This window comes from Mesoplodon mirus (genome assembly GCF_964341445.2).
Source record: "Mesoplodon mirus genome assembly, chromosome: 14".
Taxonomy (NCBI): Eukaryota; Metazoa; Chordata; class Mammalia; order Artiodactyla; family Ziphiidae; genus Mesoplodon; species Mesoplodon mirus.
Window position 1 is genome coordinate 84,648,672 of NC_138990.1, and position 123,413 is coordinate 84,772,084.

Here is a 123,413-nt window from a genome sequence, read left to right on the forward strand (position 1 = left end):
CAGCACCAGCCTCTGCCTTCCCCTCAGGCCCATCCGCCCCCTCTCCGTGCTCCAGTGTAGCCCCAAACACTAACCTCTGTCCCAATGTCACAGACACTTTTCACCGGCCACTTAGGAGGAGGTCAGGGGTTCCTTCTCAGCTTTGCAGAAAAAACATCCTTGTGACCCATGGCTGACTCTTTTCAGTTACGTGGGCCTCTCACTGTTGTGGCCTCTCCTGTTGCGGAGCACAGGCTCCGGATGGGCAGGCTCAGTGGTCATGGCTCACGGGCCCAGCTGCTCCGCAGCATGTGGGATCTTCCCAGACTGGGGCACGAACCCGCGTCCCCTGCATCAGCAGGCGGACTCGCAACCACTGCGCCACCAAGGAAGCCCCCATGGCTGACTCTTAATCCCACCCCCAGACGCTCTTAAATAACAGGCGGTCGGGTAAGGGAGGAGGCTAGGTCAGTGTAAGCAGGTGTTTGCAGGTCAAAGGAGGGGCTAAGGTGACTCTCTGCCCACTCAGGACCTCACACCTGGCATGACAAGAAAGGGATTCTAGTGAAATAAAAAACATATTTCATCTTGGTCGCGGTCCCTAGAACAGAGCTCTTAAAAACTTGGAATTTTCTGGCGACAGGAGTGTCTTTTGTTATTCAAAACAAACCCTTTTCAACAACACTTGAGTTTATGCTAACAAGGGGACTGAGAATAGACCCCTAGAGAGCTTCTAGATGGGAGATAGTCTCAGAAAGACTGAACTCTCACCTCTCTTATTGGGGTATAAAAGCTTATAAACACCATGAGAGATTCAAGGAGTTTTCAAGAAGTTTCCTGGCTGGTGAACACGCCCACATACTAGAAGGGCGTTGCACCCCACTTCCACGGGGACAGAGGCTCCCATGCTGCCAGGCCCCTTCCGTACCTCTGTACCTCTTCATGGGGCTCTTCATTTGTATCCTTCATCATAAACTTTAATGTAATTACAGGGCTTCCCTGTTGGCGCAGTGGTTGAGAGTCCGCCTGCCGACGCAGGGGACATGGGTTCGTGCCCCGGTCCGGGAAGATCCCACATGTTGCGGAGCACCCAGGCCCATGAGCCATGACCACTGAGCCTGCGCGTCCGGAGCCTGTGCTCTGCAACGGGAGAGGCCACAGCAGTCAGAGGCCCGCGTACCACAAAAAAAAAAAAGAAAGTAATTACAGTGTTTTCCTGAGTTCTGTGAGTCATTCTAGTGAATTATCGACCTGAGAGGGGTCATGGGGTTCCCCAGATTTGCCGTCGGCTGGGCAGAAGTGTGGTTGCCTGGAGAGCCTACTTGCACGTGGCATCTGAAGTTGGGGCGGTCTTGTGGGACTGAGCCCCTAACCTGTGGGGTCTGTGCTAACTCCAGGGGTGAGTGTCAGAATTGAATTGAATTGTAGGACACTCAGCTGATGTCAGAAAACGCCCCACATCTAGTGTCAGAAGTGATGTCAGAAAACACCAAAGAGGACCCAACGTAATCCAAGATCTCACCTCAAGCTGACTGCATCCGTGCCCCCCTCAGTTGATCAGGTTCAGGACTAACTCAGAAGAAACTGCGGGGTAAGCCAACATGCTGCTTTACAATGAGACCTGTAACTCCCAGGAGGAACAAACACTGCGTCAGGGGGTTCCTGCTGCCTGTGGGCCGAGACCTAGGAGTGAGCCTTCCCAGGGGAGCTGTGCAGCCCCAAGTCCCCACCCCCATGGGGGTGACCAGCTGGACAGAATCAGTAACCCCAATGGCTGGTCAAGGCAGCCCTCCTGAAGTCAATTCTGAGGATGACGGTAGATTCTCGCTCCTCCGTTCCCCATCAGTCCAGAGGGTTACAATCTTATGGAAATGGATCACATTTTCTTTATCTCATGAAAATCTAATTATGTCTTTGTCCCCTATCTCACCAGCAGCGCATTTACGAGATGTCAGTTACCTTGCAAGTGGCTTGTTCCATCCAAATTGTGTTGTTTTTTCCCATTTTCACCTTCAGTCCCTACATCCTATTCCCACAGTGTTTTCCCAAATGCTGGAGTCAGCCTCCCATAGGGCCCCGAACACCACCTGAGAAGCCCGCCGTCCGGCTTCCGTGGTGCAGAAGCCACACTGAAAATGCCTTCTCCTGCGGCCAGGCCAGGAGAGCAGCTTAGGTCCAGCAGGAGCCTGTGTCGTGGATGGCCACTGTCAACGCAGCCACAGCCAGCCGGGAGCACAGCTCGTCGGCAGGGTGAGGAGGGGAGTGCCTGCCTACACCCAGCTCATGATGCCATGGCAGTGTGTGTGTGTGTGTGTATGTACATGTGTGTATGTGTATATGTGTATGTGTATATGTGTATGTGTATATGTGTATTGTGTGATATATGTGTGTATGTGTATATTTGTATATGTGTATATTTGTGTATTGTGTATCCATATATTGCGTATATGGATATGTGTATCCGTGATTATGTGTATGTGTATATGTGTGTATGCATATATGTATGTGTGTATGTGTGTGTGTGCATGAGTATATGTGTGCATGATATGTATATGTTTATATGTGTATGTGTGTGTATATATGTGTGGTGTGTGTATGTGTGTATACGTGTAGGTTTATGTGTGGTGTGTGGTGTGCGTATATGTGTATGTGTGTATGTTTATGTGTGCTGTGGTGTGTGTGTGTGATGTGTGTGTATGTGTATGTGTTTATATGTGTATGTATGTGTGTATATATGTGTGGTACGTGTGTATGTGTATGTTTGTGTGTGTGTGTGTGGAGAATACAGAGCCACCATCCACAAGCCTGCTACCTCCTGCCAGTTGAAAGCTGAGCAGAGAGGAGAGGACACAGGAAAATGTGAAGTCCGTAACAGCGCTGCCTGAGACCCCAGGAGTGTCCAAGTGGGAGGGGAGCTGCCAGAGGTACCCCCCAAGAGGCTTGTAAGAGGCCCAGGGGAGCAGCAGAAAAGAAAGTGCCTGCCTTGGTTTCTGTTTCCCCACATACAGGAAGGGCCCACGTCAGCCCACTCAGGAGCTGTTTCCTCCTGGGCCTGAGAAGCTGAGAGAACCTCAAAAGCAGAACTTTGGAGAACCCTTGCTCAGCTAGAAGGACGAGGTCTGGCCAGGAAGGGGCACAGTCCTCCAGGCTTGATCAACAGGACTCCTCCTCTCACTCCCTTCCCTGTGCCCAATCCCCTCCCCACTCCAGGCTCCCAGCTCTTATTTCTCCCACAAGAACGTAATCTGCCAGCAGGAAAGAAGCAACAGGACGTTTCTAATCCTTGCCGAGAGGTTTCTCTGTTCTCTGGCCAGAAAAAATCAAATGGACATCTTATACATTAACACTTAGAACCACTCATTGGTCAGGACCTCTCACAGGTTGGTTGTCCCTGTCTCCACTGAATGGTACAGGGCCGTCCGCCTAGAGATGCAGACCCTTAGCTTCAGACACCCCAGAAGTTTTTGATCAGCCATATCAACCCCTGACAACACAGGGTGAACAGCTGGGAGTGGCTGATCCCACAGTTTTGATGGAAGGAAGAGACCCATGGCTGCAAGCAGGGCCCTGGGCAGCTGTGAACTAACAGTCTCCCTCCTTCAGGCATCTCTCCCGGGATTAGTTTTGAGAACCATCCTGGCCTCATGCTCAGTCTTCTGGCAGGGGTGAGGCTGAGCCCATACCCAATTCCCAGGATTAAGCCTATGGCTCAATCAACATAACCCATCTCCCTGACCTCCATTACTGCTTCAGGGCTGAGTATGTGACCCAATGCTGGGTTTTTGTTGAAACTATTGGAAAGGGGAAATTCTTTCCTCTGAAGTTACAGAGCTGTGAGGTTCTAAGCTTGGAGCTACCCAGATCACCATTGGGGAGGGTCTGCCTGGCATCAACGCCAAAGCAGAGGCAGCCAAGGGCAAGGCTGGAGAGAGATAGCTTTGTGGCATGATGTGAGAAAGAGAAAAAAAGAAAGAAGGAAGGAAGGAGGGAGGGGAGGGGAGGAGAGAGGAGGGAAGGGAGGAAGGAAGGGAGAAAGAGGGAGGGAAGGAGGGAGGAAGGAAGAGGGAGGGAGGAACAGAGGGGAAAGAAGGAAGATAGATAGATAGATACATGGATACATAGATACATAGACAAATAAAGCATAAAACAGAAAATAAAATATTATAGCATGTACCTGTTCACAAGAGCTAGGATCAGTCAATCAGTAAGAGTGGGTCAAATATTTTTTCTCCTCTTCTTTGTATTCAAATACAAAAATATAGATTTTTCAAGAGCATTTCATTGCAGCATTCAGAGAAGGCACGTCAATCATTGTTAGCCTGCAGAATCAGAAAAAAATATATAATACTATAATAAAATAAATACATAAGTTGGATGAGATAAAATTCTCACCCATCCTTGGCTCCCAACTTTCCAGCTTATAATGGAAACAATCCTGGAATTTCATTAGAAATATTGTCGTGTCCATGACCTGAGACAAGGACTAAAGCTCTGTCAATGCTGAACTTCTTGGGTAAGGACCCATTGCCAGCAGAAGGGCAGGTACCCATGTAGTGACCTCACTGGAGAAGTAAGCCCTGCCTGCGGGGGTAAGTGAGCCAAGGTCCCAGGGCAAGGCAAAGCAGCAGCTGTCCCAGTTTCCTGAAGGGAGGAGGGCCTGGTCATGCTACGCTGGTTGGTTACAGAGTGGGGCACAGACTCCAAATAAAAATACATCCTTACTGACCCAGGCTCCTTCAGTTTGCAGAAAAAGTAATGGGCAGGGTCATGGGGGCAGGTCGTATCGCAGGATACACGTGCACAGGACCCAGGAGTGTCAGGAGGGTTGGGCTGCATCTGAGGTGGTTCCAGGAACTTCAGCAGCCAGGCTCTTGGGCCTTCACTCTGCTGCCCTCCCCTCTGTGTCTCGCCTATTCCCTCCTCCGCACCATTCTCTTTTCTCTGCCAGATATATTCCTCGTGTGCTTTGCTTCTCTGCCTCACAGCTTCTGCCTATTCTTAGTTTCTGCAGGTGCCCCATGGTGGCCCCTCCAGCCTCTCTCTAACTCAGGGCCCTTCCAACTCAACTTCTCTCTGTTAACTGCCTCAATCCCTGGGTATTTCCAGGTTCAAATTCTTTCCCAGAGAAGTGGTCAGAGTCCCATTCATCCCTTCACATCAGTACCAACCAGAGATTCCTGGCCAGCCTTGTTCTTATCGCTTCCTATTTACCCCAGTGGTGAGTGTCTTAGTCAATTCAGGCTGCTATAGCAAAAAAATCACAGACTAAGAGGCTTACACAAGAGAAATTTATTTCTCACAGTTCTGGAGGCTGGGAAATCCAAGATCAGGATGCTGGCAGACTCAGTTCCTGGTGAGGGCTCTGTTCCTGGTTTGCAGATGGCTGTCTTCTCATTGTAAACTCACAGGATGGAGAGCAGACAGAGAGAGGCAAGCTCTCATGTCTCTTCTTTTACAAAAAAAAAAAAAGAAATTTAGTTATTTACTTTGGCTGCACCGGGTCTTAGTTGTGGCCTGTGGCATCTTCGTTGTGGCATGCGGGATCTAGTTCTCTGACCAGGGATGGAACCCAGGCCCCCTGCATTGGGAGCATGGAGTCTTACCCACTGGACTACCAGGGAAGTCCCTCATGTCTCTTCTTATAAGAGCAGTAATCCTATCATGAGGGCTCCATCCTGGTGACTTAAATACCTCCTACAGGTCCCATCGCCTAATACCATCCCAGTGGGGATTAGGGTTTTAACATATGAATTGTGACTGGATGCATTCAGTCAGTGAGGAAGGCATCTCCTGCCCCAAATAGTACAAGATGGCCAAACACATGACTTCTGACGCTGGGCAGATAATACTCACGGCAGTTTACTAGTCACATACTGTCACAGTCCGGAGGAGGACACTGTATACCATGCAGGGCCACACGGGGGTTACACCCAGGAGCAGAGGGAACCAGCAAGAGCCGTAAGAGGTCAGCTTTGCAGCAACAAGAGGATAGTGTGTCCCTGGTTCCTGCAGGAGGATGTGATTGGCTTGTTTGAACAGTTTCTGGACTGGCGGGTTAGCGGAACCCAGTAGGTTGAAAACTGGGTGGAGGGCTTCCCTGGTGACGCAGTGGTTGAGAGTCCGCCTGCCGATGCAGGGGACACGGGTTCGTGCCCCGGTCTGGGAAAATCCCACATGCCACGGAGCGGCTGGGCCCGTGAGCCATGGCCTCTGAGCCTGCGCGTCCGGAGCCTGTGCTCTGCGGCGGGAGAGGCCACAACAGTGAGAGGCCCGCGTACCGCAAAAAAAAAAAAAAAAAAAAAAAAAAAGTACAGAACCTAATTTTCTGATCATAATAAAACTAGAAAAAATTTTGAAAAGATGATTGAAAAAATAAAAATAAAAACTGGGTGGAGTGCAGCTGGTCCAGTTAAGGGGAATTGGCCAGGTGGGGGTACATATCTGGTGAGAGCTGGGGAACTCAAAGTTAGGCTTTTGAGGCCCTGTAAGCCTCAGAAAATATCATGGCAATAAGTGAAATTTTAGGCCTTACAATGCAAGCCTCTGAATCCGCTGCCCTGGTGACAAGTGCCCACCTCAGTGAAGAAGCTGGAGCATGGGGCAGGGTCACATGCTGCTCAGCATGGCAGCCCAGACATGGTGACTAACATGCCAGGCGTGACAGCAAGATGGAGAGCAGTGTCATGTTTGGACACATCATGGGATAGTTCCCTAGAGGCAGCCCTGAGCCCCCAACTTGTATTTCATTTCTACATCAGCTTGTGCTATGAGCACATAGCCGACACTGGGAAGAAATAACATTCTCCCGTAACTTGCTACTTCGAATTATGAAGAGTAGGAACAACCAAGTATTTCTTAGAGAAGACATAGATGTCTTCCATGCCTGCACAGTCCACCCCTGTGAACTTGCGCGTCTTCACTTCCCTGATGCCCCTGCCCCCTCAGATCTCAGATGTCCCTGGAGCTGGCCTACAAATGCTCCCTTGTGGACCCCATCGCTGACTGTCCATCCCTTGTCCATCACCATATTTTAAAAACCCCAGTTTCCCCATGTTCCTTCAAGATTCCTCCTAATGTCCCTGACCTTAGCCCCGACCCCTTTGCACCCAGAACACCACGCTGCTGGTCACAGTCACTGAAGGAAAACGTCCCCTCCCCGGGACCCTAAAGAGGGCACCTAACTAGGACCCCCAAGGAGGGGAGGGCCGCTCTGCTGAGCCCACCCCACACTCACACCGCACCCTTTCTTCTTCCTCTCTGCTCCTCTCCTGTCTGGTGCGGGCCTGGATTCCTGCCTCGGCCCCTGGATGGGGGATTTGGACCCGATGTCTGTGATCACAGTCTCTGTGAAGAGTGGGAAACCTGATGTGTCTCCCCATCGGGAGCAAAGGCAGAGAACAAAAGATGGTCCATGAACACCTGGGAGGAAAGACCACCAGGAGGGTCGTGACACTGCAGACACTGCGGTCCTGGCTCTGCTGCATTTCAATAAAAGCCAGAGATACGTGCTGTTCATATTTTATGGCATTTCTGGGGCTGGAACATTCCTACTCTCTGTAATTTTGAACCCCCAACTGCTTCCTGAGGACACCCCAGAACTTCATGTCCAGCAGAGCAGATGTTCTTCCCCGCACATTCACCTGTACCCCCAGGAAGAAAACAATAAAAGAGACTGGCCTTTTCCCAGGCAGCATTTTATTCTAATGAAGCTCAGAGGTGCCCTCTTCACTGAAGGCCCCTTCCCCTGCCCTCTGGGAAGAGAGGAGATGCAGAAGAAAGAGGAGGGGAGGCAGAAGGGCTCGGCAGACAGACTGGGTCCCAGAGTTTAGCGAGTGAGGGGGAGGGAGAAGCGCATGGACGCTGGTCCTGCTCTAAGGAGACACATTCCCATGTCAGCCCCACATGTGAACCAGTCAAGCCCGTCCCAGGGAGGAAGGTTTTCAGATCTCAGAGGATGTGGATGAAGGGGCCCATGGGTACATGGCATGAACAGGGTCACCAAGAGCAGAGCTCTGGGCTTCCCTGGTGGCGCAGCGGTTGAGAGTCCACCTGCCGATGCAGGGGGCACAGGTTCGTGCCCCAGTCCGGGAAGATCCCACATGCCGCGGAGCGGCTGGGCCCATGAGCCACGGCCGCTGAGCCTGAGCGTCCGGAGCGCCTGTGCTCCACAACGGGAGAGGCCACAACAGGAAGAGGCCCGCGTACCGCAAAAAAAAAAAAAAAAAAAGCAGAGCTCTTCCCACTGAGAACACAGCCACCTCAGCAGGCAACTGGGAATTCTGGGGAATCAACCAGAAAAGCCCTGAGTCTCAGCCTCCAGACAATTGCTTGGGCAGTCGAAGCAACTTTCATGCAGTGAAGATGAGGCTTCTCTGAAGGGATGGGATGCCCCAGGGTGCTGCCCCAGATTGCAGGTTCTGATTCACCTCACTGGGTGAATTAGTGAGCTTCTAATCCTCTCCACCCTCAGTTCCCATTTCAACCCAAGATCTCCTTTCGGTTTCAGCTGCCTCTGTGGGGTCAGAGAGCTCCTAGCCAAGGCAGATAGACTCCCGGATGCCTTCAAGACAATTTCGAAGCAAGAAAAATTAAGGTTCAAAATCACCCTGGAGTATGAAGGAAAGAGCCACATTTCCTTGAATTCAACAAGCATTGGAGTTTAAAGTTTGAGCTTGGAGGCCATTCCTGACATGGTTCTGATGGGATGTAGGGTCGTTTACAGATAAAAAGAAATTCATTGTCACAGGAGGCATCATTCCATAACTGCAGTGGGGTCATCTTTATATCCGCACAGTGTTCATTGTTCCCAGTGTTGTTGGGCTCACCTGGAATCCAGAACCTATCAAAGGAAAAAAACAAAGAAAAACATATTTCCAATGAATAACTGAGAGATTTCAACCCCAGCTTTGGTGCCGGGTGATAGCATCTCAAGTTTTTCCATGCCTGAGAGGAAGGGGACCAGTGATCTGTCAACCTCTGAGCCTGCAATCACCCCCAAGTTAGGGCCACACCAGCCCACAACTCTCAAGGCCCTACAGGAACCCACGGTGCAAAGACCTAAACTTAGAACGAGGTCCCTGCCAAGTCTGGGTGGACAGCCATGCTGCCAAACCGCAGAGGGCACCGAGAGGCCATGAATTTGTCCCCAGTTTCACAGCCAATTAGTGGCAGAGGTCAGCTAGATCTCTGTTCAATGCTGCTGCCCCGGATGATGGGGAAGAATCACAAACCCTGTGGTCAGTAGGAACTATCACTCCACTCTTCATGCCCTGGCCCTGGCCCAAGAGAGCCAGTCTGGGAAGGAGGGTTCTCGGGGCTTACTTCACACTCTGGACCTTGTTGAACAGCAAGTCATCCACCCAGTACCAGTACCCCTCACTCCCTGCTTTGCTCAGGCCGATCCAGTAGAGAAGTCCACCTGCAGTCCTGTAGAGAAACTCCTGCAGAGAGACAGAATGAGCAGAGGTGCTGCCATGACTCCGAGTTGGAGCATCTGTCTCTCTGGGTGTTCTTCACCCATCCTCAGTGACAGCCCGTGAACCCACAGACACAGGGTTAGGAGTCTAGACTCTGACTCCAGAGCCCATGATCTCACCTGCTCTGCTAGCCCACCTCCAGATGAAAGGAGCTTGTTCAATATTCTGCCTAACCAGGTAGGGGACTTCTTGGGTCAGACAGTGTCATTAATGCTATTCACAAATATTTCTATTTTCTGGGCACATGGAAAGATTGTACTACCCTGCCCTCTTTGAAGCTACAAATACTGCATCATTTTTTTGGCCAATGAAATGTGAGCTGAAGGGATGTCCGTTGCTTCCAGCAGAAGCTTTAAGAGCCAACACACAATGTGCCATGTTCCCTTTTCTCACCTCAGCAATTGTGGAAACATATGTTGAGATGAAATCTCCTTTGACCTAAGCCCTGAGTAACCACAGTGAGCAGAACCCCTTGCTGGCCCTCATTGGACATGCAGTGTACAAGTGAGAAGTAATTCTGAAGAATTACTGATATTTGGGAATTTTTGTCACCGCAGCATAATCTTGCCCATCCTGCCTGATACAGCTACCAATACACTCCCTTCCTAGAGCCCACAGGACAGCACTCACCTGTTCACTCTCTGAGGTGACTGAGGTCAGTTGTGAATCCCTGGACAAGCAGAACTTCTGGGCACTGTACCAGGTCCTTGTGACTTGAGAAAAGTAATAGAAGTTCCCCCTGAAGTACCTCCAGCCTTGAGAAACCATGTGTAGGATGTCATTTGGAGAACAAGAGTGAAATATGTACTCTGGTGTTCCTGTTTTCTCTGGTGCTGGCTAGGTAGGGATACTTGAGTGGGATCCCAGAGACAGAGTGAATGGGGCTGGGCTCTGGGGTCTTTGGGTCCTTGTGTAGGAGCTTGGGGACATTCTCTCAGATCCTGAAAGTCTGACTGAGATTGGTAGAGTCTCTGGGCTCAGAGAGGGGAGAGTGAGAGAGGCTGAATCAAGAATCTGTCTCTCTTGTGGGGAGGAGTAATTTTCCATTGGCCATCACAAGTGTCTGAGCCCCTGGGCTCTAGGTAGAGACTAATGGAAAATGGCTGGCTTCGGATCAATCAGGACAAAGAGACTCCCTAATGCCTTCATATTCTATGCCTTGGTGTGGGAACCCTGGCTGGTCCCTAGTGCCTTCTCTCCTGAACAGCCCCTAAGCCCTCCCCAAACCCAGTGCTGAGCCCTCTCTTCTTAACTTTCCAGCCATGGCTGCCCTGCTCCTCTCCCGCTTCCTCCACACACACCAGCCCAGTGGTATCATGCCTAAGACTGGCAAGGTCCCAAGGGCCACTGGTCAACTTGCAATGTTCTTTTCTGAGTCACTTACTTTGCTGTTGGAACAACTGGCTGATATTCTCCAAAGCTCTCTGGAGTCCCCGGACCTTTGCGTTTAAAGCACTGGCTTTATCCAAATCTCTTTTTAGCTCCGGGATTTGGGCATTGAACTTATCGACTTCTTCCCAACTACTTGTTAGCATCTGCAACCGTGCATTGGCTTCCTTCATGCTGGTTTCCAACCTCCGGATGCACACGATCCAGGCTGGCATTCACCATCTGGACCTGAATACCAGCTGCTGCCACGCCACCTCTATTCCTCTTTATTTCAGAACTCAGGGTGTTGATGTTGTCCACATGACCTTTCAGCAACTGGGCATTGGTCTTGACATCTGATATTGTGCCCATAAACCAGGGATCTGGATATGAGAAAGTCAACAGGTCAGCCAAGGGGATCCCCAGGGACTGGAGTGGGGCTGTTGCCAGGGTAATAAAAGGAAGGGGAGGGAAGGGATGGGCTCAAGCTTCCCAAGGACCCAACCCAAGGAGCAGTTGCCTACCCTCCACTCATTCATAATGTATTCATTCAACAAATATGCGATGGGCACCTTTCATGCACCAGGAACTCTGGGAGAGGCAGATCATGCAAAGATCGACAAAACATGGACTCTCTGTTAGAGGCTCTCACAGGTAAGCAGAAGAGGGGGTTAGAACCCAGTTCTAAATTTTCTTTGCCTGTTCACGGTGCATTTGGTAAAGGGATGCCTTCAAACACCCCTTTGTCATACTTCCCATGTCCCTCTGGGCTGCACGGCTTATGACTGCCCATAAGCCCCTCGCGGCTATGGAAGGGAGAGCCTATGCAGACTTCTAATCTGGAGGTGATCTCTTCTCCAGAGAATACAAAAAGGGAGAATTACGAAACCACTTCTTCTCTTCCCTTGTACAACCCCCTGTCACACTCTGTTCAGGCCACAGGCTTAGGTGCCATAGAGGAAACCAAAAGTAAGCCAAGTGGGCTCAAAGCAGAGGAGACTCTGCTCAGACCCCCCAAGTCCAAGACCAAATATGTCCCGAGGCCTTGAAGGGAGAGTGCAGGTGTTCCCTCCACCTGCTTTCTGGAGACCTAATGAGAGGAAGAAGCAGCAGAGGCCATGAGGCTTGGCAAAGCCAGAAGAGGGAGAAAGATACATCACACATCCAATGAAGAAGTAGGAAGTCTCCCTTCACATGACCTTTGTGGGAGCAGGAGAGTGAAGAGAAGGGGTCCTGTGGTGGGGGGTGGGCAGTGATCCCTAACACTAACACTAACCCTAACCCTAACCTGTTGGCCAGGTTCTCCATCTAGTCAGTTGGGGCTGAGGATACAGTTGGGACACCATCCCTTGTGGGGTCAGGAAACATCATGCTCACTGTTGGTGGCTACCCACAAGGCTCTCAATCAAAGGGACATGAAACTCAGAGAGGAAGGAGGAAATGACACAGGATGAAGATGGGCAAACATTTCTTGCAGACAAAAGAGCGTGTCCTAGAGCACAAGCATGCTGATCCCTGTCAGGAAAATCTCCCCGGAATTGGAAAGGAAGGAGCAGCAGCTGATCTTACTGGGGACGGGGAGGGGGCGGGGCGGGGGTGGAGGTGGGAGTGGACTCTCTGCACGTGGCAAGAGGGGAAACAAGACAAATGAAAAAGCCAGAGGCAGGAGAGACCAGCAGAGAGCGGGGGAGAGAGGGAGCTGACTGGCCATGGGGAAGGATGGAGCCCAGATGGAAGCTGAGGACTTACAGAGAATGGCCTGCAGCAGGACGGAGGCGACCAGAACCAGCATCAGGAAGATGATTGCAGCACGGACTGTGAGAAGTCTTCCCAGAACCAGAGATGGACGCGTCTTGGGAGGAGGCTCTGCAGGAAGAAAAGGAGAGTGTTCGTTGGACCAGCAAACTGTGGGTTTGGGCACAGAGCCCTGAGCAGATTCTGCACCATAACCCTCGTGGCACAGGTGCTCCCGGCCAGCTCTCTCCCCAAAGTCCTCTTATCTAGAGGAAAAGGGAAGTGACCCCCAGAAGTCATTGTGTTATCCCAAAGTTCCCCATTCCTGGCTTAAGCACCTAGGCTACAGCTCAGTCCTCTCCTCAAGGGCCTGAGCTTTCAGGAAGAGGCCATTTGTCATCTTCTCCGGGGGTCTATTACATGGGCACTTTAACTACCTTGTCCTCAGGCTAAGCTTTTTCTCTTATAAGACGGCTCTCATCCATCTTCCATCCTGCCATCCATTCACCCCACAAATACATATTGAATGTCTTCTAGATACCACGCACTGTGCTAGGACTGAGACACAAAGCTGAATAACTCACAGTCCTTGTACTCAAAGGGCTCACCATCTGGTAAGAAAGACAGACCTGAGCAAATAAATTACAATACAAGGTGATAAGCATAACGATAGAAGAATATGTACAGTTCAAGGGAAGTACAGAGACTGGAGTCATTTTAAGAAGTTCCAGGTAGAGGGATTAGCATATTGGAAAGTATGGAGTGCCTGGCAAATTATAGGTAGTTTGGCACTGTTGGAGTATAGAGTATCAATATGTGACCTGAGCAGGGAGGGCTTGGGCTAAGGAGGCACCTGGGGTCAGATCATAAAGATCCTTTTGGGTTGTGTTAAGGAGCTTGAACTCTGGCTTATAGGTGATGTGGAGCCAGTGAAGGACTTTAGGCAGGAGAGAGACAAGGACAGGAACACTGAAGAAAAATCAATCTGATTGTGGTGAGGAGCAGAGATCAGGGTGTGGGGAGTCTAGAAGCAGGGAGACCAGTAAGGAGACCACTGCAATAAAATATTCTACTTCTGTTTAGGGCATCTTAGATGGTATAATATCCCTCTATAAAATGGGGCTTGGAGATTCAAACTGTAAATGTAAGATTTGGCTTATCCTCTCTGCTTCCTGCATTTGTGAGGGTCTCAGACAATGTGGGTGGCTCAGCAATATCAGACCACGAGCTGCTCTTTCATTCATGGGAGATGCTCAGGGCAGAGAGGAGCTGATTTGGGGCTCCATGAGGGACTAAGTTTTCTCCTGGGAAGCTTCTGACACCTTGAAGAAATCTGCCAAATCTGAGAAACCTGGTATATAACAGATTCTAAACAAGTATTTCTTGGAAGGTAGGAAAGAGAAGAGGAAAGAGAGGAAGAGAGGGAGGAAAGGAGAAAAAGAAGGAACCCAGTCCAGATAATTGGATGGATGGATGGATGGATGGGTGGATGTATGGAAGATGGATGAATGGATGAAAGAGAAGTGAATGGAATAGTTGATGGCTGATCATGACTCAACTCTGAGATTCCAGTCTGTGGACTGGAATCTGTCTTCTAGAAGCTACTGTATCTTTCTATGGCCTCCAGCAGTTCTCATTCATTCCCATAATAAAGGCATGAGGCAAGTGTGGTTTTAAACCTTACCCAAAAATGCATAACAACTCTGGCCACAGGACTAGAATCCTGACCTGGCTTCACTGACCCTTAGCCAGTGGAGCTGGATGACAGGTTGGTGTCAGGGACCAAGGTTGGAGGCTAAATGATCAGGGCTAAGGAAATAGCTACCTTTACTTGCAGAGGCTTCTACTGCCTTTGATATTTGAGAGGATCCCACCTGCCTCTCTGACTGGTTCATTGTGCTTACAGACCCGTTGCTGCTCCCCTCTCCAGGCCGAATAGGCCTCAGACTAGAGTTATTTCTCTGACTGGTTGAGGGAAACCAGAGAGGACTCCACACCACACTTTCCAAGTGTTGGGAAGGAAGCTGGGTCACAAGGATGGTGTTGTATTCATCCTGTCTCATTTCCTCCCTACCCACATAACGTCCAGGCCTGCTGTCTGTTCTAAGCTTTGACGTTAGCTAATCCCACAGACTGAAGGTCTCACTCCTAATTCACTGCCAGTCTCTGAACATTTATAACCATGCCTGTTCTCTTAAAGCTGCTCACCTAGTTGAAGAGCCTTGGTTCTACCAGGGCTCAGAAGGAGTCAGAATGTTCTGTTTCTGGGCTCTCATGCTTGTTACCCAGCCTAATCCCAGGATCACCTCAGCCCTTCTGCTCCTGGTTCCTGGCCTCACATCCACGTCCCAGGGCCTGGGGATGGAGAAGAATGCAAGTTACTTTGGATTCTTGGTAGAAAGCACCACTGGGGTTCTGGTCTCCTCCTGAGGCATTTGAGGGAGAGCAGCTGCCACATACCACCTTGGAATGTCTGTCCCCTTCCCTCTCTGTTGAAAAGTTGACTTTCCCCAACCTCTGCTGTTATATAGCATGAGTGATTGGTAGAATGCCCATGTGCCCTCCCAGTGGTCCCAGGAAAGGATCTGGAAGCCTCGCCAAGCTGGGACGGGACTCACTGCGTAAGGTGGGACTGGGCTTGGGGGGCATTTACTCCAAGTGATGGAAATGGAGGCTTCAGGTAGGTGTTCTGCTGATAGCTGGACAAAAGGCTGATCCAGTATGAGGAAGATAGGCAAGAAGCAACCACAATCCTGTGGGCCCTCTGGGGTTTAGAGATGGTTTCTGTAAAAGTCCCGACCACGAGGAGTTACATTTCCCACTTTGCAGGGAAGATGTGGGTCATTAGCTATTTTCCTCTGGCCATGCTTATCCGCAGGTATTTCCTGAGCAGTCTCCCATGCATCCCTCTGGGTGCTCTATGTGACCCCTAACCTGACAGCCCAGAGGAGAAAAGACCAAGTGGGAGGTGGGTGCCTCAGCCTCACTTTCCAGCCAGGAAGGAGGACAATTCTCCCAGACATTTAGGAGATCCCCACTCTTCCAAACAGAGGAGGAACTTTGGGCCAGATCTAGAGTGACCAAAAATCACTGCTGTGATGAGAGAGAGAGGTCAGTGCTCATTTTTCTGTTGCCCCACTGCCATGCTCCTGGGGTGCTAAGGCCTCCTCTGGATAAGGATGGAAGAAGGAAACAGTTTGGCCACTCTCCCCTTCTCTGGTTGGGACTCTCCTTATGCTTGGAGGTAGACCATAGGCATAATCAATGGGAGTGGAAAAGAGACCCGGGCTGTTTGAAATGCCCCAGCAGAGCTGGGGGTCATCTCCAAGGAGTGGTGACCCGAGTCCCTCCATCCAAGGCACAGAGGAAACTAAAGTGGACAACAAACCAGGAAGAGGGGTTGGAGAGGATGGGAGGAATGGAGGGGAGGGGAGAATGAGATGAGAAAGGAGACAGTTACGACAGCTGGTCAGACTGATCCACAGGCTTCACAGGGGACTCCTGTATATAATGTGATGCCATATTTGACCAGCAGATCCCAGATAACCAAAGGATTCCCTGCCACTCTGGATGTGTGCCCTGGGAACAGGGGATAGGGCAGAGAAACCAAGAAGAAAGAAATGGTACGTGGGGCCCTTTATCCATCCTTTCCTCTAGAATGCCTGCTCTGCACCAGCTGCAAAGAGAAAGAAAACCATGGACCCTGCCCTCAGAAACAGTGCTTCTCTTGGGAAAACATGGCATCCATCATCCCAGGGAGAAGGGAAGACTTTCCCAAGACCACAGGGGGCCTCCTCAGCTCTCCCTTGACCCTGGGAATGAGTTCCCCTTTTTTAGAACATTGTGTGAGGGCAATGTTTCTCTGGCACAGTGACAATGGGCTAGACCTCAGTGAACAGGCAGTTAAGTCTGGTACCATCATAAATAATGTGGTATGGATATGCGGGAGCTGCCTGGCTGCATGGAAGGATCACTGTGTGCCAGGCAGAGGAGGCTGCTCTGAACTATCCGGGTCAAAGAGCCCTTGCCTGTGTCCTTAGTGAGAGGGCAAATTCATGGCAGGAAAGTAACACAGGGCTCTTGGGAAAAGTATGCATAGTTTCCTTTTGTATCTTTTATTTCTTTATTAATGATATTCATTATAGAAAAAAATCCAGGTGAGTGGATTCCCACGGCTCCTGCCCAGGGACCCCTCCCCCAGAACCGGGGGATTGTGGAATGAGAGCTGACCTTTCACTTCCATGCATAATGCATAAATAACTTGTAATAATTATCATTTAGTCCTTGACCTCATGGATCCTGCTTGGCCATTGGAGTCAAGTTCCCAGTGCCCAGAGTAAGTAAAACCCAGCAAGTGTCCAGTTCTGTCTTAATGGGACTTTTTTGTGCTGCATGTACTACTCAAACCTGTGCTCAAACCCACAAAAAAGAACAGGACCTCCAAAAACCCAAAATCCCGTGACAATATCTCCAATGCCACAATGGGACATTCGTCCTCCACGAAACTAAAGTCATTAAGCCAAGAAATTATAAAATCCCAACATATGTCCACGTTCTGACGAATCATAACACCGTTCATTTTATACACCGAGGATGTGGATGGTTCCCTCCAACTTGCTTTTTCAACCTTAACTACAGGTTTCTTTTCCAAATAATCCCACTTTGCTCTTTTCAGAAAGTAAATGAGATAACTGCTCTCACCTGCAATCGTTCGCTTTTAGTTTCTTTTCCCATCTTGCTAAGGTTACAAACTTCTGTCCCCTACTAAGCTCTCCAGCTGGCCCTTTAGCTGGGTCAGTCTCCCTAATAGAACCTTGAACTTTCATTTGCTTCCTGCTGCTCTCTAGAGATATCCCTTCAGCTGCTGCTTTGATCTAGAACACTTATAATGAGTGTCTTCCATCATATTTCAAATGGGAATATCCCCAGAGAAGTGGATGGTCTTGCCTCTCATTCATCCACTCAGGCATCCATTTATCCATCCAGTGTAACTTGTCAAGTGCCCTCTGTGTGCCAAGCTCCGTGCTGGATGCTGAGAACTCAGCCTTGAACAGAAGGGCCATGGTTCCTGCCCTGTAGGGGACTGCAATTCTCTCTGCATAATTCTTGGCACCTTGCACGTAAGAAAAATAAAATATATCCCTGATTAAGCCTAAAGCAGAGACAAAAGAAAAATGTAGTTTGAAATGGTGTAATACATGACATTTTTCCAAACTACTTTTATTTAAAACATAGTACAGAGATATAGGAACATGTTTTCATTTCCTGCAAATTGATCTGTTTCTCACAATATATCTGACTCTTAACTACAGGAGAACTACGTGCTCACACTGCCCTTGCCCGGAGCTCCCTTCCCTGGGCGGGGCGGAGGAGAAGGAGAGCTACGTGTCTAAGACCTATTGCAGTGGTCCTCACCCTCAGAGCATGTTTGTAAAGATGCAGCACCCTACCCCCAGAGATTCGGACGTAATTGGTATGGGTTGGGGCTCAAGCATCAGTATCTTTGTTAATTCTTGAGGTGAGTCACATGCAGCCAGGGTTGAAAACCACCTATCCAGTGGACAAACATGAGTCCTGGGATGGCATTCTGGCTCTGCCACACCCCAGTTGGGTGGGTGATCTGTGGACCCCTCCATCGCCTATGCCAGTTCAAGTCAAGTGAGACAACGCTATGTGGAAATATCTTGCTTAGTGCCACATAACAAGAGTTGCCCAGGCTGAAATACTGTATGTTATCACTTATATGTGGAATCTAAAAAATGCAACAAACTAGGGAATATGACAAGAAAGAAGCAGACTCACAGATATAGGGAACAAACTAGTGGTTACCAGTGGGGAGAGGGGAGAGGCAATATAGGGGTAGGAGATTAAGAGGGACAAACTTTTAGGTATAAAATAAGCTACAAGGATATATTGTACATCTGGGAAATATAGACAATATTTTATAATAACTATAAATGGAGTATAACCTTTAAATATTGTGAATCACTATATTGTATACCTGTAATTTAGGTGATATTGTACAGCAACTTACTTCAATAAAAACATGAAAGTAAGAAAGAAAGAAAGTAAGAAAGAAAGAAAAGAAAGAAAGAAAGAAGAAAGAAAGAAGGAAAATAGACTTAAAAGAAAAAAGAGTTGCCCAGCCTGGATGCTTGGGTTTTTTTGTTTGTTTGTTTGTTTTTTCTTTTAAAGAGACAGACTTTATTTTAAGGATTTTTACACTGAAGAATTCAAAAAGTGGTACGTTTTTGGAACATACTGATCTGTATTTAAAAGGAACCATTGACAGAGATTCAACAGAAATAATCAGAACAAGCAGGAACATACAGTTAATACTACTGAAACCTACTAAAATATCTCCAGAACATATGGTTTATCCAACATAATGATACCTCTAAGTGCTATCACTGATATGAAACTGACTGCTTCTTACTTTTCTAAACACATAGTGGTATAATTAACAATATTCAATCACTTCTGTTCTTTCCTGAATATACAAAAATTAAAATACCAACTAAAAAACTAATATATTCTTCTCTTTAAACGTTTCTTACAGATACAATTTCAATATTTTCATTCAATAGTGGTGTGGTTTAAGAGATTTTTCATTCACGAGTCAAACAACAATCCACCCAAAGGGAACTGAGCCTATAGACTAGGCTCATAGAGCAAATAAAGAGTTCTGGAATGAAGCAACTGACATTGCTAAAATACAAAACAGATAAAATTCTTAGAAAGTACATGCAATAAGCTCTACTAAGCAGCTGGCCACAGATCTAGAACATTTGACAACTTTACTGGTGATTTCAATGGGACTCCAGATGTTTCCAAACTTGAACTCTCATCTTAGGCTTCATATTTTGCTTTTCCAGTTTCACTAATGACAAAAACATGATTAAAATCCCTGAAGTATTCATTATCGTCACGAGCATATCCTACAACAAACTTGTCTGGAATTTCGAATCCAACAAAGTCAGCCTATATCCAACACTTCGAGGGGTCCTTGTCACCAGCAAGTTTGCAACCTTGACCATCTTTGGATTATGCTGCTTGACCAAGGAAAGCAAGGTTTGCATTGTTTTGCCAGTGTCAATTATATCTTCAACAATCAAGACATCTTTTCCAGTGAAAGTTAAGAGATCATCTCCACCAATTACTTTTATGTTGCCTGTTGGCTGGTCATTACAGTAGCTTGTCAGTCTGATAAAGTCTACAGTCATAGGAATGCATCTATCACTATTTCTGTTCAGTACTTTGATGTAATCCAGCAGGTCAGCAAAGAATTTATAGCCCCCCTTGAGCACGCAGAGGGCCACGATGTGATGGCCTCCCATTTCCTTCATCACATCTCAAGCAATCCATTCAGTCCTGTCCATAATTAGTCCAGGAGGAATAAATACCTTTTCCAAGTCCTCAGCATAATGATTAGGTATACAAAATGAATCTAGGTTAACCTGGTTCATTATCACTAACCTCAAATCCAAATAGTTTCTCTCATCTAACAGTAGGGGGAAAAAATCACCAAAAAGAGTTAAGTGATTCCTTAAAAGCCCAAACTTCTAGAAGTCTGAGATTGTTATAATCAACCCATGAGGTGCCTTTATAGAGATGCTCTAAGGCTGTTTGTGTAAGACCGCGTATTGGTCATCTTGGTATGTCCAGTCCCAAGACGCTGGGGCTGCGGGTCACCACAACGGAGCTGGCTGGCGTGCTGGAGTGCAGGCTGATTGTTGAATGAAAATGTCTGGCAGCATTGGTCCAGAGTTGAGTCTTGAACCAGAAATGAAAAAGAAAAGTGAGCCACCTTGTGGCCAAAAAACAAACCTCAAGACTCTGTAGCCTAAGTGCTCTTGGGTTGCAAGTGTGTGCACTGGGCCTTGAGAAGAGTGGCCTACCGCCTGTCGGTCACACACATGGAACACAGAACACGTGCCCAGAAAATCAAAAACACACCCAGAACTTCTCACCAGAGTGAATCAGATGCCACCACTGCGTGACTGAGACAGTAATGCACAGTCTCAGAGATATCGGAGGTTCTTCAGGGGACATATCCGGAGTCTTCTCTGATGGCCAACCTTCCTTGATCCTGCCCCATTTTCCAAGTCTTCCCATTGAGTCTGAGAGCAAGGGGTTCCCTTCCCAATAAATTCTTTTTATGCTTAAATTATGCAGACATGGGCTTGTAAATCCAATCAAGAACCCTGAGTGACATATCCACCAAGATAGCTCCGGGCTTCCCTGGTGGCACAGTGGCTGAGAGTCTGCCTGCCGATGCAGGGGACACAGGTTCGAGCCCTGGTCTAGGAAGATCCCACATGCCGCGGAGCAACTGGGCCCGTGAGCCACAACTGCTGGAGCCTGTGCTCCGCAACAAGAGAGGCCACAATAGTGAGAGGCCCGCGCACCGCGATGAAGAGTGGCCCCCACTTGCCGCAACTGGAGAAAGCCCTCACACAGAAACGAAGACCCAACGCAGCCAAAAATGAATAAATAAATAAATAATAATTAAAAATGAATATCTGCTAAAAAAAAAAAAAAGAGATAGCTCCTCTCCTATTGACTGACAGTTTTCCCAAAGTGTGTTGCATGGGACACTAGTCCAGAAATATGCTCTGCCCAAAAAGGGTTCCAAGATTAAATAAGTTTGGTAAATATTCCATGCTGTGTGCCTTTTTAGAGATTCATGGTAACTGTGAGCATATTAAAGATTCTGAGACATCCTATGTTAAGAAAAGCTGTTTAGGGAATTCCCTGGTGGTCCAGTGGGTAGGACTCCGTGCTTGCACTGCCGACGGCCTGAGTTTGATCCCTGGTCGGAGAACTAGGATCCCACAAGCCGTGCAGCACAAAAAAATAGAAAAGCTGTTTAACATTGTTTATATCAGAGGTTTCCATTACTGCTTTTCTTTTATGCTTACATGATGGATGACAGTTCTCACTCTGACAAACCCTGGCCTAAAGCCATGAAAGGAAGATTCAGAGAGACTGCAGTTTCCTCAGATTTCCAAGTTCTAGTTTGCTCTGAAGTCTTGCCACCTTCCCAGTTTAATCTCACAAAGACTCATGGCCCCTTCACAGGTGTCCATGCTAAGCAGAGAATATCAGCACCATTCTGTTGAATAATCTGTACCTTCCTCATTAATTTCAGATGTTTCCTTTGTTTGACATTTATAAACTGTTTTATTCGGGCGTCTGTTAAGGGTCTATTTTGTTTCAGTCATCTTTTAATTCTGTCAATATTACCAAACTAATAACTGCTTTACAAAATATCTTAAAATATGACAGGTCCCCTTTTTTAACCTTTTTATTAATTAAAATTTTCTTAGCCATCTTTAACTTGATTTTTCAAATTAACTTTTGGCAAGTTACAAAAACAAAGTCCTATGAAGAGTGTAAGTAAAAAAAAGAAGTGTGGACTTCCCTGATGGCACAGTGGTTAAGAATCCGCCTGCCAATGCAGGGGACACAGGTTCGATCTCTGGTCGGGGAAGATCCCTCATGCCGCGGGGCAGCTAAACCCCTGCGCCACCACTACTGAGCCTGCACTCTAGAGACCGCGAGCCACAACTACTGAGCTCTGCGTGCCACAGCTACTGAAGCCCGTGTGCCTAGAGCCCGTGTTCCACAACAAGAGAAACCACCGCAATGAGAAGCCCGCGCACTGCAACGAGGAGTAGCCCCCTCTCGCCACAACTAGAGAAAGCCTGCGCACAGCAACAAAGACGCAACGCAGCCAAAAATAAATAAATAAATAAAAGAGTGTAAGTAAAGCTCAATTTTAGTAAATTCAGTAATTTTAGTAAAGCTGTAAAATAATTTGGGAAGATTTGGTGTCCTTAAAAATAGTCTTCAGGGCTTCCCTGGTGGCGCAGTGGTTGAGAGTCCGCCTGCCGATGCAGGGGACACAGGTTCGTGCCCCGGTCCGGGAAAATCCCACATGCCACGGAGCGGCTGGGCCCGTGAGCCATGGCCTCTGAGCCTGCGCGTCCGGAGCCTGTGCTCCGCAACGGGAGAGGCCACAACAGTGAGAGGCCTGCGTACCACAAAAAAAAAAAAAAAAAAAAAAAAAAAAAATAGTCTTCATACCTAGATGCACATGAAGTTTCTCTATTTCCTTTATATCTGTCAGTCAACATTTGTCAGTTTTAATGTAAGTCCTAACTTTTTTTTAAGAGAAGACAAAGTTATTATTTGCATATGACTTTTTTTTACCTATGAAATATGAAAGAAGCATCTGGAAGACTTACATACATTGATAAGAGAGTTCAATAATCATATGGACAAAAATAATCCACATGAGTAACTTTCCTTGATATTAAAAATATGGATATGCAGAGAAATTGAGAGGATTCCAGATATATCTAGGAACAGAATTAACAGGACTGGATAGTGGGTTTTGTATAGAGTGTAGCAGGATTAATACAATTTTTCAGAATGTTGTGTGGCTTCCTTTTGCCCTACCATCACTCTGCAGTAGAATCATGTTGGATTATATAATCTCATTCAATTATCTGTTGCCTCCAGATAACATTTTTCAAAGTTCTTTGCCTTCCTTGTCTCAGCACTGCCTGTGTGACTTTTGGCTACTTTATTCATTTTGTTCTTTTCATTTCGGTTGGGTGGAAGTGGGTTTGGTTAGCTAGTCAGCTCCTAGAAAACCGTCTGTAAGGTTCTCTGTGACTATTTATCTCTCACTCTTTTATGGTTGTTTGATGAAGTAGGAGGAAAAGATCATTTGCTGGAACTAAGAAAGAGTATCTGCTTGGAACTGCATACGGGGAACTGAAAGGCAGACCGAGTATTAACAATAGCATAGAGGAGAATGAAAGAGGAAATTCATCAAAGACAAGGAAATGGACAGGCAGCCCTGAGACCACCTACTTGTAGTAGCCCTATGATCCAAAGTGATCCTGTAAATTTCATACGCTCTCAGACCCTTTGAATAAGGAATTTAGCATGCATGGAAGTAGGCAAGGAAATGCCAAAGGCTCTTTTCTGGACTAACTTAAAAACTTGCAAGTTATGCACTCAGAAAAAAAATATATATGTCAGTGTAAATATTGTTATCAGGGCATCAAACTATTGAGTGACAACCAATCAGAATTATGGACTTTTAAGGGTTAAAGGCTACACTTCACAGTACATAACAATCTCTGAAGTCCAGGCATCTTAAAAGACTCCTTTGTTATATGAAAACAGAGCAGGATTATACACTTTCAACAAGTCTTCCCACTGGCAGGAGAATAAAACTAAAGCTCTTTGTGAATATTCTCAATATACCTCTTTATCAGAACTCACTTTAAATAGGTCTGCTTTCCTATAGTTTTACGGGAGGGAATATTTTCTCCTTAAATTTACAAGATCTTTTTATGAGCCCCATGCTCAAGGTTAAACCTATTCTCAAGGTTAAGTTCACTAGTCCAGGAGAAAAAGAAAGTGCTGAAAAACCTCAATATGGGGGAAAAGAAGGGTAGAAGAGAATTTCAAGCAAATGGAATATGCAGGGATGTGCTCATAGATGTTTAACAACTGGTCCTTTGTTTCTAGAGGGGAACCCTCCATTGTAATATTTGCTAATTACCATTGTGTAAATATCCCTACATTAGCCAATTTCAAGTTACGGTCATGATGTCACTGAATGCAGAGTTGGGAAGATATGCACATGATAGGCTCTTGAGAGCCAATAAGGTCCAAATGCCAGCACATCATAAGGGACAAGTAGTATTTTCCAGCTATGGCCCCAATCTATTCAATTATGTGGTTTTTTCCAAGCTTGCTCTCCAGGAAGGAGAGGAGGGGATTCCGATGTAGGTTTGGGACAGAACGTCAGGGGTACTGTCAAATGCCATCAGGGAGACTCAGAGTGGGGAAAAGATGCAAAGACTCAGTATAAAATGGAAGAAACAAGTCCCTGTTCCTCTTGGAGATCCTCTATTCCAAGAACTTATTTGTCCATTTATACCAATTTCCACCAAGAAAGTGCTATTGCTTGTTGTAAGTTCTCTCTGTAAATTCCAGAATGAACCATTCCTCCTCCTTGGCCACAGGAGTCCTGGCTGCCTCCACAACCATAACTGCCTGATGTGGGCAGGGTTCCCTTTTCTTGGTGTGATGTATGGTCATCTTCTCAGGAGACGGTGACTGACAGGGGAACCCCCTGGTTCCTGGGTACTTTCCCAGGGACAAGAACCACAGGGACGACAAAGGCCCCATGTTTGGCCACCAGAGAGATGGGTGGGGGAACAGCTACATGCTACAAGGAATAAAAATCCTTTCCATGGGTGTGGCAACTCCAGGGGACTGGGGACATTTGCCGGGTATATGGGAAGAAATAAGCTGCATCATGGGATTTTAAAACATAAATCTGGGGGCTTCCCTGGTGGCGCGGTGGTTGAGAGTCTGCCTGCCGATGCAGGGGACACAGGTTCGTGCCCCGGTCCAGGAAGATCCCCCATGCCGCGGAGCGGGTGGGCCCGTGAGCCATGGCTGCTGAGCCTGCGCGTCTGGAGCCTGTGCTCTGCAACGGGAGAGGCCACAACAGTGAGAGGCCCGCATACGGCAAAAAAAAAAAAAAAAAAGGAGACTCAAGAACCCCAAATGACCTGGCAGCTGAGGGCCACCTCTCAGCAGCCTCTGAAGCCGGTGCCGTATTAGTGCTACTGTGGTGATGAACACTTTAATCAAAACCACCAATAAATGCTTACTTTATGCGCCTCATGCTGCGTTTTGAAGGGCAGGGAACACGTAGTGCATCTAGAAGGAGGTACAGCAGGTGCTGGTGCAGATGTCAGAAACACAGGACAGTGCTGGAGCTGCAAACTTGGTTTCCTCATGCTGTGTACCTTCGGGCAAGTTACCTAACCTCCCTGTGCCTCAGTTCCCTCCTATATAATGGGAGCTAAGATAGCATCTACCTCATAGGATTGCTCTGAGAGTTAATGAGTTAATACATGTTTTGAGGAAGTCTGGCACTCGGTAAGCAAGTGTTGGGTATCATTAAGTAACTGAGACACACAGACTTGACTTCCCAGGCTGTATTTGATTGCAACCAGCCCTAAACTTGTCCCTAAGCTGTGATCCACTGCCTCTGCTCACACAACTACAAACCCCATTTCCACCAGTTTTTTTTTGGTTTTGGTTTTTGGTTTTTGGTTTTTGGTCATATTCTGGGAAGGAAGCCTTTAGCTCTGCTTTTGTAGGACACAGACATCCACAAGCTTGATCTTTCCCCTTCCTTAATTCACATTCAGGCTCACATATAGGTCCGTCCATCTCTTGTGTTTCTTTCACACGTCTGGTCATTAAACAAAGATCATGTCACTGTAGAGTTCACTTCTCGTTAGTCAACAGGAAGAACATGGAATCCTGTTCCTGAGGGCCCCGCCACTGCTATTCCCTTTGTGTTATTACAATTACACGGATGCTCTCACCTCCAGTGACCCATAGATGGCACTATTACCTTTGGCTGGGCACAGCAGGACTGTGCTGCTTAGAGTAATATTTTTACTATGGGTGTGAATCTGGTCCTCCTTGCAATTCTGTAGGACGGAGTGATAGATATGATGGAATCCTGGCTTTCCAGGGATTCCAGACCCCCTCAATAAATGTGGCCAGTGATACTAGTAATCCTATCCCTACCCCTTCCTCCTTAGGCCAGTAAATGGATAAAGACTTCAATAAATGGATAAAGTTGCCAGATTCTTTGAACAGAGAGACAGGTGCTGGCTTCATGGAAGACAGACAGCTGTAGGCCTTATCCCCACGGAGCAGACACAGAGGATCTGTCATGGTTTTGGGGACCTAGACAGAGTGGAGGTGGCCTCTTTCCCACAAACTGTTGGATATACCAAGCCCTGACAAGTTAGGTCTTGAGAGTCTAGAACCTCTAGAAACACCAGGGTCCCCTGTTGTGAGGCGGCTCCCCAAAACAGGAGTCAGGTGGCAGTGGGACTGCACACATCCTTGCTCCACCAAAGTTGTTCTTACCAAGGTCATGGTGAAATGACCATTTTGTTTTTGTTATGGTCTGAATGTTTATGTCCCCCAAAATTCATATGTTGAAATCCTAACCCCAGTGTTATGGTATTAGCAGGTGGGGGCTTTGGGAGGTAATTGGATCATGAGGGTGGAGCCCTCATGAATGGGATTAGTGCCCTTATTAGAAGAAACATGAGAGATGACTTCCCTCTCCACCATGTGAGGGTACAAAGAAACAGCAGTTGTCTATAAACCAGGAAGAGGGCCTTTGCAGAACCCGACTGTGCTGGTACCCTGGTCTCAGCCTCCCAAACTTCAAAACTGTGAGAAATAAATGTTTGCTGTTTAAGCTGCCCAGTCTGTGGTTTTCTGTTATAGATGCCTGAACTAAGACACTTTCCAAATTCAATAGGCACTTTCCTCTCTTTGTCTTTTCTTACCTCTTTGCAGCATTCCATCCAAACCCCACCCCCTTCAAACTCCCTGTGCCCTTGGATTTTGTGGTCCCACATGCTCCTGGTTTTCCCCTATTTCCCTGTGTGCTCCTACTCAGAAACCTTCCTGAGTTCCTTTTCTTCTACCTTTCCCCTAGTGTCGGTCTTCCTCGTAGGTCTAATCTTGATGCTCTTCCCTGCTCTCCACACAAATTCTCCCTGGGTAACCTTCCTTCCCTCCTCACTCCCTGATTCTCTCTCAACCTAAATCAGTCAGCCAGACCCCCCTTCACTTGCTTATCACACAGACCCTTCAAAGGCAGTAAAACCTGAACCAGACCTCATCTGTCCACCGCAGTTCCTATCCCCTCCCCGGCCCCCAAGTCTGCCCCTGTCTTTATGTCCCCAAGTCACCTTAACCAGAAACCTGAGTATCACCCTTGACTCCTAGGGCTCCTAGTTTCCTAGGGCTGCTGGAAAAAAGTACCACAAACTTGGTGGCTTAACTTAAAACAACAGAATCTTTTCCCCTCACAGTTCTGGAGCCCAGAAGTCTGAAATCAAGGTGTTGGCAGGGCCACTCCCTCCAAAGGCTATGGGGGAGGATCCTTCCTTACCTCTTCCAGCTTCTTGTGGCTCCATGTGGTCCTCAGCTCATGGCAACATCACTTCAATCTCTGCCTCTGTCTTCTCATGGCCTTCTTCTCTGAGTCTCTGTGTGTTGTTTTCTCTTATATAAAGACTCTCCTTGGGTTTAGGGCCCACCCTAAATCCAGGATGATCTTGTATTGATCCTTGACTTAGTTACATCTGCAAAGACCCTGTTTCCAACGAAGGTCACATGCTGAGGTTCTGGGTGGTCATGAATTTGGTGGGGACATTATTCAACTCACTAAAACTCCTCCACTTCCCTGACAATCTAACAATTCTACCTGCCTCACACAATGGATCCACTCACTTCTCTTCATCCACACGGTCAGGCCACAACTTCCTGGATCATGGCACCTGGTCCAGGTCTCCAGGCCTCCAGCCCTGCCTTCTATCCACTCCCTACACAGCAGCCAGAACAGGTCAAATCCTGCTCCTTATCTCACAACCTTCAATACACACACACACACACACAGCCCCTAGGAGAAAGCTCAAGCTCCTTAGCCAGGACCCCACTCCCTCTGTAAACTGCTTTTGCCCTCCTCTCCGCCTTAGCCTCTAACAACTAACTGTCCACCTGCTCTGTACTTCTCTTCCTCAGGCTCCAATCTTAACTGGACCAAAAACGCTCACGCTGCCCGTGCCCAGGTCTCTGCAGATGATGTTCCCTGTGGCTGAAATGCCTCTTAGCCTTCCCAGACTAACCTCACTGCCCGCCTTCACCACCTCACTGACTCCTCCAAGTCTCAGGTTGGATGCGAATTCCTCTCTTAGATATTCCTGATCCTAGTCACGGAAGATTCCCCTTGGGGCTCTCCCAGCTCCCCAGGCCACCCTCAGCACAGCCCTGGTAGTACTGTACCACGTGTGTTTCCTCAGGCGCTGGGTCATGTTCACCACGCGGCCTCTGCACCTGGCTCAGAGTTGGATGCAACAACAAATAACACATTGTGAGTGCCCAGCTTATGTCAGGTGTTGTCCTCAGCATTTTACTTGCTTTAACTCATTTACTTTTCATAACAGCCCTGTGAAGTGGTTAGTATTATTAGTATTATTCTCATTTTTTAGATGTGGAAACTGAGGTGCAGAGAAAGGGGGTAACTTATTCAAAGTAACAAAGCTAGGGACTTCCCTGGTGGTCCAGTGGTTAAGACTTCGCCTTCCAATGCAGCGGGTGTGAGTTCTACCCCTGGTTGGTGAGCTAAGATCCCACATGCCTCGGGGCCCAAAAACCAAAACATAAAACAGAAGCAATATTGTAACAAATTCAATAAAGACTTTAAAAACGGTCCACATCAGAGCTTCCCAGGGCAGTGGTTACGGATCCGCCTGCCAATGCAGGGGACACGGGTTCGAGCCCTGGTCCGGAAAGATCCCACATGCTGCGGAGCAACTAAGCCCGTGCGCCACAACGACTGAGCCTGTGCTCTAGAGCCCATGAGCCACAACTACAGAAGCCCGTGCGCTTAGAGCCTGTGCTCCGCAACAAGAGAAACCACCGCAATGAGAAGCCCATGGACCACAAGGAAGAGTAGCCCCTGCTCACCGCAACCAGAGAAAGCCCATGTGCAGCAACGAAGACCCAGTGCAGCCCAAAATAAATGTAAATAAAATAAATAAATTTTATTTATAATAAAATAATACATTTAATACTTTAAAAATAAATGTAAATAAATAAATTATAAAATAATTTTTAAATTAAATAAATAATAAAATTAATATATTTATTTATTTATTTATTTATTCTGTTAGGTCCACATCAAAAAATCTTTAAAAAAAAAAAAAAAAGCTATTAAGCGACAAATCCAGTATTCCAACACAGGCAGTCTCGCTCCAGAGTCTACTCTTTTTTTTTTTTTTTTTTTTTTTTTTTTGCCGTACGCTGGCCTCTCACTGTTGTGGCCTCACCCGTTGCGGAGCACAGGCTCCGGACGCGCAGGCTCAGCCACCATGGCTCACGGGCCCAGCCGCTCCGCGGCATGTGGGATCCTCTCAGACCAGGGCATGAGCCCGTGTCCCCTGCATCGGCAGGCGGACTCTCAACCACTGCGCCACCAGGGAAGCCCCAGAGTCTACTCTTAATCATTATGCTATAGTCAAATATTTATGGAAATAATTAATTATTGACTTCATTAGTTAATTCCTTAGTTAATGTAAAATGGAGACACCAAGGTCCAGAAAAGTTAGCTAATTTTTTCCAAGGTCACCTAGGGAGGTCAGAACTTTGACTTAAGCCCCCAGACTCCTAACCTGCCTGAGTTTCGACAAACCTACCAGAAAAGAGCGAGGGAACCAAGAGGTGCAGGGCTTCTGCAGGTGCAGGATGCCTAGGAGGGAGCCCAAGAAAAGAGGGTCACTCCTCCCTTGATACTCTGACCAGAAGTTCTTATTATAGTCAAGGCAGAAGTCCTCCACCACAAAAGAAAGTCACACAAACAGTAAGTGCCTTCTGGTGCAATGCAAGAGGAAGTACCCAGCACCACTCACAAGCTTCTATTGCCAAAAAAAAATCAAACCAGAACCTGGTCAGGCCTCCAAATCTAATAGCCAGGTTAAAGGAAGTACAGGGGATGCAGCAACATGATGAAAGACACCAGAGGGACCAACAAAATCCAGAGTGGAAAACTCAGAAGACATGTGATCTAGTTCACACACACACACAGAGAGAGAGGTAGGTGAACAGTTATAGATTTCAAAAGATTTCTACTCTTAATCATTATGCTATAGTCAAATATTTATGGAAATAATTAGTGACTTCATTAGTTAATTCGGTAGTTAATGTAAAATGGAGACATCAAGGTCCCTAAACATGTATCAAACAAATAGAATGTGTGGAGTTCATTTGGAAGCTGATTAAAGCAATCTACCTATAGAAAGATACATATGAGATAACACTAAAGCTGTGAACAGTGACTAGATACTTGATGATGTTAAGAATTAGTACTAATTGTAGTTATAATTATTGTCATTTTTCTAAAGAGTTCTTACTTCTTAGAGATACATACTGAAGTATTTACAGTAGAAATTATATAATATCTGGGATTTGTTTTAAAACAATTTGAGGAAAAACTATAGGGGTGTAGATCAAATAAGATTGGTCAATTGTTGACGCTAGGTAATAGGTGCATGGGTGAGGACATTATACTATTTTCTCTACTTTTGTATTTGCTCAAAAATGTAGAAAAAAAAGACTAAAATAAAAGAGTGCCCAGCACAGTACACGAGGCAGCCACAGTCAACCAGTCAGAGTTAAAATTATAAATCAGCCTTCTCTGGGTGGGAGAGTGTTAATCCTGGGAAGGAGGCTGTGAACCAGGAAAGAACCCAGGGGTCTGGTTAGGGCCAAAAGCCTGACCTTTAGAACCTGGCTTTTTTTTTTTTTCTGGCTATTTTTATAGAATGCATTTTTCCTTCCTTCTTTCTTTCTTTCATTTTCTTTTTTTTATTTTTTTGTATATATATATATGTATATATATATATGAATACTTTTTATTTTTATAAGGGAAGGATCTCTTCTTTTTTATTTTATTTTTTAAATAATTTTTATTGGAGTATAGTTGATTTACCATGTTGTGTTAGTTTGAGTTGTACAGCAAAGTGAATCAGTTATACATATATATATATATATATATCTCCACTCCTTTTTAGATTCTATTCCCATATAGGCCATTACAGAGTAATGAGTAGAGTTCCCTGTGCTATACAGTAGGTTCTTACTAGTTATCTATTTTATATATGGTAGTATGTATATGTCAGTCCCAATCTCCCAATTATCCCTCCACCCCTTTTTCTTTCTTTCTTTCTTCATTTCTTTCTTTCTTTTTCTTTCTTTCCTTCCTGCCTGCCTTCTTTCTTTCTTTTCCTTCCTTCTTTCTTTCTTTCTTTCTTCCTCTTTCTTTCTTCCCTCCTCCCTCCCTCCCTCCCTCCCTCTCTCTCTTTCTTTCTTTTAATATTTATTTATTTATTTTGCTGCACCAGGTCTTAGTTGTGGCACGAGGGATCTTCACTGGGGCATGAGCGATCTTTTTTTTTTTTTTTTTAATTGCGGCACGCAGACCTATTTGCGTTACGCAAACTCACTGTGGTGGCATGCATGCAGGATCTAGTTCCCTGACCAGGGATCAAACCCAGGCCCCAGGCACTGGGAGCATGGAATCTTACCCACTGAACCACCAGGGAAGTCTCTCCTTCCTGTCTTTCTTTTCTTTTCTTTTCTTTTTTTTGGTCTTTTTGTTGTTGTTGTTGTTGTTATTCTCCTTCAACCTTTGGTAAATTTCTTTTATGAAAATTTGAACTTCTTTCAGCTGTAATTAGTGGAACCAAGGAAACTTGAGTTGGTTTACCAAATGTTGAGACCTCCAATTCCATGTCCAGACCTCTTCTCCTACTAGCTCCCAGCCTGCTGGCAAACCTGGGCTTTCCCCCAAAGCAGGAGACTGGGAGAACCCTCTCTGGGGAATCTGACCAGCCCAGGAGCAATATCTTCAAGCTGATGAAACTGATAGATTTCTCTGAAGTTTTTAAAAGGAGTTTTGGAGAGTTGACAGAGTTTGAGGTTGAATATTTTAAAGTGCATAGAAAACTAAACAAACAAGAAAGAGAAAACAATTATTAATTTTTAAGTAGTACAGGAAAGGAAAATACACATTGTGACTCAGCTGTGAATAATTTTTACTTATTCATATTAATATAAATACCAAATTAATGTGCCATATGTTATTTACTGGTTTTCAATGTCCATTTCTACTCCTGCTATGTTCTCCCCTATGTTGCTGGGAGTGAAAGCTAGAAACTATATTTCTAGATTTGCATAAAGCTTGGGATCTGATTGTAATTTTAGATCTGCCACAGAGGCATGATTTTTAATTTTTGGCCTATCAATAATTTAGAAGTGTGCTGAAACCCCCAATAGGGATGATGAATTTGTACATTTCTTCCTGTAATTCCATCAGTTTTTTCTTTATCACCAGAAGCTATGTTATTACGTGCATACATGTTTAGAACTGTTATATCTTCTTGGTGAATGTTTTTGTCATTTTCAGTGTCCCTCTCTATCCCTAATGATGCTTTTTGTCTTAAAGTCCTTTTGGTAGGATAGTAATATGGCCACACCAGCTGTTTGTTGTTTGCCTGATATATCATTTTCCATCTCTTTACTTTCAGTTTGTCTGTGTCTTTATGCTTTAGGTGTGTCTGGGGATTTTTTCTTTTTTTTGTTGAAGTCTAGTTGATGTACAATATTACATAAGTTACAGTATACTGGCTATATTCCCTGTGTTGTACAATCCTTGTAACTTATTTATTTTATACGTAATATGGTAATTCCCTGGAGGTCCAGTGGTTAGGACTCTGCATTTCCACTACAGGGGGCATGGGTTTGATTCCAGGCAGGGAACTAAGATCCCACAAGCCACACAGCATAGCCAAAAATAAAATAAAATAAAGTAAAAAATAAAAATATTTTATACATAATAGTTTGTACCTCTTAATCCCCTATCTACATCTTGCCCCTCTCCCAGTTCCTCTCCCGACTGGTAATCACTAGTTTGTTCTCTATAAGGTGTAACTGTTTTAAAAAAACATATAGTTAGGTTTGTTTCTCCTTTTTTGAATTGTTTCTCCAAAAGTGTTTTCAGTGTAGGTCATTCTACAGCATATACTGAGAAAAATATTTATTATGCCCTGATATTTTTAAAAATAAATTTATTTATTTATTTATTTATGGCTGCATTGGGTCTTCGTTGCTTAGCCTGGGCTTTCTTTAGTTGTGTCGAGCGGGGGTTGCTCTTCCTTGAAGTGTGCGGGCTTCTCATTGTGATGGTTTCTCCTGTTGCGGAGCATGGGCTCTAGGCTCATGGGCTTCAGTAGTTGCAGCACGTGGGGTCAGTAGTTGTGGCATGTGGGCTCTAGAGCACAGGCTCAGTAGTTGTGGCACATAGGTTTAGTTGTTCCGTGGCATGTGGGATCTTCCCAGACCAGGGTTTGAACCCATGTCCCCTGCATTGGCAGGCGGATTCTTAACCACTGTGCCACCAGGGAAGCCCATGCCCTGATATTTGAATGACAATCTGCCTACATATAAAATTCTGATTTCAAAATTCTTTCCCTTGGACTTTCCTGGTAGTCCAGTAGTTACAGCTCCACACTCCCAATGCAGGGGGCCCAGGTTCTATCCCTGGTCAGGAAACTAGATCCCACATGCATGCTGCAAGGAAGGGCCCACATGACGCAGCTAAGACCCAGTGCAGCCAAATAAATAAATTAATTAATTAAATTAAAAAAATTCTTTCCCTTCAATATTTTAGAAATACTGCTTGATTGTAGTTTGTATCTGGTGTTACTATTGAGAAATCTAATGTCATCCTGACTTGTTTGGAGATCATCTACTCTTACTCTGTGGAAGCTTTCAGAATTTTCTGTCTTAATATTCCTAAATTTTACTATAATGTATCTAGGACTGAGTTCTTCCCTAACACTCCTGCTTGATACTCTGTAAACCCATTCAAACTGAGGTTGTTCATCTTTTAACATTTTAAGAAACATTTCTATTATTTTTTCAAAGATTTCCTCTTCTGCATATTTAGTTTTCTCTCTGTCTATGACTCCTGTTATCTGGATTCTGGCACTTGTGTTTCTACTGCCATACCTCTTTTATTCCAAATTTCCTATTTATCCTTCACAGCTTCCTTCTAGGAGGCTTTCTTAATTTGATCTCCCAACTCACTCATTGTTTGTCAACTGTGACTGTTCTACTATTTATCCCATCTCTTGTGTTCTTTGTTTCAGTTATTATATCGTTCACACTTAATATTTCCTCTTGCTTTTTTACAATTTTTTATTCTTACTTCATATTACTAATATCTTCCCTTGTCTCCTTAAGTATATTTATCAAGCTTATTTTGAATTATTGGTTGTCCATCTATTATAATTCTTCAAAAGATGTATTGTCTCGGGCTTCCCTGGTGGCGCAGTGGTTGAGAGTCCACCTGCTGATGCAGGGGACATGGGTTCATGCCCCAGTCTGGGAAGATCCCACATGCCGCGGAGCGGCTGGGCCCGTGAGCCATGGCCACTGAGCCTGCATGTCCGGAGCCTGTGCTCCGCAACGGGAGAGGCCACAACACTGAGAGGCCCGCATACCGCAAAAAAAAAAAAAAAAAAAAAAAAAAAAGATGTATTGTCTCATTTGTTATTTTCTTTTAAGATAGTTGTTCTCCTCAGGTTGCTTTGGCCTGTGAGCTCATCTTCCCCGCAGAATTCCAACTACTCCATCTGGTAGTGAGTGTGAGGGAAGGACTGTTGCTCAGACCCTAGACCTTGTCAGCCCTGTGAGCACAAAAAGGAGTGGGGTGAGCCCTGAGTTCTGAGCACCAGAACCAAAGGTAATCACACCTGTTTTCTATCACCCCACCAGGCAACTTCTCAAGTCAAGGCTTGAACTTCACACCCCATGGAGAAGCAGCATTGGGCAGAGGTGGTCTCCCTGGAGACCCAGGGGTATGAAGGAGGAGAAATAGAGCATAAATGCAGGAGTCCAGTCAGTGGCCAATGAGTTTCCCAATTATCCCAGCAGGGGCTGTGTTCTGCCCTAATAATACCCCCATGGACACCTGTCCAAGACTTATGGGCCATTTTCACAGAACAAGGGAGCAAACAATGGTGTCCCAAAGCAACAGGGTGGGGGCAGAGCAAATGGAAATTAAAATAATAGTCTGCCCAGGACTTTCTTGGTGGCACAGTGCTTAAGAATCCACCTGCCAATGCAGGGGACACGCGGGTTCCATCCCTGGTCTGGAAGATCCCACATGCCACAGGGCAACTAAGCCCGTGCACCACACTATTGAGCCTGCGCTCTAGAGCCTGCTCACAGCAATGAAGACCCAATGCAGCCAAAAATAAACAGTCTGCCCAAAGTTAAATTGACACCTCCACCTCTTTGCAGCTTTTTTAAAATTTTATTTTATTTATTTATTATTTTTTTGGCTGTGCCAGGTCTTAGTTGCGGCACAAGGGATCTTCATTGTGGCATACAGTCTCATTTGTTGTGACATGCAGGATCTTTTAGTTGTGGCATGCATGTGGGCTCTAGTTCCCTGATCAGGGATCGAACCCAGTCCCTCTGCATTGGAACCATGGAGTCTTACCCACTGGAACACCAGGGAAGTCCCTCTTTGCAGCTTTTTAATGGCAGGGTTTGAAGGAGCAGTTCCAGGTTCACTTCAAAAATCACAGTCCTGTCCTTGGCTTCAGGGGGAATGCTTTCAGTGTTCCTCCAGTAAGCTCAAGGCAGCTCTACACGTAATGATACAGAACCATCTTCAAAATATGATAAGTGAAAAAGCGGCGTACAAAACAGTACGGTATGATGCCATTTGTGTAGGTGTGTGGTGTGTGTGTGCATTTACCTGTATATGTACAGGACACCCCTGGAAGGTTACACAAGAAACTAACACTACTGAATGCCTCTGAGGAGAGTGCCTGAGTGACTAAAGACTGGGGTAGGGAATTTAAGCTGTTACACTTTTTTGTAACTCTTGATTTTTAAACATGATTTTTTTAAGTTGATAAATATCTCAAACGTACACGTGGTGTCTTATCTTCAGGTTCCAGGGACCCCTCCCAGCTCGCAACTAATGTCTCAATGAATACAACACTTCCCAGGTCATCTCTCTTTTTTTTTGGCCATGCCGCACAGCTTGCGGGATCTCAGTTCCCCGACCAGGGACTGAACCCAGGCCACAGCAGTGAAAGTGCGGAGTCCTAACCACTGGACCGCCAGGGAACTCTGAACACTGCCTATGTCATCTCAGCCTGTTGCAACCCTCCCCATTTTTCACTAGCCATCAAAAACACCACATCTTTCATTAAGCCTTCTCTGAACACCACAAGAAGATTGTCTCTCTCCTTTGAACTCTCAGCTCCCTTTGGGGTCAACTGTTTTAAGGTCCTGGTTACTTTCTACTACCTGTTAGTTACCTGCATATCTGTCATGCCACTGCACATTCATTCATTTGGCCTTGAGGAATATTAGCATTCCATTTTATCCTGAAATGGTCCCAGTAACCAAAACACCACAAATTCCTAGTGGCATCCTCCAGGCCCAGTTTAGATGATTCTCACTCACACAAGCCACACATTTGTCCATATCAATGTCCCCTGGTAGCCCCTGTCCTGGTCAGGGGTCTACCACATCCTAGGCCAGTGACCTGAAGACCACCAGGATTCCACATTCAGATAAACCAATGAATTAATGGCCATGGGCCATTTCCTCCAGTTTTGCACATACAACAAAACTGAACCACAGAAACTAATAGTCCAAGGTGGCCAGATTTATGGATGAGAGCAGCAGCCTCTGACTCCCTTCTGCGGCTGATCTTCTGGACAACTGTCCTTATCTGGGGAAGACCTTCCCACAAGACAGAAGAGGGGTCTGGGAAAGGCGTGTCCTCCTGTCCCCCCCTCCTTAGGGGGACCAACCTTCCCCTGGCATATTTCATATTCCTGTTGTCATGTTTTATTTGTTTAGTTAAAGATAATTATTGTCCTCTTAAGTTGGCAAACACAGTAAAGAATTGTCACCCCATGGTCTTGAAGGACCTAATCTCCCACATTGTGCCAAGAAGCTCAGGAAAGAGACAGGTGCTGCTTGGAACAGAGCAGACCCAGATGCATACATCAGAACTGCTACCCACCAGAGCCCTCCTGCATAGGAAAAGTCCACCTGGTGGGCTCCAATAGATGCTACCAAGCTTTGCTCAGGTGCAACCTCTTGGTGACCCCTAACCCTCCTAGCACCAAGCTTGTACTTTATTCCCAGAATTATTCTCCTATACGTCATCCTACATCATTTGCTCCTATGTCTGTCTCCCCTCCTAGACACGCAAAATGGACTCTAGTCACTAAGAGGAGGAGGGCGGTGACGTCAGGCCACGGGGAGGCCTGGGGTAGGGGCTGCCATTGTTCACTACATTAAAGTGGGTGTTTTAATCATCCTTGGACCCTCAGTACTCGGGACGTACCTCAGGAATGAACATAAGACGTCCCTTGCCCCGTCCACAGTTCTCTGGGCTCCCGGTCCTAACGGCCCTCGCTCCGCCCCCTTCCTAAACCCTCGGGAAGGACCGGGGTTGGGCGAGTGCACTCAGGTAAACCAGAGAAATGACACACGTGACCAGCTGCTCGGCGTCTCTCCGAGACATTTCCCCCGCCCCCCACCGCTACCCGGGACCCTGGGCGTGGAGGGGAGTCACGGGGAACCGAGAGGGCCGGCGCGCCCCACCACCAAGAGCGCATGCGCAGGGAAGTGGCAGCTGGGCGAAAGCGCCTCTTCGCTGTAAGTCCTTGACTAGCAGGGAGCGGCACGATGCCGCTTCCCTGAAGGTGGAGACAAGGTAGCGGCGTCCGGCTGGAGGACCGGCTGGCACCCGACTGCGGCGGCGGGAGAAGGAGGGAAAGGGGCCCCCCCGCCTCGCGGTAAAATTAGCAGAACGACAGGGACAGGGTAGTAGTGCGCATGCCTGGCGCACGTCCCGCGGTCCCTGACCCCCGGGACGGAGTAGTTACAACCTCGCCCCGCTGTCACTAACGTATGACATGGGTGGGGTCCTGTGGTGCAAAGGTGAAGGAAACGGGCTTTGCCCTGAAACTGAACGAATTTCAGTCTCACTTGTTCACTGTGTAACTTTGGGCAAGTTATCGAACCTGCCTGAGCCTTGGCTTCCCCGTGTAGTAAATGAGGGTAGTAGAGCCCATCTCTTTGGGTCATTATGGATCTCATAAACTCACGACAAGTGCTTAATAAATGTTAGCCCTTATCAGCACTTTTCTTATTGCATCATAACTGCCTGTCTGCGCATCTGTCTCCTCCCCACCCCCTCCCCGCCCCCGCCACTAGACCCACCACAGGTGCTCACACTGTGAGCTCCCCTGGGTAGATAACACGAGTCAGTCATCTTGGTATTACCTGGCCCAGCACCAGCCCTTATAAAAAATAACTGCTCAGGAAGTGAGTGAGAAGCCAAGCAGCTGAGTTGGGATGAGGTTATGGGGGTTCCACATAGGGCCCTACAGAATCCTGCCCAGACCTCAGTCCAAATCAGACACTCAGACCCTCAGACTCCAGCCCCACAGAGCTCTGCTCTATTCCAGGCAGCCTGGGCTCCCTACTGTGCGAAAGGAAAGACTGTCTCTCTCCCAGTCCCCAGTGGTCCATCTAGACAACACTGGTTGTTTAGTCCACCTGAGAGTGCTTTGCCTGCACCTGGGTCTCCATACATTTCCGTCTCTGGCTCCACCTAACTCTACCTGTGCTTGTGTCTGTCACAGGCTGTGGATTCCAAAAGGAGGAAGAGGGAGCACCATCTCTAATTTCTAACTCAACTGCCAGAAGTTGGTATATATAATTAGCCCTCCTCAGCTCTCTGCCAAAGAAAGCAAGTTGAAAGCTCAACCCAACTGCTTCAGTCTGCAGCCTGTGAAAATTCTACGCTTCACTGCACAATCCCACTCAGGCCCCGATGGGTAGGATCTCCCCAGAGAGCCTGGGCTGAACTTCCTGGGGGACTGCTGGGAAAGGAAACATGTTCTCTTCCGGAAGAGATGGCTGGGGAGAGAGAGGTTCTGGGGACCCTCCCCTGGACAATTTCATGAGGCTGGCCTGAGGCCAGGAGCCCTGGGCACTGGCTGTCTTGGCAGGTCCACCTCTAACCCATGCAACACCTCTGTGAAAATGAGCTTAGGCTGGTTTTCAGTTCCCATTTACCTTCTGGGCCAGGCAACCTTGTGCGCTGCACAAACTGCCCAACTACATGGCAGAAAACTGCATCCTGCCAATCCACATGGAGGGGAGAAATTCAGACTGTGAATATGTCTGAATTTTCCACCTCCTTTTCCACCTCCACACTCCAGGGCCATGGAGGGGGGAGGGAGGAGGGGAAGACAGTCCTTGTTCCTATGAAAATATAACACTTCTTACTCCCATCAGTGGACCCACAACTCCACATGGCTCCCTCCAGAGCCTCTGACTCTGGACTTGTTGGAGTCTACAGGGCAGTTCCAGGAAGCTTGTCAGGGGGCCTCTTCCCCAACTGCCTGGCATATCCTGGCCAAGATGGTTGACCACTCCTCTGTGCTCAGCTCTATCTCCTGGGCACCACCTTCTACGTCTCTTCACATTTCCAAAACCAGGAGCACTTCTCAGTGATGCCTACTCTCTTCCCAAACTCTTGTGTCTGACTGAGTCCCAAGTCTCCACTACAGACTTGAGGACACTGTTACATGTGACTACATACAATGTCTTCAAATGTACATTCTAAATTAAAGACAACACTTCTAGAAATTCCTCTAAAGAGATGTGCAGAGATGTGTGTTCAAGGATGGTTATGGGAGCATTTGTTTGTGAAAACTCCTGAAAGAGCCCAGATGCCCATTAATAGGGAAATGGCTTACTACTTTATGGGTCACCCAAGCTGTGGACTTCCATGCAGCTGATGAAAAGATTTTCAAGACATTTTAAGTGAGGGAGGAAAGTTGGAGAATAATGTGAAGAGTCAGATCTATTTAGATCTTAAGGAAGGAGAGGACCAACATAGCTAAATGCTTACGGACAGACCTGGGAAACCCAAAAGACCACCAAGCACTTGGAGAAATGCTCAAGATTATTAATAATCAGAGATATGAAGATTAAAACAAAATAACCCTTATGCCTCATAGACCAGCAACTAGAGAGTCAGACATGCCAGGTTGGGGGTGGAGGGGATACGCAGATACAGAAACCTGTGTGCCCTGCTGGTGAGTGTGGACTGGAGCAGCTATCTGGACAGCAAGCTGCCAGTGTTTAGGCAAGCTAGACATTTTCATATCGTGTGACCCAGAAATTCTATTCATGGGTGTATAACCCAAAGGTATTTCCCATAGGTGCTTAAGGAAACCTGTACAAGGATGTTCATTGTGGCATTATTTGAGGTGGCAGGGGAGTTGGAGCCACCTGGGTATCTTTCCCCAGAAGAGCAGATAAGTAAAACGAGATGGTCACACACTATGGAGTGTTATACAGCAGGGCGAACAGATTAGGTGTGCACAGAAAAACAGGGATGGATCTATAAAACCATAACGTTGCTCTTCCTTCCTGAAAATTCTTCCCAAAAGCCAGTATGTGGGGCCCAGAAAGGCAAATGTCCACACAAGGGAGCGTGTGTGCCACAGTGATCCAGCACGGGGTTGGGATCCAAGTAGGGAGACCCCAGTGGTTCAGTCCTGAGTGAGCCCCAAGAGGGTGAGAAGGACCCCTGCATTTGGACCAGGGGGTGGGGGGAGGCAAGGCAGCAACAGGAAACTGGTTACACGCGAGAGAAATGATCAAATAAACAGATTGAGGATACTAGGAGCCAGGTTTCTCACTTCAGAGAAGGGAGCTACAAATACAGAAAAGAAGAAGAGCCTTGTGATGTCGGATTGGGATTGGAGCTATTGGTGTGAACTTATGGGTCTCAATAAATGTAAGTGCAAATGTGTTTAGGTACATTCACATATTCCCTGGCTCTGTTCACTGAGAGGGTCTTGTAGCTACAACCCCCAACAGCAATGGCCATGGCTAGGACCCAGATCTTCGCTTCTAAAATAACATTTTCCACTAAGAGAACCAGAGCTCCTTGGGGAAAATGGCTGATTCAAGAGCTAGAGCATGGAAAGGTACAAGGTGAAATTGAAGAATCTTGTGGCAGAAAGTAAGGAAGTGCTCAAATAATGATAAGCACATGTCAGAAAGAAACAGGAACTTTTTGACAAGGGTGCCAAGAGAATTCAATGGAGAAAGAATAGTCTTTTCCAAAAATAGTGCTGGAGCAACTGGATATCCACAAGCAAAATAATGAAGTTGGACTCTTCTTTCACACCATATACAAGAATTAACTCAAAATGAGTCAGAGATCTAAATGTAAGGCCTAAAATTATAAACCTCAGAAAAACACATAAGTCTAAATCTTCGACTTTTGATTTGGCAAGGGTTTCTTAGATCTAACACCAAAAGTATAAGCAACAAAAGAAAAAATAGATAAATTGGACTTCAACAAAAGTAAACACTTTTGTGCTTCACAAGAACACTATCAGAAAAGTGAAAGACAACCCACAGAACTAGAGAAAATATTTGCAAATCATATATCTGATAAGGGACTTATATCTAGACTATACAAACAACATTTACAATTCAATAATACAAAGATAAGTAACCCAATTTTAAAATGAGCAAAAGATCTGAATGGACATTTCTCCAAAGATATATGAATGGCCAATAAGCACATGAAAAGATAGCATCATTAGTTATTAGGGAAATGAAAATCAGAACCTCAGTGAGATACCATTACACACCCACTAGGATGGCTATAATAAAAGACAGGTAATTACCAGTATTAACCGGGATGTGGAAAAACTGGGACCCTCATACACTGCTGGTGGGAATGTAAAATGGTGCAGCCACATTGGAAAACAGTGTGGCACTTCCTCAGAAAGTTAAACACAGAGTTAACTGTTTGATACAGCAATTCCACCCCCAAGTATATACGCAAGAGAAATGAAAGCATATACTCACACAAAAACTTTTTTTTAATTGAAGTATAGTTGATTTACAATGTTGTGTTAGTTTCTGGTGTACAGCAAAGTGATTCAGTTGTGTGTATATATATATATATACTTTTTCAGATTCTTTTCCATTATAGTTTATTACAAGATATTGAATATAAGAAACTTTTACAAAAATATTCACAACAGCATTATTCATAATAGCCAAAAAGTGGAAACAATCCAAATGTCCATCACCTGATGAATGAACAAACAAATTGTGGTATGTCCACACAATGGAATATGAATCAGCATTAAAAATGAATGAAGTTTTTACCCAATATCTTGTAATAGCCTAGAATGGAATATAATCTGAAAAAAAAGAAAAAAGAATCACTATGCTGTATACCTGAAACTAACACAATATTGTAAGTCAACTATACTTCAAAATAAAATAAAATAAAAGCTATGGGACTCCCAACTGGGAGAGGCTTCCTAAAATTTAAATTTAAAAAAATGTTTAAATGAGTGAAGTAGTGCTACATGCTACAACGTGGATAAAATGTGGAAACACTATGCTAAATGAAAGAAGCCAATCACAAAAGACTGTACATATTGTACAATTCCATTTATATGAAATTTCCAGAATAGGCAAAGCTATAGAGATAGAAAGTAGATTAATATGCAGTTGCCTGAGTCCTGGCGACATGAGAGGCTTAGGAGTAGATGGCTAAAGGGTATGAGGTTTCTTTAGGAGTGACAAAAATGTTTTAAAATTGATTGTAGGGATGCTTGCACAGCTCTGTGACTATACTAAAAACCATTGAATTGTACAGTTTACGTAGGTGATTCGTGTAGTGTATGAATTATATCTTCATAAAACTGTGTTGTAAAAAGGTGCAGAGGCCAACTTGAAGGGACTCCCACTGACTACACTTGGGACACCTTGAAAGTAAATAATGAAGTAAATAATGATCGTAACAAGTTATAGCCATACTGAATACAATAGGAATCCACTGGATTTTTTTTTTTTTTTTTTTTTTTTTGGCGGTACGTGGGCCTCTCACTGTTGTGGCCTCTCCCATTGTGGGGCACAGGCCCCGGACGCGCAGGCTCAGCGGGGCCATGGCTTACGGGCCCAGCCGCTCCGCGGCATGTGGGATCTTCCCGGACGGGGGCACGAACCCGTGTCCCCTGCATCGGCGGGCGGACTCTCAACCGTTGCGCCACCAGGGAAGCCCTGGATTTTTGATATAAACAATGAATAGAGAATTTGATAAGTAGCAGGATATATACATAGTCTCAAAGTTGTTCCCTGAACAATATGCATTAATTACAATGGAAAAAATAATTTTACAGGGAGAAACGTAGCAGACACCACCTTATACGATCAAAGTTAACATCACCAGTAATGGGATTAATCAAAATTATACCCCACCTGGTTAAGATACAATAAGAAGAATTCAACATCACTTCACTGATATTCCTGCCAAAAATGGATAATCTGAATTGAATCATGAGGAAACATCAGACAAACCCACACTGACAGCCATTCTACAACATGATAACTGGCCATGGAAGTCAAGACAAGACTGGACTGTTACAGACTGAAGGAGACTGAAGGGACAATGACAACTCAGTGCAACACACAATCTCGACTGGATCCTTTTGCCATGGAGATATTGTCAGGACGATTGGTAAAGCTTAATAAGTCTGAACAGTTGATGGCAATAATGCTGAGTTTATGATTTTGATTATTGTATCGTGATTATTGGGGAGAATGCCCTTGTTTGTTGTAAATACAAAATAAAGCATGTGTCAGCAATTCATGCTCAAGTGGGTCTGGGGTACCGTAAGATCTTTATACTTGACAACTTCTGTGTACGTTTCACATTGTTTAAAATAAAACAAGAAACCATAACGTGTATAAAACAACTGGTCCCTATTCTTCAAAAAGGTCTATGTTACAAAAGGCAAAGAAAAGTCGATAAATTGTTTCCAGCTAAAGAAGACTAGCAAGAACTTGAAAACAAAATGCAATGAGTGATACAGGATTAGATCCTGGACCATAAAAAAAATAATAATATAAAGAACATTATTGGAATAACTGGCAAATTTTGAATAAGATCTGAAGATTATATAATAGCATTGTATCAATGTTAAATTTCTTGATTTTTTTTTTTTTTGAGATACGCAGGCCTCTCACTGTTGTGGCCTCTCCCATTGCAGAGCACAGGTTCCGGACGTGCAGGCTCAGCGGCCATGGCTCACGGGCCCAGCTGCTCCGTGGCATGTGGGATCTTCCTGTACCGGGGCACGAACCCGCGTCCCCTGCATCAGCAGGTGGACTCTCAACCACTGCGCCACCAGGGAAGCCCAAATTTCTTGATTTTGATCATTGCACTGAGGTCATATAGGTGAAGGTCTCCTTTCTTAGGAAATACTGAAGTATTTAGGAATAAGGAGGCATAGTGTCACTTATTCTCAAATGCTTCAACAACAATAATTTTATAAATACATAGGGAAAGAGAAAGATAGAGCAAATGCTGCTAAGAAACGAGTATACTGGAGTTCTTTGTACTATTCTTGCAACTTTTCCATAAATTTGAAATTATTTAAAAATAAACTTTAAAAAATAATGTAAAAAGTGAAATATAAAACCTAATGTACACAAGTGAAACACAAACAAGAAAAAGACACAATGCATATTTTGTGAGAACATATAATGACAAAGATGTACACAGTAAACAGAACCCAGTGGTTCCTTACTGGGCCAGGGAGGAGAATGAAAGTTTGCAGGCTAAAGAGAATAAATAAAACAATTTTTTAAATTTTATTTTATTTATTTATTTTTGGATCTGTTGGGTCTTTCTTGCTGCGCGTGGGCATTCTCTAGTTGCGGGGAGCGGGGGCTACTCTTCATTGCTGCGCCCGGGCTTCTCATTGCAGTGGCTTCTCTTGTTGCAGAGCACAGGTTCTAGGCGCGTGGGCTTCAGTAGTTGTGGCACGCAGGCTCAGTAGTTGTGGCTCGCGGGCTCTAGAGCGCAGGCTCAGTAGTTGTGGCGCCCAGGCTTAGTTGCTCCGCGGCATGTGGGATCTTCCCAGAGCAGGGCTCCAACCGGTGTCCCCTGCATTGGCAGGCAGATTCTTAACCACTGCGCCACCAGGAAAGTCCCAACAATTTGTTTTTTTTTTTTAAGATTGGAAGGAGGGCTAAAGGAACAACTGCCAAATTTCTCACCTCACACTTTTGAGGAATGGGGTGGGATAGGAGTGGAGGCAAGCATGAAGAGGGGAAACATCAGAAAAAAGCCACACTGTTTCATGTTTTCTCTTTATATTCTGGAATTGTTTGAATTGTTTTATGATATAAAGGACATTCATGTATTATTTATGTAAATTTTTCAACAGAGGAAACAATGGTGAAGCGTCCACATAATATCTAGACAGCTGTTAAGAATGAGACAGAGTTCCATCCATTGACATGTGAGAATGCCATGGCCTTTTGCTGGTTTTCTTTTTTTAAGGGCAGTTTGTAGAGTAGCAGGGATAATACGAATCATTGTTACAAAAAACATATAAATAGTTGGCATAAGCAACATTGTAACTATCAGCCATGCTACTTCTGGAGGGAGGATTAAGGCGCGGAACTTGTATACACTTCAGTCTGATTATTTTACAATAATTTTGTTTTAACTTATGATGTTTCATTAACCACATAATACATGAATATATTCTTATTGTGGCAAAAAAATCAAGTAATATATGTGTTGCTTTTAAGACACATATTACTGTAGCTAAGGGAAGGAATTATTTCTTAAAGGACAATTGGTATATCTAAATAAAGAAATGTGAGCTCCTTTCAACAAAATGCCATTTTTACAAATAATGACTAAGTATGCCTCTCTTAACATAGCATTCATTTAAAATAGTGCAAATGCTCAATGATGAGGAAGGTTTCCAATTCCATTGGAGGGGGTGGTGAGTCTCACCTTTCCGGACTCTCCCACCCACGTTCTACACTCCCGCAAAATATAAGCCACTACGCCCTCTCCAAACCTACAAAGCTCTCCCAGCACCCAGCTGGTGCACGCGAAGGTCACTTTGTCCTTCCCTCAGTTTCTACCTGACAAGCCCTGCCTGAGACTGTCTGCCATCACCTCCACTTTGAAGACTGACCAGGCTTTTTTCAGGCAGGGGAGGAACCCCAGCCTTCTCCCTACCCCAGAGCTCCCAAGCCTCGTCTTCCCTCTCCTGGAGAGCTTACCACTTTGCGCAGCAATTCCTGCTGCGGGAGCCTGTCTCAGCAGAGCTTTGGGACGCAGGGAAAAGACTTTAAGGCCTGACCAGCAGCACCACGTCCAGCCCATAATGACCCGAAAATAAATGCCTGTACAAATTGCTTTGGAAAGTGGTTTGGCAATACATAAGAGCAGTGAAAATGTCCCTATCTTTTTGTCCCAGTAAGGATCCTGAAGAAATAAACCTCCCCGAAAGAGAAAGCTATATATTTGATCATTTGTGTTTGAGCATTATTTTAATGCTGAAAAACTGGACACACTGGGATATCTAACAAGTGAATGGCTCTTTTACACAGTAACATAATATTACACGGCCATTGAAAAGTATACTTATAGGGACCATAGCATCGGACAAATATGTAGGCGAGACCTGAAGTAGCAAAGGCTGAATGCAAAACTACATGTTCACCATGACTAAAATGATGTAAATTAAATGTGCAGTGAAAAAACACTGCCTCTTTTCCCTCCTTTTTTAAGGAATGAGGAGGAGGATTTTAGGTTTGGGCAGAGGGATTTTTTTTCTTCTTTAAATTATATTACCGTTGCTGTAACCTTTTGAACAGTGTGCAGAGGTTGGAAGCAGCATTAAGAGTCTCAACATTGTTTATATGATTTTAAAACCGAAAGAGGTATTTTCACTTGGAGGAACGCATTTTGCACCTTGACCGGCCAGTGGGGGCCAGGGGGCAGGAATGAGATTCCCAGGGCCTTTCAGAACAGAGCCAGAGCCACCGAGTGCACCTGGACGCAGCGGTAGGAAAGGGACCCCTTGACCACTACCCACCGACCCCGCACCCGCGACCAGAGTCGGGTTGGGCGGAGCTGAACGTCGGTTGGTTGAGTGAGTGGGATTTCTCCAGCGATCGGTCCCTTTAGACCGGCTCCCAGCCTGCTTGTCCCCACCTAGACCAGCCGATCTGCCGACCAAATCGAAAGATTCAAGAGAAATTGGGGAAAAGGCGGATCACCGTCGGCGGAGACCTGGCAGCGCTTTGTTTGGGTCGCGCGCGGCCTCCAGCTTTCCGGCCCCGCCCTTTCCCCCTCTCCGTGACCCGGGCTCTGGCTCCCGGGCTCCTGGGACCCAGTTTTCTTGGCTTCTCTCCCCTACCTGCCGGCTTCGTCCCCGCTCTCTTTCCCTTTCTGCCATCTTCACACACCCACCCTCCACCCTCCATCTCCACCCAGTCCAGCACCGCCTTCACCATCACCGTCGCCCCAGGACTGGCAAACTTTGCCCCTGAGGAGCGGACTTTTCTGTAGAGTTCTCCGCGGAAAATCAGCAGAACCCAATCCAGAGAGGCCGGCTTTCGTGGAGATCAGGACATATGCCTGAGCATCCCGGCTCCCTCTCTCCCGACGGCGCCGGCCTCGCCCTTGGGGAAGGGAAGGCGAAAGGCCGAGGATGGGGAAGGGAGAAGCAGGTCCCCGGGGAAGGAGTGACAGAACGTGGGGACACTGGAGATGGCGACAGGGGCGGGGCCACTTCCACCAAGTGACTCAGAGCCATCCGTCGTCTCTTTATCTACCAACGCCAGAATTTGAGTGGATCACCCACTTCGCATCACGCAATATCCCCAAGTTTATTCTTCACCAGCATCCAAGAGATCTTTCAGGAGAGCGAACTCAAGTAATATATGAATACATTCTCATTCTTCTTTTTAAAAAAAAGGTTCAAGTCAGGGGCTCGCTGAATGACACACACACCTCCAACACTCACTTCTTTCGGGGAAGAGCTGTCTCGCTCCGCTGTCCCTCCAGCTCTCCCTTCATACACTTTCAGGATTCACAGAAGTGTGGGCTGTGGGTGGTGTTTATCTTTACACATAGGTGTGACACTCCGCAATTGTTCCTTAGCAGAGGCCGCAGAAATCTGCCGCGGGAAGAGAGAGAGCCCCGCAAGAAATTCCTTAGCACAGCTCTGAGGAGTTTGTTGAACTATTTGCGTAAGAGATGTTCTTACCTTGCCAGAAAGAAAAAAAATGTGTATTAAAAATGGGGTTTAAATCTAAAAGAAAATAAAACATCTAAAAGAAAAGTAGGCTAACCCTGTTCCGCAGATACACGTGCGCGCATCGAGAGATCAGATACATTTGCTCTTTATTCATTGAAATTGTCTCGGGCAGGTCTCCGGGCTCACCTCCCTGCCGGCTCATTCCCCGAGGCCGAGCCTCAAGCTCGGCGGGGTGCTCGTCCCGCGGCCGCCCGAAGGCGAGGCCTGCCCCGGGGAGCCCGCCCAGCCCCTCCGCGCCCTCGGACCTCTGGCTTCCCGGTCCAGCCTCCCCGCGATCGCAGTCCCCCCGCTGCCGTTCCCGCGCCCGGCCCGGAGCCCGCCTCTACCGAGGACCTTGACCTCGCACGGACCTCGTCGCCTCGTTTAGCTCTCCCTGACCTGCTTTTGAACCCGCTAATCCTGTCCCGAACTCTCGCCCCGTGGCGATCCCTCGCCCCGGCCCCGGCGCGCTAATTCCCGCTGACCCCGCCGCCCCGCCGCCACTCTCCGCTCTCCCGGCTTTGAAGCGCGCCGAGGGTTGCGGGTCTCCGAAAACCGGGCGCTTTGATGCGCTGCTTACCACCGCCCGGCCTCGCCCTGACCCACACTTACGCGCCCTCCGAACGCAACAGCCGGGTGTTGCATTCTTTCCTTCTCTTGCTTTCCCTTGTTTCCCCTTAGATTAATTCGTTTCTTTTAGAAATCTATCAGACCCACAAAGATCATAATTTTAGGTAACACCCTAAACTGGCGACGCTGTGGGGAAGCCACAAGAGGCTGGCAAGCAGTGAGGGCTCAGAAAGGGTAAGGCAGAGGCGGGCTTCCTGGAGCAAGTGCTGGGCCTCGGGCGAAGGCGGAAAAGGCAGGACCAAGAACAGAGGACAGTGTGACTTAACTCCTTTTTTAAGGCTGGGGTGGGTAGGTATTTGTCCGATACGGGGCAACAACTTGGGACTTCCAGCGATGGGGCTGAGGGTCTGGAAGACACTCACTTGTCACTTTATAATTCTTTGTGCTGTTTAGAATTTTTTCCCTCAGATGCATGTTTTCCTTTCTGAAGATCAAACTGGTTGTTTAAAGAGTTAATGAAATTAGTGCACACCGTATGCACTTACAAACACATGCCCACATGCACACCCAAGGCGTGGGTCCGCATGTTTGTTTGGGGGGGGGTGTTTATATGCTTGTTTGTTTTGTTCTGTTTCGTTTGTTTTGTCAGCCAACTGAACCGGATACGAGACCATGTGTTCCCTTTCTTGGCCCTTCGTTTAGTATAGGGCGGCTGAGGCTGCTCTAAGGTGTCTCTTTAAGGAGAGTTATTTTCAGAGGCGGTTCTCTAGCCAGGAAAACAAATCAGTTGGCATGTGTATCTCTGTGAACCACCAGGTGGAGTGACCTCGCAAGATCAAACTCCAAGGTCCCCTGTCCTGACCGTGGAGATTTGTGTCTGTTCGGTTCGCAACTGTCTCCCAGTGCCTTGCACAGTGCCCGGCATATAGTAGTAGCTCAATAAATATTTGTTGAATGAAAAATATTCCAAAGAGTGTGGCAGCGGCTCCTGGAGAATTGCTCCCAGTAGATATAAATTACTGGCGCCATCTCCGGAGTAAGGGGCCAGGCTCCCTAAGGGACGATCACGGGATCACGAGGGAGTCTCGGCTACTGGTCAGGGCATTCTCAGCATTCCCACAGAGGCCACCCAACACCCACTGCCAGGAGGCTCCTCCCCCTTCCCTTCGGAAGTCCTTTCCCTGGGTCAGGTGATGGAGAATTCCTCCAGCCTCACCCTACCCCTGTCCCTAGGTAATCCCGTCTTTCGCCGCACTCCTAACTGGACCCAACCCACCCAGAGAGCAAGGAAGCCTCGGGCCCGCCAGGTAGGGGAGACTCCAGAGCCCAGGTGGCCACGGAAGGGGTGCCAGCGACACCGCTCTTCCTCGCTTCCCTGCCAAGCTCAGTCTGGAACCCCACCTACAGGTGACACTGATCGCAAATGATCACTTTTTGGGACAACAGGGCCCGAGGCTCGCGGGTTCCCCTGCGCTGGGAACTGGGGATCGGGGTAGTTGGTGACCTTGAATGTGCAGCGTTCCGGAGGGCGCAGCCAAGACAAAAAGACACCTGTCTACACGATAAGTCGCTGCCGGCCAGCTACCCGAGGCACAAAGTCGGAGAGGGAAGACGAGCAGCTAGCTGCCCTTGATGGAAGCATGGAAACGAAACGCTTCTTCAAACCTATTCTAACAACATTTAAGAAGTTGTTTTTCTAGGTTTGTTTGAATGGCGTCATCCCACAAATTTAAAAGAAATCAAACGGTATAAAAGGCAGTCCCTGGGCCGCTGCCGCTCTCTCCTGGGCGTGCCTCGTGGGAAGTGCCCGGGAAAGGGTGAAAGGCCTGGACCCTGCCCACCGCGAAGCCCCCTGCCTCTAGGCAGGACTGGGAACCTTCCGGGCTCGTGCAGCTCTTCCTCACCGCATCCCTGAGTCGTTCCTCCCTGGGCGTCGGGAAAGGCCGCCGGGAGGCTGGCGATCGGGAGAATCTGGCTTGGGAGCCACAAATGCCACGCGTGGCACTATAAACACGCAAAGCTCGGCAGTGTTGGCTCCAGGGCTCCGAGCTGGAGGACTGAAGGCAGGGCTGAGCCCGGGTCTCACCGCTCACTGTCTTCTCTCAATGGCCGCTTTTGAAGGAAGGTTGGGCTACAGCAGAAAGCTTTCTGTCCCGCGGCTCTGGCAGCGAGTCTGGTTTCTCCGCACCCCGACGCCGACTCCAACCGTGGAAGCTGGGGTTGAGGGCCTAGAATCTGGGCTCACAACCCACAGAGCAGACAACCTCCCCCTGTCCCCGTGGGCAGCGCGAGGAGAAGGACAACTACCAACTGGTGCTGAGAGTGGGCTCTCGGCTTTAAGCCTTAAACGATAAAAAGAAAGTGTCAATATTCTTTCCTCCGGCACCCACGGAGTGCCAGACCCTGGATAAAGTGCTCTACACAGGCTAACTTACTCCTCATAACAGCTTCAGGTGGTTGGTACTAATATTATCCCCATTTAAGGGATGAGGACACTGAGGCAGAGAGAGGTTAAACAACCCATTAAGAATGAGTTCTCAGTAGAGCCAGGATTCCAACCCTGCCTAGCAGAGAGCCAAGGCTCTGAATCTTTACTCCAGAGTCTAAAATTCCTACAAGCCTCCCAGTCCTGCCTGGCCCCCCTCTTTAGACAGAAGTAGAAAGGACGCTTCTGGAAGGTGATCGATTAGCTGGGGACACACAGCTAGTGGATGGCTCTTCCCTAAGCCTCACCAGTCTCCTCCATCTGCTCCCAGAAAACTTCCTCCCTCTTCTGGCCAAGCAGGGCACCCTAGGCCAAGGGAGCACCCACATTCTCACCCAGGTAAAATGGAAACAATCCAGATGTCTATCAGTAATGAATGCATAAACAAATGTGGTATAAACGTACAATGGAATGTTATTTGACCATAAAAAAATGAAGTACTGGTACATGCTACAACATGAATGAAACTCAAAAGATTAAGTGAAAGAAGCCAGACACAAAGGTCACATATTATATTATGATTCCATTTATATGAAATTTCCATACTAGCCAATTCCATAGAAACAAAAAGTAGACTTGTGGTTGCTTAGGGCTGAGGGGGGATGGGAAGTTATGGGTGATAGATAAAGGTACAGGTTTCTTTTTTTTTCCATTTTTAAATTGAGATATAATTGACATATAACATATTTGTTTCAGATGTTCAAGATATGATTCCATATTTGTATATATTGCAAAATGATACCACAATAAGGGTAGTTAACATCCATCATCACACATGATTACAATTTTTTTTCTTGTGATGAAAACTTTTAAGGTTGACTCTCTTAGCAACTTTCAAATATACAATACAGTATCATTAACTATAGTCACCAAAAACTTTCTTTTTGAGATGGTAAAAATGTTCTAAAATTGACTGTGGTGATGTCTGCACTGTATATCTGTGCCTATACTATATATTTTAGTATACCTGTGAATATACAAAAACTATTGAATTGTACACCGTAAAGGTGTGAATTGCATGATATATTAATTATATCTCGATAAAGCTATCACCAAAACAGCAAAAACAAAACACATACACAGGACTTCCCTGGTGGCACAGTGGTTAAGAATCCGCCTGCCAATGCAGGGAATACTGGTTCAAGCCCTGGTCCGCGAATATCCCACATGCCACGGAGCAACAAAGCCCGTGCGCCACAACTACTGAGCCTGTGCTCTGAAGCCCGCGAGTCACAGTACTGAGCTCACGTGCCACAACTACTGAAGCCTGTGCTCCTAGGGCCCCTGCTCCGCAACAAGAGAAGCCACCGCAATAAGCCCGCACACCGCAATGAAGAGTAGCCCCCCGCTCGCTGCAACTAGAGAAAGCCTGCGCCCAGCAATGAAGACCCAACACAGCCAAAAAGAATAAAGAAATTAAAGAAAAAAAACACATACACGGTTCTAGGAGGTCAGTTCACTGTCCACATCAACCCAGGCTCTGCTCTGCCAGAGTCTGCATCCTCCAAGTCCAGATTTCCTTCAGTCACCACAGAGGCTACAGCTCCCTTCGAGGGTGGGTGCTTTGCCCCTCAGTCCAAAAGCCCCTCCCAGAAGCTCTGGCCTGGGAGTACTTTCCTGTGTTTGGGAGGGAGCTGGGTTCTCAGAGTGAAGCAAGAGTGAGGGCAAGAGATTTTTGCCTTGGCTGAGCCCCAAGATCCGGTGCCCAGGTTTGAATCCACTGTTTGACCTTGGTCTCGGTTTCCTTCTCTGCAAAATGCAGCAACTGAGTCACCACCCTAAGACTTGTGACTATTTCATGAAATAATGAGCCTAGCATAGCTTCGGACAGTTAACCACATATCCCTTGGTAGAAAAAAAAATGAAGGTGCAATTGTTTTAGGGGATGATCCAAATAAAATCAGAACGTGGTAGGAGTGAAGGGGTTTTGTTAAGAAAGAAGGAAAATGTTTTAGAAGATTCTCTCAAGTCACTGGTGTCTTTTCATTGATTTTAACTCCGTGTGCATGTCAGGATCGTAATTTCCAAAGACAGACAAGTAGAAGAGGGCACTCCTGCTGCAGCAGGGAGAGGGCTGAAGAGAAGAGGGAAAATAAGGACTTGTGAGAGGCAGAGGGGGTGGGAGAGAGGATGGGGAAGCAGGATGGAGGGAGACGGCCACGGTCCAGAGGTTGGCCTGGTGGGGAGGACAACAGTGCAGGGAACTGATGGCCCAGAGAAGGGAGGAAAGCTGGAGAACCTGAAGGAGAAAAGAAGCAAATGGAGGAGGAAGAGGTGGCAAAATCATCAGAAGGGGGGGAGCAAGGAATATTCACAGAGAACTATGTGGGGAAGAGAAGCAGGAAGCCAAGAAGCTTTTCTCGTGGAATCTGCCTGGAGGAAAGCAAATGGGAAAAGAAGATCGCCAAGTCCTGAGTCACCAAGCTCCTGTCCTAGAACCTAGGGACACCCACCTAGCCCTACGTGGCCTTTTCCCTCACCCTTGGGTGGCCTCTACCCAAGAGAATCCTGAGTCCTATCGGGGGGACTTTTCAGATCAAGTTGGACACTTTGAGTTGGGTCCACTTGTGTCCTGCCCAGGCCTATTCACCCTCTCTGATGCCCCTCCATGAAACTGCCCCCACCCTCCAGCCCCAAGCATGCTGGCTTCCCCTCCCCCGCTCCACCCAAGGTCTTGGCTGAAACAACCATTTCTCATTCCCTGACCTGCCACCTCCAGGCCTTTACACCTGGCTTTCTCTCAGCCAGCAATGCCTGCTTCCCCCACTCTTGGCCCTGTTCAGTGGTTTCCAACCAAGCTTCACCTGGAAGCCTTTCAAATATGGCGAGCCCTCTCACAACCAGATTTTAAGCCACTTGGTCTGTGGCCAAGCAGAAATTTTATTCTCTGAATTCTCCAGGTAATTTAATACATGGCAGGTGTTGAGAACTCCTTTGTGTCCTCCCTTAAGCCTTCCTGGCCCTGGGCCAAGGCCAGAGTCAAGGTACAAGCCACCCACTGTGTGGTAGGTATCTGGAGAATCTCATCAGACCTGATGAGGGTCACGCCAAGGGGCTCCTCCTTACATTCTGGCCAAACCCACAGCTTCCCCTGAGCAGCCTTCCCAGATAGAACCCTGGACTCACAGGCTCAGGAAAGGCATCAGCAAGTTCTACCAGGACTGGGATGGGTGGCAGAACTTGATGGCCCTGGAGCTCAAGACAGCCCAGCTGGGATCCCTGCCCAAGCAGAGGACGGGACAGAGCCAAGCAGGAGAGTGCTGCCTCGGGGAGGGTCCAGGCTGTGCCTAGGAGGTGGCTTTGGGAGTCCAGACCATACCCCAGGACGCAGAACTGGACAAGGTGGGGTGGGGAAAAGGATTCAGCAACCACCCAAGCTACCTAGAATGGGAAGCAACCAGGTGTCGGAGAGGAAATGTCAGGCAGCTGGACAGGCAGCCCCAGGAGGTGGTGCAGCAAGAGGTGGTCCCCCATCTCACCTGGACCACGGCCCTGGCCCAGTCCACTGGGTTCCCTGCTGTCCCGACAGGGGTGACCTCCACCCCCATGGTGGGCACCTCTAGCACCCCAAGCATCCTGCTCCCTGGAGAATTCTCAGAGTGCAACACTGGCATCCAGCACAGACAAGCCTCAGTCGTCTTGTGTTGCCTGAAATAAGACAATGACACTGCAGTGACTGAGCCTGTGGGCAGCTGCCGATCTAGGAGTGGCCTAAGCACTGGAATTTGCAGAGCCTCACTCTGGCCCGAGCACCTCTCCCAACATCCCATCATTAGAACTGCCCTCCTTGGGTTTCAGCACTGCTGATGTTCTCAGAAACAGATACATTTGATTGTGTTTTACAAAAATAATAAGGCTCATTATAAACAACAGCAACTACATCCCACCTCCTTTTAACATGCAAATCCCTCCCTACCTGGGGGTGGGACAGTGGCTCCATCCCTAATGTGCCAGTGCAGGGATCCAGCTCCCAGGCATGTGGAGTCGGGCACAGGTGGGTTGAGGGAAGGAAGTGATGAATGGGCTATTTCTACAAGCTGGGTCCTGTGCCCCCCAGCTGAATGTCCTTCCCTGTTCACCCCAAATTCCCAGTGCCCTTCAGCTACAAGGAAACCCCCATCCCAGCAGTGATGGCTGAGCAGATTCAATCAGCTGGGGGAACTAGATTCCCTGAGGGCAGAGCAAATGCTGCCCAGGATCTCCCACGGACATTTGGGTAGGGCCCCAAAACCAGCGGGAAGAAAGGTGGACAGGAGATCCAGACAGAGGGTGAATCAGGGCAGAGGAAGACAGACCCCTTGAGACTGTAGGCACCGGAATGGGCTGGAGAGATGCACAGGCTGAGAGAGAGGGAAGTGGCACGGTAGAGACAGAGAGGCCAAGAGGGAGGACAGGAAAGACAAGGAAGCCATGTGGGGAAGGCATCTGAATTGGCTGTAAGCTCAACCCAGGCTCACCAGCAGTTGTGGGGGAGTGGCCTGGCCCCCAGCCTCAGCAAGGACAAGAGGCATGAGGAGTGGGTTGAGCTGAGACCAGAGGTCCAGGTCTGGAGACCTGGTCGGGTACGCCTGCCAGAGCACCCAAGGAATATGAAAGATAGAAGAATAACCAGACCCAGGACCAGATCTTTGAGGTTCCAGGTTCTGAGCACCAGAAAGGATGCTGAAGGCTCCTGCCAGAGGCCAGAGCTGCAGGCCAACTCGCAGTGGAGGACTGGAGGGCTGGGCAGGCAGGTATAGGTAGCTCCTGGGGGAACCCAGGCTCTGACTCCCATCCACCCACATACACACCTTGGCTCCCCTAGAACCCCACTTCTGATCCTAGAAAGCCCTGATGCTGGGTGTGGGAGGGGGCTGCTATTTACCCGCAGGTGGCTGGGACCCAGCTCTCAGCAGCCCATCGGCTTGGGAAGTCAATCTCACCCACTGAGGTGCCAAAAGGCATGGAGAAGGTGGGTGGGGAGGGACTGAAAGGTTCTTGGAGAAAGAGTGGAATAGGCTTACTCCCTGGCAAAGTGGCAGGAGTTGGAAGGAATTGGAGACTTATGGTACTGAGCCAGGCAAGGGGGTTCTTTCCCCAACTCAGGGGGTTCCTTGAAGAAACTTTTTGGAAACCTAGTCCTAAGGGGCATCTGAGGGGAGCTGGGGTTGGTGGCCCCTTCCTGATGACCCTCTCCCCACTTCATCTGCTGTGACTGGAGAACCTGGACCACCACGTGTCCGAGGAACTCCTAGTGGCCAAGTGTCAACCGACTCCAGCCCAGGGCTCACCAGCTCTCTGTGCACAGACCCGCTCATCCCCTAATGCCCAAGGCCACTAATTCCCGGGGACCTGCTGAGGCCGGAAGGGAGATTGACAGCGCAGATCGAGCTGGGCCTCGAGCTGCCAGGGCCCTCCGGAACCCCGGAAGGGACGGATCAGTACCTGCGGTTTGTCTACACTCAGCCGCCTCGGGACCAGAGCCACTGAAAAAGCAGTTTAGGCTATCGCCCCGCCCCCAATCGGCTGAGATCGCTCCACATCTCCCAAGCTAAGGTTCTTCAATCGCTTTACAAAAAGGGTAAGTGGGTGGGTGGGGGCAGAGAAGCAGAGGAAATTCTCGGGGTTCTTAGAGTCTTGGCCGGGTCGAGGTGTGTCAAACAGCGGTTGGAGACTGGCGGTGAGGGTGAGGGCAGCAGGCATAGGCCACGGGCCCTCTGGTCCCCGCTGCCCGGTGAGGAATCCCAGATCCACCTGGATCCTCGAAAATTCGCGCCAGGCGGACTCAGGATATCTGGAGCTCTGCGTCCCACTTACCCTCCTGGGTGGGAGGGTCCCGGCAGAGCCAAACAGCGTTCCAACCTGTCCGCAGGTGCGCGCGCACGCACGCGCGCACACACACGCACACTCAACAAGGCCGATCCTACACATCCCTGCCACGTGGCCATACAGAGCACTGGCGTTCCCAGCCTTCCTCAGCCAGGGCTCAGAAGATGTAGTCCGGCAGGGCACGGGTGGGAGCCCAGTGGACTCGCTTCCTGGGCGGGGAACTGGGCAGCCTAGGCAGTGTGCCCCAGGTGGGTTCAAGAGCCTGGGTTTAAGGATCGCCCAGGCCCCCGGATCGGCTTGGTCAAGGTCTCTGCTGGGCCAGAGCGCGGGATTGACGAGGAGCTCCAACCCACCACCATCCCCAGCCATACACACAAACTCCGACTCAGGGAGCAGAAGCCCTGCGTTCCTCACTGGATCCCCGCTCGCACAATCACGGAAGCCGTGATCCCATTTCCCAGGCCTGCAGAGTAGAGAGAGCCGGGACTTCTGCGGGACGCCAAATCCCTTACTGCCAAGAGAGAAGGAAAGGAAAGAAGAAAGGGCGCGGGAGGAAGACTGGGAACTCCCAAGAGTCAACCTGGGGCTGGCCTGTAGCCCCCTCCCATGCTCCCTGCCGGGCTCTCCCAGCAGACAGGAAAGGGGAGGCGGCCCCAACTTCCCAGGTCACGGTTCCACGGGACCCTGCGGGAGGCCACCAGCCTCTCTCTGAGAAAGGCCCGGCTCCCCCGGAAGTGTGCGCATGCCCGGAAGCCCATCGACTGACTTTGGAAGAGGACGCCGGGACGTTGACCTGAGTTCCTGGCACGTAAACCATCATTCATAAAATAAAAATTTAGAGGGGCGAAAACAAACAAAACCTGGTAGGGTTCAGCAGGTGCTGTTCTATTTTTCTTTGAACAGAAACCCGGGCCTCCCATGTGGTCGACGGAACAGCGAGGACTTGAGGGCCGGGGAGATTCCAGCCGAATGTTTGCTTTCTGCTTAGAATTTTTCTACACCAGACACGTCTTACTTGAATAATAAAAATAAACTTGAGAGAGCCAGAGAGGAAAGACTGAAGTGCAGAGCGAAGATGACGGGGGCTGGATCAAGCGACCAGCGTCCTACGGGGCTGGGGTGGAGGGCGGATGCCCTGGCCCATTGAGGCGGGGCGGGGGGTGGGGGTTCACAGAGGAGTTTGGCATCCCCTCCAGGCACCAGGCTCCGAGGGACCAAATGCAAGTGCAGGGCTCACGGTGCCACGCGGCATGGGTCCTTCCAGCCGAGCTGGGTCCCTCTGGGTTACACTCCCTAGAGCCCTCCTGTAACTATAACCCCCTTTTTTTCCCTCTGAGAGTTAGGGCGCCACAAATTCTCAGGCCCCTCAGCTGGTCCGCGCTGCTCTCACTCTGCACACCCTGCCCTACACCCTGGGCGCGATCCCGCCGCTCCCCTCCCCCACCCAAACTACCTTGCGGCCGTTTCCTTCCTTTCTCCCTCCCTCCCTCCCTTCCTTCCTTCCTTCCTTCCTTCCTTTCTTCCTTCCTTTCCATTAGTACGGACCAGCAGGCCTCCTCCCCTGCCCCCTTTACCCTCCCTTTTTCCCGTCCCCAACCCTGTGGGGAGGCGCCATTAGTCACCTAATTAAATAATTGGTGCGCCCCTCCCACTTCGCCTTCAGGTGGGGACATTTGAGACTGGACACATGCACACACTCAACCGCGCACATGCACACTGGACACCCACTAAGGCACTGACTCACACGCTCACTCATTTACCGCTCCTCCGGCTCAGGGAGTCATGGAGGCTGCACCAGCAGCGCACTTTGCCACGCCACTGCCACCGGCACCGGCACAGCCGTGGCCCTGCCCCCAGACACTCTCGATCGGACCCTCGGACACACCGAAGCACCCTCGCTCGCTAGCATACGGCGCAGAAAAGGGAAGCCAAGTCTGAAGTTATAGCGTTTTAGGGAAGGGGGTCACGGGCCCTCCCGCGCGCACACACAGGTTTGCACACGCGTCTTCGCTGAGGTCTCTCAATCTTTCTTCCAAGCCCCTTTCTGAGTCAAAGGAAGGGAAATCCGGGCCTGGCCTCTCCAGGCGCTGTCCAAGAAGAAGCTCGACTCAGGAGAATACTGGGATCCTCATAAAGTGCTTGGGACTCGGAGGGCCCAGGGACCCCACTGCTCAGCTTCAAAACCCAGCTCGGCTTCCAGCCGCGCTCACCTCCGCCTTTCCCCTCTCCCCAGCCCGGCGAAGCGGAACTGGGACCCGGGAAAACCTCCTCGGGGCCGGGAGTGGGGTGGGGGAGACAGGGAGATTTTCACCTTCTGTCTCAGTCTGAGATCCCCCGTGTGAAGGCCTCAGAGCCGCAGGGGACCTGGGCGTTTGCAGCCTACCACAGTCTCGGCCTCACTCGACCCTCTCGGCTCCCGGACCCGGCTACCCGTCTGCAAATCTGTCTTCTCACCCCGGCGAGTGCGGGTCATTCCCTCAGTACCCTTGCCTCACTGTCTCGGGCTCTTTTTACCACAGCCTTGGCCTTGCCCTGCAAGGAGCGCCGGGAGGGGCCTGCGGTCTGTGTTCCTGAATGTGGGCAGAGGTATAAGTCTGGAGGCGAGGGCGGCCACTGAACCCCAGGCCTGAGCCCCGGCCCCAGCCCCCCACCCCGCCAAGCGCCCGAGCAAGGCCAGCTTCCTGTTTTCTGCTCTGTCTCGTAGGTGTCGCCTTCCTGGAACACTTGGGTTATTGATCCCGCTGAAAGAGCCGGCGTGCGGAGACAGCGCTTCCCTGGGGATGAAGGGAGTGAGGAGGGGAGTAGGCTGGTGGTTGAGGGAGGGAGTTGATAACATTTAGGAGAGGATGTAGAGCCTCCCTGGCCTCCCTCTGCTGGGCTGAGGGTGGGGCTAGACTAGGGTCGGGGAGCAGGGCCAACGAACCCCCATCCCTAGGCGCAGCTCCCTCGCGCACCGCTGGGAGTCGGAGAACCCCGACTCGAGACCAATCAGCAGGGAGGGGTGGAGCGGCCGGGCGGGGGCGGGGCCGCAGGAAGAGGAGGCGGGCGGGGGGCGAGGGGGGCACGGGGGGCGAGGGGGGCGGGGTGGGGCGGGGGGTGCTAGGGGCGGGGAGGCGCAGGCTTGGCCGGCCCAGGCTGGCCAGGCGGTGGCTAAGGCGAAGGTGGCGGCCGGCATGGGCGATGGGGGCGCCGAGTGCGACGGCGGCACCTCACGCCCGGAGTCGCGGAGCGGGCGCGGCGGGGACCGCGGCGGAGCGGAGGACTCGAGTGCTGATGCCAGCGGCCGCAGCCCAAAGGAGACTGCCGGGACCTCCGCCTCCAGCCCCGCGGGCTCCAGGGAGAGCGGCGCCGACAGCGACGGGCAGCCGGGGCTCGGAGAGGCAGACCACTGCCGCCGCATCCTGGTGCGAGGTAAGAGGACATCTCGAAGCCCTGGCCCACCGGACGCCCCTCCCATCCCCTACTGGCGCCTCCGATCTTCCTGCAGCCTCCACCTCCCAATTCATATATTCATTCATTCAGTCATCATTCAGTCATTCATTCAGGAAACATTGTTTTGAGCGTCTATTGTGTGCTGGACATCGAGCTGAGTGCAGGGGACAAAGCGGCGCCCGGTACCGAAGAAATCCCCATTTCACTGCCTTACGATTCTCAGCTTCCCAGGCCCATCCGGGCGGGTTACTGTGGCGGGGGCGGAGTTGCGAGTGCGGGATGCGGAGAGCCGAGTCCCCGCCCCGCGGCCCTCGCTGCGGGTGCGGAGAAAAGCTTCACGAGCGCTCCGCGGGGTCAGGACGAGGAGGCACCAGCGTCCGGAACCGTGGGAGGGAAAGGCCAGGCTCCGCTCAGCAGCTGGGGCGCTCCCCCGCCCCCTGCCCAGCCCTGTTTCCCGTTCCCAGCCACGCAGACGCACCGGGCTGCTCCCGGGAGAGGGTACCGGGACGCGGAGGGCGGCGTGCGCCCCGCTCGCCCGCCTGGGCTTCGCTTTCTCGGTTCCCACTTCCTCGCGGCGCCTGAGCGCAGCCGGCTCTCGGCGCGGCCTTCTCCCGGCCGGGCCTTTTGCGTCTCTCCCGTTCTCCCTCACCCTTCGCCCTCCTCTCTTCTTTCCTGGCCATTTCTCTCCGCCGAGCTCGCATTCCCTTCCTGCAAGCGTCCGAGTGCCCAGCTCTGCCTGGCTTCCTCGCCTCGAGGCTGAGGCTACCCCGGCCCCCAAAGACAACCTCACGCGAAGCTCTAGGCTCGCCTTTCGCCGGACCCGGGCCTGGCCTAGCAAGATGGGAGAAGAAAGGGAACCCCGGAGTCTTGCCTTCAGCCTGTCCCTAGGCCGTGGTCGGAGCCTGAGGTCTGTTTCCTCCATCATCCCGGAGTCCCAGGACCGGGAGACCCAGCGCCTAGAAGAGGCCACTCGAGAGTAACGGCTGCCCCGGCCTCCTCCTCCAACTCGCTCCCGGCTTCCTCTCGCTGCCTTTTTCTTGCCTTTTCTTTTTGAGCACCTCTCTTGCAAGCCTAAGGGCCTAAAAAGAAATCAGCCAGAGCTGATTTCCTCGGCCACCGCCTAGGGAAGGGAAACCAGCCTGACTGACACTGGCTCGAGCTCGCTCCAGCGCCAGGACCCCGAGTTTGTCTATCTGGGCTGGGCTGTGTGTGAGCTACCCACACAGACTGGGACACCTTGGCCTGGTCAGGCACAGCCGCTGGGTTTGGGTGGCTCTTGGCAAAGGGGCTAAGGTAGAGCATGGAGGCGGCCCAATGTGAAGTTGACTGATGACCATCTTGGACACAGACTCAGGGACCCTGGTCTTCAGAAAACACAGGAAACTCCAGGCCAGGTATGGTCACCCAGCGCTGTTCTGGGTCAGGCTTGGGTCAAAGGACAGGGTATGGGGAGGTGGTCAAAGGGCAGGGTATGGGGAGGTGGTCCCCACCCAACAGGGATTCCAACAGGTATGTGGACCTGTTGGGCACCTGGGATTAAATTAGATCTCATTCCATAGACTGTGGGATGTCCTGGGTACAGGGCGTTAGCAGCCAGCTTGGAGTTCCATTAAGGAAATCTGCAGAGCTTCCAGAAACAGAAATCAGCCCCCTAAGCCCACACTCCCAAATTTAGGACCTCAAGTCCCTGCTGGACACTCACCACCTCACACTCCATCTATGGGTAGGCATTTCCTTCTGCCTGGACAATTGTAAGTCCTGTGTCCACCTACCATCCCTTCTGCTCTACTAACTCCACATGTAGATCGAATAGATTTTGTGTATAGATGTCAGTCAAATAACTCCCAGGTGTAGACTCACAAAAGGTAGGAGTAAAAAATTACCCTCCAAGAGACCACCCACTCTAGGAGCAATCCACAGCCAGGAAGAGATGGACCCCCCACTGTATGTGGGGCAGCTTGTGTGCTTTGTCAGGTGTACTTTTACAAATGCGTGTAGTAGGCAATACAGCAGTGCCATTATACAGTATAATGGAAATAGAGCACAGAGGAGGTATTTATGCACCTAAAATAAATAAAAGGTAAACAGGGGCCTCATAAATCCCTCTGTCCTTTCCACTTAATGACAAGGAGGTTATTACAGGCCTGAGATACCAGGGACATCATTTACCGCTAATCCCTCCTAGCCAGGGTCACCTGTGTCACTCTGGCCCCACTGGGCCCAGGGCGGAGGCTCTGACAGATGAAAGGCCCTGCACTGGTGAAGGGAAGTCTGCAGCGTCTTGGCCCCTGGCTGAATGTCCCTCCAGTATGCTCTAAGCGAAGGGTACATTTTACCCTTGACTTCCAAGGACACATCCTCCCAAAGTACCCTTGGAGGAAACCATAAAAGGGGGAAAGGTAGGCTGTTAGCATCTCAGCTGTCAGGTTGCTGGTGGAGTAAAGATTCTGGGAAAGAGCCCCACTCTCTCTGGGTCTTTCTTTCTGTCTCTTTTCCACTCAGCACTTGCTCCCTTGAGGGCTCTACCCCAGGTTAGCAGATCTGTTGGGGGAGTCCCAAGGTGCAGGGGAAGAAGAGGAAAGCCTAGTGCTGGAATTAAGGGAAGTTGGTTTGGAATACAGGCCTTGCTACAGCCCTTTGAACTTGAACTAGTTTCTTTGCCTCTCTGTGCCCCAGTTTCCTCATCTGTACAAAGAAAGCATAGTGCTTCCCTTCAAGGGGTATGCTAAGGGTCAGAGATGGTGTCTGTAAAACTGCAAACAACCAACAGGATCTCCGTAAATATTCCATTGAATGAAAGGGGAGAGAACTCTGAGGAGACTCAAACTGCTCCAGGCAGTGGGCCTCCTTCCTCAGGGGCCTCCCCAACTGCACCCCCTGGTCCCAGAGGCTGTGTTAAGTGTTGGGAGGTGAACGGCCAAGGGGTCAAGGACCGGCTGATGAAAGGAGGCCCAGTGCCACCTTGCAGACCACGCAGTGCGGCCTCCCCCATCCCCTTTGAGGAACCCTCGCTCCACCAATCACTCATGTTTCCCTGCCTCTGCAAAATGTGGGTCAGGGAGCCAAGGAGGCCGACCTTGCTGCATCCCCTGCCTCAAAATGGAGGCTGCTTCGTGCCACACATGGGCACAAACAAGGCCACTGGGATGACGGATGTACACACAACAGGCACCCCACACACCCCACCGGAGACACAGCTAGGCTTCCACAGGGACTTTAAAGCCGCCTAGGCTGCCCCACACCTCTGCTTGCACAGCCCATTGACTGATGAGGGGAAGGGGTGGGAGATCCTTTTGTTTTATGTTTGGAAAGGACAAGCTGTGGGCAGGAAGCAGATGGAAGGAGAGCCATGGCTCTAAGTTAGCTGCAGCCTTGGGTGCTATGGCTTTTTCGGTGGAGCCGGGATCCCTGCAATCAGAAGAGGTGGGACAACTCTCACCCCAAAAACTCCTAAACCCCACAGTCTACGCACAGTCAGATGCACCTACGTGATTCGCAAATTAATCCAGTGTCGAATTCAACAACCCCTCTGGATAGAGCCGGAAATGGCTGCCTGCCAGCGTCACCCCACCCAGCAGATGTTATGAACAATGCCTAGCGCTGGTCACAGCTCACCCAAAGCGTCCCTCTGACCTGCCAGTCTCAAAACCCCAATCGGGCCTCACCAACTCTGTGCTGCCACCTTGGCCTGAGTGGAGCAGGATTTAGAGGCTGCTGGCCGGGCACTCCCACACCTTGAAGGCCTGCGGCACTCGGGTCCTGGCTCAGCACCCCTCTGTCTGGGAGCAGGGGGACAGGAAAAATGTGGAATCCTTTGACTGAGTGAATGGCTACCACCCTCACCCCGTAGCACCAACACCCACTAGCGGAAATGCTTTCATCTGGGAGCCTGATGTATGTGACCAGTGGCTGGGGATGTGGGAGGACACAGGAAGGCCAGGGCCTATGGCTGTGGCTGAACAATTCCCTCTGTGGATGTGGGTTTGGGGCAGGGGGTCATTGAATTTAGTGGGGTGCAGCCCTCTGAGAATCTGAGTGCAGTGCTGGACCCGCGCTGCAGAAATGCATTGGTCGAAACACAGACAGCACAATGGTGTACGCCAGGCAGGGCACTGGATCGATGCTGCAGACACGTCTGAGGACACTGGGCAAGGGGCCAAGCCTTCCAGGGCTTGAGCTAGTAGCGACCCATGGGAACAGACAACTGCCTTCTGCAGCCAGGTCTGGGCTCAGCGTTGACCAGCGTCGCCTCCCTTTCTACTTGGATTTACAGCAGCCCCTGGACCTAGGAGGACTCCGCACAGACCTAGCAGTCCTCCCCTGTTAGGTCGTGGCAGCTCCACAAGGGCACACCTGCCATCTTCCTGATGGGGTGTTTTGGCAGTGGAGTCGGTGAGGCAGAGTGTTGTATTGGAAGGAGCACTGGATTGCGAGTCCCAGCGCCTGGGCCCTCCAGACACCGGACCTCGGGACTATAGCCTCAGTATAAGTTTGCTAAGAGAGGAGATAACCCAGGAGCAGCCCGCCAGGCAATGGTTGAAAGGTTTACATGATTCATGCAGGGGATTGCACTTTGGGGTTTTTGGTTTTAGTTTTAGTTTGGGGGCTTGTGGCGGGTATTAGGTTTCTTTTATATTTTCCTGGGATTGTTTTTGTTTTATGTTTATGCCTTGTTTTTGGCAGAAGGACCCACATTCTCGGGCGGGTCTGTGCTGGGCCCTTTCATTTTTGCTCTTTATTTTCCTCCTTTATATCCATGCCCCCACCCCACCCCCAACACACACAAGCAGAAGCAGACCTGCAGCCAAATGCGTAGTCTTGTTGGTGTGTCTTGCGTGCACCGTTTCATTTTCTGGGAACTGTGCAGGGCGTTTGGCGGCTCCCTGTGTTCTCAGCTCTTGCTGCCGCCCTGGGTGGTCTCTGGAACTCGGGTGCCGGTGGACCCGCTGCCGCATCCCGCGCGCGCACACGCACGCCTGAAAGGTCTGAGCGGAATTCCAGGTGGCCCACAGGTGACCCAGCCAGGCAGGGAGGTTGGGACTGCACGTGGGTACTCGGAGCTGGAGGGGAGGGAACGGACTGCAGCAGCGTGTGTCCCTGGGCCTTTGTACGGTGACACCAAACAGATTGGGTCTCCGCACACTGTGCACCCGCTGTGGCGACAGAGGGCTTCTAAGGCTCCTGTTGGCCCTACGCTCTTTCCTCAATTACGCCGGACTCAAGTCTGGGGCCGTAGTAAACAACCCAAGCTCCCTCTCAGTTCGCAGTTTCTTTGATTTGTACTTTAAATGGGTGTGGGGCCGGCGGGGGCGGTATAGGGAAAAGCATGTGAATTTTGCCTTTTATTTCCTGTTTGCTTAATATAAACTAAAGATCGGCTTGACTCTCCTCGGAAAGAGGGTAGCGGATTGCTTTCAGTGCATCCGCGAAGTTGCTTACCCCAGTTTGAACATCTCTGTGACAGAGGACGCCGAGGCAGAGTAGGCCTGCCCAGGGATCCCCGGGACCAGGGGTGGTCAGTGCGCTTGGTTTGCCCCCCACCCCGCGTCCATCCAGGAGGGAGGTTGGAGGGTCTCGGCTAGGGGTGCCGGGGTGGCAGTGGACACTACGGAAAGAGGTGGCAGTGCCAGGACCGAATCTGGCCTACAAAGCCGAGGAGTGGGCGGACCCGGAAAAGCCAGGGCTTCGAGCGCGGCCGGGGGGTGGGGGCGAGCGTGGGATGCTGCTTGCCACCCCTCCCCCCAGGCCCAGTAAAATCCCCCGAACCAACTCTCCCCCGTTCTCCCAGGATCTTGCCCTTCGCTTGCTAGTTGATTCATTCCACAAACATTAATGAGTATCTACTACGTGCCAGACCGACCCGGTGGGGCTGCTGGTGCTCAGCTTACCAACCGAGAGACTGCCTCGCCAGCGGGGACTTGCCGACGTCCTGACCCGCCCCGGCGGCGGGGCCCGGGTGGCGAGGGGGCGATGTCGGCGCTAAACTAAACTCAAGGGAAGCGGGCGCCGGAGCCCGGTTCCCTTGATGCCCCGCGGGGACCACGTAGGAGGTAGTCACCGCACTCGCCAAACCCACGCGATCTCCCCAGACGCGTTCCAGTACGCATACGGCAGGCACTCAGTAAATATTTGCCGAACGAATGAGAGGAGGCGAAACCATCCACATGTAGTGTTTCACTAGGTAGGAGGCCGCAACGCCCCTTCCTGGGAAGAACATCTGTTGTGAAGTGACCTCCTTATTTTTTGACGTTACAAAGTCGTTCCTTACATGAAATGGTGATGATGCCAGAGCACAGAATAATTGTTAAAATATGAAGTTGACGACGCCATATTTCTGTAATTTCGTGCAATCCTCAACTTGGGAACCACTGAAATACAAAACCTGAAAAAGCTCAAATATGGTTTCTTTTACTGGTTCCTTGGATCCCCAGGGCCGGGGAGGCCCCCTAGAGGAGCAGGAGGCCGAGGGAAGCACAGGGCCGAAAGGGCGGTAGTGAGCCTCCCGGCTCTCTGCAGCTGCTTAGGATGAGGTTCCACCCGCAAAGCCAACCACGTAAATAACTAGATAAATCCGCTCTCCTCCTCCCCGCCCAATTCACACGTCTCCAGGCCTCTGTTGGAGCTTGGAAATGGCCGGGTATTTAAAGTCACGGTTTGTTCTGAGTTTTGCTTGTCCCGCCGCCCACGGCGGAGCTGCGGGGAGCCAGGGCACGTTGGGTGGAGGACCCCCCGCGAGGAATGTTAAGGCCACGCTCACGATGTAGACAGGAAGATAGAGAAATTAAATTCAAAAAATAATACGTGCTCAAGGTAAAAACACACAAACCGAAGTGGTAGAAGCCAGCATTCCCAGTTTCAAGTGTGTTTCAGGAGATTTCCTCGATCTCCTATACAGACAGTAGCGAAAGGGGAATCATATTACATAAGCTGTCTTGCGACTTACCATTTAAAAAAAAAATTCAGTCCGCAGGGGTCATCTCTTTGGCCCATTTCACACAGTTCCGTGACTGTACAGTACTCCTCTGGTGGGGGAATGCCGGATTCTCCTATCCTCTGGGAGGATGTTCCTGTTATTTTTCCCTGGTACAGGGAAGCATTGTTTGTAACTGTGAAAAAGTAGAACCAACCTAAATATCCATCAACAAGGGACTGGTTAAATTAAATTTTATTATATCTGCTTAATGCAGTACTATGCAGTGGTTAGAGCACTTCTAGATAAAGATATTTATAAAATAAATTTTTTCAAATAAAAAAAGTAGTTTACAAAAAATCTTACTTTTGTAATATATAACTCACATATTTATGTTTTTCAATTACTAGGGAAGGTTTGGGAGATTGCGAAATGAGCTCCCAATGCCCGGGTCTTTGCGCCCTTGAGTGTTTCCAAAGGATAAATTCCTAGCAGTGGAATTGCTGCTTCAAAAGGTTTACACACACTAAAAAATTTTTAAATGTGTTTCCTTTAATTTTAAAATAGTAACTATTTCATTTGATTCAAACATCAAAAAGTTGTTTTAAGCACACAGTGAAAAATCTCTCTCCCATCCATGTCCCCCATCCTTCAGTTCCCACACGCTCAAAGGCAGCCATTATTTACTGCTTTCCAATATGTTCTTCGAAATAATTTCTATGCTTATGCAAGTCAGTGCAGCTATATTACCTTTTTTTCCTTTTGTTTTTTACTCATATGGTGACATCTCTATATATTTTTCTGCACCTTGTTATTTTCACTTACCAGTGTATCTTGGGATGTTAAGAACTTCTTGTTAGTTTTTTTACAGATGCATAGTATTCCATTTATAGAGACTGGATGGACCATAATGTATATTATATAACCCATGCCCTAATGGCAGACATTTGGCTTTTTTTTATGTATTTATTTTTATTTTTGTGGTATGCGGGCCTCTCACTACTGTGGCCTCTCCCGCTGCGGAGCACAGGCTCCGGACGCGCAGGCTCAGTGGCCATGGCTCACGGGCCCAACCGGTCCATGGCATGTGGGATCTTCCCAGACCAGGGCACGAACCCCTGTCCCCAGCATCGGCAGGTGGACTCTCAACCACTGCGCCACCAGGAAAGCCCAGACATTTAGCTTTTTTCTTATCTTCTGTTATTATATACAATGCTGCAATAAATCAGCTTGTTCCTTGGTCATTTCCACATGTGTGGGTATATCTGTCAGAGAGGTTCCTGAAAGTAGGTCAAAGAGTATCTGTATTTGTAATTTGTAAGACAGTGCCCAGGAGCCCTCCATAAGATGGTACCCACCCACTGCCCAGCAATGCCTGAAAGCGCTGGTATCCCCAAATCTTGCTATCACAGTTCACACTTTGTATCTCGATAGATGTTAAGTTGTTCTTCCAGGGGAAAAAAATTGTTTAGCAATTTATACCCCGCCTTTGCCCTTTCCCCATATTGGACATTGTATATCTTACATACCTTTGCTAAGAAGTACCTCACCGACATTTTAGTTTTTATTTCTTTGATTATTAGTGAAGTAGAGCATTTTTTCATTTTTATTGGCCAGTTGTATTTCTTCTGCTATCTATTAATTCATTTCATTTGGCCATTTTAATTTTCAAATATTCCTTTCCTTACTGATTTGTAGAAATTCTGTATTATGGACAGTAGCTCATTGCTTTCAATATATGTTGCAATTGTTTTTTTAGTTTATAAATTGTTCTCTAATTTTGTTTCTGATGTCTTTTGTTTTCTGAAATACAAAATATCTTTCTAATTACAAAACCAATCTGTGCTGTTTTGCTGTATCATGTAAAAATGGAAAGTTCTTCATTTCTTCCACATAATACACTTCTACTCCCAATATGCAATCTCCCAAATTTTCCCTAGTAACTGGAAAACATAAATATGTAAATGATATATTACAAAAGTGAGAGTTTTGGCAAACTGCTTTTCTTCATTTGATAAACATTCATTTAATAAATATCTTTCTATCTAGAACTGCCTCATTATTTTTAACAGCTGCATAGTACTACATTATGCAGATATAATAAACTTTTGTTTAACCAGTCCCTTGTTGATGGATATTTACATTGGTTCTATTTTTTCACACTTACAAACAATGCTTCAGTGAACATCTTTGTATCCTAATTTGAACAGATTTTTTTTAAAGTCTCATTTATGAGACAATGTGAAAAATATGTAAACAGGTGAGACATTTTATTATATTAAGGAATGGTTGTTAATGTTTCTAATTGTGACAATAGTATTGTGATTGCTTTTTTAAAGGAGTCTTTAGAGATACGTATAAAAATGTTTCTGGATGAAATGATATGGTGTCTGGGACTTGCTTAAAATTAGAGGGATATAGAAGAAATGGGATTGTTCCTGTGTTTATAATTGTTGAAGTTGAGGGATAGGTATATCAGAATTCATTATACTATTCTCTCTCATTTTGTATGTTTGAAATTTCTCATGATAAAAATTTTAAAATTATAAACATCATTTCACATATGTCTGGTATGCATATAATTACAGGATAAAGTCCTAGAAGTGAAATTTTAAAATACAAGTATATATGCTTAAAACTGTGATTGTTATTTCTAAATGCCAAAAATGTACGAATTTATACTCCCAGAAATTGTATATAAATGTGCCATTTCTCCACATCCTCCCAACCCAGGATATACTCAGTCTTTTAGAGTAAAATCTTTTCAAGTGAAAAAAAATCTTATTTTATTTGGCGTTTTTAATTACTAGTGAGGTTAAACATATTTTCATATACTTATTTTTCATTTTTATTTCCTCTTCTGTGAATTTTTCATTCATATACTTAGCCATTTCTCTATTGGTTTGCTCATTGTTTTCTTATAGTAGTAAACATTATTTATACATATATATATCAATATATGTTATATAAATATACTTATGTAAACATATAACATATATGTAGCATATGTAAACATACAAACATATACATATTTTAAAATATTTTATAGAAGGAAAATGATGCCTTTTTCTGTGATGTGTTGCAAACATCCCCAGATCTTTTTCTTTTACTTTTTTTTTTGACTTTGCTGTGAGTTGGGGGGTTTTCTGAACTCAAATTTAAACTTTAATCACATCTAACGGTCATTTCCTTTTGGGCTTCTACATTTTAGTTCTCAACTAGAAAGTTCTTCTCCAACAAAAGGTAACAATATTATATATATTATATATAATGTATATGTTATATATATTTATAATACAATACTCTTAAATTTTGTTACAAAAAATTCAGTATGAATTACAATTTTTTGTTTATAATTTATCTTTTATTTTTCTTTCTATTGTCTCTTCATTTTTGAAGTATAAAATATTCATTTTTAAAAATTTTTTTTTTATATTGGAGTATAGTTGATTAACAATGTGTTAGTTTCAGGTGTTCAGCAAAGTGATTCAGTTATACACATACATGTATCTATTCCTCTTCAAATTATTTTCCCGTTTAGGTTGTTACATAATATTGAGCAGATATTAGGGAGTTTGGGATTGACATGTACATGCTGCTATATTTAAAATGGATAACTGACAAGGACCTACTGTATAGCACAGGGAACTCTGCTCAATATTGTGTAAAATATCCTTTTAATTACAAAACCAATCCATGCTGAAATCATGTGAAAGTTGAAAATTTTTCATTTCCCTCACACGATACACTTCCACTCCCAAGACGTAACCTCCCAAACTTTCCCTAGTCATTGAAAAACATAAATATGTAAGTTATATATTACAAAAGTGGGATATTTTTGCACACTGCTAAAATAGTCTGTTCACAGACTGTGATAGTCTTGGCAACAAACCAAATAATAAAGGAGTGCATAAAGTAACACGGGAGAGGGGCTTACCTTGTGGCGCAGTGGTTGAGAGTCTGCCTGCCGATGCAGGGGACACGGGTTCGTGCCCCAGCCGGGAAGATCCCACATGCCGCGGAGCGGCTGGGCCCGTGAGCCATGGCCGCTGAGACTGCGCGTCCGGAGCCTGTGCTCCGCAACGGGAGAGGCCACAACAGTGAGAGGCCTGCGTACCAAAAAAAAAAAAAAGTAAGATGAGAGAAATCTTCTCTCCCTGACCAGCTCCCACTCCACAGAACAAACAGAAAAGAGAGGTGTTCAACCTGCCAGACTTAATTCTATGTAGGTACAAGCACGCACACACACAAAGTTTAGTTTTACCTTTTGTTCTTTATAAAACTGGGTTTGTACACATGTACTTGTTGTTTTCACATAGCAGGATTTAATGGACATCCATTCAGGTCAGTATATGAAGATGTACCTCATTCTTGTTAATGTCTACATAACAGCCAAAGCATGACTATACTGTGACTTCATCAACAGTATTCCTGTTGATAAACATTCAGCTTTTTCCTTTTTTTTTTTTTCCTCTTACAAACTGCTACAAACAGTGAGTCTATCTTTATGAAAGTATACCAATATTTCTCTGGGGTAGAAACCTCTATAAAATTTCTGAAACAAAGGAACTATGCATTTTTTAATTTAGCTAGGCATTGTGAAATTACCCTCCAAGAAAAGTTTATTTTGTATTAATTTGTATTCTCACCAATAGAGCTTGAGAAAACCTATTTTCCTTCACCTTTGCCAGCACAACTTTCCCAGCCTGATAGATAAAATATGATATCTGAAAAAAAATTTATCTCATTGCTGTTCTAACTTTCATTTTCTCTAAGTCCCTCTGAGCTTGAGTATTTTTTCATATATTTTAGCCATTAGTATTTCTTCTCCTCTGAATAACCCTTTCATTTAATTTGTTAAGTTTCCCACTGGACTGCTTGACTTTATTTATTAGACTATAGAGGCTGTGTGTGTACTAGACATTAAGACTGTTATGCATGTATTATTAACATTTTCTCCCAATCTGTCACTTGTCCTTTAACTGTCTCTCATCCTGCAGAAGATTTGATTTCTAGGTACTCAAATCTGCCATTTATTTTTTTTAATTCTTCAGAGTTTTTATTCCATTTTTAGAGCTTTGTTTTTTACATCTAAAGTTTTAATCCATCTTGTGTATATTTTTGCCTGCAGTGTGAGATAAATTACTTTATTCCAGATAATGAGCTAATCGTCCCTAAAGCCAGGTCTTTAATAATCTTGTCTTTCCTCCAACTAATTTGAAATATCTTTATAATATACCAATTCCTCATATATGCTTGGATTTGCTTCATAACTCTTGTGTCATCATCATACCATTTTAGTTGCTGTAGATATGTAATATATTTTGCTGTAATGGTAATACAAGTATTCTCTCCTTATTCTTTACATTTTTTCTCAACTATTCTTCCATTTTAAATTTTCCCAATAAACTTGAGAATGAATTTTTATAAGGAATTTTTATAGTGATCACATTATGTTTGTTAATGCAGGAAGGACCTTGTCACACTTAAAAATCAGCACAGGACTTCCCTGGTGGCACAGTGGTTAAGAATCCGCCTGCCAATGCTGGAGACACGGGTTCGATCCCTGGTCTGGGAAGGTCCCACATGCCACAGAGCAACTAAGCCCGTGTGCCACAACTACTGAGCCTGTGCTCTAGAGCCCACAAGCCACAGCTACTGAAGCCCACGCGCCTAGAAGCCTGTGCTCCACAACAGGAGAAGCCACTGCAATGAGAAGCCCACACACCACAAGGAAGAGTAGCCCCGCTCCTTGCAAATAGAGAAAGCCCGTGCACATCAACGAAGACCCAGTGCAGCCAAAAAAAAAAAAAAAATCAGCATGTTAACAGCTTATCATGCAAAGGAACTACGTGGGTGCTACATGGATGAAGTCGGGTAGGACTTTGAGGGGGTCTATTAGGAGAGGTAGGTGGAGAGGGTAGTTTTTGGTCCTGGAGGTCAAGAGCGTTAGCTATCTGTTATCAAGCAGGGGTCATCACCTCTCCCATGGCAAAGGCTCTTTGGATGGAACTCACTCTCCCCTGTACCCCCAGGGCTCACCTCTCTTTGAGGAGATCTGAAGGACAGCAAAACTCAGCCTTCATTCCAGTTAGACTCATGCATTTCACCCTAACAAGACCTTACCCACAAAGAGGCTCTGCAGTTAAGCTGCCCGTCCTTCCCGGTGCTTCCCCCGCAACCCCACCTAGAAAAGGAACAATTCCGGGAAGGGGGCTCTGTCAGTAGGACGGACTAGATTTTGCTGCAGAGACAACCCAAAACTTCAGAGGTTTAACAAAAGTATATTTCTAACTCACTTGATAAGTCCATCACAAGTGGGCAGGGGCTGGTCTTGGTACTCAGAAACCCAAGCTCCAGCTTGGCTCCTGCCTCTATGACCATCACAGTAGGGGGAAGGCGGTGTGGCAAATCACGAACCAGCTTTTGACGTGTTCTCCTGAAAGCGCCCGCATCCTTTCCTCTTGACTAAAACAAATCATATGGCCACATCTGATTGCAAAGGGCAGAAAATCAGTGCAACCCTACCATGTGCCTGGAAGGAGTTGGAAACACTGGTGAACAGCATTCATGGCTTATACATTAACTTGACTTTGATGAGTGGCCTTCTCTGCCACTCCTGGCTAAAATAGCAAATGCAAAAACACACACCATGACTTTTTTTTTTGTCTGCGTCGGGTCTTCGTTGCTGCACTCGGGTTTTCTCTAGTTGTGGTGAGTGGGGGCTACTATTCGTTGCGGTGCTCAGGCTCTAGGCACACGTGCTTCGGTAGTTGAAGCACACAGGCTCAGTAGTTGTGGCTCGCAGGCTCTAGAGCACAGGCTCAGTAGTTGTGGCGCACTGGCTTATTTGCTCCGCGACATTTGGGATCTTCTCCGACCAGGGATCAAACCCACATCCCCTGCGTTAGCAGGTGGATTCTTAACCACTGCGCCACCAGGGAAGTCCCACACACTATGACTCTTGTATGTTAGCTATTTGGAGAGGGTCAGTAATATCCCCTTATCTTGTTTTATTTTCTTCACAGCATTTATCAGTACCTTTCATATTAGTTTTTAAATTTATTATCTGTCTTTCTCCCTAACACAAGGGCTATGGGAACAGGGACCTTGTCAGTTTTGCTCATTTCTATATCCTCAGACCTGAGAATACTATTTGGCACATAGTAGGCGCTTATTAAATTTATGTTGAATGGTTGAATAGACACAGTTGTTTTACTTACATAAATGGGGTAGTACTATTTACTTTCTTTCACTTAATGTCAGTTCATATAGATATTGCCTCATTCTTTTAAATTGCTACGTGGTATTTTATAAAATATGAATGGTATGAATGTACCATAGTTTGTTCAGCCATTTCCCTTACAGGGAACACTCAGGATGCTTTCGAATTTTCAACATTTTGAACAATGCTGCAGCAAACATCCTTATATATACCTTGGAGCACATGAGCCTGTGCTTTTCTGGATAAATACCTACTAAAATAAAATTGCTGGAGCAGTAGTTGTGTGCATCTTTAAACTTGACAAATGCAGCCTCAAACGTTGTGACAACTTATGGTTCTACCAGCAGTGAATGGGAGTGTGGATTCCCCAACAGTGCATCATTGCTTTATTAATCATCTGCTAATGTCTTTCCAGTCTTAAGGGAGATAAATGATTATCCATTGTTGCTTGAACTTGCATTATCCTGATTACTGTGAAGCTGTGCTCATCTTTTCATATATTTATTGGCCATTTGGATGTCTTTTCTGTGAATGGCTCACATAAATTACTTGACCATTTTTTCTGTTAGACTATTGCCCTTTTTTAAAAAATTGTATATTCATAATTGCATTTTATATATTCTGGATATTATTTCTTTGCCTTTTAAAAAAAGATTTTCTTCAATTCTGTCTTTCGTATTTTATCTTGGTTTTGGTGCCTTTGTCATACAAAAGTTTTTAGCTTTAATGTAGTCAAATACATCCTTTATTTTTCCTTTACAGTCTAGGTTTGCATTTTGCTTGGAAAGCTCTTCCCAAGCTTAGGATTCTAAAAATAGCCTCCTATATTTTCTTTTAATCCCTTTATCATATTATAGTCTATGATTTGCTCTCTAATCCATTTGAGACATTGTTCTTTATGGCGTGAGATGTGAAATTAACTTGATTTTATTCCAAACGGGTAATTTATGGTCATCAATCTACTTAACTCTACTGATAGACTAGACCAACCTGTCCCCATATACAATGTTCCCTTTATCATAAACTCTGTCACTATATGTACATGGCTCTATTGTGTATTCCTTATTCCATTTTGTTTCCCAATATTCAGTTATTTGAATACCAACTTTACCATTTCTATTATATCCATGTCTCATTTATTTACTTAATATTTTAGCATAATATATTTTAAAATGAAATACCTACTTTAGCTTCATGCTAAGCATATAAAATCATAGATTTAAATTTTTTCTAGTAAACCCTAAAATAAGTGCATATCTTTTGAAATGACAAAGGTTTATTTATGTACCATTTTAAATCATCTTACAAACCACGAGTGGAATGCAAAGGCATTTGGGGAAACACTGTTGTATTCTTTCCACTAATGGATTTGTCAGTTTCTGTGACAAAACATCATTCTAGCTTCATGGCATGTTTTGTTGTTGTTGTTAATGTTTTATCTTGAAATAGCTGGAGGATCACAAGGAGTTGCAAAAATGGTAGGGAAATCCCATGTATCTACAACCTAGCTTCTCACAATGGTGACATCCTATATAACTATAATAATGATCAAAATCTGGAAATTGACATTAATACAATGTAATTAACTAGACCACAGACCTTCTTCAGATTTCACCCATTTTTTGCATGCACTTTTTTCTTTGTATATAGTACTATGACATTTTATCACAGTTATAGATCCATATAACCACCACCCCAATCAAGATACAGAACTCTTCTGTCACCACCAAGAAACCCCTATATAGTCACAGCCTCCCTTCCCTAACCCCTGGCAAGCACAGATCTGTTCTCCACCTCTGTAACTTTGTCATTTTGATAATGTAATATAAATGGAATCATATAGTACATAATCTGAAGGACTGCCTTGGCTTTTTTCACTCAGTATAATTTCCCTGGAGATGTATCCAGTTTGTTGTGTCTATCCATAGTCATTGTTGTACCACGGTTTGTTTATCCATTCACCTGTTGAGGGACAATCTGGATTGTTTCCCTTTGGGAGCTACCACAAATAACACTACTATGAACATCTCCGTGTAGGTTTTTCTGTTTTTTTTTTTTGCCGTACGCGGGTGTCTCACTGTTGTGGCCTCTCTCGTTGCGGAGCACAGGCTCCGGAAGCGCAGGCTCAGCGGCCATGGCTCACGGGCCCAGCCGCTCCGTGGCATGTGGGATCTTCCCAGACCAGGGCACGAACCCGCGTCCCCTGCATCGGCAGGCGGACTCTCAACCACTGCACCACCAGGGAAGCCCTCCGTGTAGGTTTTGATGTGAACCTAAGATTTCGTTTCTCTAGGATAAATGCCCAGGAATGAGATCACGGGGTGGTTAATATAGCTTAAACTGCCAGGTCAGTTTCCAGAGTGGCTGCACCCTTTTACATTCCCACCAGCAATGAATGAGAGATCTAGTTTCTTGGCATCCTCACCAGCCTTTTGGCACCCTTTTTTTTTTTTAATTGAGATGCAATTCACGTAACATAAAACTTGACTTTTTGTTTGTTTGTTTGTTTGGCTGTGTTGGGTCTTCGTTGCTGCATGCAGGCTTTCTCCCATTGCGGCGAGCGGGGCCTACTCTTCGCTGCGGTGTGTGGACTTCTCATTGCAGTGGCTTCTGTTGTTGCAGAGCACGGGCTCTAGGCGCGTGGGCTTCAGTAGTTGTGGCACACGGGCTTCAGTGGTTGTGGTGCACAGGCTTAGTTGCTCCGTGGCATGTGGGATCTTCCTGGACCAGGGCTCGAACCCCTGTCCCCTGCATTGGCAGGCAGATTCTTAACCACTGCGCCACCAGGAAATCCCCTCAGTCTTTTAATTTTTGCTACTCTGATACGTATTTCTCCTGGTTTTCATTTGTTTTCCCCAATGGCTAGTGATGTTGAACATCCTTTCATGTGCTGATTTGTAGGGCCTGTTTGGATATCTGGAGACCGGTCTGAGGTGCCTTTTGTTCCATGCTCCTGCCTCTCCTGGCCCTGAGGAGGAGGGCTGCCCTTGGCTGCTCCCCGAGGCAGGAATGCTCCTCTTAGCTCCTCTACAAAGAGGAGAGTGGTGGGGGGCTTATATGATTTGACCTCAGTGGTCAGGAGCACAGGCTCAGAGCTTCAGGTGGGCTCCAGGAGGCTTACCCAGAAGAGGATATGAAGCTTCCAGCACCACGTATGACACCCCTCACCCTGTCTTCTGTTCACAGCCCCCCAAGACACTTTTAATCAAATCAGTGCCTTTGGAGCTGGGCTCACTTGAGTGTTGTAAGGAAAGTTCTGAGACTGGTTTCACAGTTGTAGACGGTAGAACATGTGCAAAGGGGACCCAGTCACAACGAGATCACAAATATTACGCCACTATTTTTTTTTTTTTTTTTTGCGGTATGCGGGCCTCTCACTGTTGTGACCTCTCCCGTTGCGGAGCACAGGCTCCGGACGCGCAGGCTCAGCGGCCATGGCTCATGGGCCCAGCTGCTCCGCGGCATGTGGGATCTTCCCGGACCGGGACACGAACCCGTGTCCCCTGCATCGGCATGCGGACTCCCAACCACTGCGCCACCAGGGAAGCCCTACGCCACTATTTTAAAATGTAGAAAGTATCGGGGTGGGGGGAAGCTTGAGTTGTCCCCAAAGGCCTATGGTTCTACCAAGCCTCCAAGAGCGGGGCGCCCTTCCGTGTGCTGTGCTCTGCCCAGCGCCCTGGCAAGACTAGCCCAGTGGTGGGGGAAGGCAGCCTCTGGGCCATGACTCTGTCCCCCACCCAGGCTCACCTCCCCGAGGGTTGACTGAGAACACGAAGGTGCTCGAACCTCTGAGATCGGGGGCAGGACCTTCGAGCTAGGAGCCCATGAAGAGCTGAAGTGCACCCTGGAGGAGTGAACATTAACTGGCCCTAGCAGGAGGCAGGAAGAACCTGTCTCATAAAATACACTGAGGGACTTGGAGGGAGAGGTCTCAGGTTCACCCTCTAGAGTAGGGATTCTAAAAGTATTCTTTACAGTCCTGTGGCTCAGAAGGAGCCTCTTAACAAACAGCACATCCCAAATGCAATTCCTTTCCTACATCTTCCAGGGCAATGATGAACCCGTTCAGAAGATTCCATTTTCTACCCATGACCAAAGTTTTCTTCACTATAACCTATCAATTGAATCACTAAGGATTACTAAAAGAGGGTGTTCGTCGAGTAAAATGAGGGTGTTTCTAGACCTTATTAAACACTGTCAGTATGAACTTGGGTAAGCGACTTAAAATTTGTGCCTCCATTTCCCCATCTGTAAAATGGGGATAATAACAGTTCCAACTTCACTGAGACATGGGGAAAGTTTAAGTACTTAAAACGGTGCCTGGCCCAGAGCAAGCATTGCAGAGATGTCAGCTATTATTATGAGCAGCCGCGGCCACTAACGCTTCTGACCGCATTGCAAACTTCCACTGTGCATGCCCCCTGGAGATGGGTGGAGTTCCTGCAAGCTTGGAGGTTTGCTTTGTTACCTGTGCTTGGTAACAAGTGCTGCCTTGAGTTGGTAAGTTTCCCAGTGACACTAACCTTCCTATGTAACAGCAAATTACTCTTAGTTTAGCTTTATCATTATTCACAGCACGTGTTATCATTATTCACAGCACGTGTTGGGAGAGGTTTGGTAAATCCTACAGAATATGATGCTGCATATTTCCACACTTTAATTTTTGACATAAAACTTTTCTAATAACTAGATTTCAAGCCATCAGTGTATGTGGTTCAAACGTGGATCATCTCTGCCCCTATACTGAAGGCTGATGTGTATATATATATATATATATATATATATATATATATACCCCAAGAAATTTTGCTTTTGCTGAGTTCTTTCAGTGGGACTATCTGGTGAATGTGGGCTACAGATTTTTCAACCTTTCCTAAGTAGGCTCCAAAATATTAGAAACCCCATGCATGGAGGGCATCAGACCAGGGCCCAGGAGGGTGGCCCTGCTGAACAGGACTAGGCACACAAGGAGTGGCAGAAGTTCTCCCTCTCAAAGGCACCCCAGAAGTTTGATACAGTGACAGTGGTCCTCAGGCTCCTCCTGGGGATCCCAGCTCCACCCCACACCAGCAAGCCTCTTCATGGACCCCAGGAGGGTCTGTGGATAGAGACTGCACCCATACACCCTAGACACACACACACACACACACACACACACACACACACACACACACGGCTTAAGACCTGGCTCTGGACATTTCCAACAGTAAGTCTTACCTGATTGATCATATCCAATTCTAACCCATCTTTTCCTCTTCACTTGAGGACTTGGTATTTCTCTTTCCACTTGTTTCTTATTCTGCTAAGGGAAGACAATCCTGACTGGGTCAGACTGAGTCCTTTCTGACCAGGCTATGATGATAGACCTGACATTTGTGCTGAGGCCCATTCACATACATACATTAGATACAACATACTGCATTGGGTGATTAAGGAGGTAAGGCCCAGAGAGGGTAAACAATTTGTCAGAGGTCACACAGCCAGGCCCAGACATGAGGAGCTCCCCATCAGATCATGCTGCCTCTCATTAAGATGCTCATTGGTGGCTTAAATCCTTAACTAGTGAACTAACTTGCCTCTTTTCATGACCCCTGCAGATGCCAAAGGAACCATCCGGGAAATTGTCCTGCCCAAGGGCCTGGACCTGGACCGGCCCAAGCGGAGCCGCACATCCTTCACAGCTGAGCAGCTGTACCACCTGGAGATGGAGTTCCAGCGCTGCCAGTATGTGGTGGGCCGTGAGCGCACTGAGCTGGCCCGTCAACTGAACCTCTCGGAGACCCAGGTAAAAGGGCAGGGCCAGGCCACTCCATCCCTGCCCTGGCAGCCCAGGAAGTCCTTGGGGTGTGAGGCCTGTGGGCTGCTGCTCGGAGACCCAGCTTTGGAGTTCAGACATGTACTAGGGAAGGGCTTAAAGTTACAGATAAACCAGAACAAATAAATATAGTGCTGACAAGAGAAAGTTGGTATATGCCAACAGGGTGTGGGTGAGGGAGTCGGGGTGGGGGGGGCTTCTGGATGTATCAGGTGCTACTTCCAGTGGAGTATGGGAATAGGAGGAAGGGTCATTCAATTTGCAGGGGGGTGTTTGTTGGTGCAGGAGGGAGCCTGCAGGAAGGCATGGTGAGAGGTGGGCTTGCTGGGAGCAAAGATTCAGCGGCGAGATGAGCCATTACAAAATTGGGCTGGGGTGCTTCCCTGGTGGCGCAGTGGTTGAGAGTCCGCCTGCCGCTGCAGGGGACACAGGTTCGTGCCCCGGTCCAGGAAGATCTCACATGCCGCGGAGTGGCTAGGCCCGTGAGCCATGGCCGCTGAGCCTGCGCGTCCGGAGCCTGTGCTCCGCAACGGGAGAGGCCACAACACTGAGAGGCCTGCATACCACAAAAAAAAAAAAAAAAAATTGGGCTGGGGACCTCTCATTTCCCCATTCTGGGCCTTTTCCCATCCTCCCTTCATCCCAGTGTGCCTCTGAGAGAAGGGGTCTGAATGCCCCCTTCACCCAGGAAGGGCTTAGCACATAGCACTGAGCACCTACTCTGTGTGAATGGAGGTATTTCAAGCTGGTAATAGAGCTAAATAATAAAAATAGTAATAGTACTACTAATAATATTGGGCTGGCCAATAAGTTCGTTTGGGTTTTTCCATAACATCTTAGGGAAAAACCTGAACGAAATGTTTGGCCAACCCCAAAATACTTCCCCAGTACTTACTGTGCTCAGGCACTGTTCTAAGTTAGTTGTTAGTTTACTAATCCATCCCAACAACCCTATGATGTAGCTACCAATATTATCCCATTTTACAGATCAGGAGAGGTTCTGCCCAAGGTCATACAACGACTAAGTTCCAGAAGTAGGATTTAGACAAGCAGTCCGGCCTCTTTATGCTGCCTGTAAACTGGGTAACCACCCTGGAGCTTGTCAAAAAAGACTTAGACACTCTAAGTCCAGCTACAGGTAAACAGCCGAGGGAGGTCAGTCAATGCATGTATGGAAAGGGCCAAACCAGGACACATGAAGGGAAGAGGAGAGGAGGGCGAGGAGAAGGAAGCAGACAGTCTGGGGAAAGCTGCCAGAGGATCTGTGAGGCTCTCCAAGCACCGCCCGCTGCTGCCCTGGCCCCGGCCTTGGTACCGCCGTCCCGCGGCAGTGAGGTCAGGATCATGGGCAGCTGGGAGCAGCTGCTGTCCTGCAGGCCGGGGCATCTCCGCCTGCACTGTTTCCCTCCAGCCGCCCCTGTAGAGCCCCAAACAACCCGGCAGATGGCCTGGGGTAGCTGGGCCCTCCGTCCAGCTGAGTCACTGGGGCTGGAAACCAGGCTGTGTTCGGGGGCCTGCAGTGGCCAGGCGGGGCCAGAGCTCCGGGTGGGGAGTCAGGGAGACCCCCTCAGACCCTGAGGTCTAGGCACAGAGTCACCCCTCCTCCTTGCCCTAATTTCCCTCTGTCTTGCCTAGCTTTACCCCCAAACTCTCCCCTGAAACTTTCTTTCCAAGGACACCTCAGATGCCCAGGCCAGAAGCTCCTTCTCAGTGCTCATCCTTCCCCTGCCCTGCCTGCAGTACAGGCTACATTTATCTGCCCTTGAAGGTCAAGGCCAAGCCCCTTCTCCCCCAGGAAGCCTTTCCTAAGGCTTCTTGACTTTGCTGCAAGACCTATTCCACATGGCTCGACCTGTAAAGTGTGGTATGTGTGTGTGCGTGTGCGTGTGTGTGTGTGTGTGTGTGTGTGTGTGTGATGTGGTGGGCACCAACCAGTATGCACTTCCCAAAAGCAAGAATGTATCTGAAAGCCACATCTGCTCTTCAGGCCTCCCTGGGGAGCCCAGCACACAGCTGGGCACACAGTGGGCCCTCAGTGAATCCTCGACTAACTGATTACTGCTTACCACCCTCCTTATTCTTTCCCCCATCCTGGGGTTTTGCAGATAATTTGCAGTGTAACTAACACTTACTGAGGACTTCCGTGCACCAAGCACAGTTCTAAGTGCTAGATGTGTTCTAACTGGTTTAGTCTTCACCACAGCCTCGTGGGATAGGTGTGCAGTTCTTCTTCTGACACCACTTCCCACATGAAATATGTGGTGTTTTCCCACACCAACAGCAACCAATTCTCCAATACCAGCTGGGTTTCCAGCAATGCAACTCCATTCAGTTCTGACCCTAACTCCTGGAGTTAACACAGACACTACAGGTGAAGGGCTCAGCCTCATGGGACGGTCCCACATCAGATGCCAGTAGCAAGTCCCAGGGCCACCCATACTTCTGACCAGCTATAAATAGGGGGGTTCCCACATCCCCCTCCTTAGGCTTGATAATTTCCTAGAATGACTCACAGAACTCAGGAAAACACTTTTCACTGTATTTACTTGTACGGATTTATTATAAAGAATACAACTCAGAAATAGGCAGATGGAAGAGATGCACAGAGCCAGGTATAGTGGGGAGAGTTCATGGAGCAATCCTCATTGTTCAAGAGACTTTATAACCCAGTCTCCAGCCCCCTCCGCTCCCTGGAAGGGTGGGGCTGAAAGTTCCAACCCTCTAGTCACAGGTCTGGTCTTTCTGCGACCAACCCCCATTCTGAAACTAGGGGTCCACCCTGAGTCACCTCATTAGCATAAACTCAGGTGTGCTCAGAAGGAACTGGTTATGGATGACAAAAAGCTCTGGGCCAAGAACAAGGTACAAAGACCAGGTGTATTTTTTTCAGTACAGCAGAATGGCTCTTTATTATTTTTACGTTAAAGAGAAGGAAACTGAGGCACACAGAAATTAAATAACATGCTCAAAATGTAAAGCAGGCACATTCATTAGCTCTTCTAATCTTTATAAAAAGATGACTTTCAGGACTTCCCTGGTGGTCCAGTGATTAAGACTCCGCACTTCCGGGCTTCCCTGGTGGCGCAGTGGTTGAGAGTCCGCCTGCCGATGCAGGGGACACGGGTTCGTGCCCCGGTCCGGGAGGATCCCACATGCCGCGGAGCGGCTGGGCCCGTGAGCCATGGCCGCTGAGCCTGTGTGTCCGGAGCCTGTGCTCTGTGGTGGGAGAGGCCACAGCGGTGAGAGGCCCGCGTACCGCAAAAAAAAAAAGTGGTTCGTCACCACGAATAATTTGAGAGACACTGCTCAAAGCACTTATTGCCACCCGACAGCCACGCCTGTTTGTTTTTATTGGTTGTTTATCTTCTACCTCCCCCTCTCCCGTGTGTCCACTCCACACGGCAAGGATTTGCTCTGCTTTGTGCACTGCTGATTCCGCCCGTCTAGAACAGCGTCTGGCACAGAGTGGGCACTCAGTACCTACCTGCGGAATGATGAGTGAGTGAGTGAAGGCAGCAATCAACCTCAAGTAGATCCCGTAACTCCCTGGTCACTTTCATTTACTGAAACTCAATCCAATCCCGTTTAAAACACCCAACTCGGGCTTCCCCGGTGGCGCAGTGGTTGAGAGTCTGCCTGCTAATGCAGGGGACACGGGTTCAAGCCCTGGTCTGGGAAGATCCCACATGCCGCGGAGCAACTGGGCCCGTGGGCCACGACTGCTGAGCCTGCGCGTCTGGAGCCTCTGCTCCGCAACAAGAGAGGCCGCGATAGCGAGAGGCCCGCGCACCGCGATGAAGAGTGGCCCCTGCTTGCCACAACTAGAGAAAGCCCTCGCACAGAAACGAAGACCCAACACAGCCAAAAATAAATAAATACATACATACATACATACATACATAAATACATAAATAAATAGCCAAAAAAAAAAAAACACCCAACTCACATCTGTTTCAAATCTTTTCTTCCCTCCCCCTTCGCCCACTCAGAAGAGGCCTGACTCACTGCTGGAGGGACCTGCAGGGGAAGAGCCCCTCCCATCACAGCCGCTAGAAGGGAGTGTGCTCTGTCTGAGTCACCTGCTCACCCTCGCCCACCAGCAACGTAGGAGGGCAAGGAGAGTGGCACCTTCTGGCCTGAGGAGCCTCATGGTTGGAGGTCTTTGCTAGAGGGGCAGTTGCTCCCACAGGTGGCATGTTAGGCATGGCCCCGGGCAGCCTTAGCTCTGCGCCCATCCTGCCCAGGCCAGCCTCCTCCTCTCCACCTCTCCTTCACCCAGGGCCACATGAGTTACAGCTTCCCTTATGTACTCCAAGGTTGGAGGGAAACAGCGGGTCTCCCCATGCTTTTCTTTCTGGGCCCTCCACTCCGTGGTCCCTCCTGGTCCTGCTGGCACAGACTACCCAGCCAGCTTCCAGCCTCTGTGCTCCTGGGGACACGGGTCTGGGTGCTGCAGTGATTGACAGGTTTTCCAGCTGAGAAGCAACTGTCCGTCTCTCCTTCTCTCAGGCATTTCCAGGCCCTGCAAGTGATTCAGGACCCAAAACCTGCCTCCTGGGGGGAGCACCCTGTCCTTCCCAGAGAAGGGAGAAAATCCCATCACTGTCAGGGGGCCCGCAGAACTGACCACTGAGCTCCTCCCTGACCCCCAGCCTTCCTTTCCTTCTACAGACTAGGATGGGGTTGGAGTGCTGGGTGCGGGGTGCTGGCAGAGGGCAAGTCCTCCTCCTCTCAAAAGGCCTTGAAAAAGGTCTCTGCCCTTTGGTTGGTGGCTCCATTTAGGATGTCCCCAGCTTTGGGTGTGTGGCCGTTGGAAGTGTCCCTCACCATCCTGACACATCTTCTTACACTTGGTATCACGTTGAGAAGCCCTTATAGGTGATGGGGTGGGAGGGAACTGCTGAGAGTTTCAAACAGGGGGATGGCCAGATGGGCTAGGGAGCTCCCTTCAGAGGCAGCATGGGGGCCGAGACAGGAGGAGGGGGGTGGCTAAGAGTGGAAGGAGTGCGGGCCAAGAGGGGAACTCATCTGTGCCCTCCCACCTCCACCCTCCAGCTGCCAATCCACCCCTCCATCCTAGGGTCAGCGTAGCAGTGGAGGGGTGCCCATGATTTGGGGGCCCAGTGTCTCTTATCAGTTCCCCCAGTCAGCCTGATTGTGGGAAGATCTTAATGACAGTCTGATTGCTCTTCTTTCCCCTCTCACTGCACCCCTGCTCCCCCCTCCCCACTCCCCTGCCCCTTCCTTTGCTCCCCCCCCACCCCCCGCGCCGCCACTTTGCTCCGCCTGTCCCCTCTCCCTCGCTGACACCCCTCTCCTTGCTCCACCCCAAGGTGAAGGTCTGGTTCCAGAACCGCCGCACCAAGCAGAAGAAAGACCAGAGCAGAGACCTGGAGAAGCGGGCGTCCTCCTCGGCCTCCAAGGCCTTCACCGCCCCCGACATCCTGCGGCTGCTGGAGCAGGGCCGGCTGCTGTCCCCGCCCAGCGCCCCCAGCCTCCTGACGCTGACCCCCGGCCCGCCGCGCCTGCCTGCCAGCCACAGGGGCACCTCCTTGGGTGACCCCAGGAACTCGTCCCGGCACCTCACCCCGCTGACCTCAGCCTCAGCGTCGCCCCCGCTGCCGCCCCCTCCGCCAGCCCTCTGCTTCTGCACCGCCCCGCTCCTGGACCTGCCTGCCGGCTACGAACTGGGCTCCTCGGCCTTCGAGCCCTACAGCCGGCTGGACGGGAGGGTAGGCAGCGCCGGCGGCGGCAAGAAGGCCAGCGCTTAAGTCTCCACCCCCCGTGTGACACTGAGTCCCCAAGCACAGCACCACCCGGGCCTCCTGGGCCCAGAGACGAGAAGGGGCAGCCACACACCCTGCCCCGCCCACCCTGCAGCTCAGAGACTCTCCAGTGGATGACGTTGGTACCGCAGCTTGTGTGTGTGAGCGCAGTGTGTGTGCGTGTGCCTCTAACTGAAATAAAAGGAAAACAATGACAAGGAGGGAAACGGAGTCCCCACAGCACTGCCACTGCCCCTCAGTCCCCTCTCCTGCTCCTCACTGGGAAGGAAAATGGGCTTCAGTCAGGGGAACCTCTGATGGGAGAGGCGGAAGCTGGGGCCACGTTCGCAACTCGGGGGGATCGGGGTACCCACCTGACTCCCGCTGCCAGTTAGAGCTCCCACCCGGGGGGTTACAAGTCCCATGGTACCACCAAGGATGCTTTCGTTGGTAAGCTTTGCCCTCTGCAAGCTTCTCTTTCAAATGTGTAGTCTCGAGAGGGGGGATGTCAAGGCCTTGGAGAGGGTGACTGATGAAAGGTGAGACCAGGATCCAGAGAGCCGGAGAGAGGGCATCACAGGTAAACCCAGGCATGACCGCACAATGCTTTAGAGGACCCACCCATTACAAACACCCCAATTTGAAGCACTTTTTAAAATCTTTTCTTGCTTAAAGAAGACACTTTTATTTAACTTTTTATTTTGCAATAACTGTAGACTTACAGGGAGTTGCAAAGATAGTCCAGAGAAATCTGAGTATCCTTCACCCAGTTCCCCCCAATGGTCGCATCTTCCATAATTACAGTATAGTATCAAAACGGGGAAATTGGCATTGGTGCTCTGTGTGTGTGTGTGTGTGTGTGTGTGTGTGTAGTTCCACGTCACTTTATCACCTGTGTAAGATTCGTGGAACCACCACCACAAACAAGATACAGAACTGTTGATCACCACAGAGATCTCCCCCGTGCTCCCTTCAAAGTCACACCCATTCCCCCACCCCAGCCCAAGAGAGTTCTTTGAAAGACTAGGAATCGTGAGGGGGTTGAACCTGAAGTGGGAGAGGGAGAACCCTGAAATGGGTTCTCAGGTCGGAGGATGCAGGGTGAGATTTTGACTCTGAAGGAAGAAAAGGCAAGCACCGTCAGCTCCAGTCTGCTCTGGGAAGCGTATTTGGTTTCAAGTTGGCTGCCCTGAGTCACCCAGAAGGGGGTGCTGGGAGACAGGGAGCCCTAGACAGCTGTGCTTCCCCTTTCCCTCAGTGGGGCAGTGTAGTTTGGGGAGGTCCTTAGAGAGGCTGGGAGATCCTGAGTCTGCAAGGAGACACGCAGGTCACCTGAGCAGCCAAACACCAGTGCCCACGATGCCTTGCCCAACAGACCTGTGCATGCTCCACGGCCCAGGGGACAACTTCTTTAGCCACCAGGCATGAAGAGGAGTCCTCCATTTGTACTTTCTACCTTGGGTTGAAAATGTCAGGGCAGACCTGCTGTCTGGGACCCTGGAGGTGGAATATAAGGTGAGACAGGGTCCTGCGATCGATGGAGAGAGACGTGCCCTGGTTCTCAGGGAGCCCTCAATATTATGAGACAGGAAGGCTTAAGGAGACCCAAGTCTGATGGAACAACACAGGCTGAGCTTGTGGGGGCTCACAGCCAAGTGGTGGCAATGAGAGAACTCCCCAAAACGCAGGACATAGGAAAGAGATCAGATGTGTGGTGAATCCAGGGTGCCGGAGGATCCAGGGAAGGCTTCCTGTAGGAGGTGGCACTGAAGCTGGCCCAAGAATGATCCTCTATAGATGTGCGAAAAAAGATGATGATGGAATTTTGTGGGGGAAGACGTACCCAGATGTGGTCAGGGCAAGGAGGGCAGGGTGAGGGCAGGCTGGGAGGACAGTGAGAAGACCTGAGGAGATGGCAGCCTGCTGGAAGCTGGGTGTCGGAGGGGGCCCAGGAGGAGATGTGAGGGGCATGGGGCTGTCGGAGCACCTGAGGTTCCGGGGGAAGGGCTGACTTCACACCGGCTGCAGGGCCAGGCGGGAATGGAGGAACAGACAGAGGTGGGAGAAGCCTGTCCTACCCCTCTGCCCCTCCCCTAGCCTCCCACTCCCAGGTGGCCTAGGGCACCTCCCAGATCTGGAAGAGCTCAGAGCCAAAGCGCCAGGTTTCCGTGTTTACAGTCAACCCTGGGGGAGGAGAGGAGGGTGGAAGGGAGGGGTGGCCGCAGGCGGAGGCCGGCCGGCTCTCTCCAGCTCCAGCTGGGCCAGAAGTATTGGAGGCTCAGGCACTCAGCTCCCAGCCCTCCACCTCACTATGGCCGCAAAGGTAGACAGTAGCCCCGGGTGGGTCCCCAGCAGTGGCTCCAACCTGGGTGCAACCCGAGAGCATGTGCAGGCGGTCACCCGAAACTACATCACCCACCCCCGCGTCAGTGAGTACGACCCCCAGTGGGTGAGGTCGGGTGGGCTGCTGGGTCTGCAGGTCCTCCTTCTTAGCCTCAGGGAAAGCGGAGGACCTGAGACCTGGGGAGACCTAAGGGGCTTTCGGTCCTGCGGAGTGATGCAGGTGGGGGGATGGGGGTCCCCAGCCCAGGGTACCCCAGAAGAAAGGGCAGGGGAGTAGCTGCAGGAACCTTCCTGACGTCAGTGATCTTGCACTGAGACCCCAAGTCCACAGAGAGCTCCCAACTGCCCCCAAGAGTGTGTGTGTGTGTGTGTGCACTCTTGTGTGCATATGTGTGTTTGGGGCGTGTGCATGTGTACACCAGAATACTCAGTGTGAGGAATTGTATAGTCAAGTGTCCCTGGGGGATGTATGTGGCAACGCAGAGTGCGTGTGCGTTCTCAGGATGGGGAACACCTGACACCGTGTGTGTTATGTCATGTGGGCATTCTGGGGGAGGGTGCCTGGCTGTGGAACCAGGGGAAGGCATGTGCCTGGGTGGGCGTGCGCTCCCACCTTCACTTGGGTGATGACATATGTGTGTGAATATGTATGTGACAGCTTGAACGTGTGTGTGATCAGAAAGGAAATGTATGAGACTGTGTGTGCATGCTTGTACACTCAGGGTGGGGGGTGTGTGTGCAAGCATGCATGCTCACAGGGAGAACATGGATGAGTGTGTGGTCAGATGATGTCACATGTCTGTGTGAGCAGCTAGGAGAAGGGTGCATGCCTGGCATCCAGGGGTAGGGGTGTGGGGACCACGGGCACTGGAGTGGACCCTTGCGGGCTTCCGAGGGGGTCATCGGGGACATCTGTGGGTGTGGCTCGAGTGCCCGTCCTGCAGGGGTGGGCCGAGTCCGGGTGTCTGGGGCGGAAAACCCTGGAAGTCCCCAGGACCAAAGTGAGCACCCCTGCTCCGGCCATCTTTCCTTGTCCAAGGTCACATTCCCTGGTGTGTCGAATTCTTGAATTCTCAGACAGCCCCGTTCACTGGAGTAAACCGGCCTGGCCGGCACCAGCTAAGCAGAACCAGAGGCTCCTAAGAGGGTGTGTATGGGGAGAAGCTGGCCTAGCACGGCCACCCCTCCCTCTGCAGCCAGCCAGCCCCACCGGGGCCGGGGGAGGGTCCGGAGAGGCAGCTGAGAGCTGGGTGTGCGGCGGGGCCCACACCACGGAGAGGAGAGCAGGAGCAGAACGGCCAGGCCCAGGGCTCGGGGGAGCAGCGCCTCGGCTGGGCGGGCCACCGCCTGAGGCCCGAGGCAGGCACCGAGGGGCGCGGAACACTCCAGCTAAGGAGAAACTGACAGCGAGTGGGGTGGGATTTATCAAGAAGGCCCCGCGGGCCCGGGGAGGACAAAGGTCCAGATCCTCCCCGACTGCAAAGCCGGGGACACCAAGGCCCAGAAATATGCAGTGACTGTGCCCCCCCGCCCCCCGGGGTCCAGAGCCCGGGCCTGGAGACCTGAGTAGAGTCGGCTGACCTTTATCCAGACCACCCCCTCAGGCTCCTCCCCCGTCTTCCCCTCCCCCTGTGAGAACGGGAGAGCCGCCTGGGTGCTGAGTGGGGGGTGGGGTCTGAGGTCTGGACCTACAGCTCGGCTTTCCTCTTCCCTGGAATGTGCCCTCCCAGGGTGCAACCTTACCCGGGATCCCCTCCCAGCCAGCCTCTTATTTATAGTCCACAAGCCCTGGCACTAGGGCCAACACCCAGGAGGTTTGACCCCGGCTGGAAGCAGGAACAGCAGTGTCCCCCCACCCCGTTGGCACCATGCGGCCCCCAGCCAGGCAACTGTGTTCACACCCAACAGCCCACCCAGAGTCATGGGTCAGCGCGAGGTGAGCCCCTCGCCCAGTGCCCGCGTTATAAAGATGTTACTGTGAAGACAAAGGCCACTCCTGTGCTTTTGCTGCACACCAGGGTCCTCACAGGTCCACCCAGGGGCCGGGGCCGGGGCCGGCCGGCACCCCCTGCCCGAGGGAGGCTGGATGCCCCAGCATGCTTCTGCGCCTGCAGCTTTCTCCAACACCCCCCTTCCTCCTCAGGGGCCTGGGCAGGTGGACTCCTGTGCCCCTCTCTGCCCTCCTCCCCCACCAGGGGACTCCAAGCACTTCCAGGCAGGAGAACTTTGTGTAGAGGCAGAAGGGGCCTAGGAGGAGAGCTGGGGGACCAGAGGGCCAGGGGACGGGGCAGCTGACTCCCAGCCCCAGAGCTCGCTTGGCCGTGGGCATGGGTCCAGGGGAAGACTCCCTGGAGGAGGAGGTGGACTAAACAGGCCCGAGGCATTAAAGGTGATTTCTCTGCAGTGGCTGAGGGAGGGAACAGGGCTGAAAGGGGGGGGGGCGTAGAATCAGGATGGGGAGGGACCCCAGCAGTGTCCACCCTGGGGAGGAAGGGACCCCTCTGCCTCCCTCAGAGCTGGAGTTGTGCTCCACGGAGAGGAGGCGGCAGGAGCTCTATCTGGTTGTGTGGGGCAGAAGTGGTGGGGTGAGGGGTCGGGGCGCCCCGCAGGAGCAGAGGTTAGGACGGACGGGCCGGCAGTCTGGCTGGAGAGCTGGAGCCCGGTCCGATGGCCCAGGGCCCTGAGTGCCAAACCACTGGCTGCCTTGGTTTCCTCAACAGAAAGGCAAGGGAGGTTACACGGAGAGAGTTCCACCGTCGGGGTCTTGGGCCGATTCTAAGAACCCTCCGCCCCTGCCCTCCCTCCCCTAATCCCTCCAGCGGGGATCTGGGAGGAGGTGCAGGGCCTGCTCCGCCCCCCCACCCCCACCCCCACCCCTGGCCTCACGCATGGACGCCCGCCTCTGCTGGCTCCCAGGACGCTGCAGGTGTGGCTGAGCCGGCCCTAATTAGCGGAGCCCCGCTGAGCCTTTGCCGGGGAAGGCGGTGGGGAGGTGGGAGCAGAAGGGGCCCGCAGCCCGAAGAGCAACCCGAAGTGTCAGCTAGGACAATGGAGAGGGGGTGGACAGCAGCTGGAGGGAGTGTCTGCAACGTGTCCGTGCCCTTCAGGGGTCTTCTGGTCCAGCCCTTGCCTCCAGCACCGCCTCCAGGGTCAGGGACGTGCCCCGGGCTGGGGTAGGGCCATAACCCTCGAGTGCCACAGGCTACTGTCCTGACTTGTGGTGGGCCCTAGGAGAAATCCGCCGACTTCCTGGGCCTCAGTTTGCCACTCCATGCGATGGACACCATCAGAGTTGGGGGTGGGTGCAGACAAAAGACCTGGCTTCCGGTCAAGGACACCTTTGTTGCTCAGCCACCACCTTGGCTGTGTCCAAACCAGACAGCCTCTAAGGAAAGATATTGTCTAGTCCTACGGAGGAGACACCCTGGTCTGAAGGGACAGACACACTCTGTCTCCAGTGATGGACAAGCTGGAGAGCAGGGCACCCACTTGGGTGCCAGCTGTGGGACTTCAGAGGGGAAAAGGCCCAGTGAGCTGCCGTAGTTAGTCAAGGGCGAGGCCTCGGACAAAGGAAGACAATAGCCAGAGACTGAACCGAAATGGCCACGTAGGTGGATTATCTGCGATGAAAGGTCCAGGCTATGGAGCGATGTATTCACCCAGCAACTAGAGCCAAGAACCGTGTCCGCGGGAATCCTGGGGAGGCAGCTCATGGATGAGGCTGGTGCGATGAGATGGGGACTTAGAGACCTCATGCTGCATAGACTTGAGAAGTGCCGAGCACCCAGCTCTGCTGCAGGCTAGCACTTCGCCTGGGCTCCCCGCAGACCAGCCCCTCCTTGGGAGCTGCAGTGGCCCCCCACATCCAGATCGCTCCCCGCTTTGTGCCCGTGACCTTCACCGCCCCTCCCCTTGGCAGGTAGAGTTGTTGGTATTTAGAGTTGTCTTGGTATTTTCTCCACAGGGCCAGTAAGATGCCAGCTCTTCCCCAGGGCTATTGAAAACGCGGGTCTCCCTGCCCCGTGCTCCTTCCCCTGTTCTCACAATCCTCCACCCTCCCTCTGCTGGGCTCCCTGGCTCCTCTCTACTTCACACAGTCCTAATAACACAGAGGGTTTGATCAAAATGCCCCCTGGGCAGGAAAGGCTGTTTGGTGATTTTCTTGTTGGGCAGGTCGATGCCCTGGCCTCTGCCCTAACCCTCCAGAGGCTGGGGACTTCCTGTGCCTACAACCCCTTTAGCCTGTGTATTTGCTTTCTCATTCCTTCCATTCTACCTTCACAGGGGTGGCAGGAGCCAGAGTAGGTGACAGGATCCTCATTTGGTTTGGGGATGGGAAGGTGTGTGTGTATATGTAGGGGGAACACATAGGTCCTGATGTGGGATATACGGGAACGGGCTGGTGGGACAAGGTGAGGCCTTCCATAATTCATCCAACAAATATTTACAGAGTGTCCATCATAGGCCCACACTCTTCTAAGAGGTGGCATCCAGCAGTGAACACTACAGACGCTCCTGCCCTCACGTGTCTTGGAACTGATGTGTCCTCTTGCACAAGGGAAGTGAGCCTGTGCACGCCAGACACACTGCCCTTCTTTCTGCTCCCCAAAGGCCCCAAGTTCTTTCTCTGGGTCCCTGGGCCTCCTTACCTCTGCCAGATGTGCCCTTTGCCCAGCTGTCTGGGGGCTGCCTGGATGACTCTATCTGACCTTGGAGCCTCAGCTCAAATGGCCCTTCCTGCAAGGCGCCTCCTCCATGAGCTCCAAGCCTGGTGTTCAAGCCCATTCCCGCCCACCCTGCTCTTTCCCTTCAGAGCAGTTGGCAATTATTTCATCTTTATCCCCTTTTAAATTGTAGGCTCCATCTTTTATTTGCCTCCTTTATTTGCCTAGCTCAGTATTGTAAAGGCATCTGAGAGGCGGGCTTGAAGATAGGATGGGAGGAGGGAGGAGGGAAGCAAAGCTTGGAAGGCAGGAGTGAGATGTCAAGAACCAGGTCCCAGTCTTGAGGTCTCAGCATCCAAAGGTACGAAAATAGGCTGAGGAGTAGCCAGAGAGGTGGGGGAAAGCGGCAGAGCAGGGTCTCCAGGGACCTGCAGGAGAGAGTGCATCCAGGCCCTGGTCCCTTCCAGGGGCAAAGCCAGACTGGAAGGTGAGGTGTGGGTGGCAGGTGGAGGGAGAGGGCAGTGGAGCCAGGCTGTGATCATCGCTGGACAAGGACTGGGGTGGAGGGCGTGATTTTAAGATGGAAAATACCAGAACTTGCTTGATGAGAAGGCCACAGAGAGAAGGAGCGCTGGCCGGTCACCCTAGTACTCAGCCTTCTCTAGGGCCTGGTTTCCAGTGCCAGGGAGGGGCTGGCTTAGATGGAAGATGGGACACAACCTCTGTGGGAAAAGGACAAGAGTGGCTCAGGTGCACATGGGGGCTGCTAGTTTGAGGGAAGGAAGGGGCTGGGAGTGCCCCAGCTCTGGGCCCAAGTCCGAGAAGAACTTAGCTTTCTTGAGTTTTCCTAATAGTCCTTAAGCTCGGGAGAACATAGAAAACATCTGTGCAAGGATCACCTTGCCCAGTCGGTCTTCCTAGACTAAGTCCCCAGGAAAGGAACTTCGATCTGACGAAAATAAGGGGTTGACCACTGAGCCCCGCTTAGCTTCGCCTGGCGGGAGCAGCTGGGCGGCAGGCCTGCTAAAACCATGAGGGCGGGTGGGAGCCCATGTGGTCTGATAGGAAGCACGAGGGGGGCCCTGTCCCTGCTCTGCCACAAGGGTCTGTGTCCCTGGGCGGACTTTCCACCCCTCTGAGCCCCATTCTCCTGGCCCGCTCTCCTGTCGGAGGCCCTTCCAGCCTGGGAGTGACCCAGTGACATCACAGACATCCCTGACCATCCTGCCCTGCCAGGTTCCTTCACCCCAGTTGTCCCATTGGCACTTCAAAAGGATCCTGGAGAAGGGCTACCATGTCCCGGGGTCATGGGTGATGGAAGGACCCAGGGTCCCTCAGCTAGCGCCTCACAGAGCCAAAGTAAGCTTCCTGTCTGCCAGTCTGTGCTTCTCCTACTGGGGTCCCCAGCACTGGAGCTGGGAAGTATTTCCTGATGTCTATCCCAGTCCCTCCTGTAAGCCGAGCTCACATCCCCATCTGTGGCTCTCTCCAGCCATCAGGACAGGGGCAATCTGCTTCACCCTCCTTCTCTGAGGCTCTGCTCTCTCCCCGCTCCCACAGGCGCCCAGTGAGCCCGGCCGGCCTCGTGGCAGCGCAGGGCCCTGGCTGACTTTTCTCACCGATGCCTGCACCCCCAACACACACACACACACACACACACACACACACACACAGTGCCCAGTCAGTGTGGGGTGATGGAGAGAAGTGTGGCCCTGCTGAGGTGCAGGGAGGGCAGCTCTCATCACATCTCTAGCTTTTGGAAAATGCTGTGGGTCAGAGAGGAGGGAGTAGTGGGTAAGTGGGGGCCGAGGCCAGACGGGAAGTAGCCTCAGAGATGAGAAAGGCCTCTGATGGCTGGGGGTGTGGGAGGGGAGGACTCGAGGGGCCTCTGCCCTTGCCCTGGCCCTCCCCCAGCCTCCTGCAGGTGTCCGAGGCAGCGGGGGCCCTGCGGGCAGGGGCATGACCCTTACAGCAATGGTGGCTGGCCCTGTCACAGCTAATGACCCTGACGGCCCAGGCTCCAGAGAGGGGAGGGGGTGGTGCTTAGAGGGAGGGAAGGTGGAGGATGCTTATGTGTGTGTGTCTGTCTCTGTCTGTCTGGCTGTCGGTGTGAGACCCTCACCCACACCCACCCCTCCCCCAGCCTACAGGACGGTGTGCAGCGTCAATGGGCCCCTGGTGGTGCTGGACCAGGTCAAGGTAAGACTTCTATCTCTTCCCAGGCATCACGGCCAAATCCCAGTGCTCCCGGCCCCTGTACCGATCTCTTCTAAATTGCCCTGCCCCTCGGTGGCCCCCATGCTCCCACCCCCTTCTTTCTGATCCCCAGACACCCACCTCCACCTCCACATTCTCCCTCCCTGGCCACCCGAGGTTTTCTCTTCCCGCCTTTTCTGTGTGCCCCGCTGTGGGCCTTAAGAGACCTGCTCCTACCAGCAATGAACAGGGACATTGCAGCTATTGTACCTCTTTCTTCATCAGTAGAATGGCTGTGTCTAACTTCCCCGGAAGGCAGGACTCTCCCACCTTTCACGGGTCTTTTTTTTTTTTTTTTTTTTTTTTGCGGTACGCGGGCCTCTCACTGTTGTGGCCTCTCCCGTTGCGGAGCACAGGCTCCGGACGCGCAGACTCAGCGGCCATGGCTCACGGGCCCAGCCGCTCCACGGCATGTGGGATCTTCCCGGACTGGGGCATGAACCCATATCCTCTGCATCAGCAGGCGGACTCCCAACCACTGCGCCACCAGGGAAGCCCTCACGGGTCTTCTTTTAAAAGGAAGAGGGGAAGGCTGCAGGCAGATGGATACCAGCTGACTCCAGAGCTTGAGGTTTTCAAAGGTCTTTGGACTGTCTCAACCTGGGAGCCGGCAGCTTGAGCTTGAGGGAAGTGAGGCGGGCCTCATGGAGGAGGTGGGGTGCGGGCGACTTGGTGTCCTCGGGGAACCGTAGGACCATGGCAGACACTGGCAGTATTCTGAGTCCCGGGGTTGGGGATTCTCGAGGCGTAAAGAGCTCTGCAAAGCTACCCGATCACTCTGCTTCCCCCCCAACCAGTTCCGCCCCTGTCTCCCACCCCACGCCACCCAACCCCAAACTGGAAATCTGGGTGCCCCATTGATTCCTCCCTTCCTGGCCCATGTTCTGTCGGCAATCTCCCACCCACCACACTCTTATCATGGCCATGGCCTCAGGGGCCCCAGCCTGGTGCCCTCCCATCCTCTACCCTGCAGCCATGCAGCCCTGACCCCTTCCCTCTGCTGCTCCAACTTCACTAGGTCTCCCCATGGCTTCACCTTACAGGCCCTCTGTCCTATAAGGGTCCTGCATACCTTCCACATCTCATCGCTCTCCCTTCCCCACTTAGGAACCCACACTGTCTCTGTGTGAAGCTGCCATTTGATGTCTCTGGGCCTTTGCACATACTCTGCCTTCTCCACTGCCTGTCCCCCGGTCCCTTCTTCTGACACCTTCTCCTGGAAGCAGTGAGCCTGTCCCTGCTCTCGGCTTTGTGTATTGTCTTGCTGGCAGCATCCATCGAGGCATTTGGTCACCACCTGGCCACATGTCTTCTCCCTGCCCCTCTCCACCCACCACAATGTGCCCTCCTATTGGACTTGGATGGTGTTTATAAATCCCAAGCTCCCAGAGCCCCACGTTGCACTTTTACTGAACACCTAGCGCATCATGCGGGCTCAGTTTGTTCAAAGGAATGGTGAGTAAATGAATGAATGAATGAATAAGAGCATGAATAAGCATGGGCCTGTCAAAATCTGAGCCAACTATATTAAAGAGATCAGACCCACTCATTTCTGGAAAACAGATTCCAAGCTCATGGAGACATCACAGTTGGGCCCATCAGTGTCAGGGACGCCCTGGGAAGAAGTGTGGTGGAGTTGGTCTGCAAGTGTGCACTGGAACCAGACCGTGTGATTCAGCTTCTTGAACTTTAATCCCAGATCCTTCCCACCCTTTCTATTAACTACCCGTCAATTCTAGATCAATGGCATCAGCACCACCTGGGAACTTGTTAGAAATACAGATTCTTGGGCTCTACCCCAGGCTGACAGAATCAGAAACTCTGAGGGCCCAGAAGTTTGTTTTCACAGCCCTCCAGGTGATCTGATGCTCCATGAAGTCTGAGAACCATCTGTCTAGGATTGTAAATCCCGGTTTCCTCATCCATTAAATGACTATAGGGGACTTCCTTGGTTGTCCAGTGGTTAAGACTCTGCATTTCCACTGCAGGGGGCATGGGTTTGATCCCTGGTTGGGGAACTAAGATCCCGTATGCCCTGCAGCAAGGCCAAAAAAAAAAAAAAAATGACAATAGGATTGTTGTAAGGATCAAATCAGATAAATGTATTGTTATTATTCCTCCTGGAGAACAGCTAGCGAGAGCCCTGCCTGGAATGCGGAAATGCTAATATGCCTGATTAAATACACCATTGGTGAATCTCCTGCCCCTTTGCCCACCTCTGCCACACTCCCTGTCAGTCTATAGGGGACTCTGTATGGAGAGTCAGTACCTATACAGACATCCATTTTCCAGCTGTAAGGTGAGGCTGGACTACGAAACTGGAGATAGATTCCTGGGCTATGTTTCTGTGATTACTGGACACATCGGTAACTTGCGTAGAACAGAGTAACTGAGTGAGGGAGACACCCAGAAAATCCTGGGCTTGCAGAGGGAAGGAAAGGAATCAGAAGTTGACAGTCTCATAAGTGCAGGAGATGGAGAAGGCACCTTTATGCACCCCTCTCCACTGTCCCACACGCCTTGTTCTAGAGTTGCTTGGGCAGAAATGCCACAGTTCTGTCTCTGTAGCGCCACCTTCTGCCCGAATTGAATCACACAGGCAATAACGCTTTCTGCTTCCATCCTTCTCAAATGGAAAAATATTTGGGGGAAGAATTTTGCATAGATCCAAAGTTCTTAGACAGGTAATCAGAGCCTTGAAATTGTATGAAAACCTCTTAAGGTAGCAGCCTGGGTTGAGGCCCAATAATGTGCATTCCTGACAAGCTCCCGGTGGCTAATGCTGCCGGGAGGGCCGAATCACCCTCGGAACCGCTGTTCTAGAGGATCTTCCGCCTGCTATATTCTGAGATTCAAACTGGCCCTTGTTTGAGATTCACATTACCCACCAGACTTGGTTCCAAATGCCTGTGGCTGCTCCCAAACTCTTCAGGGAAAAAGCTTTCAAAAGTGTGTGCAGGGCTTCCCTGGTGGCGCAGTGGTTGAGAGTCCGCCTGCCGATGCCGGGAACACGGGTTCGTGCCCCGGTCCGGGAAGATCCCACATGCCACGGAGCGGCTGGGCCCGTGAGCCATGGCCGCTGAGCCTGCGCGTCCGGAGCCTGTGCTCCACAACGGGAGAGGCCACAACAGTGAGAGGCCCGCGTTCCGCAAAAAAAAAAAATAAAATAAATAAAAATAAAAGTGTGTGCATCAGCTCCAAAAACAATTTCCAAAGAGGGGTTCCCAAACTGCCCCGGGCGTTGTCATGGGGAGAAGCCTTGGAGGCAGCACGCCCTGTCCAAGTCCTGCCAGGCTTGCTAAGAACTTCCCAGGCTCCTGAGTGGATGCGACAGCACCCCTGTGCCTGACCCCTGGCCGGTTGGGAACTCGGTTGAAGCCCCAGCAGAGGAGGTGGGCTGCACTGAATCACCCACACTGCCTGCAATTCTCTTAGTAACCAACAATGAGAGCTGAGAGAATCAGGTCTGCGGCTGGGAAACGGGGTATAAATAAAAGCTCACTGCTGCACATTGGAATTCTCCCGCTGCACACACTGCTCTAAGTGGCTAAACCCACCCTTCCCCCCAACAAATAACTGGTATTCTCTTCCTAAGGATTCCAGATAACACCCTCCATGCTTGGGCGCCATGGTTCTGAAAGTTCTTCCTCCTATCTGGCTGTAACCTCTCTGCTGCTTAAAGTTCACTTTCTGTGCTGTTTCATCTTTCAGGGACATACAGTGCGCCACCTCTTCTCCCCTCTCCATCACCCACACAAACCCACATACCAACGATCGCTTTTTTTTTTTTTTAAGGTAATAGAGAATTTTAAAAATATATTTATTTTGAATGTGCCGGGTCTTAGTTGCGGCATGCGGGATCTTTAGTTGCGGCATGCATGTGGGATCTAGTTCCCAGAGCATGGAGCCTTACCCACTGGACCACCAGGGAAGTTCCCTAAGGATCGATTTTTATCAGCCTGCTGCCTGTTTTTCATTGGGCCCGCTGCCTAATTGCTTTGGGGCCCGCTGAGGCCGGTGTTCTGTCCAGCATTTTTCCTCCTGAGGTTAGCAGCCCACCATCTGCGCCCCAGACAATGAGGCCAGTGGCCATTTCAGAGAGAGAGAGACACAGGCCCACAGAGACCGGAAGAGGGGTTGGAGCCAGGACTTGTATTTCACTTGTTTCCCGGAGCCTCGCAGGCCTTGCTCTTGGGCTCCCTCTTGTGGTTATAAAGCCAAAGGCTGTCCGGCATCAGCCCCTCCGCGGACCCCAGCACTCCTCTCGGGGCGATCACCCTCCCCCAGTGACCCCACTCCGCGGGGCCTGACGGTGGTTTGGGAGGGAACAAGATCGCCTTCCTGGCATCCTGTTCACAGGACAAGGAGGGGCCCAAACCAGAGCTTCTCTCAGTGACTGTCAGAGCTGGGAATCCTCCTGTCTCAGGTTCAACCTCCGGTCTCAGGGAGCCCTGGGGGGAGGATCCCATCCTACTCACACCCCTTAGGGGAACTGAGCCATCCACCCCTCTTCCCTGGCCCTGAAGGTCACTGGTGTGTGGACAGCAGGGGATATAATGATAGTCATGATGGTGACAACGACGTCACTGTACTTGAACATGTTCCCCTACTCCCCCCCCCTTTTTTTTTTTTGGCCGCACTGCTCTGCTTGCCGGATCTTAGTTCCCCGCCAGGCATGGAACCCCGGCCCCCTGCAGAGAGAGTCTTAACCCCCCGGACCGCCAGGGAATTTCCCCCCATTTTTTTTTTTACATTTTAATTACACGCACACACAAAACATGCTTTTTGTAACTAGTGAAATAAAAGACACAAAGTTAACTATTTGCCCCTAACCTCTTTATTCCCAACCTCGTGTGATAACCAATGTAAAGATCCTGCTGTATATGGGCACATATAAGCAAGTTAGATGTTTACGTTGGTGTTAGTCTCTTAAAATGTATCGAGTATTTCCTCCATGTCAGTAGATACACATTTTACTCATTCTTTTTGATAGCGACTATGGTTTGGACATGCCGTGGTATGGATGTACCGTGATGTATTCCATTTTTGATAGACAATCACCATGTTTCCAGGTTTTGCTATTACAAGTAGTATACAATATATAGGCCTTTTATACTGGTGCCCTTATTGCTACAGGATAGATTCCCCCAAAATGGAATTGCTGGTTCAAAGTTTATATTTATTTTTAAATAGATATTGACAATTTGGAGCAAAATTGCTTGCCCAGCAAGGTTGTGGTAATTCATATTCCAACCAGCCCTGCATGAGATGACCCACTTCCCAGCATCTTTGCCAGCACTGAATATGTGCTCTCCAGTAATTTTGCCTAATGCTTAAGACTAGTCCTGTCTTGCTTTTATTTGCATTTCCCTGATGACTAGCAGAGCTGAGTATCTTTTTATCTGTTGAGATCGCACTTCCTCCTCTGTGACTGCTTCCTACACATTGAGTTGTACGTTTTGCGTTGTTTATCGTTCACCTTTGTTTATGGTATCTTTGCCATACAGAAATTTCAAATATTTATATTATCAAAGATTTCTATTTTTTTGTTTATGGCTTCTGGATTTCTTATCTTGCTTAAAGATGTCTCTCTTATCCAGCTTTTAACTGGAGTATTCCATAAAACGGGAAAGAAGAAACGCTTCTGGTGTTTTGTTTGTTTTAGTTTCATATTTAAATTTTTATGTGCCTGGAATGCGTTTGTGTTTATGATAGGGAGAGATGCCCAGTGTATCAGCACTATTTGTACGATAAATTCTCTTTCCCTATGAACTTATATGCCACATTTGTTCTCTAATAGTCTCCTAAAATCTAGGATCTGTTTCTGGACTCTAGCCTTGCAACGTCTCCGTTCATCTGCTTCATGCCAACACTGACCACTTGACCTCAGTAGCTTTAGAGCACGTTTCAATATCTGACAAGGCAAGTCCTCCACCCCTGATCTTTTCCATAACTGTTTCTGGATATTCTCAGACATTTACATGGATTTTAAGATCATTTTATCAAGCTCCAGGAGAAACAATCCATTGGGAAAGCATTGAATTTATATATTTTTGAAAAGGATTTATATTTTTATGATAGTAAGTCATTCTGTCTTGGAAAACACTAGTGCTCTCCATTTGTTCAGGGCTTGTTTTCTGTCCTTCAGTAAGATTTTATTATTTTCTTGTACCTTTCTTGTTAAATTTATTTCCAGATATTTTATGGGTTTTGGCCCTATTGTAGATGAAATATTTTTCTCCATTTCCTCTTCCGCTTATTGCTGGAATAGAAAAAAAACAGCGATTGTTTTTTTTTCACTTTTTGCATAAATTTTGTTTAATGATACGTTTTAATATTCTGTGATTCTTTTGGGGGGAACACTTTTCTTAATTGAAGTATAGTTGATTTACAATATTATGTTAGTTTCAGCAAAGTGATTCAGTTATATATATATATATATATATATATATTTTAATGAGAAGCTTTTTTTTTCTTTTAATAAATTTATTTTTGGCTGCATTGGGTCTTCGTTGCTGTACGCAGGCTTTCTCTAGTTGCGGTAAGCGGGGGCTACTCTTTGTTGTGGTGCGCGGGCTTCTCATTTCTCACTGCGGTGGCTTCTCTTGTTGCGGAGCATGGGCTCTAGGCACACAGGCTTCAGTAGTTGTGGTACACGGGCTCAGTAGTTGTGGTGCACGGGCTTAGTTGCTCTGTGGCATCTGGAATCTTCCCGGACCAGGGCTCAAACCCGTGTGCCCTGCATTGGCAGGCGAATTCTTAACCACTGTGCCACCAGGGAAGTCCCCTTCATCTCTTTTTAAAGCTGACATATTCCACTGCCTGGATATCCCACCTTTTGTTTATCCATTTGTCAGTTTGTGGACATTTGGGTTATTTTCACTTTTTGCCTATTATGAATAATGCTGCTATGAGCCTTCATATGCAAGTTTTTATGTGGACATGTGTTTCTATTTCTCTTGGGTGTACACCTGGGAGTGGAATTGCTGGGTCATATTGTAACTCTATATTTAACCTTTTGAGAAACCACCAGACTATTTTCCAAAGTGACCACACAATTTTACATTCACACCATCAGTGTCTGAACGTTCCAGTTTCTCCACAACCTTAACACTTGTTATTATCTGTCTTTTTTATTACGGCCATATTAATGAGTGTGAAGTGCTGTCTCATTGTGTGATTTTGCGTTTCTTTAGTGACTAATTAGTTGAGCATCTATGTGCTTATTGGGCACATGTATATCTTCTTTGGAGAAATGTTTATTTAGATCCTTTGCCATTTTTAACATAGGGTATTTGTCTTTTTATTGTTTAGTTGTAAGATTTCTTTATGTATTCCAGATGTTGGTCTGATGCTTTCTACATTGATAAGAATGAATACTTGACTTGATCTTAGCCAAAAGCAAAGTGATTGCCTGATTTTTTAAATTCCTGAAGCCTGTGAGGACTACATGTGAATTGATCCCAGCCCCATGGCTAGGGAAAGATTGCCACTGGTAGATGGGGACATCTGGGAGCCGAGGAGAGAACTTTGCCAGTGTGTTCACCATTAGTCCACAGGGGCAGAAACAATGGTGCTGTCAGGAGACCTAAACAGCCATAATAGCTACTACATTTTATTGAGCTGTTATAAGGTCCCGGCACCAGCTAATTTCTTTCCATATATTTCCTCCCCACAGCAGCCTTATGAAATAGGTGTTAGTATTATTCCCATTTTAAAGATGAGGGAAGTAAGGCTCAGAGACATTAAGTAACTTCCACAAGGTCACACAGCTTCTAAGTGTCAGAGCTTCAATTCTAACCCTGGTCTTCCAACTCTGAAGTCGGTGCTCCTACCCACCCAGGTATACTGCCTCCCAAACAGAATTGAAGCTTTCCACTTACCAGTCTCTGAAGTTCATTTCCAAGAGTATCTGGGCACAAGATGGGAGAAAGGAGCTTGAGACTGGGTCAAGGAAGTCTGGAGAGGAGACAGGGACTTCACCTCTGGTCTCACTGACACTCTGGGTTGCTCTCCCCTCCTGCCAGTTTGCCCAGTATGCTGAGATCGTCAACTTCACCCTCCCCAATGGGACTCAGAGGAACGGGCAAGTGCTTGAGGTGGCTGGGACCAAGGCAATTGTTCAGGTAAGTGGTGTCAATAAGATGTTGGTGGTTGAATAAATGAATGAAGCCACAAAGTTTCCACACTATCTTATAAACTCCAAAGGCAGAAAAGGTTCTATTTCCCCTGAGAGAGCTTTGCCCGGAGCTGGACACAAAGGGAACCTAGAATGGGAGGCCCCGTTCTCCCCAGCAAACCTCTTATTAGACTCACTAACCTCTTACCCTGTAGGTGTTTGAAGGGACCTCTGGGATCGATGCCCAGAAGACCACCTGCGAATTCACAGGGGACATCCTACGGACTCCAGTGTCAGAGGACATGCTGGGTGAGGGGTAGGGATGGGCAGGGTGAGGGCGTCCCTCTGTCCGGCCAGCCCAGCTTCTCTGACCAAGTGCTTACGTAGCAGACCGCACTGTCATTGCCTCTTTACCTAGTCTGCCTCCCCTGGGAGCCCTTTAAGGTCAGAGGCTGTGCCTTGTCTTTGACCCCCAACCCCAGCTCAGGGCCTGACATACAGCAGGTGTTCAATACATGGGGAAGGCAGCTTCAGTAAATTAGAGGCAGAGGAGGTAGCCATCTATTTGGGGTCAAGCTGAAACGAACAGCACATCCCCTAATTTTCTCCCAAGATCTGACATACCTGGCCCTCTCTTCTTTCCAGCCCTAAAACTCCCCATTAAGTCATTGTCCTGGGCCAAGGCCTTGCCTGTAAAGGTTTCCAGGAGAGGAGGAAAGACCCCCAAGGAGGCAGTCACTGTAGCCAGCTCCCTGGGGGTAGCCAAGGGCTGAGGGGAGGGGGACATGGGGCAATTGGGACGCGAGGGCCTGGTGAGAGCTGGTGGTGTGGAGGGTGAGCATCAGTGAGAGAGCCAGGGCTGTTCCTGAGCATCACCCAACCCCTCTCACCCACCCCCAGGTCGGGTTTTCAATGGCTCTGGCAAACCCATTGACAAGGGGCCAGTGGTCATGGCAGAGGACTTCCTGGATATCAATGGTAAGTGACCGGAGGCTCGGGACAGCTCTCGAGACCCAGCCCCCAACTACCTTCCCCACCCCAGTCACTGCCTCTGTCACCTCGCCCTTGGAAATTCTGCCCCAGATAAAGGCCAGGGCCATTGCCCGGGGCTCATCCCCAGGGGTGGTCATACTAACAGGCAGGTCAGGTGAGATACGAGAGCAGCAAAGGCCCCTCTGTCTGGGGCCAGCTGCATTGCATGTCCCATTCCTATAAAATGCTATCATCATTGTGCAAAGTTCCAGGTGCCCAAGACCCTCACTCTTCTGCCTTCTGGCATCCACCTGCCTGCCACTTCTAATGTGCCTGGGTGGCACTGTCCAAGGAAGCACTGGACTGTGGCTATTGAAATACAGACTAATTCAAATGAAATAAAAGTTCATTTCAAAACCACACTGTGGGGCTTCCCTAGTGGCGCAGTGGTTAAGAACCCGCCTGCCAATGCAGGGGACACGGGTTCAAGCCCTGGTCCGGGAAGATCCCACATGCCGCGGAGCAACTAAGCCCATGTGCCACAACTACTGAGCCTGTGCTCTAGAGCCTGTGAGCCACAACTACTGAAGCCCGTGTGCCTAGAGCCCGTGCTCCGCGACAGGAGAAGCCACCACAAGGAGGAGCCCGCTCACAGCAAGGAAGACCCAACACAGCCAAAAATAAAATAAATTAATTATTAAAAAAACCCCACATTATGCACGCTCAATAGCCGCACGTGTCCAGGGCTACGTTTTGGGCAGCGCAGTTAGAGAACACTTCCATCATGGAAGAAAATTTTTTTAAACAGTGCTGCTCCGGAGTCTGGGGCAGGGGTGGGGGAGGGCGGGCAAGGCCTGAACCCTTGAGCAGGGTCCATGGTCACCGTCTCCCAGGCCAGCCAATCAACCCCCACAACCGCATCTACCCGGAGGAGATGATTCAGACGGGCATCTCGCCCATCGACGTCATGAACAGCATTGCCCGTGGCCAGAAGATCCCCATCTTCTCAGCAGCTGGGCTCCCCCACAATGAGGTGAGGACTTCGAGGGGCCTGTGGGCACGACCAAGGGGAAGGGACGGAGCAGAGGCCGGGGCTGGTGGGCCAGCGAGGGAGGCCTCTGTGCTGAGCAGGCTGGGGTCACCGGCAGCTGTCTCCTGGCAGCTCAGGGACTCAGGGCCCCCAGACAGATCTCCAAGCCTCCATCCTGAGTGAGTGGGGCTCTCACTAGCTCATGAGAGAGCCCACGGGTAGCCTCAGTGTTGAATGCCCTGCGCAGCTGAGCCCACGGCTCTACCACTGGTCCTTGCAATGGTCTTTACTTGCCTGCACTGAGCGAACCCCACCTCGGGCCAGCCCCACGGCCGTCTGAAGCCTCCCTGTGCAGGTTTCCTGCCCTACCCCTCTACCCAGAGTGGACAGCCCATTTCTTCGCAGAGCAGCTGGGGTGACAAGGTTTCTAGATGATCCCCCCCCGATCACCCCCACTTTTCTACTCCTGGATGCGCCCCGGCTCACCATCGAAATGCTCAGAGGGATTAGACGGCATAAGTGTCCCTGCCTTCCCCCTACACACACGCTCATCCTGGATCTGGACATGGCGACTGGAAACTCCACACGCTGCAGGCCTGGGGCAAACCCCAGAGATACCCCTAGCAGGCTGGGGGGCAGAGGGGACTCTGAAGGGCCAAGTTGCCCCTAACCCGTGGTAGGCAGTTGCTCTCTGGAATGGTTTTTCCATGCTGCTCCTCATGACAGGCTCCCTGGGTCCTTAGGTGCCACAGAATAAGGCAGCCCTCCCCTGAGAGCGGCTGTAGGACCCAGGGCAGCCCTTCTACCTTGCTGACCTTGGGTCCCTCCCACCGAAGGCCTTGGCGGCAGGATGGGCTGGGAATTACCCTGTCCACGCTCCTCAGTGGTGCTCAGAGGGCTGACTCGAGCTCTGCTTCTGATATCCTTTCTCCCATCTCCAGATTGCTGCCCAGATCTGCCGCCAGGCCGGGCTGGTGAAGAAGTCCAAGGCCGTGCTGGACTATCACGATGACAACTTTGCCATCGTCTTTGCAGCCATGGGGGTAAGAGGGGCTGGGCCGATTGGCAAGTTCTGGAAGCTATGGGTGGGCAGCCTTGGCCCCTGGCACACCCAGTCTTATGGGGGAGGCACTATCCTTCTTGAGAAGCCGTCAAAGTTGGAGCCTGTCTGGTGAGAGAGGCAAGAGCATGACTGGAGGAGCGGGCAGTGTGTGCCCCACAGAAGCCCAGAGGCCACGGCAGCTATAAGATGAGCCCAGGACAGCTGGGGGAGGAGGGAATTTAAGGAGACAAGATAGCTTCAGAAAGGGGATCCCGGGGGCCCTTAGAGGGCCCAAGGCAGGGATGGGGAGTTTAGCAGGGAAGCAGCGGGTAGGGTAGGGGGCAGGGGTGGCACTGAGCAGAGCTGAGCCTGAAGTCTGAACCTCTCTCTGGGGCTCTGATGAGACCCTATCCCGCAGTGGGCAGCAAACCCAGCCCCTGCCCTCTCAAGCCCCAGGTTCACCCCAGTGACCGTTAGCAGGTCAGTCAATAGGCTTTACTGAGAAGAGAGGGAAGGAGCCTGGGCCCCGCCTCCAGCCCTCCCTGCTGTGTGTCCAGGTGAACATGGAGACAGCCAGGTTCTTCAAGTCCGACTTCGAGCAGAACGGTACCATGGGCAATGTCTGCCTCTTCCTGAACTTGGCCAACGACCCCACGTGAGCCGTCCCCTGGCACCCATACTGCCCTTAGGCAGCAGGCCCTGTCCCCTTCCAAGACCCAGAGTCTCGGGCATCCCAGAACTACAGCCATGGGCCAGAGCTGGGAGAACAGCCCCTCATTGTGGAGCTGGGGACACTGAGGCTGGGGAAGTGGTAGGGACCGCACACGGAGAGACAGGGACCTGGGCCACAGCCCGCCTGCCACCTGCCGCCCCTCCGCCCTGCCCACAATCTGCATCCAGCCCCCATCCCGAGTCAGGGCTCCTCATCCGAGACTCACTTCCACAAGGTCACCACTAAAGAGATATTCCCCTAAACCATTCGCTTAGAAAAACTGCTATTTTAAAAGTTGAGAAAATGTGAGTTTAAATCTGTAGGTTAGGTGATGAAAAAAAAAATCTAATAAACTGTCCTGGGAACTGAAGGTACTCAGAAGGAACTCAAACCAGGTAGCAGAGTTCAGGAGGCCCAGATGACATCACCAGAGAAAAGTGCCACAGGCACAGATCCCGGGGACTGAGAGTGCCTGGACTGCCCCCAGTGGAAGGGGCTGCCAGGGCAGGCCAGCCTCTGACCCATGCCCAGCAAGGAATAGTGAGGGGAACAGTAAGGAAAGACCCCCGAGGACACAGAGTGTGTGAGTGCTCCAGCTGACCCGAGCTCGGGTGCCCTGGGGGACGAGGGACTCTGTCAGCCTCATCAGTCACTCCTGGCCCTGCCTGGCCCTCTCTCACCCAGCTCCCTGCCTGTCCCAGCCTCTTTCCTCATTCCTACCTTGAATAGCAGGACTTGACTGAGGGCCCACTCCCAGGAACCATGGCCTGGATCTGGGGGCTGGGGCCTGGGGCTCATCTTACCCAGTCCTCTGCTGCTGTGCACTGTACCAGCTTCCCGGTTCACCACCCACTCAGCACCGGGGCTAAATGGAGCACAGGCCTGGGCCTCGAGGCTCTCTAAACATTGGCTGTACCTGCAGGATCGAGCGGATCATCACCCCACGCCTGGCACTGACCACGGCTGAATTCCTTGCCTACCAGTGTGAGAAGCATGTACTGGTCATACTGACGGACATGAGTTCCTACGCAGAGGCCTTGCGGGAGGTGAGGTGGCTGTAGTCACTGTGCCCAGAGCTGGCCCACGCAGGCCTGTCCCCACCCCTTTCCTCATGGTCACTGAGCCCCCCACTCCCCTTCCTTGTGTCAGCCTCTTGCCCCCTTTCTTACCCCAAGGCCCACGAACATTGCAGGTCTCAGCTGCCAGAGAGGAGGTGCCTGGGCGCCGAGGCTTCCCCGGGTACATGTACACAGACCTGGCCACCATCTACGAGCGGGCAGGCCGCGTGGAGGGCCGGGGCGGGTCCATCACTCAGATCCCCATCCTCACCATGCCCAATGACGGTGAGCTGCCTCCCTGCCCACTACCCTCTGCAGCCCTCCTGCCCTCCCATCCTACCCAGACACTTAAAGGACCCATGCTTCTTTATATAGATGTGCAGTAGCTCTGTTCCTCCATCAGGGTAGACACTGTCCCTTCCTTGCCTCCCCCGATCACCCACTCCCGTGAGGGAATAGAACCTACATGGCCCTGAGTGGGTGGAGACCTGGATCTACACTGACACCAGTGCCTTTCCTTGCAGACATCACCCACCCGATTCCAGACCTGACGGGCTTCATCACAGAGGGACAGATCTACGTGGACAGACAGCTTCATAACAGACAGGTACTGTCCCCTCCTTACCCACTTCCTGCTCTCTCCACCACCTCCAAGGACACTGACTAATAACCAATGTCCCACCACCCCCTGTACTTCATCTCCCTGTGAATGAGGAGGGGCCAGACAAGGTTAACCCCTAACAGGAGATAATCCCCGGGAAGACTGTTTGGTTCCCAGACAGAAGACAACTCTGGGTGGAATCCAGCCCACCTGGATGTGGGACCTTGAGAAAATCATTTCATCTCTCTGATCCTAGGTTTCCTCATCTATAAAATGGGAATGACAATATATATCACACAGTTGCATTGTGGAGAATAAAATAAAATAAGTTGGCCCACAGAAAGCATCTAGCAGATCGTAGATACAAAATAAGTATCACTTCTCTTTCCTTTCTAGTAATTTGCTTTGGTGAACAAAAACAATAGGTAACTGACACAAGTAGGTGGTGAATAATGTACCAAAGGGTTAGAAAATGTGTCTGTCCCATCTTAGGCCACCCCCTTACTCTTTCCTCTTTGTTTGGCAGCTTTTCTTTGCAACTATGAACTATTAAGTTTCTACCTGGCTTTTGTCCAAATAATCAGAAGTTTTGAAATAGCGAGACTTTCATGAGCTAATGTCATGTCATCTTCCCCCTCCACTCTCCTGTCTAGGTGCGCACATGTAGACACCTGTATACCAAAGCCCTAGAATTTGTGGGCGATAGAGGGCGGGGTGCGACCAGCCGACCTCTCTGTGGGATGAATAAGGACCAGTCTCCTGAGAACCACAGGGGGAGGGAAGACAAGTAGAGGTGGGAAAGTAGGGGAAGTTTGGACCCTGCCTTCTGACACGCCTTCTTCGCCCCGCCCAGATCTACCCCCCCATCAACGTCCTCCCTTCCCTCTCGCGGCTGATGAAGTCCGCCATTGGGGAGGGCATGACGAGGAAGGACCATGGAGATGTCTCCAACCAGCTGGTAAGGAGAGAGCCCAAGGGCTGGTGGGGAAGCTAGTTTCAGAAGCTGGAGGTTGGAGCCCTAGCCGGACCACGAACTTTTCTCCTGGAAGAAAAAAATTCCTCCCCTTTTGGGGTCCCCGCACAGTCACATGGGGGAACACGGGACTCCTGCGGTAAGCCTGCCGTGACCGCTGACCCCCTCCCCCCTTCTCCAGTATGCCTGCTACGCCGTCGGGAAGGACGTGCAGGCCATGAAGGCAGTGGTGGGGGAGGAGGCGCTCCTTTCCGAGGACCTGCTCTACCTGGAATTCCTGCAGAAATTTGAGAAGAACTTCATCAACCAGGGTGAGGCGCGTTGGGGGCGTTCAGGCAGCAACCCCCTTAGTCCGACAACCACACGCGCACACACCCTTAACACTCCTGCTCTGTCCCTAGGTCCCTACGAGAAACGCTCAGTGTTCGAGTCTTTGGACCTGGGGTGGAAGCTGTTGCGCATCTTCCCCAAGGAGATGCTGAAGCGTATCCCGCAGAACATTATTGATGAATTCTACTCCCGCGAGGGGGCGCCGCCGGACCCCGAGCCCGACACGGCGCTTTAGCCCCGCGGGAAGCCTGGCCCCGCCCTCGCCGGGCGCCCGATCTACACACCCCGCCCCATCGTCTTGGTCCTCACACCTTAACCCATTGCTCCGTGCCCACCCTCAGTCCCCCACAGGTTATGGGGGGCTCCTACGCTCCAGTCCTCTCCCTGGATTCCCCAACATGGGAAACAGAAGGTGGTTAAGCCTATATTCTCTGTCTTGTTCTGATAGGAGCATTTGTATTTTAAAAGTACCACCGCCCTCTCCCAAGAATTTATCTCATGTAAATACAAGATTGGCAAAACACTGATAATTGTTGGAGCTGCGGGGGTACATGAGCTTCATTAAACTATTCTCTCCACCTAAAAAAAAAAAAAAGGCTACATTAGTGTCTTAACAGGTGATAACAGAATTCTTCTTAGGGAGATATTTATCTTTGTTAAAAAATATCTTGATAAATTTCTTGGGTGGAATGTGAGCTCATGGGCCATAGAAAGGACAATCTCAAGGCCACAGAAGATGTGTCTGATTCTAAACAGCTCTGCCTAAGAGATGCTAGGAAGGAATTTGGTTTGCTCCAGATGGGGAGGGCAGTTGCTGGGGAGATGGCCTGAAGAACAGTGGGGGCAGTGTGCAAAGGCTGAGGAAAGGCCCCCCAGTTAAGAAATGGGCGAAGAGCATCCTGAAAACCAGGATACCTGATGTTCCTTTGAAAGCTGCCTGCTCTTCTGTAGTGCCATCCCTTCCTGTCTCCCCTGCCCCACCTACGATGAAGTCATGAGTGCTTCCTAAGAGGTGGGGCAGGTTGGGAAGACAGAGAGTTCAGCAAAAGGCTGAGTTCCATTTCTGGGTCAGTGTGTTATGGAACCAGGCCAGAATTCTTGGATCAAGAGCTGACACCAAAGGAGGCCTTGAGAATAAAATTCCCATCCCCAAGACAATTTACAGCCATTTTAGGGAAAGCTTTTGGGTGTCCACAGGACATAGGGTTGTTTTTACTTAATAACAGCTTTATTGAGATGTGATTCACGTACCATACAGTTTACCTATTTGTAATTGTACAATTCAACAACTTTTAATATATCCACAGAGTTGTGCAATCATCACCACAATCAATTTTAGAACATTGTCATTACCTTAAAAGGAAACCCTTTACCCCAAGTTATCACTTCTCAAACCACTCTTCTGGTCCCTCCCCAGCCCAAGGCAATCATTAGTCTTTCTATTTCTGTAGCTTTGCCTACGCTGGTCAACTCATATAAACGGAGTCATACAATATGTGGTCTTGTGTGTCTGGCTTCTTTCACTTAGTGTAATATTTTAAAGGTTCATCCAGGTTGTAGCCTGTGTCAGTACTTCATTCCTTTTTATTGCTAAATAATATTTCACAGTATGGATACACCTTTTATCTCTTCATCGGTATATGGACATGTGGTTGTAGCAACTTTTCACTGTCATAAATAATGCTGCTATGAACAATCATGTACAAGTTTTTGTGTGGATGTATGTTTTTATTTCTATTGCATTCATACCTAGGAGTGAAATAACTGGGTGTCAGATGGTGACTCCCTGTTTAACCATTTGTGGAACTGCCAGACTGCAAAGCTACTTCCAAAAGTGGCTGCACCATGTTACATTCCCCAACAATGCAAGAGGGTTCCAATTTCTCTACATCCTCAAGCACACTTATCTTTCCCCCCCTTTTTAAATTGAAGTATGATTAACTTCCAATATTAGTTTCAAGTGTACAACCTAGTGACTCGATATTTTTATACATTACAAAATGATCATCACAAAAGTCTGATTACTGTCTGTCACCATACAAAGTTGTTACAATATTATTGACTATATTTCCTATGCTGTACATTACATTCCCTTGACTTATTTATTTTATCTGGAAGTTTGTACCTTTTTATCTCCCTCACCTATTTCACTCATCTTCCCCTACTCCTCTCCAGCAACCACCAGTTTGTTTTCTGTATCTATGAGTCTGTTTCTGTTTTCTTGTGGGTTGTTTTTTTTTTTTTTTTTTTTTTTTTTGGTGGTACACGGGCCTCTCACTGTTGTGGCCTCTCCCGTTGCGGAGCACAAGCTCTGGATGCACAGGCTCAGCGGCCATGGCTCACGGGCCCAGCCGCTCCGCGGCATGTGGGATCCTCCCGGACTGGGGCACGAACCCGTGTCCCCTGCATCGGCAGGTGGACTCTCAACCACTGCACCACCAGGGAAGCCCTCTTGTGGGTTTTTTTTTTAGATTTCATATATAAGTGAAATCATACAGTGTTTGTCTTTCTCTGTCTGACATTTCACTTGGCATAATACCTTCTAGATCCATCCATGTTGTTGCAAATGGCAAGGTTTCTTTCTTTTTATAGCTGAGTAATATTCCATTGTGTGTATATATGTATATACCACATCATCTTTATCCATTCATCCATCAGTGGACACTTGGTTTGCTTCCATATCTTGGCAACTGTAAATAATGCTGTAGTGAACATAAGGGTGCATGTATCTTTTTGAATTAGGGTTATTGTTTTCTTCAGAGAAATACCCAGATGTGGAATTGTTGGATCATATGGTAGTTCTATTTTTTTTTTTAAGAAGATGTTGGGGGTAGGAGTTTATTAATTAATTAATTAATTTTTGCTGTGTTGGTTCTTCGTTTCTGTGTGAGGGCTTTCTCTAGTTGTGGCAAGCGGGGGCCACTCTTCATCGCGGTGCACGGGCCTCTCACTATCGCGGCCTCTCTTGTTGCAGAGCACAGGCTCCAGACGCGCAGGCTCAGTAGTTGTGGCTCACGGGCCTAGTTGCTCCGCGGCATGTGGGATCCTCCCAGACCAGAGCTCAAACCCGTGTCCCCTGCATTAGCAGGCAGATTCTCAACCACTGTGCCACCAGGGAAGCCCTGGTAGTTCTATTTTTAATGTCCTGAGGAATCTCTGTACTGTTTTCCATAATGACTGCACCAATTTACATTCTCACCAACAGCACACGAGGGTTCCTTTTTCTCCATCTCCTTGCCAATACTTGTTATTTGTTGTCTTTTTGAAATTAGCCATTCTTACAGGTGTGAGGTGATACCTCATTGTAGTTTTGATTTGCATTTCCCCGATAATTAGTGATGTGAACATCTTTTCATGTGTCTCTTGGCCATCTGTACTCTGGAAAAATATCTGTTCAGGTCCTCTACCATTTTTTAATCAGGGGAAAATGTCTATTCAGCTATTCTGCCCATTTTTTCAATTGGGTTGTTTGTTTTTTTGATGTTGAGTTGTATGAGTTCTTTGTGTATTTTGTTTTGGTTTTTGGTTTTTGGGGTTTTTTTGGCTGCACTGGGTCTTCATTGGGCCGCGCAGGCCCTCTAATTGTGGCATGTGGGATCTTAGTTCTCCAACCAGGGATCGAACCCGCATCCCCTGCATTGGAAAGCGGATTCTTAACCGCTGGACCACCAGGGAAGTCCCTCTTTGTGTATTTTGGATATTAACTCCTTATCAGATTTATCATTTGCAAATATCTTCTCCCATTCAAGGCAGTCTTTTCATTTTGTTAATAGTTTCCTTCACTGTGTTAATCTTTTTAGTTTGATGTATTCCCATGTTTATTTTTGCTTTTGTGTCCCTTGCCTGAGTAGAATATTGCTAAAACCGACAGCAGAGAGCATACTGCCTGTTTTCTCTAGGAGTTTCATGGTTTCAGGTCTTACATTTAAGTCTTTAACCCATTTTGAGTTTATTTTTTTATATGATGTGAGTCCAGTTTGATTCTTTTGCATGTAGCTGTACAGTTATTGTGTCTTTTTGATTAATAGCCATCTAGGGGGTGTGAAATGATATCTCATTTTTGGTTTTGATTTGCATTTCCCTGATGACAAATATTGATGATATTGAGCATATTATCTTTTCATGTGCTTATTGGCCATTTGTATATTCTCTTTGGAGAAATGTCTGTTCAGATCCTTTGCCCATTTTAAAATTAGGTTGTCTTTTTTATTGTTGAATGTAAGAGTTTTTTTATATTTTCTAGACACAAGTCCTTAATCAGTAATTTGTAAATATTTTCTCTCATTCTGTAGGTTGTCCTTTCACTTTTTTGATGGTATCTTTTGAAGCACAAAGGATTTTAATTTCAATAATGTCCAGTTTGTTTGTTTCTTTCGATGTCATATCTAAGAACCCATTGCCTAATCCAAGGTCACAAAGCTTTACACTTATGATTCTTTTTCTAAGAGTTCTATGGTTTTAGCTCTTACATTTAGATCTTCCTTCATTTTGAGTTCATTTTTGTTATGATACGAAGTGAGGTCCAGCTTCATTCTTTTGTGTGTGGATATTCAGTTGTCCCAGCACCATTTGTTGAAAAGACTATTCTTGCCCCCATTGAATTACCTTGGCACTTTCATAAAAACTCAATTGACCAAGGGCTTCCCTGGTGGCAGGGGACACGGGTTCGATCCCTGGTCCGGGAAGATCCCACATGCCACGGAGCAACTAAGCCCGTGCGCCACAACTACTGAGCCTGCACGCTAGAGCCCATGAGCCACAACTACTAAGCCTGCGTGCCACAACTACTGAAGCCTACATGCCTAGAGCCCATGCTCTGCAACAAGAGAAGCCACCGCAATGAGAAGCCCGCACACGGCAACGAAGAGTAGCCCCCTTTCGCAGAGAAAAGCCCGCACGCAGCAACGAAGACCCAACACAGGCAAAAATAAATAAATAAATAAAAACTTGATTGACCATTAATGTGAGGGGTTTTTCTCCCTGGATTCCAGATCCATCCCATGGATCTGTATGTCTGTCCTTTTGCCAGTACCAGTTTCCTTAAGATTTTCAATATACAAGATCATATCATCTGTATAGTTTTACTTCTTTCTTTTGAATGTGGATGCCTTTTATTTCATTTCCTTGCCTCATTTCCCTGGCTATAACCTTCAATACAATGTTGAATAGAAGTGGCAAGAGTGGACATTATTGTCTTGTTCCTGATCTTAAAGAGAAATCAATCTTTCACTATTATGATGTTAGCTGTGGATTTTACACAGATACTCTGTCAAGTTGAGGAATTTCTTTCTATTCCAAGTTTGTTGAGTGCTTTATCTAGAATAGGTGTGGAATTTTGTTAAACACTCTTTCTGTGTCTGTTGAGATGATCATGGGTTTTGTCTTTTATTCTATTGATATGGTATATTACATTAATTGATTTTCAGATGTTAAGCCAATATTGAATTCCTGGGATAAATTCCACTTTGTCATGGTGTACAGTCTTTTTTATATGTTACTAGATTCTGTTTGGTAGTGTTTTGTTGAGAATTTTTACATTTTTATTCACAAGAGCTATTGGCCTGTAGGATTTTATTTTTCTTGCGATGTTTGGTCTGATTTTGATATAAGGATAATACTAGCCTCACAGAATGAGTTGAAATTGTTTGATCTTTTACTTTTTACTTTTGGAAGAGTTTGTAAGTAATTGGTAATAATTCTTCTTTAAATGTTTCATAGATTCATCAAATGTCTAAACCTGGGATTTCCTTTGTGGGTAGGTTTTTTAAAGTTTATTATTACTAACAACCTCTTTACTTGTTATAGTTCTATTCATATTTTGTATTTCGTCCTGAGTCCATTTTGGTACTTTTTGTCCTAAGAATTTGTCCACTTCAGGGAATTCCCTGGGGGTCCAGTGGTGAGGACTCCGTGTTCTCACTGCCAAGGCCTGGATTCAATCCCTCATCGGGGAACTAAGATCCCACAAGCTGCACAGTGCAGCCAAAAAATTTTTTTTAATTAAAAAAAATTTTTTTTAAAGAAGAATTTGTGCATTTCATCTAAGCTATATAAATTGTTGGAAAATTATTGATCATAGTATTCCCTTGTAATCCTTTTTATTTCTGTTAGGTCTGTAGTAATGTCCCCTCTTTAATTCCTGTTTTAGTAATTTAATTCTTCTTTTTCTCTTGGTCAGTCTAGCTAAAGATTTGCCAGTCTTCTTGATCGTTTCAAAGAATCATCTTTTAGTTTTGTTGATTTTATCTACTGTTTTCTATTCTCTATTTCATTAATTTCTACTCTAATCTTTCTTTCCTTCTACTTGCTTTGGTTTACTTTGCTCTTCTTTTTACATTGTTAAGGTGGAATTTCAGATTATTCATTTGCGATCTTTCTTCTTTTTTAACATAGGCATTGACAGCTATAAATAGTCTGCTTAGCACTGCTTAGCTGCATCCAATAAGTTTTGGTATGCTGTGCTTTTGTTTTTATTCATCTCAAAGTAATTTCCCTTGTGATTTATTCTTTGACTCATTTGTTATTTGGAAATGTGTTTCTTAATTTTCATAGATTTGTGAATTTCCCAAGTTTCTTTCTGTTACTGAGTTCTAATTTCATTCCAGTGTGGTCAGAGAACACACAATTGCACAATATACATTTATTTAAGTTTATTGAGGCTTTTTTTATGGTCTAATATGTTGTCTATTTTGCAGAATGTTCCATGTACACTTGAGAAGAATGTGCATTCTACTATTTTTGGGTGGAGAGTGCTATAGGTGTCTGTTAAGTCATTTATTTATAGTTTTGTCAAGTCTTCTATTTCCTTGTTGTACTCTGTCTCCTTGTTCTATCCATTGTTGAAAGTGCGGTGTTGAAGTTTCCAACTATTATTGTTAAGTTGTATATTTCTTCTTTCAATTCTGTCAGTTGTTGCTTCATAATTTGGGGGCTGTGTTGTTAATTGCGTATCTGTATAATTGCTATATCTTTCTGATGGATTAACCCTGTTATCATTATGAATTGTCCCTCTTTAGCTCTAGTAACAGTTTTTTGTGTTAAGGTCTTTTTTGTCTGATAGTAGTATAATCACTCCAGCTTTCTTATGGTTGCTGTTTGCAAAATATAACTTTTTCTTTCCTTTTATCCTTTTACTTTCAACCTATTTGTATCTTTGAACCCAAAGTATATTTCCTATAGAAGGCATATAGTCGGATCTTGATTTTTATTCAGCTTGACCATTTCTGTCTTTTGATTGGATTGTTAAATCCATTCATATTGACTATTATTTCTGATATGGTAAGATGTACATCTGCCATTTTACTTTTCATTTTCTGTATGTGTCTTTTTTGTTGTTATTGTTCCCCTATTCTTCCTTTAATGCTTTCTTTTACATTAAGTGAATCTTTTGTAGTTTAACATTTTAATTCTGTTAATGATGAGTTAAACTCTTGTTTTTTATTTATTTTCTTAGTGTTTCCTCTAGGGCTTACCATACACAATCTCACCTTAGCAGAATATATTTTAGACTTACATTAACTTAATTCCAAGGAGATACTGAATATCCTATATGTCCTGTATATCTCTATTTTCTTTTCCACTTTTTTGTAATATTATTATACATATTACAATCTGTATATATTACATATGCATTATTACTATTGCTTTATGTAATTTTACATCCTTTAAAGAAGCTGAGAACAGTATATATTTATAGATTTTGTTATACTAATTTTCTAATTTACAATTTCTGGTTCTCTTCATTTGTTTCTGTGGATTCAAGTTAAAATTGTACTTTCTGGGACTTCCCTGGTGGTCCAGTGGGTAAGACTTCACACTCCCAATGCAGCAGGTCTGGGTTTGATCCCTTGTCGGGGAACTAGATCCCGCATGCATGCGCAACTAAGAGTTCGCATGCCGCAACTAAGAAGTCTGCATGCCGCAACTAAAAAAGATCCCGCATGCCGCAACGAAGACCTGGTGCAGCCAAAATTTTAAAAATAAATAAATAAATATTTAAAATCTTACTTATTTATTTTCTTACTCTATACAGCTTTGCTCCCATCTACCTCCTTTGTGTTTTTATTGTGAAATATGTTTCTATATATTATAGGCCCAACAATACAATTATATGTATATTGTTTTATACAATTTCTTTTAAAATCAGTTAAGAGAAAAAGGAGAAGAAATACACATTTATATTGTTTTTTATAAGTACATAACTACCTTTACCAGTGCTCTTTGGGTTTTTTGTTTGTTTTGTTTTTGTTTTACAAGGATCCAAATTATGGTATGGGGTCACTTGCTAGTAGCCTGAAGAATCTCAATTAGTAATTCTTGTGAGGCAGGACTGCTAGCAAAAAATTTTAAGTTTTTGTTTTCTGTTTTTGGGGGGTGTAGGCAATGTTTTTATTTCATCCTCATTTTTTAAAGATAGTTTTGCTGGATATAAGATTCTTAGTTGACGGTTTTTCTCTTTCAGTATTTGCATATGTCATCTCACTGCTTTATGACATTATTTCTGATGGGAAGTCAATTGCTTATCTTTTTTGGATCCCCTTGTATGTGGTGAATCACTTTTCTCTTATTGTTTTCAAATTTTTCTCCTTGTCTTCAGCATTTTTAGTATGATTGCCCAGGTGTGAATCCCTTTGTGTTTTTGTATTTTAAGTTTGTTGAGCTTCTTAAATGTGTAGATTAATCTTTTTCAACCATTACTTCTTCAAGTATTTTTTCTGCTCCTTTCTCTCACTTCTCATCCTGGTACTCCCACTCTGTGTATGTTGGTGTGCTTAATGATGTCCCATATGTATTTTTTTTTTTGAGGATCTGTTCATTTTTCTTCACTCTTTTTTAATCTCTTTTCTTTGAATTGCATAATCTCTATCCACTTATCTTCAAGTTTGCTGATTCTTTTTTCTGCAAGTTCAAATCTACTCTTGAGAATTCCTAGTAAACTTTTCATTTCAGTTATTGTATTTTTCAATTTCAGAATTTTCATTTGGTTCTTTTTAAAAAAAAATTTCTCTTTATTGATATTCCTTATTTGATGAGACACTGTCATACTTTCTTTTAATTCTTTTTAGTATGGTTTCCTTTAGTTCTTTGAAAATACTTATAACTGTTTTGAAATCTTGGTTTGTTAAGTCTGATATCTGTGCCCTTTCAGAGACAATTTCTGTTGTATGCTTTTTTTCCCCCCTGCTTATGGGTCATACTTTTTCTGTTTCTTTGTATGTCTCATAATTTTTTGTTGAGAACTGGACTTTTTAAGTAATATATTGTAGCAACTGTGGATACTGATTTTCCCGCCCCCTTCTCCAAGGTTTGTTTGTTTGTTGTTTTCTTGTTTATTCATTTAGTGACTTGGATGGAATACTTTAGTGAAGTATTTTTCCCCCTCAATGTGAAGCCTCTGATATGACTGCTAAGAGGATGCAGCTCTGGATATGTGCAGGTAACTCTGGGATGGCAGTAGTTTTAGCAGGACTCTCTCAGACTGTCTCTTTCCCTGAGTTCTCTGTTAAACTGGCTGTCTCTGCTGGTATCATACCCGACTTTTAGGCTCCACTGTCAGCTTATTGCTCTATTGTCAACAATGCCCTAGGACATAAGTTGCTCTAGGGTCCGATTCAATTAAACTTGGGTCCCTTTGTGAAGGTAGTTTTTAAAGCCATTCTTTGAGGTTTGTTCTGACCCCAGGAGGGCTCTTCTAAGCTTTCTTTTTCCCTGGTTCTCTCTGGTAAACTAGCTGGCCTACAGCTTGTTGTTTTTAATTGCTTACCACCAGAATCTCCGTTGTTTTCAGAGCACTCTTAAGTTTGAATGTCCCCATGCTCTGTTCCAAATAAAGTCAGTGAATTTTTTCGTGTGTGTGTGGGTTTGTGGCTTGTGGGATCTTAGTTCCCGGAGCAGGGATCGAACCTGTGCCCCCTGCAGTGGAAGCATGGACCCCTAACCACTGGACTGCCAAGGAATTCCCTAAAGTCAGTGATTTAGGGAAGAGCTTCCGAGCTCTTAGTTTTTACGGATTGACTGGGCATAATCTCTGAGTCTCTGTTGAGGAGCTGAGGGCAAGGACAGTGGCTCATATCTCTCAGAATGACATCCAGCTTTGTGAGCAGGGTTCTGGGCACTGGTGGTAGCCTCAGATCCTGTCGATGGACATTTAGGTTGCCAGTAAGCCTCTCCCAACACAGAACCCCTGCCCCATGAGCATGTAAGCTGGGACAAGGATGATCAGTATTCTCAGACTGCCATGCCTGAAATGAAGCCTCTGCCCTATTGGTGAGGGCTGGGTGAAGGAAGGGAGCCCAAATCTTTTGGCTATGCTCACCAGGAATTTAGCCTCTACAACTTGGAGCAGAGAAAGGAGGCATTGGTGAGATGCTGGCAGCCTGCTCCTCTCAGTGAGATATCATATCTCTTGACTGGGAGTTGAGGGGAAAAGGAACCCCATTTTCTTGGCCACCCTTACCTGGATCAGAGCTTCAGTCATTGCTCTGAGATGGGGAGAGAGGAGGGAGGGAGCAGGTTGTAGCTTAAGTGCCACAGACTCACTATTCTTGCTGAGATTTAGTAGATTTTCTTGAATAAGTTTCTTCATTTGCTGTATGCCCTTAGGAAAATTTCCAGAGACTTCTACAATTGGTTTGTAAAATAATCTTTACCAGTTATGGTAGGACAGTGGGTCAACAGAGCGCCTCATGCTACCATTCCAGAAGTGGAAGCTGGGCATAGGGATTCGAGACAAACTCACTCTAGCTCTCAGCAGTTCAAGAGACATTAGTATTACATTTTAAATCCCTTCTGGGGTTGTTAGCATTAAGCATGATACTCAGGTGCTAGCCTGATTAAATCATCTCCCCGTTACTGAAAGCTTCATGATAACCTCCAATCTCTGAGACACTCGGTGGCGGGGTGAAAACACCAGCCCAGCTATGGTCCTGCTGATCCTATGGAATTGCTCTGAGGCTAAAGCAAAGGACTCATTCAGATTTGACGCCTTCATTGAGAGTACTAGGGAGAACAGATAAGAAAATGGGCACACAATTTGGAAATCTGGTTAAGAGATATGACTGGCTCTCTGGGGTTCCTGTCCTGAACAGACTCCACCTCCATGCTCACAATGTGATAGGCACCCAGATTCCTGTCTTTCTCCAAATGTAGTCTCAAGAGGCAGGCATTCCCTCTCCTACCTCTTAGGACCTGTCTTTCAAGCTTCCTTCCTACCGCAGATGGGAGTGTTTACCCCATCAACGTAGCTTTATTCCTCCCTCCCACAACTACAGCTGGATACCCAGGGTGCTGACCTCAAAATCAGTCAGCCCTGTTTCCTATGCCATTACCACCACAGCCAGAAACCAGACCCATCACTCGAGGACTTCAACTGCTTGCAGCCAAGATCCCCTGTCCCACTACCATTCTCAGACAATGTGCTAGCACCAGCCAGGCCACAGTGAAATGCCAGCCTCCTCCTGCCCTAGCCCAAGTGAGTGTGCCCGTGCTCAAACCAACCAGTCCTGGCGTTCAAAGCACACCCACCCCTAAGGAACGGGTCCCAATGTCCTCTGGGGTTCCACAGTGCCCTGGCCCACACAGCATCTTCCAGGGACCACCCCACTGGTCCCAATTATTTGTTCCTATGGAGCCTCAGGAAGTTTTTACTAGTCAGGCTTCAGTTAAAAGTGATAGAAACAGGGATTTCCTGGTGGCGCAGTGGTTGAGAGTCCACCTGCCGATGCAGGGGACACGGGTTCGTGCCCCGGTCCAGGAAGATCCCACATGCCGTGGAGCGGCTGGGCCCGTGAGCCATGGCCGCTGAGCCTGCGCGTCCGGAGCCTGTGGTCCGCAACGGGAGAGGCCACAACAGTGAGAGGCCTGCGTACCGCAAAAAAAAAAAAAAAAAAAAAAAAAAGTGATAGGAACAATCCAAACTAGCTTAAGCTTCAAAAGGATGTTGGAGTGGCTTAGGGAGCACTGGGGAGCGGGCCTTGGGCATGGGACCAGGCTGTGGAGCCAGCAGGCTCTGAGGTCCTGCCTCCGTTTCTCTCTGGATTTGCCTCTTCCCTCCGCCTTCCACCACCCTTGCCTGGAGGCTGTCAAACCAGTTGTTCAGGAGATATACCCTTACCATCCCCTTCCAGAGAGGAAATCCACCCGCTCTGGACATTTTCTGCCATCTGCCCTCCCCGTGGTCTGGCTTCTGTTGTTCCATCCGGCACTGTCTGCCCAGCCGCATGGCTCTAGCTCTGGCCGAGGGGTCTTTAGGGTGAAAGCCACCCTCTCCTCCCATCTCCCCCTGCCTCACTCTGTGACCTTCTTTCCTCAGGATCACCTGCAGCCTCTGGCCTCCTCAGGAAGAGGACTGAGGCAGGAAGGCCTCAAAGTCCTTCTCAACCCTGGCTGCATGTGACAATCACCTAGAGAAATTTACAAAACACCAACTGCTCAGGCTCTAAACCAGATCAATTAGTTGACCCTTGAACAACGTGGGGGTCAATCCTCACATAACGTAGAGTTGGCCTTGCATAAACACGGTTCCTCCTTATCCGCAGATTCAACCAACCAGGGACCATGTAGCATTTACTATTGAAAAATATGCGCGTATGAATGAACCCGCGTTGCGCAGTTCAAACCCGCGTTGTTCTAGGGTCAACTTGTAATTTGAATCGCTAGGCACAAGTCCCCTGCATTGATATTCACTCCCCTGCCAGGTGATTCCAATGTACAGCCAGGGTTGCAACCACCGCTATAGAGACCGCAAGATACCCCAGGTGAAGATAAAGAGCGTTTACTTGAAGAGGTCCTGAGATACACCCTCTGACCCCCAACACAGACATAAGGTCCTGCTGCCAT

The 123,413-nt window shown here is 48.7% G+C and overlaps 3 protein-coding genes and 1 pseudogene across 4 annotated transcripts; 2 read left to right on the forward strand and 2 right to left on the reverse strand.

Annotated features, from left to right (window-relative positions):
* Positions 1 to 8,510: 8,510 nt before the first annotated feature.
* CD207 (CD207 molecule) lies at positions 8,511 to 18,193 on the reverse strand (the record flags this gene model as incomplete). The annotated part of the gene is given in 8 exon segments (XM_082642397.1): positions 8,511 to 8,539; positions 8,670 to 8,818; positions 9,301 to 9,419; positions 10,086 to 10,288; positions 10,840 to 11,039; positions 11,041 to 11,206; positions 12,573 to 12,689; positions 18,160 to 18,193. Coding segments are annotated over 8 exon segments (1,017 nt in total).
* A 1,213-nt stretch (positions 18,194 to 19,406) lies between these two features.
* On the reverse strand, positions 19,407 to 20,023 carry LOC309815527 (hypoxanthine-guanine phosphoribosyltransferase-like; annotated as a pseudogene). Its single transcript has one exon. The product of its transcript is annotated as a hypoxanthine-guanine phosphoribosyltransferase-like (transcript).
* Positions 20,024 to 60,499: 40,476 nt separating this feature from the next.
* VAX2 (ventral anterior homeobox 2) lies at positions 60,500 to 86,482 on the forward strand (the record flags this gene model as incomplete). Its single annotated transcript, XM_082643162.1, has 3 exons — positions 60,500 to 60,737; positions 80,494 to 80,681; positions 86,045 to 86,482. 3 exons carry the CDS (start codon positions 60,500 to 60,502, stop codon positions 86,480 to 86,482), a joined length of 864 nt encoding a protein of 287 aa, XP_082499288.1.
* Positions 86,483 to 88,691: 2,209 nt separating this feature from the next.
* On the forward strand, positions 88,692 to 110,893 carry ATP6V1B1 (ATPase H+ transporting V1 subunit B1). Its single transcript, XM_082642769.1, has 14 exons — positions 88,692 to 88,905; positions 95,627 to 95,682; positions 103,767 to 103,865; positions 104,074 to 104,167; positions 104,759 to 104,836; positions 105,724 to 105,863; positions 106,802 to 106,903; positions 107,460 to 107,557; positions 108,537 to 108,660; positions 108,807 to 108,957; positions 109,197 to 109,279; positions 110,127 to 110,231; positions 110,428 to 110,557; positions 110,648 to 110,893. The coding sequence occupies exons 1-14, from the start codon at positions 88,788 to 88,790 to the stop codon at positions 110,809 to 110,811; spliced, it is 1,542 nt and encodes a 513-aa protein (XP_082498895.1). The 5' UTR covers positions 88,692 to 88,787; the 3' UTR covers positions 110,812 to 110,893.
* The last annotated feature ends 12,520 nt before the right edge of the window (positions 110,894 to 123,413 follow it).

What these genes read in the sequence shown, in the direction of transcription:
- ATP6V1B1 (XM_082642769.1), top strand. Translation starts at nt 88,788, where the DNA reads ATGGCCGCAAAGGTAGACAGTAGCCCCGGGTGGGTCCCCAGCAGTGGC. An exon ending in TGGTGCTGGACCAGGTCAAG is followed by an intron (nt 95,683 to 103,766) that starts GTAAGACTTCTA and finishes CCCTCCTGCCAG; the next exon opens with TTTGCCCAGTATGCTGAGAT. An exon ending in CCTCACCATGCCCAATGACG is followed by an intron (nt 108,958 to 109,196) that starts GTGAGCTGCCTC and finishes CTTTCCTTGCAG; the next exon opens with ACATCACCCACCCGATTCCA.